This window comes from Cornus florida, unplaced genomic scaffold, assembly GCF_030987335.1.
Source record: "Cornus florida cultivar Cherokee Brave unplaced genomic scaffold, ASM3098733v1 CherokeeBrave_3.0.0_Hap2_Chr01, whole genome shotgun sequence".
NCBI lineage: Eukaryota > Viridiplantae > Streptophyta > Magnoliopsida > Cornales > Cornaceae > Cornus > Cornus florida.
In genome coordinates, this window is record NW_026775571.1 from 72,231,567 (window position 1) to 72,375,745 (window position 144,179).

At 34.7% G+C, this 144,179-nt stretch overlaps 6 protein-coding genes and 1 pseudogene across 8 annotated transcripts; 2 read left to right on the forward strand and 5 right to left on the reverse strand.

The window, feature by feature from the left end:
- The first annotated feature begins 15,074 nt into the window (after nucleotides 1–15,074).
- On the forward strand, nucleotides 15,075–16,234 carry LOC132300302 (uncharacterized protein At1g05835). Its single transcript, XM_059797328.1, has 2 exons — nucleotides 15,075–15,464; nucleotides 15,806–16,234. The coding sequence occupies exons 1-2, from the start codon at nucleotides 15,392–15,394 to the stop codon at nucleotides 16,111–16,113; spliced, it is 381 nt and encodes a 126-aa protein (XP_059653311.1). The 5' UTR covers nucleotides 15,075–15,391; the 3' UTR covers nucleotides 16,114–16,234.
- A 1,426-nt stretch (nucleotides 16,235–17,660) lies between these two features.
- On the reverse strand, nucleotides 17,661–44,517 carry LOC132300282 (aspartic proteinase 36). Of its 3 annotated transcripts, none has more exons than XM_059797304.1 (10): nucleotides 44,125–44,516; nucleotides 43,562–43,691; nucleotides 43,186–43,433; nucleotides 34,336–34,560; nucleotides 28,070–28,232; nucleotides 27,896–27,969; nucleotides 25,733–25,820; nucleotides 24,585–24,660; nucleotides 21,194–21,265; nucleotides 17,661–18,230 (listed from the first exon to the last, which is right to left on the reverse strand). In XM_059797304.1, exons 1-10 carry the CDS (start codon nucleotides 44,382–44,384, stop codon nucleotides 18,085–18,087), a joined length of 1,482 nt encoding a protein of 493 aa, XP_059653287.1. In that variant the 5' UTR covers nucleotides 44,385–44,516; the 3' UTR covers nucleotides 17,661–18,084. The 3 variants fall into 3 exon arrangements, with proteins under 3 accessions (XP_059653287.1, XP_059653300.1, XP_059653294.1); XM_059797311.1 differs by lacking the exon at nucleotides 17,661–18,230 and adding an exon at nucleotides 18,237–20,294 and having other exon boundaries at nucleotides 44,125–44,517; XM_059797317.1 differs by lacking the exon at nucleotides 44,125–44,516 and having other exon boundaries at nucleotides 43,518–43,660.
- Nucleotides 44,518–58,269: 13,752 nt separating this feature from the next.
- Nucleotides 58,270–59,812, reverse strand: LOC132274518 (UDP-glycosyltransferase 92A1-like; annotated as a pseudogene).
- A 2,704-nt stretch (nucleotides 59,813–62,516) lies between these two features.
- On the reverse strand, nucleotides 62,517–64,181 carry LOC132301485 (UDP-glycosyltransferase 92A1-like). The gene has a single exon (XM_059798763.1). It carries the CDS (start codon nucleotides 64,174–64,176, stop codon nucleotides 62,674–62,676), a length of 1,503 nt encoding a protein of 500 aa, XP_059654746.1. The 5' UTR covers nucleotides 64,177–64,181; the 3' UTR covers nucleotides 62,517–62,673.
- A 4,674-nt stretch (nucleotides 64,182–68,855) lies between these two features.
- LOC132300311 (UDP-glycosyltransferase 92A1-like) lies at nucleotides 68,856–70,556 on the forward strand. Its single transcript, XM_059797340.1, has one exon. The coding sequence runs from the start codon at nucleotides 68,953–68,955 to the stop codon at nucleotides 70,486–70,488; it is 1,536 nt and encodes a 511-aa protein (XP_059653323.1). The 5' UTR covers nucleotides 68,856–68,952; the 3' UTR covers nucleotides 70,489–70,556.
- Nucleotides 70,557–71,799: 1,243 nt separating this feature from the next.
- On the reverse strand, nucleotides 71,800–72,352 carry LOC132300321 (putative lipid-transfer protein DIR1). The gene has a single exon (XM_059797348.1). The coding sequence runs from the start codon at nucleotides 72,313–72,315 to the stop codon at nucleotides 71,998–72,000; it is 318 nt and encodes a 105-aa protein (XP_059653331.1). The 5' UTR covers nucleotides 72,316–72,352; the 3' UTR covers nucleotides 71,800–71,997.
- Nucleotides 72,353–74,357: 2,005 nt separating this feature from the next.
- LOC132300329 (signal peptide peptidase-like 2) lies at nucleotides 74,358–116,480 on the reverse strand. The gene is made up of 14 exons (XM_059797357.1): nucleotides 115,920–116,480; nucleotides 109,981–110,139; nucleotides 109,510–109,621; nucleotides 109,241–109,360; nucleotides 106,110–106,267; nucleotides 95,442–95,621; nucleotides 88,838–88,872; nucleotides 88,555–88,711; nucleotides 81,908–81,961; nucleotides 81,740–81,832; nucleotides 78,550–78,692; nucleotides 77,278–77,348; nucleotides 75,110–75,193; nucleotides 74,358–74,995 (listed from the first exon to the last, which is right to left on the reverse strand). The coding sequence occupies exons 1-14, from the start codon at nucleotides 116,136–116,138 to the stop codon at nucleotides 74,907–74,909; spliced, it is 1,674 nt and encodes a 557-aa protein (XP_059653340.1). The 5' UTR covers nucleotides 116,139–116,480; the 3' UTR covers nucleotides 74,358–74,906.
- Nucleotides 116,481–144,179: the final 27,699 nt, after the last annotated feature.

Consider the following 144,179-nt stretch of genomic DNA (forward strand, 5'->3'; position numbering starts at 1 on the left):
TGTCTAATAGACTGAATAAGCAGCACTGTGATCCTTTAATTGAGGAGTTTTGGACTACCAACTACTCATTTTGTGCTGGAAGGTTACAACTTATAAAGTCTATGCCATTCTCAGTGCAAGTTTATGTGGCTTCCCCCTTTGAATCTAGGACATTCAAAATTCAAACACACAATCAATTACCAATTAAGCACCCAAATTGGCCCACAAATATTAATAACATCAGTTTCTCGAGTCAAATAAATAAGTTAAGAATTATCCTTTTTCAAATAAAGTTTTATGACAACACCATGATAATGATGATTTTTATTTTTGGGAAGCACTGGAAGTGTTTTTGTTGCTTCTACAACTGAATAACTACACAAATCTTTCAACCTTCAAACACAAAAACACACACACAAAAGAAAATAAAAAAATAAAAAAATGAAAATTTTGTTGTTTATATATTAATAAATTTTGTTACTTTATATTGTACTTTGTTTCATATACAATTGGGTACAGATTTATGCTTCATGCGGTTAACATCCAATTTATTATTAGCATGAAAAAAACTGGAATAAAAAATATATATATATATTTAAATAATTAAAGATATGACTTACCAGTATGAAGTGATGAAAGCACTCTAAAATATGGTAAGACCGTAAGGTGCTGCAATTGTAAAAATTATAATCCACAATAAGGGCCTTCAGCTTGTTCAAGACTAAAGTTCAACCCAAATTTACCAATTAGTCTTTCAAATCCTGCAAAGGGAGATCCTGTTTCAATCATTATCTTCACAAATATTTATAACTAAAATTCATAAATAAAAAAAAAGTATATAAAAAAGATCATAAAAATTTTCACCAAATAGGATTTAGTTTGCAAAACAAGAATTACAGTTACAAATCTCAGAACAAGATAACCATAAACACGAGAAGCTAGAATGAACACGAACAGTCATCTTAAGACATATACACCAACTTATTAACTATTAATAGAAAATCGAACATGACACAGATATTCAAATTTATAAGTCCAGTCTTCATTTAAGCTGAGTCTTATGCAGTAGTTATGCTACAAAATAGGAACCACATGCTTTAGCTTTTATGTTACTATAATTATAAATTAAGGAAGGCTATTCTAAGTGTAAAGAAATAAGAAAGTGTGCATCAGAAACAAAGAAATAAAGAAAGAATTAATGAAAGAAAATAGAGTTAGCATGCTTAGGAATGCAAGGCTCTCTTCAAACTGGCAACTGTATGCTAAACTAAAAACTACTTCAACCCTTGTTTTCTTTAGATATACTCTTGTTGAAACTCAGAATTTGTAATTTGGTGGTTTGACAAATCTCACACATACATGTTACTTTCAGAAAAATATGTGTACATGAGTCCAGTTAACTGATGGGAGATATTCTGATGACGTTTTCTTGAGTCTCCGTTCAAGTTTCAAGCTTAAATAATTTATCCTATAATGAATTTATAAATAAGGTCACATCAAATCCAACTTCTAAATATTAATTTTTTTGTCTTTCTTAAAGGGCAATAAGAAAATTGAAGACCCAATCAGGGTCATCTCTCCTTTCTGCATTTCGATCAGCAAAAGGAGAAAAGGTTTTGGAAGTGGAAGGGACAATCACCAGCCAGCCGGTTCTTCAAGACGTGGGAATTTCTACATGGCCTAGTATATTTTTGTGATAGTTCAACTCTTTAGTATTCAAAATGCTACTTTATATATATATATATATATATATATATATATATATATATATATTTGATAAAAAAAAAGGGGTCAGGTGACATGGTGAAAGCTTAAACTGGCCACTATAAGGAGACATATTTAAGTATGAGATCAGCCATTTCGTAGGCTGTAAACAAGCTGAGTCAAGCCAACTTTATAGAGCTTATGCTCAGCTTGGCTGGTTAGAAGCAGTGTCTGAGCTTAGTTTGAGCTTGGTTAATTTTTTAACAGTTGTGATCAAACTTGACTCACTCAAATAAACCAATTACTCAGCTCGGTTCGCATAAATGAATTGAGTTCTTAAGAAGTTCTGGAGGATGGGAAATTTGGAGCCTTGTTATCATAATTGTTAGTCAAAATAAAATACGCGCGTCATGCTTTGCAACTTCTCACTGTTGGAGCAAAAGATTGAGAAAATGTGTCTGTGTGATTGTAGATTCTTAGTTTTAATTATTGATTAAATTTGGACCATTGACTTCTTTTTCTGTAAACAAATGAATATCAAATCTAAAAGATAGGTGAAACGCATGAAAAACTTAAATTAACAGGATAATCTGCCAAGGAATGCTCTACGATGTCTCTAAATGCTAGTTCAAAGTTTCAAATTATGTATCCACATAAGGTATAAAGGAAAAAACAATCATGAGACTTGCTACATCAACAATATTCAAACATATATACAATAATAACAACGAAATAGTAAAAAAAGGTTCAATAATTGCTGTACTACTTTCACAAGTGATTGAAATTTGCAATAAACTGTACATTATGCATAAAAAGGCTTCCTAATAACTATTGGAAAATCTGAAAATTTGGATACAAGTCCATTCAACCAATCTTTTCCTAAGTCCTTATACTTTATCCTATGTTTGGTTGCCAAGAAATTGGGAAAACAAGAAGAAATTAGGAAACATGGAATCTTGTAACAATTCTACTCCTTTATAGAAACTTGTTAATCTTAAAGTTTTTCTTCTTTCCTTATTTTCTCTGCTACCAAATAATGGACAGTTCAAAATTGTTGTGTTCTAGCCTAATTTAACCTACATCTTAACTTAAAAAGTCCAAGCAATGACTTAAACTTTTATAAAAGATTGGGATGATCAATACCAAAGTCCATGCCTTCTAGCAAACAAATTTAATGACATAGCTAGCCCTTTGTCCTACATTGTTAATTCTCAACATACACAAAGAAACATCATCCACATATGCTACAAAATGAAATTTTGCATAGACACCATTATTAGTAAGACAAATCCAACAAAATGAGATTAATTAATCAACAATAATCTACTTATCCTAAATTATTTTTCAGTCAACTTGTTCATTCTATAGAGAAAAGAGTATCACCCAGTGGCCTAATTGATAGAGTGGCCAGCTTCCTGTGTTCGAGTCCTTTCTCCTTCTAGTTTGCCAAGGAAAAAAAAATAGAGAGAAAATACTATTTTCATGGCTGGGAATAACATGCACTTCTACTGTTACGTTATTAGAAATAATTGTACTTTAGCTTGATGGAATGTCTGGAACAAAATTTTAGCAACTTGAGGTATAAAATCTACAAAAGAAGTACATTATTCGCTTGGAATTCAACATTTTAATAGAAAGAAATCTTTAGTATGCATATGTTTCTGGTAAGGAGAGAAAATTGTGACATTTCAGTAATCAAATAGGCATAATATGGAATCTAATCCCTAATAATTGAGAAGTAAAGTCATAAGATTAAAGATGCAAAACTAAGACAAAGATAAAATAATTAACACATTTATTGTATAAGATAACTGCAATTGTTGGTAGAATATATCAACTACTTATTCCTATATAAGAGATTATACCTAGTTGATACTTCCATAATCATTATATTCACCTTCTCACCAAAATTAAAGCACGTATGTAAAAAGCATGCTATTAACCACCATTAAACTTAACTAGAAAACTTAAAAATAATATTTTTGGAGTAATTATCTAAAAAACAAAAGTGACTAAACAAGATTCTTGAAATTGTACCAAATAATTGAAGAAATATAATGTTAGTATCATTATTGGAGGTAGTGCATACTATGTCCCAGGAGGTAGTTAGTAGCCAATACATATATACTCCATATCTTGTAGCAAATATTTTGTAGCCGTAGTTCCTTATTTTGTAGCAGATTAAGGTACTACTTCTTTCCGATATTCCCTATGGCAACCACTTAGTTATCGCGTATGTGTCTAACTTCTGGCTATAAAATAGCACTTTTAACCACACAGTCAGACATAGCATAGGTACGTAGTCTCTTCTATACATACCAATATTGAAGAGCTTCTTCCTTACATAACTACTACTATATTAGGAACTACTTGACTGCCTTACCCATTATACATGGATTTGTGCTCTATGGTAGATTGAGTTTATAAATTTGTATATAACCTCTCATCACATGGTACTAGTCACAGTTGTGAAGTCCTTGAAGAGAGTTCAGGCTTATGGGTTTTTGGTGAAGTAGCTCTGATTGTCTTTTTGGGTTAATATAATTTATAGTGATTTCGATTATATTCTTAAGAGGATTATAGAACCTAACCTTCTAAAGTTCACAAGAACAGGAATGACATCAGTTTAAAAAATCTTAATAACAACTTCCACTTTATCTTCACTAGCTGAGAACTTATCCTGTCATTATCTACAAAAAATTGAAGTCAGTGAAGGTTTCCTGTCTCGAAACAACAGAAATTTGAGATTTACCACAACTTTATGAAATTCTGCATGATTAGTTGCAAGTGTTTCCCAATGAGAACTCATTAACATCACAGTTATTTTTCCCTTAACTTTTGGATTTGACTTATTTACTTCCTTGCATAATATATAACCAATAATTGTATTGCCATCACACCTACCATGAATAGAGGAGTTATCAATAGTAATCATAGTCATATTTACAATGAGGCTACAAAGAAATTACCAGTATTACTGGTATGCAGTTATTTTGAAAAATCCTCTAATATTTTTTTATCTTTTTTTTTTAAAGTAAAAAAAATCCTCTAATCTTATCTTTGGAGAAACAAGAAAGTTTAGTTCCACTTTTTATTGCAAATTAGTATGCACCCAATTGGAGCAGTAGCACAACCAAAACCAAAAAGGATAAAACTGAATCATTCTTCTATTAAAAAAATAAATAAATAAAAGAAAATAAAAAAAACCAGCAACTTCATAAGACAGAAAAACACAGCTTACAGCATATGAATCCTCAAATCTAGTGAATATGTAAACAACACATGAATTGAAATCATGTCAGCAGAAAGTAACAACAACTTAATTGATTAAAATTTTCAACACATAGTATCATTTACAGAGAGACTCTACAACTTTCTAGGGGAAGGCAGAGATGAAAGAGGAAATTGGAAAATAGTACCCGGGTTAGAGAGGGTTAGGGCTTATCCCTATGCTTGAAGAAATAACTTCTGCGATTGAAGAAAAAATTAGAAAATTGATGAGAGTTCAGAGAAGGAAGAAAGCAGAATAATAAAGATCAATGAAAGTTTAGAAAAGGAAGAAAGGAGAACAAGGCCAGTACCTGGGCGATTTTCCTCTGAAGGTGAAACTTGCAAAAGACAAAGCTTCAAACAATCAGCCTTTGTGATTGAGGCAAAGTTATGTCAGTGCTTAGAAAGGGTTAGGCTTTCATTGATGGATTCAATAGAGTGAGGGCTAGGTCTCATTTGAGAATGGGAGAGAGAAGGGTCTGCACAAATAGAAATATGAAAGAGCATTAGGGCTCTAATTAGGTCAAAGTACCTATTTCAAGAGTTATAACGTGACCGGAGGCTGAGATGACGGTAAAAAACCCCAATTGTTTGCAACCGTCCAGTTATTGCCGCTACACCAGAAATTAGGAAGAGAAAGGTTAGGGTTTCAGCAAAGAGGGAAAGAGGAACCGTTGAGCCTGAGTATTTGATTTCCCTTTAGCAGATCGAAGATTGTTCATGCCATGGCAGATTGTATCTGTATCGCAGGAAACAAGTGAGGGAGAAAGAGTCGTGAGAGAGGGTTACACCGAATGGAATATGAAAGGCCTTAGGGCTTGAAATTAGGCAAGTGTAGAAAAGGGCATTTTAGGCAACACATAAAATAGGAAGAAGGGTATTTTAGGCAACAGAAATATCAAACAGTATTTTTTCATGTGCCACCTCAGCTTTTGGGTCAAACCCATTTTAAAGAAACTATGGGACTTTGACTCAATCTCTTAGTAAATATGATACCCTAAGTCCATTTATGTGTAATAATCCCTATAATTTATAACGATTTCGATTATATATCCTAAAGAGTATGATAGTGTGCAGGGGTATTTTTCAGAGGATTATACATTCTTAAGAGGATTATAGAAACTAACCTTCTGAAGTTCACAATAACAGGAATGACATCAATTTAAAAAATCTTAATAACAACTTCCACTTTATCTTCACTAGATGAGAACTTATCCTATCATTATTTACAAAAAATTGAAGTCAGTGAAGGTTTCCTGTCTCGAAACAACAGAAATTTGAGATATATCATTTTTCATATATTGGTCAAGTCAAATGCTCAAAGAATATTCTTTCAAAAGAACAAAGAGGCTCAAGAAAGATGCTGATTGCGAGTGTTAATCATCGAACACAGACAATTATGTTATGTGAAAACCATTGTAGCAGAAAGTACATAACCAATCCAATTATTTTAGTGCATAATAGGATATAGCTTATTTTAACAAATCAACCATTTAGTGGGTACATTCAATTTAAAGCCACTGTCTAGAAAGCACTAAGTTTAAAAAGTAAGGAACACATATTGGTTAGTATTTAAAGAGTATGATACGAGCACGATAAGAGTAATTCCTTGCTTCTTAAGTGACTACTCCTCAAATTTTAACTCTTGTTTTTCAATTACAATGTAAAACATTTTATAAGTGCCAGTGATCCAACCCGTAAAATCACGCTCTCTACATTTTTCCTATTAAATTGAGTGAAAAAAAAAGGAGTTGCAGCCGGCTCCTTTTGTGTAGTCCCCTTATATCTAATAGTTTCTATCTTTCTTTTTAGAAAACCCAATAGCCTACAATAGCAAGATATTGACAAGATATTTAAATATTCTATACTCAAAAAACAGATAACACATTAACAAGATATATAAAGACTACCAAAAAAGAATATGGAGCTAGAGTCCCAAAAACTTTTAGGCCAATGATTAAATTGCAACGACCGTTCAAGACTCTATTTTATAAAGCCAAACTGAATATATATATAATATTACAAGCAATAGATAATAATCAAGTTTCTATTTTGTTTTCACTTATTAGATGCATGAAATGGATCAAAAAGTTAAGACAAACACTAACTTATGAAATTAGTGTTACATTTCTGCATTTCCAAATAAACCTTTTAAATTAATAGTAAAACTATCCAAAGATCTCCAGTTGACAAGAGCCATGAATTCTCTTTATGGATAGGACTGATATAAGATTCTCAGACTGTGTTTTTACATTCACAAATTACGATATTTTTCTCAATCCAATAGCCAGTGAAGAGAGCTTATGACTCTTTTCAAGAGAGGGTGACTTCTCCTTTAAATTGATGTCTATTTCCAGCTGAAAGTAACTTTCTTTGATAAATTATCCACCACCAACAAAAGTTACTGATCATAATGTGTGAACAAAAAATGAATTCTGAAGTTTGAATGTCCATAGTGTAACATTAATGCCAGACACCCAATATGTTAATTATTATAAATATCATACTTTATCATCATATAAATAAGCCTAAATACTACAAGAAATTTCTTGAGACACCATGTATGTTCTCACCAGGACTAAAATGTTCTCATTTCATGACATCAACTGCTTTGTACTCATATTTGAGATCTATGTTGAAAGAGGCGATAACTAATGGTCAATAATTAACAAAAAAAAAAAAAAAATTTAACTAAAATCAAATAAAAAATCAGGGTTTTAGAAAGTGAAACCGGCAGAAGAAATTGACTGATCAAAATTTAGAGAGCGAAAGTAGTAGAGTGAGAGAGACCTTTGAAGTTGAGAGCGATACGAACACGGCAAGAGCAAGAGCTCCCCCAGGAAGAATATAGCTTCAGCTTCATTGGCTCCTCACCATTACTCGCCTATTCACAAACAACCAATAGCTTGTTAGACAGTTAAATCAATCAGTTGAGTCTGTAGTGATTGATGTGATGGTGCTCTGTGCAATTGATTGATGATGAAGTAAGAAAATTTTAGTGACAATTTCTTTTAAAAAAAAATAAAAATTAAAATAAATTGGAAACAGAGCAACTGATTCACAACGAATTTGAGAGACACCAACCATAGTGCACGATAAGAGTAATTCCTTCCTTCTTAAGTGACAACTCCTCAAATTTGAACTCTTGTTTTTCAAGTGCTATGTAAAACATTTTATAAGTGCCAGCGATCCATGATGTAAAATCACGCTCTCTACATTTTTCCTATTAAATTGAGTGAAAAAAAAAGGAGTTGCAGCTGGCTCCTGTTGTGTAGTTTCTATATTTATTTTTAGAAAACCCAATAGCCTACAATAGGAAGAAAACCCTAATTTTACAAAACCCAATAGCCTACAATAGGAAGAAAACCCTAATTTTAGAAAACCCAATAGCCTACAATAAGAAGAAAACACAAAAACAAGAACCATTACAACAAAAAAGCTTAAGAAACACCAAATCATCATAACTCAATCCAAATTTACAGCCGAAAAAAGAAAACAAGAAAAATTCAACTGAAACAATGAAAATGCACTGACAAATGTATGGTTTGAAGCTCACCGAGAACCCTTGATCCCTCTTCTGAGCCCATTGTAGCTGGACTGAAAATTGAGCTGGGTTTCTCAATTCCTACAGCGATAAAGCTAGAGAGAGAGGGTGGAGGGACCGGCTTAGAAAGAGTCATGGAGAAAGAGAGAGAGAGAGAGCAGCGATGAGAGAGAGCAGCGAATGAGAGAATTTTATTTTTAGGGCCAAAGAAGATCGTATTTACCGAACGAATTAGGGCAATATATTAAATTATGGAGAAAGGGCATTTTAGGCAACACCGAAAAAAGTGAGAAGGACATTTTTGGCAAAACATTTCTTGAACAGTAATAATCCATGTGCCACGTCAGCAATTCATTTTAGGGAAATATGAAACTTTGACTCCGCCTCTGAGTAAATACGGAGCCCTAACCCCATTTATACGTAATTATCCCTTCTATTTAACTTGTGGGGCTAGTAGGGGATGGATACATATATATAGTGGTCCTAAAGTAGGGTTCTATTTAACTTGTCGGGCTAGCAGGGGATGGATACATATATATATAGTGGTCCTAAAGGGTTAGGGTTCTAGCCCCACAAGTTAAATCGACCCTAACCCTTTAGGACACACTACTACTTCGTCGCAGAATCAAACCAATCCTAGGACGGAATTTTTTTTTTTTTTTGGGAGTATTTTACTTTCATACATGCACACGCAGACTCTCTCTCTCTCTCTCTCTCTCCCTCCCTCTCTCTACGAAGGTTGTGCTGGGCCTGAATGCTAAAAACATTCAATTTTTGTTTTTGGAGTAGTTTAACATCAATTTTTGAGCAAACGAGAATTTGAATGCTAAAAAGATTAAAGTGTATATGGTCATTTCACATTTAATTATTATTTTTATCCTTTTTTAATATAATTATAGAAGGGTACTTTAATCCTTTTGGAATTCAGATCTTTATTTACTCAAAAATTAAATGTTAAGTTTTTTTCAAAAACATACCAGCATTTTTCGCTCACAACCCTTGGTAATATATTGATGTGAAAATGAAATATATTTATGGTCCAATGAAAAAAGATTGACTTTATGAATTTAGGAATAGATGTCTAAGTTTTCAAATGAATGTAAATGATAGAGATTTTTTATTAGGTTTTTAAGGTGTTTTTGTTAAATTTATTGAAAAAAAATACATATTATATATATATATAGAGAGAGAGAGAGAGTTTTTTTGATTCTTCTTTTGATCTTGACAAGAAACATACATCTCATTTGCATACTGGTTTTGCCCCTTGGCATGAAACTCACACCCCTTTATATATAATATCATTAAGAACTCCTCATTATTCATTTTAAAAAGTAAATAAAAAAATATCATTAAGTCAGAAGACAATTAATGATAATACACTGTTTGATTGACCATTACGCATTTGCTTCACCATTAAAGATTTGAAAAGAGCCAAAAGGTACCAACAAAATTTTGGATATGACTAAAATTAGCAGGTCCAATTCAACTCTAATTTTCTTTGCAACAAGGCAAACACGGGATAAGAGAATGGGTTTTTATTAGAGATATGAAGGGGAAAATCAGAACGTGTAAAGTGTGTTGGATTTATTATTCGTTGTCAACTTTCAGTCCACTCTAAGTAGGGCAAGAGTGAGTTGTCAGTATTCAATATTGAAACCATGTGTGCGGCCACTGTGGTCATATGAAAAGAAAGTGACCCTATATGCTCTTTTATTATTTGGTCAAAAGTTGCCACTTTGTAAGGATATGAATTTTTTCCTATTTTTTTATTTAGTATCATAAATGTTATGTTTTGCATCAACAATTCAACACCAAGAGTACTAAAATAATGTCAGAGACATATTTATTAGTTTCTACAATGTGTTTGAAATATTGCTTTCTAGAAACAGTTTCTAGTTTGTTGAAACCACATCACCATATAATTTAGGTCAAACCACAATAAACACCTCTTTTTTTAGTAAATTTCTTTATCTAATTTTTTACAAATAAATCCCTCCAACTATATAAGGAGTTAAAAAATAAATATTTAAACTAAAATGCCCTTATTACTGTTTTATTTGAATCTTATAATTTATCAAAACTTCAAAAATTCATATCTCATAAATCATATGCGGAAAAGTTCATGAAACAAAGATTGCAGAAATATAATATTTGTGCAACATGTCACCATAACTAGAGACAATTAGGCCATCTAAGAATATGCTCCAACAATCTTATTTTATTTTTAGAAAATAAAAAACTCAGAATATTTGCAAAAACAAATTCAAAATTATTGATTTACATATAGAGCATAACATATAAAAAACAAAAATTAGCCCCAACAGGAACCGATTATTCAATTTGATTTTTATTTTTTTTAAATGGTGAGTTTATAAAAAAAAATGTAAATACTTAACGCACAATATGATATCTCATGAAATTAGTCTCTATTGGGGCTAAATTTTTTATATGTATGCTCTATATGCAACTAAATAATTCTGAAAATTTTCTCGCAAATATCTCGAGTATTTTATTTTTAAAAAATAAAATAATATTGCTAGGGCAAATTCTTAGATTTCCTATTTCTCTCTAGTTATGGCAGCTTCGTAAACTGGCTAGCTAGGCTCCGGTTATGATATTATTTGTAATGATCCACTAAATCACATGGTACGATACAATTTATATTCTTGTGCTTTAGGACCTCATACCATTTACATATAGTAGTAGGGTGGAGCCCGGATTTAAGTTTAGGAGGGGCACAATGTTAAGAAAAAAAAAATTATCTAAAGGAGTAGAAGGGGAAAAAATAAGAAAAAGGAAAAGAAAAAGTAAGAAAATGATAGCTTAAAAAGGGAAAAAAAAAATTATAATTTAATTTAACAAGAAAAAATTAACCTTTTTTTAAGGAATTTAAAGACTAAATGAAGAAAAACTAAAAAATTAATTTAGAAAATAATAATTTCGCCGCCAGGGGGCCAAGCCAGGGACAAGTCCCTCAGCGTACACTGGCTCCGCCTTTTATAGTACTTCCTCAATTCCAAAATAAATGTCTCATTTGGGAAACTATGACTCACAATTCTCTAAATGAGACATTCTTTTTGTAAGTTATGGTTCCTTAAGAAAGACATTCTTTTTGAAACAGAGGAAATAGAACTAGTACATAGCATTTCACATTCATCTTGCTCAAGGAAATGTGAGCTACCTGCTCACATCACACCCGTTGACATATGTTGCCATCTGCTCGATACCACAAGTGATAGTACAAAATTAGTACTTGTATAACTCAATACAGATTAAAAAAAAAAAGAATCCCAATTTAGGTTAACCTTAACCTAATTAAATTAAATGCAAGTAACAAAAATATAACTCAAACGTAACCACAATTAAGAAAAAAAATTAAAAGTTGGGTTGAACTTGAAATTAGACTAATATTATGTTTGGCGGTACCGAATCAATGCTTTGAATTTATAATTAAAAAAAATTAATATAAAATTTAAATTAAATTGAACTAAACTTCTCTCCAATTTTATATCTAAGGCATCAAATCACTCTCCCAATCATAGCATTAGAGTTTTAAACTTTAATTAAGTTGAAAAGATGGTGACCATCCATTTGGGCTTATTGTATTTGTGCATCATCAATGCAAGTTCGAGGTATCGAATTTAAATGTATCTTTTGAAATGTTTTAAAAGAAATTCTTGCATAATTAATTTTTGAATGATGTCTTTTCTTGATGTCAAGTGGGGAATAGACTCCTTAGCTTTAACTTTTCGAATGTGTACCCTATAATGTAGACTGCGAGTGGGTGGTCCAATATGAAATAGTAGTCATGGCATCTTAAGTTCTTAACCATGGGAAGATCTTGTTAAAAGTGTATCTTGTGTTTAAAAGAGATCGTTTTAAGAGTACTGCCTTAAGTTCGACTAGTTAAGCAAAATATATCAAATGAGAGGCCAGAATTCGAATCTTAGTGGTGTTATGCGTATTTGAGTTTGCTAAATCATCCAAAAAAAAACAAAGCAAAAAAACAATATATATATATATATATATATATATATAGATATATATATGAAAAGTAAATAATTATAAATGGGCCTTGGTGTGTCAAAGCTGACTTGAGTAAGGCAATTAAGCCCAGCAGAAACAAGTGTTGTTTGAACCAAAACATACAAAAGAGGCAAGTGGCCCAGTCAACTGAGGCCCATGGTAGTCAACTCAATTGGATCACGATTGATATATTATCGAGAAAAATTTGGTTTAGGCCCGTTTGAAATGTGTTATTATATTGTTTTATATATATATATATATTTGTCTTCAAACGTGGGCTCATATCGTGTTTGCAACGATTGATATTGGTTTGAAATAGTTTATAACATATGAGATATTTTGGCTCAAATCTATATCATCAATTTGGTGATATTGTGTATTTTGGTAGGAGAAACTAAAGTAAATTTCTGAATTTTCCAAAATATTTTAAAAAATAATTTTTTAAAAATTTGGGTAAAAAAAAAAAAAAAGAAAGTCAGGGAGAGAGACAGAGAGTCTTTATTGTGATTAACCACTTACAACTCAACTTATATATTTTGATAAGGCTGAGCTGACACAGTGAGTTGAGCCTAATAGTAAATATTTTGTACAAATGTAGGTTGGAAATTACTAATAAGTGGGCTAGAAACTCTCACAGACAAATCAATATTTGGAAGAGAAGTGAAGACTAGGAAGAACACTTGAAAACGTTTTATTCTACTTGAAAATAAGTGATTCATGAGCACTTGAAAATATTTTATTCTACTTGAATTCTCAATGTTTAATTTTTAATTTGACTATTGTTTCTTCTTTAGAATGAAAAGAAAAAAATAATTTCATTTTCAACTTAACATGTGTCAATTACAAGATCTTCCAAGCTATTTTGCAAAAAAAAACAATTGAAGAAGTTCCAATCACCTTGAGTTCCACTCTCATAGTACCGGCAAAACTAAGGCTACCAGTTTTTGAAAAGTACAAAATAGGCACGATACAATACGAATATCAAATTCTAAAAGAGAAGCGGACACATACACAATAAGTGGTAGCACAACCGAAAGGCCACTGTCATGTTACTTTACATGGGCCAACTTATGTGGACGTGGTGTATTAGGATCCTCAATATTGGAAAAGAAGAACATTTCGTCCACCAACCCAGAAGCAATTGTGTCTGCCTTGTCATAAACTCATTAGCAAAGGCTTTTACATTGGTCATGTTTAGTTGAAGGCTACAAATTTGGGCTTCAATCTTGGCCAAGCTGAACATCTGACCCATTTAACAGCCCCACCATTTCAACCATGTACTTGACTATATGGGTCGTGGCTAATGAATATGCAGATACATTAAATTCTAAAAAGTAGGACAACGTCACAATGTTGACACAAGTAATATAATATAAATTTAACCCAAATTGTAAGTATTACAAGGGGTCATTTGTATGGTATAGGATATGAAAAAAGTGATTAGGTATAAATGGATAAGTATGCAATACTACCCAATAGTTTAACTTTTTAGGTAAATAGACAAGCACCTACTTATTACAGTTGGTATCAGAGTCAGACTCAATCCTTGATCCGGTGCCACGCTAAGCGCCGAGTCCAAAAGGCATCCGAGTGAGTCACCCCGAATAGGTAGGGTGGCCCGACAGCAACGGGAGCGTTGCGAGTTTGGGTATGAAAAAATGTTATAAGGGGTTATTTGTCCCACATAGGATCCGGATAGAAAAGTAATTGGGTATAAATGCAGCACAACCCAATAGCTTGAACTTTTGAATAAATAGACAAGCGCCCATTTGTTACAGTGAGCCACTTGACTCTTGTGCCTCATGAAACATCAGGTCTAAAATTCGACTACTCTAGAATGCAAACAATGTCGCCTGGGGGTAACAAAATATATAAGACAACTATAAAATTTTATAATTTCTACATTAGAAGTTATATAAATTAGAAGATGAAGCTATTCAAATATAAAAAAGAATATATTACTCTTCTATCTTGTTATTATAATTATATTTTTGTTTATTACATGATGTGACGTGTTTAATGTCTATTTTATTTTATTTTTTATTTTTTATTTTTTTTTCTAAATACTTTGATGAATGTTCTCAATGCTGTTTTAAATTGTCATATGTTTATTTTCTTTAAAGCCAAGTGTAAGATGCGAATGGTCAAATGCCAAGAATGACTTAACCAAATGTGTGTCGAGCAAATTTCCAAAATGAGTTGGCCAAGTATCCAAATAATAAAAATTGTTTCAAATTATGAACATGCGTGACTAGGAGTTTGGTTGATCATTTAGTAGAAAGATGACCCATCAAATCAAAAATGTTCAAAAGCCCTAGTTGCACCCTTTTCTTCCACAAACCAATCAAACTAAAAGTGAGAGCACATTTTTTTTTTTTTTTTTTTTTTTTGGATAAGTGAAAAAGTGAGAGCACATGTTACCAGTCTGATAAATTTCCCGGCATTTGTGTTGGTTTCACGGATGCGCAAGCAGAGCATGTGACTTTGAGAGAGAGTCACATGCAACAAAAGAAAGTGTAGGTGATGGTGGAGACGTACATGCTTCCTACCAAACAATCTCCCTCACATGGCCAAAGATCAATAAGGCTGCCAACAATTTTTCTGCACCTGATTAATCTTATTTTATCCTCATCACACACACACACACACACACACACTCTCTCTCTCTCTCTCTCTCTCTCTCTCTCTCTCTCTCTCTCTCACACACACACACACACACAGATAATGCCACTTCCCACAGCCACAAATGTACCAAGTCACAATGCCATACTGCCCCCAAACATCCCCCTATCTCGTGGTCCATATATATAACATGCATAACCAGTGAGTGAAGGCATTTAAAGTCTTCTATCAAAACTTCTAGGGGAAATGAAAATGCAAAGCCAACGCACCTTTAAGCTTGTCCTCTGGACTTCTTTCACACTTGCCTCTCTCCACTTTGGTTAGTATATAATTCTCTCTTCACCTACTTGTGTCTATCTGAACTGCTTATGCCTGTTTTCATCTAAATTAGTACAAAGCATCTTCATCGGTGTTCTATAATACTTTCTAAGTAAGAAGTCTTCCCCCACACAAAACACACACAGAGAGAACAAGAATGAAGGATAATGATATATAGGTAGCGTGGAATCTGATAGTAAGAATTTTTATGAGGGCATTTTAGTATTTTCAACACTTGGTCAATTTTCATATTTTGTTTGCTCTTCTATCATAGTAAAATTTCAACATGTAACTCTAGTTTTGTGTAAACCACCTAAATCTGGTTGCATATCTTATGTGCAGGTTGTGGGGCAAAGTGCAGCACAAATAGTCCGACGGTGAAGCAGACGCAGGTGGGGTTTGGGAATCCTCCAAAGTTCATGGTGGAGGTGGAGAACAACTGTCCAATGTGCCCACTTATCGACCTTCACATAAAATGTGGAGCCTTTTCTCAGGCTCTGGTCAGTCCTAGGCAGTTCAAAGTACTGGGTAACGACGACTGTGTCGTAAATGGTGGCTTGCCTTTGGGCCCTCTGCAAAAAATTTCCTTCAATTACTCTCACAAGAAGTATCTTATGTACCCCACTACTTGGTTCTTCCAATGCGAGTGATAACTACAATCAGCTCCTCCAATTACTATATATATATATATATAATGCATGTATAATTTTCTAGTAGTGGAATAAGATGTATTCTAGTATGAACATCTATTATAATTTTGTGTTGAGAACACCTAACATGTATGCATGCGAGACCGTACTTGGAGCACTGACACCCATGACTTCACCAGTTGGGACACCCATACTGCTGTCAGTGTCCTGTTAGTTAAATGATACGTTTTGCACCAATAAAAAAACAAAAATTACTGAAATCAGATGGCCTCAAAGTCCTCAACCGTAAAAATTGGATAGCTTCGATCTATGGTGATTGGGGTCTCCTAAAAAGATCTGCTAAATTCATCGAGTTGTTCCAAATGATCAAAACGGCCATTATGAATGGAATTCACCAACACTTCTTAGGCTAAACCGTGCTGACGTGTAACCAACCTGCAATAAACAATGTACAGTAAAACCATGAATGACACTATTAAGAGTTGTAGCATAGTAGCATTTCCTCCGTCCTCCAAAGTAGATAGAATCTATAAAGGGCAAATGAGTATGTTAGTTTCTTGCCAACTTTAACCGAATAAATAATAATAATAATTACAATGAATGACCCAACTTTGACTGAAGTGAGACCCAAATAAGTCCCACTTCATTTTCTTATAATCTCTATACAAATATCAACAATCAAAGGTAAATATCATAAAAATGTCATTCGCTAAACAAGTAGCTACAATGAATGATCAAATCAATGAAGTTTGACATGTATTATGGTCCTAATAACCCTTCTTGTGTTACATGCATATCCAACTGGACTAACGACTTAGACGAGGGTTCCTTTTGTGAACTTGCACGGCCAATCGATCAAGCTCAGGACTGAATATGAACTCATGTGAAAATGCCTACAATATATAGTCTTTTTTTTCTTTTTTTTTACCTGCTAATGGTGTACTTTTAGTAGGCCTCTTCTTAGAATTGTTATGAAAACTGCAAGTCCTAACCATACGTAAACAGAGTATATTTATCACAGCGCATAAGAAAAGTTTGGAAAGGCTTTAAATATAATCTGATGACCAATTTTCGCACCCTAAAAAGTAACTGAATTGTATGGACATACGTTATGTTAATATAAACATACATTTCAATGAGATATATAACAGGAAAAGAATAACTTGAGGAAGACCATTCAATTAAAGATGATGCAAACTCTGTAAATACTGCATATACACATTCACGCAACTTCAGAGGTTTTTTTGAAGATCAGAGCATCAGAGGGGCAGATGAAGAAGCGAATCTAAAAGATGCACAGAATTCCCAAATTCTAAAGTGTCCGGGTGAGATTGCAACGATCACACTACGTCAATAATGATGTTCGCAAAGATTTGAAAGACGATGGAAAAGAATTATCATTACCAGAAAAAATGAGTAAAAAAGGAGAACATACCTGGAAGATAGTTACATATGTGGCTTACTGGCTTCCTATCCAAAGTTGAAACTATAGTACAACCTCTAGATGCCAAAGGCCAAGTTAAAGCATATCCTTTAAGACTGAGAAATTGAGCGACAGTTTCTATGTTATTTAATGAGGGCAAAAATTGAGTATATATACAATGAGCATATACATCACCCATTTAGTAAGACTACAAACAAGAACAATGGCCTAATCACCCATTTAGTAAGACTACAAACAATAACAATGGCCTACGGATATGCCTGTCATCTTCAATATTTCCTATGGGAATAGAAACTTAAATACAAATTGCAAGTTTAATTCCATTAGCCTAATGTGTGTGTTGTGCGTAAACAATGCATATACCACAGTAGTAGTAGATGCATCAATATCATCCGTATGAATATCTTATGTTCAACTTTTTCTTTTTCTTTTTTTTTTTTTCCTTTTTCTTTTCTTTTTTTTTTGCCGCCAGAATTTCCATCAGTTGCGGCAGTTCTGTCTCTTTGTCACACCTTACTGGTGGTTCGCTATACTAAATTTTGCAGCAGAACGATTAACAAGAAGATGATTATAGCCCTCTGGATACTGAGACTGCAAGCAGAAGACAGATAATGAGCACCTACTAAGTGTACTGATCCAGTCAGTTCATCCTGCAACTTAATACTTGAAGAGCCTGAAATCAACAATAAACGAGTCAAAAGTAAAACTAAATGTTGCCTGTGACAAAATATAAGGATTTCTTACATTTACATTCCTTTAACCATGCCTAAAATTTTAAAGATTCAAAACAGGTTTAAACTTCAATCGTTATAAAGTAGCATCAGTTTACAAAATATTGGAAGTTTAAACCCCGAGCACCAAGTCACGTATATACATCTTGCAAATTTAACAGATCCAAAGTGGAACACTCTGAAGTTTAAAAAAATGGACCATGATTTGTTTACAAATTCAATCACTTTGACACATATCAGATATGATTTTAGACATCATTCTACCACTCCATCTGTCTGAAACCAGACTATAGAAAAGCTTAACTACTTCAACTATAAATTAGCAAATCAGTAATACAGAAACTGGTACTTTCAAATTCCTCCATTAAAAGAAAAAGAGGGAAGAATGCAAGAAAAATGCTATGTACATGTACTACGTGAACAACGAACAGAAATGGTATTGGAAAAAACAGTAATGGACTATGTAATGGGTGTGCGAGTTTTTTGCCAATGAAAAAAAAAGAAAAAAAATCAGTAATGGACTATCATGTTGCTGATATTATGACGTAAACACTTGCACCTAAACATGATAAAAACCTAATTTTTCTTCGCATGACATTGAAAAGGACACCTATATATATATATATAACTGAATGTCTAAGCATAATTAAAGTTGTCTTTCCAATCACATAATTTTTCAGGATGACCGTACAATCTCCGTTTCTGGTTTCTTTGACAATTGCACAAAGACAAATCTATATGGTTAATACCTGACTTCCTATCACATGGTCAAGTAGTCAACAAAAACTAGCTCCTCTTCTTCCTTCTAAGCCCAATTCAAGGAAATCCATATATTTTTTCTGTATTACTAATGGAGTATTGAGCAAATAAATACCATAGTAGGCTGATAATGAACTTATTCCATCCTCCGCAAAGAAATAATCTTGTAAGTCATCTTCTAATACATACTCGAATAATAGGGATGTAGACCAGCTGCGTACAGAGCTATGCATAAATTGAGGAGTCTTTCAAATAATGGGGTTTAAATTTATTATTACACATCTTTGTCCTACTGACATGTGACCTCGAGGAGATGGTGCAGTTGAAATAATTTCTCATTAGGGAGTTTAATATTTATGACCTTGCTTCATTAGACATTATTGTGGCTAGACGTAACAATATTACAAAAGTGAGTTTATATTCCACATAGAAAGTATATATAATGGGTTCCTGAATAATAGAAAAAAGTTTGGAGCAAGAGAACCAGATACAACCATTGAAGAAAACCATTGATGAGATGCTTAAAGAGGCATAGCCTCATGTTGATGAAGAACATCTTTTAAGATATTGGCTACTGGGTAGACTTATCTTTCACTCAGACACCGACATGTAGAATATGCCCTGGGCTTTGCAAGACAGGTTGTGCATGCTTCTAGAACCAGTATCTCAAATGTTTTATATCTTATCCAACAAGAGGTCTACTATTTTTCCAACTATAGTCATCTAAGGGTAAAGGCTTAAACTGATATAGACCGAGCTGAATCCTCTGCTAATTAAAAGGTCTGAGAGTTTTAGATATATTGAAAAACAAAAAAAAGAGTGCAATGGCCAATACCAGTTATAAATTCACTGCGGATGTAGGGGTATGGAGCCACGAGAAAAAGACTATCTGAGCCACTGTGGTTTAAAAGACTTTTTTAAATGAGGTCACTGCCCAACAAGATAATCCAGCACCAAAACAAACATATTGAAGTTTACAATCCCTGATCAGGGATAAGCTAACTGCAGGCTCCATCTGTACTCCTTTATACAAAAAGAGTAGGCAAATTGCATATAAGGCATAGCGGGGTAGGTCAATTTTGTGCTATGTGGCAGATTGCCATAGTAGATTTTGGTTCTCCAACTTAGGATGGTTTTTGCGACAGAATCTATTATGCACAAAATGCTTTTAGAAATGAGAAATATAAATTATTCCTTTTTCTATTTCTTCTCCTCTTCTCTTTGATGCTGCTTTCTTCTTGTAAGCCCTACAGAATAAACTATCAATTATTAGCTAGTCATACAAGGACATATCAAGCCTATTCATACTTCTCTAATGGAAAACACAGCTTTGATTTAAGGAGGAAATTCCGAAGAATCTATGTACCCTTGAAAGAATAATAAGTGGCCTGATCTACCTCTTATGCGCACAACCAGGTATCAAAATGTGATCCAAGAGTAATCAATCATTATATACATGCTCCATATAGCATTTCACAAAAGCTGCTCAAATACATATAGCATCATCTTTTATCCACAAGTTTTCAAACAAGAATGAAATTTGTAAGACGCTGATCAGGTTTTCAGGTTTAGACGTTGATTCTTAGTACATGGTTGGTGTCACAACTTAATATTTCTTTTTTATGTACAAAGGTTACCCGTGAAGTTCTTTCCCCGCAACCAGCTAAAAACCCAAATCACCGATAAGCATGGACAGTTTGCAGCAAGAACATTCTAAATGTTTATTCACTTGATTACAAAGGAGTATCAAATCCGACCGAAAGCACTCCCAACCTCAATAATGCCTTGGCAACCGGTGCAGCTTGGTGTTTTAAAGCAAAGAGTTCTAGGCAAAATTTGATACCATGAAACAGGAAAAGTGGTAGTTTGGTGATTAAATTTGTCACTTTCAAGTAGTAGCACATAGATCCATTCTATAATCATCACCATCATTTCAGAACTCAATACGAACTTTAACATGCAAATAAATGACAAAAATAAAGCTAAAAAAATGTCTTAAATGATTATTAGAAATGTGAAAATTTAGCAAATAATAATATTGAAGAAGTTGTATTACTTAACTAACACTAGCTTATGGCTGATTCTAAACAAACACCAAAACAAGATATTAAAAGAAAGGAAACTTATAAATGAAAAATATACTCACAGTTATACTCAGTCCATCCAATAACCTGATTCTCAAGATCATACAAGACTAGCTTATTTGAGAGTACTAGATCTGCAAACATAATAAAACTTTAGGATTTAGAAGAATCCAGAAACACCTGTTCTCATGGAAAAAGTATCATCGATCATATCCATTAAGCTTTATCATACTTTCAGCCTAAACTACAGCTGGCCATTGGAATGAAAGGTCAAAAATTGATTACTATAACAAAACAATGCATCACAAAATCTCAGAATGATTGTATCTTTTGAATGGTTTTAACAGTATGAAGAAACAAGAACGTGAAAGTTCAAAAACTCACCATCACATAAATACAAAATCAGATATTATCATGCCACAGATCAGCACGTTTTTTGATAAGTACGATTTTAGTGAAAACGCTCAAAAGGGGAGCGTAACCCAAGGAAACACAAGGGCCAAAAGGCACCTCAAACCTTCAAAGAGGCCAAAAAAACAACGATCTCCTCCGTAGATCTATAATCTCTCCCTGAGACCCAACAAAAAAGAGTAGAAATAATAGAGAACTTAAGCATAGAAATAGGCTTCTCCTTTCCATCGAAATATCTCCGATTTCTTTCCAGCCAAATGCACCACCAAATACAAAGAGGCGTAGCCCTCCAAGCATCCTGAATGAGAGCCCCAACAGAGAAACCTCTCCAAGCCTCAATCAAACCTCTAGAGGAACAAGGCATAACCCAATGGACCCCAAATAACCCAAGCATCAAATCCCAACAGTCTCTAGCCATGCTGCAATGTAAAAGAAGGTGATCAACTGTCTCCTCATCACGCAAGCACAAATAACAACGATTGACCACCACCTGATTCCTCCTCCTCAAATTATCCTGGGTTAAAATCTTATCCAAGACAGAAGTCCAAGCAAAGAAGGCTACCTTAAGGGGAGCCTTAGAACGCCAAATTGACTTCCAAGGGAAAGGGCCTCCGATACCAACCGAAAGGCACATAAAAAAGGACCTAACCTCGAACTGACCCTGAGAGTTGGGATCTCAAAGCCAACAATCAGAATCCCCAACTGTGATCACCTGGCGATACAGAACCTCCAAAAAAAAAAGTAACCTCCTCAATCTCCCAGTCCTGAAAGTGTCTCCTAAATTGAACATCCCAACTCCCAAGTCAGTCTCCGTTATCAAGGTGATAACAATCAACCACCATGGCCTGTCTGTGAGAAGCAATCCTATAGAGCCGTGGGAAAGCGAGAGCAAGGAGAAACTCCCCACCAAAGATCCTCCCAAAATCTGATCCTCCTACCATCTCTAATCCGAAAATGAACATGTTTGCAGAAATCATCCCACCCCCTCCGAATGAAAGTCCAAACCCCCACCCCCCTAGGACCACGCACCTCAAGAGAACTATCATACGGATACCAAAATCAAATTTATTATTCAAAAAATCATCAGAGTAACACTTGTGCAAAAGGATTACTTCATTGGGTTTAATCTGTTGCTTTAATTCATGTACTTTTTCTGCCTTCCATTTCTTTTCAGCTTCCACCAAATTCATCTTCATATAAGCTGATTAACAATAGATGCATCGACAATATGAATATTTATTCACTTGTGCAATAAAAATTTAGTAGATCATGTTGAAGTAACAGAAAAGCAGAAATTAAACTTCAGAAATTCACCAGTGGGCTATTGGTAAAGCTAGTATAATCTCTCCTTCCTCAAAGGGGAGGTGAGATATTTTTTTTTTCCCCTTTTTTTTTTAGGAAGTTAAATCATAAAGCAAACACAAACACACCCAGTATCCACAAAAAAAAAAAAAAAAAAAAAACGAAAGGTCTTTGGTGGGGAGGTGAGAGGTTCGATCCCCATAGTGGGCACTTTTGGGCGTGTGCGACCAGTTAACTAACCAAAAAAAAGAAGAAGAAGAAGGAACTTCAGAAATTTCTTTCAACTTTATAGACACAATAAAGTACTTTAATTATCATAAAATGAAAATATGCAGTACTGGAAAAATAACTCAAAGTGAGAAGCATACGGTATGGTAGCATGAAAGAATAAAACATTATCCACAAGCACAAATTATTTTTGCAATGGAAAGTTGGAAAATCTTGTAAGATTTCAACCGTGGATTGGATCAAAAACAATTCTTCAATGAGGTATTCAACTCCAAGGATGAATCGAAAACGAAATCTTTATTGGTTCTACCTCCTATTTTTTATGAAGAGAATGAATCTTTTTATCGAAGGAAGAGAAAAAAAATTTGGTCCGGATCTCCTGCAGGAATGATTTGGAAGATCCAAAACCAAAAATAGTGGTATTTGCTAGCAACAACATAATGGAGGCAGTCAATCAATATTGATCTGAAATCTGATTCAAATCCAATATATGAAAATAAATGAATTGCTAGTAGTAGAACATTATTCCCGTCAAAACTTTAACCTAACTAAAATAACAAGAACAAGGGTTTGGACAATTTTGCTCCCTTTCGGAGAAGTAAATTAACCTAAGGTTAAGAGAAAAAAGGGCTTGATCTGGATTTCTATTTTTCTCCCATTTATGCAATCATAGATCACCAGGGGGATTTTCATTCCTTAACTACCCTTTCCAGTATTTTTTCCGTGCCACCGCAATTAGGAATAGAGAACCTATATCAAAGAACGGTCTAACTGTTGGAATAATGGTATATATTCCTATTTGATACATTGCCCTCAATAACATAGGTGAATTAGGTGAAGGTACGGAAAGAGAGGGATTTGAACCCTCGGTAAACAAAAGCCTACATAGCAGTTCCAATGCTATACTATGAATAACTCAGCCATCTCTCCTTGGATTAGTGTATAGGTACAACTGATTAATTCCAACTATAAAAATAGAAAAAAATTCTTCAAAGAAAGATCTTTCCTTCGAGGCTCCGGACATAAAGATAAAAGAAGTGCTCCAAAAGATGTGGATCGTAAGTGAGAAGATTGGTTACGAAAAAAGAAAAAATGGATTCGTATTCACATACATGAGAATCATAAACGAACACGACCAATCTTTGATTTGCTTTTGAAAAAGAGGAACTGGGTTTCTTTGGAGTAATAAAATTATTCCAATTACGATTACGATACTCGTGTAGAAAGAGCCGTAATAAATGCAAAGAAGAGGCATCGTTTACCCAGTAACGAAAAGTTTGAATCAAGAGTTCCAGATGGACGGGATAGGGTATTCATATATCTAACACATAATTTAATGTCCTCGGTGGAGTTGCATTCTCTGGGCCTCTGGCACCAACTGATTTGCAAGAAAGTAAATGAAGCTTCAATCGAGGTTATTTACGAAAATAATTTTTACGGAAACTTTATTTAGGAAATTTAGCACTCAAGAATCAAGATTGACATAAACATGTACAGTTATTAGGTGCACACCTCCCAAAAGGATCATGTCCTTACTGTCCCTGGATTGCATCCCACTGTTTTGCCAACCAATACACCATAAACCATCCTGTAAACATCGCAGATGTAAATGAACTTTATAAGATAGCAGATGCAGAACATGATGAGATACAAATATTGTCATGAAAAGGTAGGAACGCAAAATTGGGAACAGATAAGAGAAGGCTAAGATGTTTGGCCATGTGAAACATAAACCAAATTTTCTTCTACTAAGAAATGCCAAGACCAAGGTTGAAGTTGCTGGAAAGAGTAGGCAAATATTAACAAGAGTGCACTGCAGCACTGGCAGAAGAAAAAAAAACCTATTATTTGATATAATATATACATATATATATGGCCATCTTCATCAAAAGAAAAAAAGATTCATGTAACCACTCTAATTTATCTGGGATAAGGGTTTTTCGAGGACTTTTCATTTTTATTTTTATTTTTTCAAAAGGGGTTTGTTGAGGTTGATATAATTGTACAAGTAACAGAGAAATAACATTTTTTTTCATATGTCCTACTGGAATATATTGGAATTTGGAATAATTACATAAATAGAGACACACACACAAGAAAAGCAACACTTATCTGAACACACATGCATATATCTTTATAAACATGTGTGTGTCTATATAAATAAGAAGTGTGTGACAATCATACTATATAATAGGAACATATACTTTGACATACATACAAAGGTTCTTTTTTTTCTCTTAATAGCAAGCATGTGAGAATCGTACTCTAATACCGCACCACATCATTCATTGGTAGGCTTTCCAAATATATGGCTTTATGGTCATGCGGCACAAGGAATCGCATAATAACTGAACTATTATACTCCCATTTTCCTACTATGAAGAATATATGTATATTCTGGTAGCTGCAAGATATCACTTGAATCATAGATTTGTTAAGCACATCAAATAGTTCAGGTGAAAAACTAAACCAGAACTTTCTTCTATTAACAAAAAGTTTGTATCACCAAAACTTTCAATCTATGTTATTAAAAGAATTAAGATATTTGAGCCCGTGGATACAATAGTTGAGTTATAATCAAAGCACAGTATTGAAAGTGTAAAGCAGTTAAAGAACAAAATAACCATCCCAGCACAACTTGCATAAGGCAAGATACTTACGAAGGGGAATAGATAATCGTGAGGATAAACCTTCAAAACAAGTGAATTTTCAAAATGGAGAGTGACATTGGGGAATCCATCATCAACGCTGCAATTGATAGAAGAAAAGTTATTGTGTAAACTTCTGTTAACCTATATTTACCAACAACTACTTGAATTAGATATGTAAGGACAGTAAAGGATTGACCTGAGAAATTCTTCATCTGAACAGATTTAGTTAATGAAAATAATGCACCATAATAACAAAAGATTCAACATCAACACAGAAAGCTAATGAAATAACTAAAATCTTAAATAAATAATTCAGAAGAAGCCAATGAAATATGGCTATTCATATAATAGGAATTTTAGTGGATGAAGAACTTATTCATAAGTGGCCAGATTGAAAGTAGAGGGCAATGAATCAATTGCATTCATAGTTTAATATCAATATATATTTGTGGATGAGCTTCAAAAAAAACAAAAAAAATGAATGACAGTTTGTGTTTCATGTCTCACTGGAGAGGATGAGTTCACCAGTGGGTGGTGGTGATTCATGACGGGTGGTGGTTTGCCGGAATGTCTCTCCGGAGAGGAAGGGTTCGCCAGCAGGTGGTGGTGGTGGTGGAGGCTGTTCATAAATGGTTTTGGGAAAGTCATTTTGTATAATGTGAGGAGTAATTTGGACACAAATGTATAGGCGCTTGTCAAATACGAAATTAGCCGTTTATAAGTTGTCAAATACGTAATTAATTTGTCTTATGCGACTTTGGACACCTATTCTTTTTCGTATATGCTTTATTTGTAATATAGGCTTGAAAACTAGTCAAAAATCAAATTATCCCTACTATTTATTTGTGAGCATTGCATCATTAATAAAGAAAACAATGTTCAAATATATCTATGAACCAACGGGATACTGGCCTAGTGGTATAAGACCCTTACTTCCCAAAGGGAGATCAAGGGTTCAAGCCTCAATGGAGGCATGTGTGTGTGAGTACCAACTAAGGAAAAAAAATTTGAACCAATGGACCTATTCCATAACGCCATCAATTGAGAGCATATTTTATTCTAAAAGCACTTTGAATAATTTAAAAAGATGATGTATACACGTGTTTGTCTGTGCATATGCGCGCAAGCATCAAAATGGGTGTGCATATCCTCAATTAAAAATGTGATTAAGATCAAAATTCATCAAGCTGTTAAGAAGTCATACCTGGAATAGATCTCCCTAATTAATAACAAATTTCTAAGTTCCAATTTTTTGAGAATATTTTGGAAAGTAATCTACACATTGTCCTTAAAAAATCAATTTCATTGTTTTCCTGAGACAATTTCAAGAAAATAATACATATTTTCCCAAGTTAAATTTCACTGTTTTCTTTTTAAAAGAACTTGCAAATGCAAACTAAATATAAAAATAATATTGAAAATGATCTCAATGGGAATGAAGGATGATTTGGAGGATGAAAATGGTCTAGTTATAATAATTTAAAGGGAAAAGAAAATGAAGCTGCCCGTTAGTTGGCTACAAGAGTCCATTGACTATATTAGATAACATCAGAAGCAGAATCATGAGCTCTCATAGTTCGAAATGTCCCGACTCAATATTATTTTCACACTAGGAGTACCCATTCTTAAAAATTGTGTTACATATATAAAACACATTTTTCCAACAAATAACCGTTTCTGCCATGAAGAGTTAGCTGCATAACTAATAAAATCAACAGTAAATCAATTGATCTATGAATAGTGTATCTATTATGATTGAGTACTGACTACCAAGAAAGGTAACTAATCCTCTTACTTGACCAGAGAAAGATTGATATGCCAGCTCCAACAGTAAAAGTGAGCTTGTCACTAGGATAACCAGGGCATCTATTCCTCTATTGAATTATGTTAAGAAAAGAAAAAAGAATAAAAGCTTAAAATTATGGAATTTGTTTGTTTTTTCAAAAAATTAGGATATAGATGGACAGGGTTTTAACTGCTACATCCAATATTTAGAGTCTAGGAAACACTCTCCATGCACAAAATCCATATATCCACACTTCTAAGCAAAAATGATGCAAAACATGTATTTTCAGATGAAATATGCATTCCAAAAAGCCTAAAAGGATAGATAATTTCATACCATTTCCAAATACAGAAGTTATATATGACTTGATATACTATAAACCATACCTCCCAGAGTATTGAAAGCATGTATACTGTTCGTGAAGAGTGTGTAATTTCAAATCAGGCTGCCAAGACAGTATCTAACAAAGAAATTATTAAAACGAGTTAATTCTAAAAATCCATTGTGCTCACCAACTAAAATAATTTGATTAATAAGTAAAACATTAATATACGCTATACCTTGTTTACTAATGGCCCATAAATCACCTCTGGAAGATAAGCCAAGGTTGTACCACTATCAATTATTGTCCCTTTCTTGTCTCCAACCTCAAATACATCTGTTTGAAGATTTAGAATATCACGACCAACTTCAACTGCCGTCATATTGACATTGTAATGTGGCCTAAGATTTTTTATAACAAAATTTAGTTTAATACTTGCAATTCCACAGACCAATATTTAAGTTTAACATGATTGATAACAGTAAACCATAATGCGAATAAGAAATCATAAATACAGAAAGGAAAATGCTTGAAAAACAAAACTGGGAACATTGATATGCAACAGAAATACACTCTCTCTTAAGAAAATGGAACAACATTAAAAGGAAGCCCATCTGCATTCCACTGATCATATATTTTTCCATGTGCCCCTGGTCAATGCAATGCATTGTAGAAAGAGCATTAATTTCCTCATAATAGGAAACAAAAGATAAACCAAGGATAGATGAAATGCATGTGTTTCAACTTAAATAGTAAAAATAAGAAACTTCAGTAGATTACTAATTACATCAATAGAACAAAGCATATCCATTTCACATCCTACTAGAACGTTATGCACTTTAATTTCTTCTGTGTATGGAATGGGTCTCCATGCTCAAGAACAAAAGTATTTCAATGGTGCAAAAGACAATTTTTAAATTTGATGAAACCTCGAACAAGATATCAATCCATTTTTAAGCATTTCATAGAGAGATGATTTTGAGTATTAAAAGTTGAAACTTCTAGTGACACATCTATTATCTCAACTATTACATGATTCTGAGTTTTATGCTTTATCACAAAGAGGGACTAACTTGACACAACTGGATTTAGTACGCCGGTGATTAGCATTGACAGTAGAACCAACATTTAGAAACTAGGAAAATGCATCCAGAGTAATTACTCTCAAATAACAAATAATATTGTATTAATAACAAGGTTTTAAGCTTCCACCCTATATTACTCTTTAATTGTCAAAGAAGTATGATTGATAGATTCAAAGTAAGCTTCAGTTATTTTAGCTTCTCGTTGATTCATACTGCAAGTTTGAGTCCCAACTCCCAAGCCAGAAAGGAGTAGGATTTGTGGAGCTAAACAGTTGAAGCAAAAGTGTAAATTTGATCATGTCTTATGAACAAAGATCCTAAAATATTTTTTCCCTGGTGTTCCTGATGCTGGAGCAGAAAACCGAGGAGCCCTACAGAAATTTTATCCACGATTCTATAGCAACATTGGTCATGAGTACTTCAGCAGTACCACAGCATGACGGTAACATGCCAATATTCAAGCTACAATACTAGTTATTTGTAGAGGCTTTTAATAGTATTTTTTTCTCTTTGCTTTTGCTTTAGTTTTAATGCACTGAGAGATTTAGAGTTCTAATAGTAAGATTTAGTGTTTACAAGTATTGTTCGTGTTAGGCACCCTAAAGTAAAAAACTGAACCTCAGAATCCTATTTGAACTAATTCTTACTTATCAGAGTAATTCTCTTAAAAGATATTGCAATTGACTTGATTCTTTTAATCTTGACAATTGAGTATGAATATATTATAAGTTCAAGAAAGCCGCTATGGTGAAATCAGAAGAAACTCTATAATAAATGTAAGTTAAGACAACAATAAACTGGAGTTTTTAACTAGTGAACTATGATGCTCAGATACCCCTGTAGGATGCCCTGGCCGTATCGAACATGTGTCCGACATGTATATGGGTGGGACACGGCCAGACACATGCCCATTACAGCCAAGAAGTGTCTAGGAATATCAGTTTTTTCTTTTTTTCTTTTTTCTTTTTTTCTTTTTTTCCCCCAGTTGTACACAGCTGAAACACCCAAACCAAGAGGTAGAGTCCTTTGCTTGAACCAAACAGGCAAGAAGAAGGGGATGAAAAGGAGAAGAAAAAATAAGGAAGAAGCTCCAGTCACCAAATAATTTGGTTGGTCTTTAAGGGCTGGGGATGGGGCTCTCTCTTACACATTTCTCTCCTCTCCTTCTACCATCTTTCCCTCGTTCTCTCACTTCACAGCCACAAACCACCACGACGTCACCTTCCCGTCCACCGAGTACAAATCGTCACCACCACCCTGTTTTACCACCACCAGCTGCCACCACAATCACCCTCATCACCACCACCACCTTCACCCTTCAGCTTCAAGGCTTCACCCAACACTGTTCACATTCTTGGAAGTTGATTGAAGAGGGTTGTGGGGTTTATCTTTTTGTTTTTTCTATTCTTTTTTTGTGTGCTTTTGCTTCTGTCACTGAACTTATGGATGAGATGTAATGATTGATTAAAGTTGAACATGATGGAGGTTTATTTTAAAACGTCTATGCTAGTTTGTAAGCTGTTTTAGTTCTTGAATCCTTAAATGATGAAATGAGTTCTCTATGTCATGTAATTGCCTTGCCGAGTGCAATAATAAAATGCTCAAGGTGTCAAGCGTGAGAATGCAGGTTCGAATCTTCAGAGCAGCCACTTTTTGCAAATATGCCAAAGGTAAGGTGTATATCCAGTCTGCTCCTCCCAGCATCCTCTATTAACAGCGACCAACATTGGGTAATGACCCATAGCACTGCCATATAGACAAGTGGTGGAGGGGGAAGGGATGGATGAGATGGTTTCAACAGGTCTCCCGAGAGAGGTTTTTTCAGTCCATTCCTTCTACCAGTGTTTGTTTGGAGATTTTGGGCCCCTCCTTCCCTTGGAATGTCATCGAAAGCCCCCCTGAAGGTGGCTTTCTTCGTTTGTTCAGCTGCCCTTGGGAGTATCCTCACCTTAGACAATCTTAGAAGGAGGCGTCAGATTGTGGTTAATTAATGTCACCATGTTCCATGTGCAAAAAACCTGAGAAGTTGGTGAATCACATCGTTATTCATTGTCCGGTGGCAATAGATGTTTGGTCTATGTTTTGGCTTTCAGTATGTTTTGGATGTCCCGAGTCTACGGTGGACATGATTGAGTCTTGGAGAGGGTGTATAGTGATAGCTGAGCCAGAGATGCTTGGAGGGCCACTCCCCTTTGTTTATGGTGGGGCTTGTGGTGTGAGAGGAATAGGAGATCCTTTGATGGAGAAGAGACTTTTATTTGGTCTCTAAAAAACAATATTTTGAGTTCTTTTTTCTGTTGGGTTAACGGGCGAAATTGTAAATAAGTGGGGGATCTTGTGGATTTTGTTGATAGCTTGAAATTATATTTGGCCGTCTTCAGTTTTTTTGTGTATTCTCTTGGGAGCGGTGGAGCGCTCCCCTCTTGAGTGTCTTTTAATGAAATCTTACACGTCAAAAAGGCATTGGGTATTCTTTATTTGTGAATAAATTTTAGGATATATCCACAGTATTGCAAATTAAAAGGTCAAAAATCAATATTTCGGTATATATAATAACAAAATATAGTAATATTTTATTGTCGTATTCCTATAGTGTTCCAGAAACAATAATAATAATAATAATATATTCATATTTTATTGTTGCATCCTATCGTGTTCTGCATCTTATTTATTTTTATTTTTTTTAGGCTTATCATATTGCCAATTCGCCTTGTCTCTATCATGTCGTACCCGCGTCCCGTATCCATATTGTATTGTACCGTATCCCGTTTCCATATCGGTGCTTCATAGCTAGTAATGAAATTTGTCTTTAAGAAAATGTTGGTTAGCTTGCTCAATACACAATGTCCTTCCTTCGTTTTCTCTAAGAAACTTCAGCTTCGATATGGTTTAAAAATAAATTTATCACCTCATACTCCATTACCACAACAGTTGACATGAGAGCAGAAGCCGATCCAAGACTTTAAATCAAAGAAGACAACAAAATAGGGAGGAGCTCCAACTATAATTAGGATGGTTAGTCCGAAAACTTGATCATGTACAGAGAACGAGTTGAAGTTCACATGAAGCTTCAAGACAACCACAAATCTTCATATGTCAAAAGGCAGTCGAAAAAGAAATAATTGGAATGAAATTTGCTCTTGATCTACTAGAAGATTGTTCAGTAGATCAAAAATCTCCACCAAAAGTAGGTCAGAATTCCCCACCAATTTATAATAGGCTGCCAAGATGGGTTTGTTAAAAGATGTCTTCTAAGAAAGCTAGGCAACATTATGTGAGGCTGCTAATACGGGTTCATCCAATATCACTACTTAAGACAACTGATGAGGAACAAGTCACAAGTCCAACCAAATAATTAGATTTTGGACTGAGGATGCTTTAACATATGAAATTACGAAAATTAATACATTAGTAGTCAGATGCCTAGGTGGCAATTTAAATTTGTAATTAAGATCAAAATCATCTTCTTGAAATCCACAACATGTGATCAGCTCACAACAGAAAGACAAGGCTGGAATCAGGGGCGGAGCCAGGATTGAATGGTTGGGGGGGCCAAACTTATAAGTGAACATTACATCTAATATAAGACTACTGTAAGCCAAAAAAAAAAATTCCTATTCATTATATTCATACAAAAATATATCTACCCAAAATTTTACCAAATTGTTTTAAAAATATATATATAAATAGTAATTTAAAGAAGATTTTTATGAAACTTCCCAAACAAAACACAAATAATTTTTTTTTTTTTTTGACAGTAAAGATATATTAGAAAAACGTTCAAAAGGGGAACGCGTCCCCAATACAGAAAAACGAAACAAAACACAAATTTAATTAAGCAAAAATTTAAAGGACTCTCAATTAAACAAAAAAATTTGAAGGCCTTATATGCCAAGGCTCAAGCAAATTTTCAGAAAATAACCTTTCAAAATAAAATTTCCAGAAAATATCAGGATCTGAAAAATCTATTGGCAAAGGGGAAAAAAAAAATAGAATTTAAAGAAATCAAAACATGATTTTAGCTATAAATAAGTCTCAAAAGAAAAGTAAAATGACTTAGAACTGATGAAAATGGAAAACCCACAAAAAATGAAGTCTAACAAGATATATTTTTTAAGATATCTCAACCGATTCACATCTGAAATTCAAATCAAAATAACAAACAATTTAATTAAAATTGCAAAACGACGAGCTTTACCTTTTCTCTCTCTAAACTCTCTCTCTTCACTAGCCTTAATTAGTGTAAAAGCCAAAGCAAAATGAGAGAACAAAAAAAAGTGGGAAACTTGCTTTAGAAAAAAACAAAGACAAAAAAGAAACAGTGGAGCACAAAAAAAAAATGAAAGAAGCCTCAATTGGAAAAATAAATAAATAAAATAAAATTGAGAAAGGGAAAGAGGGCCTCAAAAGGAGAGAGTATTAATATATACTCGTATTACGTAGTAATACATATAATAGAGGAGACCACTCCTTGAGAAATAGAGAGTAACTTTTCCTATTTTAGCTACACAGAAACAAATGCACATGACCCAAATAACCTTCAAGCTTCATTTTAACTTTAGAATACTCTCATTGGTAGCAGCTACTAGAACACAAGTTCAAACTCTGCCTAGTAGTCATACAGAGTTGTAATGACACCTACAAAATGTAAACAATGGCAAAAAAAATCCTCATAAAGATTAATGGAACTTACTTTCACAAATAACTTGCTCTTTCATATTATCATGCAATCCTTTTTCTCAATCAGATGTTTCATTCTTTTTAAAGCACTACTTACCTACTGATTGTCAATTCAAAATTATGGTCCCCTGCGAAAAAAAACAGTCAACCCAGTGAACTATTGCAATGGTTTTTCGGAGAAGTCTTAAATGCACCTCCTAAATGGACTCTTTGTGCCAATAAATTTTAAGGACAAATAAGGAAGAGGGAGAAGAGGAAAGAAAGAAAAATGTCAAAAAAATTGATGGCATGAAAGTTGAAGTGCATCTTTAAAAAGGCTCAGGAAAACTCCGCTGACAAGTGAAAGATTTTTATTCTATTCTGAAATGACCCTGATTCTGATCTAACAATCACAATCTCATTTAAGTTTTCCCTTCTAAGGAAAAGAAAACCATCTATGAAGAAAGGAGAAAACAATAGCAGGAAAATATAATTACTTGTAAAAGAATTATTATGTAAATAACGACTAATTGGATGGTAATTTACTCCATAATTATTAAAACATGCATAATTAATATTGTTCACTCTATCAGATAACCAGACGGATCTAATAATCCCAAATTAAGCAAGCAAAATCCAATCAGCATAATGAACACACACACACACACACAAAAAAGAGCATCGAGAGAGGAACAATAAACAAATTAATAACTATAGGTGCAACAACAGTGATCAAGTTCTAATGTAAGATATCACATACTGGTCTGGTACCAACGGAGTTGTGTTAACTTTGGGCTGCACAACATGCCCAATTGCAAAGATGCCACCACCATTTACACCATCTAAGCAATGTGCAAACATCTTTTTCACTTTTCCAGATGAAGCCAACTGTGAAATCATAGATGAATTTGATTTTCCAAAGCCAAGTATCCCGTCAAGTGCTTCTTCAGATGAACTAAGATCCCCGGATTGTCTAGCACCACACCTACTCAGAAACATCACATCACAAACGCTACATAAGTAATTAAAAATAAAAAATAAAAAAAAAGAAAGAAAGAAAAACAGATTACCAGGGAAATAAATTATATTAATGGGAAAAAAATAAATAAGAACAAATATCATTTTCAGAAAAGTCAGGGTTATGCATTCTGAATAAAGATATGGATTCATTATGTGTTTTGGTTTTTGACATGTTAAACTGCAATAAAAAGAAAGATGCATAATAATAGCCACCAAGTGTTGTCGCCTTGTGGTAATCCCCTTTACCTTGTGAAAGGTCGAGGGTTCAAGTCCCATTGGGGACAAGAGTGTGTGCTTGAGTTAAGGTTGCCATACTTGGGCAACAAGTTGTTGCCATACTTGTATTTAACTTTCCGTGTAGTTCCTTTATATAAAATACTTGTTCAGCAAGATATTTCTATTCTCTAGCGACAAATCTTCCCCAATTGACCAATAATTTAGGAGGTTATTGTAAACAAAATCAAGAGAGAATGTAATGAAAGAGATGTAGCCCTTTGGGCTTTGTGTGTCGTGGATGTAAGCCCTAGTGGCTGAACCATGTTATATTCTTGTGTTCTTCATCTTTTAATTTCTCTCTTCAACTTTTATAGCCTTCAACATGGTATTAGAGCAGGTTTATCATACCCTACTCTATACTCAACTCATCTCGAATCTTCGGACCAACTCGTCTCGGATCTTTGAATCAACTCGTCTTGGATCTCCGGATTAACTCGTCTCGAATCTTCGGATTAACTCATCTCGGATCTCTAGATCAACTCATCTAAGACTCTCAACAACGTCATATTTAGTTTCAAGTTGAACACTTGAGTTAAATCTCCGCATACCAACTTGAGGAGGGGTGTTGGAGAAATAGGAGTGACTTAAATCACTCCTTGACAGAATGTAAAGGTTGCTATACTTGGGCAACAAGTCGTTGCCATATTTGTATTTGACTTTCAGTAATTCCTTTATTATAAAATACTTGTAAAGCAAGAAATTTTTATTCTCTAGCTACGAGTCTTCCCCAATTCACCGATAAATAGAGGTTGTTATTGTAAACAAAATCAAGAAAGAATGTAATGAAAGAGATGTAGCCCTTTGGGCTTTTCGTGTGGTAGATGTAAGCCCTAGTGGTTGAACCATGTTATATTCTTGTGTTCTTCACGTTTTAATTTCTCTCTTTAACTTTTATATCTTTCAACAATAGGCTTAATAGCCAGAAAGGGAGCACGTTGCAAGCTTGATTCAATTTAAGGAACCATGATGAGAAAGTAAATTATGCAAACAAGATGACTGAAGTACTCAAATAGAAAAATAGAAGAACGAACCGCAAAGGAGAACATTACAAACCTAAAAAAATAAAAAAATAATAATAATTGAAATGTAATGAAATTTCTTATGATATTAGATTCAGCATCTTCCAGACTATGTGAAACTATCTTTGTTTTAGTAAAGATACCTATGCATTGCATCCTTTTCAAATAATTAGATAACTAAATAAGGGGGAAAAAAATTAGTTCAAGTAACACAAGGTCAAAAAGCTTCTCAAAGGGAGGGAGAAAAAACATTGGGCAAAAAACAAAAGACAAACACATGAATGCACACATAACATAAGCATGCACTTAGGTACAATGCACACAAGCATGCACAAATTTTGGAATGCAATAGAACTAAAAAGCATTAACCAGTGAGAATTGACTAGATACATATCTAACCTTTCACATTACTTGCAGAAATTGGCTGCCCTCAAACTTGAATACACATTCCCACCCTTTGCAGCTTAAGCATTATACCATTGCACCAAGCAGTACCCTTGGAACGAAATTGAATTCAAAAAAACGATAGTCACCAGTCCTCCACTTCCATTGCACCAAGCAGTACATTGGGGAGAATTTTGACGCTGGATAATTTAAGAAAGAGCCTGAGAAGTCAATTGGTGTTGTATGTGTAAGAGAGATGAGGAGTCAGCCAGCCATCTCCATTAGCACTACCCAATAGCTAGGGACATATGGGCTGTGTTCTTTTCAGTGTTTGCGGTGCATTGGGTGTAACCGGCCTCTGCAATGGATGTGGTTGAGTCTTGGAGGGGATGTATAGTGGGAAGTAGGGCTCGAGATACATGGAGGGCAGGCCCCCTTTCCATTAGGTGGGGTTTGAAGAGAGAGAAAAGAGAAACGGGTGGTCTTTTTGATGGTGTGGAAGCACCAGTGTGGGTACTGAAGCACTACATTCTGAATTTTTTATATTTTTTGGATTAGGGAGTGCTTGTATATCTATAGAGGATTTTGTTGATTATTGGATAGATTGAGGGTATAGAGATGAATTCTTTAGTGTAGTTGTATTTTGGGGAGCACTCCCCTTTTGAGCATCTTTTAATGAAATTTTACTTTATCAGGAAATAAATAATAAAAAAAATTATTGTGACAGTGTGAAGCGAAGTCACCCAACCCCTTTATGCTGGGTATGGAGGTTTTAAATGGAATTATGCAAAATCAGGCTGCTTTGAGCTCTTTCTGCCATCAGTGGAGGTGTGAAACTCTTAAAATTACCCATATGTGCTCTGTTGACGACCTTATAGTTGGCACCACAGAGTCTGTGGAAGCAGTGCCAAAGGTCTTAATATATTCAGTCAGCTGTTAGGTCTAATCCAAAATAACAGTAAGAGCTCTATATTCTTCTTCTCTGGAATTCTGAAGACAAAAAGGTAACTATTCATGAAAAATTAGGTTTCAATGAAGGTCACCTTCAAATAATTTGGGTGTGCGTCTGCTTATCCACCAAACTGAAGATATCTCATTGAAGAAAATTGGTGGAAAAGATGACTGCTAGAGCATGGCTGGACTACCAACTTTCTGTGTCATGCTAGCAGAGTGCAGTTGATAAATTTGTATTGCTAGTTAACCCTTCCAAGAAAAATTAATATTTGCGACTGATTTTGAAAAGATTCCTTTGGGAGGGGCCTTCTATGCAGTAGGGTGGTGCAAAAGTGGTATCGAGTGGTATCCGCTGTCCAAAATCAGAGGGGGTCCGGGCATTAAAGACCTTATTTCATGGAATCAGGATGTCTTTACCAGGTATGCTTGGAATCTTGTCAATCCCAAGCTCCAATCCTCTTCTCCTTGGGCTGTTTGAGTTGGAGGAACATCCTTCTCATGAGAGAAGTTTCAGACCCTATTTCTAATTTCTTATCAGTAATGGGCTCAATACTTCTCTTTGGTTTTTTAACTGACACAGCCATAGTCCTATTGTCCTAAGCAAAGGATTTAGAGTTATCTACCAATCTGGGATAGAGAGGGATGTTAAAGTGGCTGCTAGTATCAATAATGAAGTGAGGAATTTACCTATTCATAACCTCTATTTGCAGGATTTGCAAGGGGCTATGATCCAGCCTGGAATTTGGAGACGTATATCTATCAAAGGTATTCTTCAATGGCCTGATTGTCCATTTGATGATTTGTTGGACTACGCAGTAGCTAAGCTCAGAAGTGATAACTTCCACTCTCTCCTAAATAAGTAATGCTATCTGCTACTGTGTATGTTATTTGGAGAGAGAATTGCAGATTCCACCAGAATTCTTATAAGCATGAGATATCCATTCAGAAGGAGAATATTCATACTGACAGACTACGACTTATGGCCTGCTCTAAATTCTTGAGGAATCCTACCATGTTATGGCTGCTAAAGGAATGGATTCTTCCACATCAGATTTGTTGTAGAGATCCTTCTTTGTTTTGGTTCTCTTGTTTTGTTAGTTCTTCTATGTCTTGTATTCAGGATGTAATGCCCTCGTTAATCTTCTTTACATAGTCTTTTTGGTTCTACAAAATTATCTTACCAGGAAATAAAAAACGGGAACGAAAATTAAAAACCTTCAACCAGCAAAACAATACAGTTCCACTTCCGTAAAGGCAAACTGACACACCTAAGCTCATCAACACAGAAAAGATAACACATGCTCCACTACAACATACCAACATAGAAAATGTAAAATTATCCAAGTACCCTTTACTCACCAGAACATAAGGACATGCATAAACTAAATCAACTCCATATTAAGCTAAAAAGAACCTAAATAGGACTCAAAACAAAAACCTGCTTAGAATAGGTCACAACTGGACTCAATCTTGATATCAATCAAATTTTTAAATCTATCTCTATTTTAAATTTGCATTTCCTTTAGCTACTATTGCACTACATCAATCCCGCTCATTAGTGTGAACAAGAGAAAAAGGAATGGAATTTTCAGTCAATGTAGGTGGAAAGCAACACCACAAAGTTCTTGGAAGCTAACAAACTTATCCATCTTGTACACAGACACACACACACAATAATAATAATAATAATAATAATAATAAAGAAGAAATTTAAGATGTGCTGTGGAATCATAAGGCTACAATGATACTTTTCATTGTTCATAACAGCCTTTCAGTTGAACCAGTATAAAACTGCCACAATGACAGCCAAAATTAATTATATGAGCCAAAAATCTACAGCATTCAAATTTAGAAGTCTGCAAACATTGACCTGTTTGAGGGCTGACAAGACATAACCAGGGCATACACATATATTCTTGAAGGGTAAATATAGTTTTTAAAATTTTCAATGAGACCCCCTATGATGTTGTAAAAGAACTTTATTGAATTCTTGAAAGATATAATGGTCAAATTACGCAACTTCCCTTCCTTCTGACTCCTTTCCACTCAACTAGTCAACATATGAGGAAAAGGCTCACCGCTTTCCTTTGGGATACCTCTTCTGTCCCTCTCACTTCCCTTGTCAATTTCCATCCTTTGTATCAAACAGAGCATTAAAGCTCACTCACGGCTTTTCCATTCCATAATCAGGATTTAACTCTTTGTGTTGTCATTTCAGAATTTTCAACATGAATAAATTAGCTACTCAGCCATATATATCAAGAGAGTGATATTGTCTATAGTACAGAACTACAAATATAGATCATTCTCTACCACACGTCTCACTTCAAGTTTAATGCCTTAAAGGCATTTTAAAGTAGTCAAACCAATCCATGAAGCATCCATTGCTCTATCATGCCAGCTGCTACAGTGTAGTCGACTTCTTTACAATTAATACAGGGTTATTTTCATATAAAGGACATGTTTAATTTAATATTTACAAAAAATTGAGAATGTGTGCACTACCACTACAAACCAAAACTTAAAAGGAGATACGAGACAGTAACAAATATAAATACTTCTCCAATAAATCCACATGCAGAAATTTTCATGACTCATATCCTCTTCGATTGCCTGTCCCTCACGCCATCACACAACCAAAATCCAACTCCAAAATCATACAAAGATCAGATCTCATCGCGGCAAGTAATAAACTGCACATACTTGGTCATCTCTTCGTAATGGCTTGTGGAGTAATCTTTCTTCCTTTCTCTTAATTATCAACTCGGAATAAACCACACCCCCCCCCCCCCCCCCCCCCCGCCCCCCAACACAAAAAAACATTTTTGCAATGCAATAATCTCGCTAAGACGTTAACAATTTTATGCTACTCTTTATCTTAGTACATTTTGTTAGGAAAAAGTGACGTGTTGTCATATTCCATGAGTAAAAGTTGTGTCTTCATCTATGGTGTTGTATCACTTCATCAAGTGTCTTGCATCGACATTGAAGCTTTGATTGTAGATTGAAGACTCAGCCGAAAGATGACATCGACGTCTTTCTCCAAACTCTAGCAATTTAGAAAGATGGGTGACCTAAAAGACCATAGGATTTGGAGGGATTAATTTAATAATTAATCTTTTTAACAGGTTTCAATTTGATCTTGAAAAGTTGGTTAAATTGGTATAGCATCAATTAGGAAACTTGGACTAGTTTGGAGTTAATGAAATCTACTCAATAATTTGTTTGAATATGGTTTAAAAACTGAAAATTGAATAAATTTGGAAACTTAAATTTGGTTTGATAGCTAGGATTTTGAGTTTTGAATTAAAATCCAAACGGCAATGGACTGAGAAAAGGGCCCTTGATGCTCCACGTCTCTAGTTTTATTGCTATATAGTCTACTCGCCCTATATATCCATAATGTAGAGATGATAAGCTTTCCAACAATATATTATATGCCTAATTTTGAGCCTGTTTGACCCCTCAACGAAGTATCTAAAGTCAGATTACATGCAGTCAGGCTCAGTAGAAAATTTTGATTGACTGATCAAACTATCAATTGAAAAATGCTGCAATGACTTAAATCAATTAAACATCTAGTTGATAACCTAGTAAAGCTGGTAAAACCTGTGTTTTCAAGTTCAAAATGGTTTCTAAACTTTTCAAAACTCATCCAAAGCATTTCTAATCAATTTATAATCATTCCAACACTATAAAAAAGTTATATATATATATATAAGAAAAACACTAGAGCAACAAGTCATATTTGTAAGAGAGATTGAGAGCTTTATTTTTCAGTCACAAGTGATGTTCTTCATAAAATACCTTATTATATTGTGTGATTGAGTTCTAAAGGAAGGAGCCTTATTCAATACTTAAAAATTGATCAACCACAACATCAACATATCAAACAAAGAATTGATTATTGCCTACTCATTACATATCAAAGCACAAATTGAAGAGCGGATTGCATGTGGACATTGATTGACACAACCAGAGCTTGGATGGAGCATCCAACATGAGTCTGAGCTATAGGTAACTTAAAGATTCTTGAATTAGTAGATTTGACCTACCTAAACTAGATCCCGTGGTCTTTCCAATATGGGTTTTCCAGGTAAAAAATCGATGTTCATGTTTGTGAATGATTTTACGCTTTATATTCCTACATTCTATTTATGTTTACATATTTATTAATTAATAGTAAAATTTCTGTTAATTCTGACAGTTGAAATTTGTTGGTTTAAGGCTTTGTTGAATTGAGTTGTGATAGTTGAAAATTGAGTTGTCAGCTTGGGGAAGAGAATGGAGGCTGGTCAACACATCTGGTTACCCTTGTGGGAGGAGTAGGGATGTGGAAGTCTATTCGGAAGGGTTGGGATGCCTTTTCTGCTCATATCAGATTCAAAGTCCGTGATGGACGTCGCGTTCGGTTTTGGGAAGATCTTTGGTGTGGTGATCAGCCACCGTCTCGTACATTTCCTGGATTATTCAGTATTGCAGTTGATAAACATGCCTACGTAGTTGACTGTTATCAGCTTGATAACAGTGGGATTACATGGGATGTGCATTTTTGACGCTCTTTTCAGGATTGGGAGATGGATGAGGTATGTGTTTTTCTAGATCTTCTGTATCGACAAGAGAGTTGGCAGAGAGAATGACAATTTGATTTGGGTTCCTTCTTCCCACAGTCGTTTCGAAGTAAGATTCTTGTTCTTATGCTTGTCTAATTTTGACAATCATGACTTCCCATGGAAAACTATTTGGCGGTCCATGGCTCCAACCAGGGTTGCTTTCTTTATCTGGACCGTTGTTTGGGGAAAGATTCTAACAATTGATAATTTGAGGAAAAGGGCCAACTGTATTGTTAATTGGTGTTGTCTATGCAAGAATGATGCAGAGTCACCTCCTTATGCATTGCCCTGTGGCGAAAGACTATTGGAATCTTATTGTTGGGTTGTTTGGTATGTCTTAGATAATGCCACGATCTACTAAGAATTAATCATGTTTGGAGAGGATGTCGTGTGAGAAGAGATGTACGCGATTTCTGGAGAATTGTCCCACATTGTGTATGATGGTGCATTTGGAAGGAGAGAAATAGCAGAACGTTCGAAAGGATAGAGTCGTCTATGGCAATGGTGAAACTTTACATTCTTCGTTCTCTTTTCAATTATGTGCTCCTCTTCAGAAGATTTAATTACTTTTTTGGATTCTTTGGGGCCTTAGTCCCGGTTCCACTTCTGTATTAGGGACACGTTCCCCTTTAGAACGCCTTTTTTAATGTTATTATTACTTATCAAAAAAAAAATATCCGGCCTAATCTCGTTAGTTTAGTAACCTAATCACCCCCCTCTAAGTCTGGTATAAAAATCAGTTCACTCACATCTGTTTGTATAAGAATTTAGAAAATTGGCTGCATGTAAACATCCCAACATGATAACACAATAACCACATAGAGACATCAGGAAGACAAGAAGAAGGGAGAAGAAGGACATGTATGTATGCATAAGGAGTTGGCTATATATACCCATCATTGTATGGCGTGAATTACATATGAAGCCATAAACACTAATGCAGTGGAAGATGAATAGTTAGGAACTACTCACAATGAGCTAGCAATTTAGCAAATAAACATGGAATTGATTTTAATTTATGGGATACTCATGAGAAGTTTGTGAATAGTGCAAACATATGTAATGAACAGGTTCTAATTAATTAAAAGGTCGAGTGCAATTCCTAATTTCCCCAAAAATTTAGGAAGTGTTGTAGAACACACAAAAACAATGTACAATAAACACGATATGCAACTTAAGAAGCTAAATTATTACAATAACAGAGATATAATAAGACATTGCAAGATTTGATATATTAATAATTATATTATATTATATAAATTGATTGTATAACATGTTTTATAAGTAAAATATTACTTAAATGTATTCATGATATTAGAGAACAAAAGCAGAAATTTGACTAACCCAAATATGACACTTCCATTTGCGGATTTAGTTTGGAGATCTCCAGATACTCGATCATATTGGACAACATCCTTTACAAAGTACCCAATACTAAAGCTTCCATCTCCATATGACTGAGTATATAGACAGGATTGGTTAGCCATGCAGCTGGAAGCTGAACTGCCATGGATATCTAAACAAAATTGTTGATCACATGAAACCAATTTGCCAGTAAGCGAGTCCTTCGGGTTGTATAGTGTAAGTTCCAACTGTTAAAATAAAAGAAATTAAAAACATGTTTCAGAAATTAGTGTCAGTGACTAAATTCTTATAAATTGCAATGAGGTGGATACCGAGAACAAAGGGAAGCATAAAGAAACGCAAACAAGAGGCATACACCGTGGTATCCTCTTTCGGGGCATTCTTTGCACTGGATACAATTAACCCACATTATGTCACTTCCAGTATCTACTTGAACATAGTAATCCCTTGCAGGTGTTCCAATCCCAATCTTCGCATAGTAAAGCCTATAGAATTAAAATTTAAAATAAAATAAGTACAAGACAAACACACACACAAATACACAAACATAAGCTCACTTACTATAACATACTAAAACGGTTAAGGGGTTCTAGGACCGTTTCAAAAAATTCAATCAGTCAATTTCGACTTGTAAGACCAAAAGAATCATTTCACATCAACACACTCACGACAAGAAACTAGAGCAACATGTCAAAGATCAAAACCACAGACCATTAAAAGAAAATTAGAAAAAGAAACCCAAATAATAAAATGAACTGTCATATCCACAATTTTTCACTTTCTTCTACACAAGTGATTATAGAGACCCAAGTATATCACTTTCTTCTACAGAAATTATATACATGTTTAGTTATATATATATATATATATATATATATAGAGAGAGAGAGAGAGAGAGAGGAAAGTGAAAGGAATGACCCGACGGCATCAGGGCGGCCAGTTCCGCCAAGGGGAAGGTCGACGCCGGCGAGCATCCGAAGGTGTCGGAGGCTGTCGTGAGCTGTTAGGGCACTGAGGGAGCGTTCCACGCCGGCGAATTTGTAATTGACGTTGATCACTCCACCACTTGCAGAGACATAACTAGTACAAGTAGAGATCAAGAGCAACAATAATATCGATAATTGAGCGATTTTCGCTGCAAAACTGGAGGAACATCTAGCGAAGGTCATGATTATCATCGTCGATGTCGTAGCTTCAATTGATTTGGGGGACTGGAGATGACGAAAGGGAAGGGAAAGGCAAATAACATCACGACGACGAAAGTTGGAAAGTGGGCAGAGAGTCACCGATAGAGACTTTCAAGTGAGAGAGTGAGGCCGTGTTTGGATTGGCTTTGGAACAGCCGCTATAGGCCCAAGTTAGGCCGTGTTTGGACTGGCTTTTGAACACCCGCTTTTGGCCCAAAAAAGAAATTTTTTTTAGTGTGTGGATAAAAATACTTTAAAGAAGCACTGTCAACCATTAAAAGGGCTTCTCTTCAAAGCTGGAGAGGAGCAGCTTGGGTTAAACGCTTTAGTAGCAAACAAGTCTCACCAATACCGACTCTTGTCTTTCCCCACTCAATAAAAAATATATATAATTTATACTAGAAAAAATCACGTTCAAATACACGTAAATAAAATTTTGTAAACATTATGAAATATTATATATCACATTATTATTAAATTTATGAAATCATAACAACCTTCAAAATTTAGTTTTAAAAAATCACTTTGAAGAGATAAAAGAAAGTTTGTTTTTGTTTGCTTATACATATCAAAGAAAAGTGTAAAAAAATTGCCTTCAAAAATAAAAAATTATGATATATATATATATATTAGAATCAACTTTATAAAATTACAAAGACATTTAAATCTAGTAAAAGGACAACTATTTGGATTATAAGGTCAAACTCAATGTTACTCCACTTGATTGTTAAAAATATTATATATAGAATATTAAACATTGACTTTTAAAACATGAAAAGTCACAAACCAATTATTTATTAAAATAACTGCTTTAAATTCTAAATAATCATATTAATTTTGAAAGAATGATTGATTGATAACCATTAGAAAGAAATCTAAAAAGACACAACTCTTAAGTAATAGTTAGTTAGTAGTTGTAATAGACCACCAATAACCTAATTTTAAAAAGGTAACTCTTAAAACATAAAAATACAAATAAATAATTTTTAAATTTAAAGATCTACTTTAAAATGTATATAAATTTTATAAATCCAATAAAGCTATAGATTTATAAATAAATAAAAAAATATATAGTTTAAATGTGTATGAATATTAAAAATTTATGCAACATTGGTACTGATCATTAAGATTGGCAATGAGAGAAAAATGATTCACCGTTCACTTTCGAAACAGAAAAGAACGAATTTAAAAATGCAAATGAAAATATATAATTAATAATTCATAAAAGATTTATAATTTATTCTCATAGGATTTACAACATAAAACAACTAAAAAATTATAAAAATAGTAGAACAATAAACATTACACAATTGTTTCTTTGTTTCAATACTTTAAAGTTCTCATGCTCTAATATTGCGTCTCCTTCTATAATGTGAGCACTTTAAAATTTTAAAAAGAAAAAAAAAAATTGCCATATGAATTTTATGTGCAATAAAAGTAAGAAATAATAAAAAATTAAAGAAACTCATCTCATTTGTGGCTCTTTAGTGTTATCTATTTTCTTAAGATGGGTAATGCTAATATATATATATTGTGTATTATCAAAAATTATCTGAAACTCACAACGTAAAATTCTAGTAACACAAGAGAAACAGATTTCTTTATTAAAAACATTGCAAGAAACATACCTTCCAAAAAATAAGGCTAGCTTGAACATTAAAAAAAAATATATGAGACAAGATCTTTTTACATAGACAAGTAGAAAGGGAGACATAGTTTGTAACATGAGTTCAACTTAGACATCATTTATATAAGATATATACAGATTTTTGGAAAATATGAATGTAAAATTGACATTATATAAGTTTTAACCAACAAAGTTCTACAGTCGTGAACTTTCAATTTTCAAACAAATAACTTAAAACTGAAACGACACTTATAAAATATTTAAATCAAGTATATATTATTATTATTACCAAAAATTGTATATAAAAAATACAAATAAAATTAACTTGTAAAATTTCAGACAACAACTTAAAACTGAAACAATGCTTAGAAAATATTAAAATCTAGTATATATTATTATTGCAAAAAAGTGTATATAAAAAATACAATTAGAATAGACTTTTATAGGGTAAATAGATATACCATAATTTTCATAACTAAAATACAATACATATAATGTAAATTTATGACAATAAATAAATTTCACTTATAATATCAATTTATATATGTTAGACAATAATTTATTTCTATCCCTCCCTTCAAAAAAAAAAAAGATTTTTTTATATTTAAAGTTTATTTTATTATTACATTTTTTTTGGGCTCATGTGCATACATAAGAGACTTTATTAAGCTCATTACAAACAACTAAATTATTTTCAGAATTACAAGTCTAAAGAGAAACTTTATCAAGAGGAACAAAAAAGGCAATTGAATTATTTGATTTTATAAAAAAGTTAAATTATTATTTTGCCAAATGCTTGGATTGCATACACGGAGTATTATTAACTATCCTAATTATAGTTGCATCCAGTAAAAGAAGTTTTTCAAAGTTGAAGTTATCGAATCGTACTTACAGTGATGATGTCATAAGATAGATTGAATGGATTGGCTATAATAGCTATTGAAAAATATATGTTGGAGAACCGTGATTGGAATATTTTAATTTATAATTTTGGAGCTCAAAATGTAAGATAATTAAATTTACCTTGATATGAAGTTGAATTTTGATTTTTGTGACTAAGAGTCTGTTTGGGATTGCTTCTCTATCCCTTAGAAGCGCTTTTATTTTGAAAATTTGCATTTATCTGTTTGGTAACAATTAAAAACGCTTTTAATTATAACCAAATTTAGTTCAGTAAAGCGTTTGAATGAAGTTAGAATTTGAAATTTTTAAAACTGCTTCATGAGTAGAGGTTAAATATTTTAGGTAACTATTTTTCACTAGACAAATTTGTCCTTTTTATTTTTTATAACGACAATTATATCACTTCCTTAATAGTGTTACTACTATCAACTATGATAACATCATATTAAACGATTTTACTGTAAAATTAATAATAGAAGTGTTTTAAATAAATTGTTACCAAATAAACTAAAAAATAATTTAATTGTGAAAAATACTTATTATAATGTGTCACCAATCATCTAGCATACTTTTTATTGACCTCAATTTTTTGACAGCTCTATTGATAAAAGAGTTTTTTTTATTCCAACAGCAACCCCAAATGGGCTTTAAGTTGTGTTGAATATTTTTGAAATTTTTTTTTGATATAAACTGGATCTACTCTTTATAAAACATTAAAATCGAATTATGTTTTTGTGTGTTTTCAATAATAATATATTTTATGTATTTATGTCTCATTTTAATGAAAATTTCTCACTCTTATAAATTTTTGCACGTGTCAAAACTTAAAAAAGACCTCACATTTGAAAGTTCGCATAGGGCCTCTTAAAATATTGGGAATGCTAGGGCCTCGTAGCCAGTGATATCTCATTTACTTCTTGGATGATGAGGGTTAAGTCTCAATAAAAATAATTGATGTGTAAGTTTCTTGTCAAGGAATATATATATACACACACACACACACACACACACACACACATACGTACATGTCTATTATATTATTTTATATTATTAAAACTATGTAGATTTTGTATTTTTTTATGGACAAGTTACTCTGAAACCCTGTCGGATTGTTTCCTATTACTAAGGCCCGTTTGGTAATTATTTATGTTTACAATTTAATGTTTAACATGTTTGTTAATATTATTTTTGTTTATCAATTATATAAATTCCCTTATATAATTATGATTCACACATGCCAATTTTATAAATGACAGGGAGCTAAGATGCAAAACAAATATCATCCTCAATAACTTTAGATAACCAAGAGGGCCATCCATTCAACTGAATATCAATGTTTTTTTTACGAACACTCCATTTGCTAAGGTTGTGAGTAACCTTGTTAGAGGATCTAAGAGTCCAATGAAAAGAGAATCATTTATGGTACTCCAGCAAGATGTTGCTTGCCCTCAACATCTCGTTGTCCTTCGATAACGCTGTCAAAATATGAGAGACAAAATACTGAACAATATATATATATACACTATCTATATTAGTTGGAAAGGAAGTGAGTCAAACAATGAACTTATCTTTGTATATTATGCGGTCAAATATTGAACTTATCTTTGTAAATCAAGCCAAAGAATAAGAAGAAATTCAAAGCTTCATTCTTACATTCTTTTGGTGGGGTCTTCATAATGCATATCTTGAATTATACTTAAGCAATGAGTAATAAGATAGTGAACTTATCTTTGTATATCAAGCCAAAGAATAATAAGAAATTCAAAGCTTTATTTTTACATTCTTTTGGTGGGTATTCATAATGGGTATCTTGAAATATTATTTAAGCAATGAGTACCTTCCGAAAAAAAAAAAAAAATTGATTAGAGTAGCAATTTGTTACCTGAAAGCGAGAAATAATATATTATTTGTTTGAAACTAGTGTTGAATTTTTAAAAAACAGTTTAAGGTTAACAAACATGTTTTTCTGTTTATTATTTTTAAAATAAGACAAACATTTTTATATTATCAAACAATGTATTTATTTATCGATAAACAAAAGTTACACATAAACACTTTTTATGCTTAAACTTAAATGATAAACAATAAATAAAAACGGTTACCAAACGGGGCCTAACATATTAATATTATTTTTGTTTATCATAATAGTTAGAAGAGTTAACTTTAACTATAAATTTATCAAAGTTACCTTAATTTTAATACAACAATATAAAATATCATGTTGATGTAAGCAAGTCGAATTAAAATAAGAACAAAGCTTGAGTCATGCGCGTTCATCCTCCCCAATGATGTGGCCCAATAGAATTTCAATAAGTGTCCATAATTAAAAGTTAAAATTAAGATGGGTATTACCCATTTATTCAGGTTTAACCCATTTTTTTCTTTTTCCTTCTTGGTTTCATTTCTCTCTCCATCTCAATCCCTAATCCACCGCTTTCCTCATTCCTCCTTTCTTGGTGGTTGCCTCCATATTCCAACAAGAAGTTTTCGGCGAAGCAATAAGCCGGTTTCTTCTAAGAAACTTGCGGGAATAACTTGCAGGCCAGCAACGGAGCACCACAAGCACCAATTTCCACCGGTCGAAATTGTGTCAAGGTTGGGGATCTCCGATAAAGACGTTGGAAGTTCACCAGTGAGGTCGTTGAATGCAATGTCGAGGAAAGCGGCAGCAAGATTAGAGATTGAGATGGAGAGAGGGAAAAAGAGAAAAGAGACTGAGAAGGAAAAAAAGATAAATAGGTTAAACCCAGAAATAAATGGGCAATGCCCATCTTAATTTTATTTTTTATTTAGACACTTGTTGAAATTCTATTAAGCCACGTCATTGGGGAAGATGAAGTTCATCCTCCCTACACAGAACTCAAACATTGTCCTTAAAACAACCCATTGGCTGTAAAAACTCTCATTAGTCAATCTCTTTACTCCCTAATTTCTCTCTCTCACCTCTTCCTCACCATTTCCACCGCCACTGCCATAAACACAACTACAACCACTAACACCATAACCACGACAACCATAGCCACCACCACTACCTATCTCTCTCTATCCTCTTTTATTTTTCTTTATGTCTTATATCCGCCACCGATGCTACCATTTCTGGCCAAAATTACATTCATTCCTCTTCCTCTACGACCATCACCATTCGTCTTTTGAGTTTCAATGCTAAAAGTAACATGCTTACCAAAGTCACCCACTTGGGAAGCTAGTTACCAAAAAGCTGAGAATTATTTTATCTATCGACAAATTTGTTGATTTCAAAGGTGGAAACACAAACCCATATATGATTTTGGCTCCAAATCTTTGTTCTCAACCACTTTAATAAGTTGAGCATATGGCCACAACCACCACCAACATTAAGACCTTCCAAATCTACCATTGGGATGCCAAGTCTACCATTGGGATGCCAAGACTACTTTACCAATATAAAGGAGTGTATGTCAATGTATGTATACGTCTATAGGTAAGTTTCAGGTTTTGATTTTTTGCATATGCGCCGTGGGGGGGAAGAGGGAGAGTTTTGAATTATTGGTCAATTTGTTTTACATTTGACCTTAATTTATGGAAATATCTTATACCAATCGATTAGAATATGTCAAAAATTAAACAAGTACAGAAGCGTAATCAAGTTACCTCAAAGTAGCTTTACCTGAAGAAAAAAAATGAACCGTCGGATGTTTTGTGTGCTTTTTTCGACTCCTTTATATCATGCTGTGGAACTATGCTACAAATATAAGCGTAATCTTCGAATCCATAACCTAAAAGCTTTTCTTGATCTTTAAAAATAATTAACAGAGAAAGAGCATATTTTATGTGCTAAGGCTTGTGCGTATCTTGTCTTCGAATACATAAACTAAAGAATATAATATATTTATATTATTTCTTTCTTCAGTCTCCGAATAAAAATATTAGACAAGGAAAGTTACTAAATTTAATCTATACTTTTCTAACCAGGTTGGGCTCACCAATAGGTGCATGACGCTACCGTATATCTTTCTTAAAATGTCAAATTATTAAAACAATTCATTCAAGCTAGTGAACCATGCAGCCGTCGATAACACCTGCATGTGGGAGCTCTAAACTAGTAACTCATAGAAAGGCAATATAAAGACATCAACCCTTAAGTAAAATATAGGGTAAAATGCAAAAAAAAACGACCCTGAACTATGGGGGTTTTGCAACTAACCTCCCTGAACTACAAGAAACCCCCTTGAACTTTGAATTTGTTGTAATTTACCCACTCAAGCCACCGAAAAAGGAAAAAGATGAAGATGCCCTTCTAATAAAACGACGCAATTTGACAAACAATATCAAACCAACTGCAGACCCTTTTCTTATTTGAAGACCCAAAAACACTCTATCTCTACTCATCCATGCCCAGCCGTGCTACCACCCAAATTCATCACCTCACCAACAATAACCTTCATCATTAAATCAAACCTTAAACGCCCTCCACGTCATCTTTCTTTTCCTAAATTATAGACACTAATGGTGAGCTTGGTTTTAGAGTTAACAAATTCGGCCATGGACTCGGCCAAGCCAGAGAAGTCTCCGACGTCCATCTGAAGTGACTTGAGGTTGCGGGAGTGGTTGGAAGAGGTGATGAAACAGTTGAGGAGTTGGACATTGAGGTAGATGATCCCGAATTCGGATCGGGATTGGAGGTTGAGGAGGTTGGTGACTCAATCCGAGTCTGACTCGGAAGTGACAGTGTTGAAAATAGTGGTGAGAGTTATAAGGAGGAAGATGAGATGGGGGAAAGACGATTGCAAATATATATGTAAGAGTGTAGAAAGAGAAAGTCGGTTACTATCGCCCTTGCCAGATCCGGCCATTCAAGAACCCAGCACTGGTCCGGCCTCAGTTCCTCTCCTCTTCATAATGGCGACTTCCCCCAACAAAAGCTAAATCACTCATCTTCTTCGCCTCCAACGAATTAAACCAACCCGCATGCAGTGTTTTTTTTCTTCTTCATTTTGACAATAATTCATATATGCTCTCAAAATCTTCTTCTTGTTTTTCTTTTATATTTGCTTTGACAATTTTAATACAGGGACATTTCATAAAGATATCAAACTTGGGTTTGAAGATATTAGTGGCACACATTGTCTTTTGTTTTCAAGAATGATATGATTGTAGTGATCCTCAGCCAATTAATTCTTTTTCTTTTTTTTCTTTCTTGTTCTCAGTTTCTCGTCTCCAAAACATATTAACCTTGGCTTCATTGAGCTCTTGATGTCAGTACACAAACAAGCATGAAAAGTGTAACAAGTTCTCCATACAGCTTCTGAATCCGAACGCAACAATTAATTAGGTCTTGGCAATTAAATCAACTGTGTATTCAATTTTTATTAAGAAATTAAATCAAGTATTTGAGTTTTGGATGTATATATATAATCACAAGCAATGAGTGATGGGCTATTTTTTAACTCCCAAAATAAGATGTTCATTCACCAAGATTAACAGTCGATTGAGCACCAAGAACACCAACAGAAAACCATATCAAAGTTCGTGATTTGGGTTTGTTGTAGGACTGGGATATTGGGGTCTAACAGTTGAAAATTAAGGGCACTCTTGTCCTTTCATGCTTCTAAGGGTAGTATGGTCGTTAAAAATAATTTAACAAATTTTAACTGCTAAATCTCACCAGACGTTGGCCAGATGGGATGATCTGCAACTTTTTGCGTAGTTCAGGGGGTTAGTTGTAGATTTTTCCATAGTTCAGGGTTTTTTTTTTTTTTTTTTGCATTTTACCTTAAAATATATAATGTCTCGTTATACCCCATGTCCATCTAGTCACATTGTTTCAAGCATTTCTAATCCTTCTAAGAGTTATGCTTAACAACTCAAAATGTAGCAATATAATCACATTGATATTGCATCTCACTTGAGGCAACATAAGTTGTAGATGGTGAATATAGAGTAGAGTTGTGGCTCAAATGATTTTCCATTCGCCCTCATATTACATATCTCAGAACTAATCATTTTCCCAGCAATGTCCCTTAAGGTCGAATCATCATACCTCTTTATCATATTGGTTAAGTGCTTCCTCAAATTGGTCGAGTTCTTTTAACCACATAAACTTGGGACTTTCTTCGTAAATATCATCAAGCTTTTTATGAAATTTAACATTAGAATCACGCATTTTCTCTAACCCTCCGTTAGATAATAAGAGTCGGATTGGTAGTTCCAGTAGGTATGCATAACCTCTTTTTAGATTTATTTCCGGAGTTTCTGTTATCTCCCCAAAAGTTTTAAGGCCTTGCTCTCGCATTTACAAAATCAGATTCTCTGTTGAATGCTTGGTCACAATTTTAGTGTCGTTTGTAACATTAGTCAGGTACCTAACTTGGTTCTGCACTTTCAACAATTTCCGTTCAAGAATTTTTAGCATAGACATCTGAGCAAGAAAATTATTTTCTTGTTAGTAGTCATGTATACAAAGTAACCAAGAAATTCAAATATCTGCAATTTAATTTCATTTTTGACCAACTTGCCTTCCTTTTCTCGTAGAAATCCAGTCTTATAAGATAGAATTTTATGTAAGAGAATTAAAGTAGATCCTTCAATGAAATAGTAATACTATGTGTAGGTAGTGATTCAGAGAGATCAAAGTCCTGGTGTTTGTAAATTAATCTCCACCATGACAAGTGTGCTTGTATGGTAGGTCATAAATTAATAAAATTGACTTTTACTTTATAGAGAAGGATCGCACAGGATTCGCCCCAGTTTCTAATGTGGTGTTGTGTGTGTGCACATGTGCCTATGATGTTTTTCTATATTTGTACTTCTCTCTTATAACACTTCCAATCTCCATATTGCAATGACAAACATATACAATCAGTTTTCATTTGAATGATGTGAGATATATATTTTGTAATAGGCTAATTTCAGTGTAAAAACAAGTCCGATCGAGTTGTAATTTTCAAGTTTCAAAATCAAGATCGAGATTGGCTACGGAATTGAAGAATTGTTTGTATTTGATAAACTAAAATCTACGAAAAAAGTATGAACAACACTTTAAGAAGTCAAGTCTTACTTAGGACACTATACATATAGGTATGTTCTTCAGAGTTACCGAAATAGGGATTTTTCCAAGTGGTTAAAACCTTCCCATTCAATTCTGTCTGTTGGGAACCGGTACTAACTTATTCTACTGGTTCAAGAACCTTTGCTTAATTGAATCTTTATATTCTGACACTATGGACCGATTCCACATGTGACTTCCGGTTTATAAAGCTGTTGCAGATTAGGTTTTTGTTTCCTTTCTAAACTTGCTACTTGGTATAGAATTCTTTCCAAAAGACTTATCCACAAAATTTACCTTTTTCATATGCATATCTAGGTCTTTGAAAGTCTATATAAACCTTGATTTACATCTAGGTTAATATGGCTTTTGCATTAATTCTTCTGATTATGTAAAAGCCTATTTGAGATATATACAGAAAATCAAATATGATTTTTCTATTTTTATTCATTGAACACACGCATAAACACAAGAGTGATTTTAGAGCGTTGTTCAATTCTTGATCATGTTAAAAGTTTATTGAATATTGCATCAACAACGATCAGAGAAAAATAGATCTATTTCTTCTATATCAAATTCAGATCTTAAAGAAAAGGGGTGAAGTGATCACACTTTAAATGGGTCAAAACATTCAAAGAGTGTTGTTTGATCTACCAGCAATCCTTCTACAGAGATCAAAAATAAGTCTGGAGTCAAGAGCTATTAGACGGGACAAAGTCCATGTACTTTGTTTCAAACATAGTGGATTGTTTTGCTCTGGATTGCACAGTCCACGAGATTTTTCCCGCAACAATTGGTTTAATTGATCATTAATTAAACCAATTGATTTAATGTCTAGTGTCATCTCTCAAACTTTATTTGATTTAATTTACTTTTATCTTATATTTGATTAATTGATCATTAATTGCTAAATTAAGTAAAGCTAATTAAAATAGAAAGACACATATTTTATCTTTTCTATTTAAAAACTTAAACTTCCCATAATTATCTTCCGCTGCACAACTCACGGATGAAACAACAAGCAAACAATCTATTTCCAATTTTTTTTAAAGAGGTATTATTTAGTGATGAATTATTTTGTGAAAAAAATGAGAGAGAAAATAAGGAAATGGTTGGGTGGATAAAAGAGGAAAAATGTGGAAAAGAAAAATGGAGGGGAAAAAGTATTGAAAATGAAAGACAAAAAGAAAATAAAGTAAGGGGAAAGGAAGAAAAACTCGAGCGTTGGGTTATGAACAAAAGAATGAAAAACCTAAGCGTCGAGTTATGAAAAATAATGGACCAAGTATCTTTAATTATAGGAGATGAGTCCTAGAAATCAATACCGAGGGGGATGGGCTAAGCCCTAAAGGAGTCACCTCCTGAGGTAACCCAACCTTTGTAATTGGAGATCCCATGAAAAAGGTTCAATGTGGTACAAAATATCTGTACTACGTGACTCATATACAACACTTTATATTTTGGAAGTGTCTCTTGAAAATTCTCTCTTACCCATCCCTAAAACATAATGTTATTTGATGTGACGTTAGGAAGGGCATTGCCCTGAATGAATTTGAGGCGGGCATACTCTCGTAGGGTATATGTCACATATATCCTACGAGGATTCACTTTAGTGAGTGTCATCAAGCCGCGACTATGGGAATTGGGTTGTTCTCTAGAGCTTTAATGAGAAGTAAGATATGAGCGCATGACCATCAATAGCGCTAATCGGTGTACTAAATCTGTAGTCAATACTATATCTGTGATATGTTTAAGTTTAGGTTAAGGGGTTGGATTCAAGACATTGTTCACCCATATTCTTCAAATGGAGACTATCAAAACTAAGTGTAGGTTTTCGACTGATAAACATCTATGCCTATTGCATGGTATTAAAATTTGTCCAATTATGTGTATATATTTTTTATGATTTGATTTTTATTAAATAGGGAACTGTCAGGAATATTTAATAAAAATTATGAATATTATTAAAGTATCGTTGTTATAAATCATCAATATTACTAAGTATTATTATTATTATTTTATTTATTTCCATTATTACATCATTTTAATTATATAATTATGATATATATAAGAGGTGCATGTTGCAAGTATATAAATAATGCCTTCTACCGTACTTGGTGTGAGACACTCTTGGGTGATGTGAGTGGTGTAAGGCAGTCATTCCTCTTTCTTGATTCTTTAGATACTATTATATTTATAGAGTATTTTCATATTGAGTTTGGGGCAGCTTTGATACAAGACTGGTACAACATTGTCTTCTGTTGACATACTCATAAAAGAGTACTACCGGCAGAAATGGGTTGTATCTTGGAGACGTAATGGTTCGCTTGCACCTGCATATAGGGAAGCCATACAACTTTAGGACAATGCTTGCATGCCTCACATTATCCAGGACTGTCCTTTCCTACTTAGTTTATTATAATTATTTTTCTATTTTAATTTCTATTGATGTCTTAAATTTCTGTTGCCGAGATCATTTGTGTTGTATAAATTTTATGACTCATTGTGGTATCCATGATTTGTTCATTATCCATTTAGTTGTATTTGGTGTAAATAATCGATTAAAAATTATTTAGTTAGACAGTTCAATGCAAGTATTTGTGTGAGTATCTATCACAAATAATTCTCTCTCTCTCTCTCTCACCTGCTTTCGGATTGAACTAAAAAATGGTAGACCCTTATTGTCAATTTTTTCATTGGACCCTTAGATATTTAAATTAATAAATTTAAATGAGCTAGATTAATAGCTAGTATTATTTCAATTTTATTTAACAAAAAGAATTCTCTCTCTCTCTCTCCTCTTCCACCAATTTTGGAATTGACGTTAAATGATGGATTCAAATGGATGTTTGGACGTCCCTCATCCCATTCTTCACCTCTTTCCCTCCCTCCTACCAAACAATTTTGAAAGCTTACTTCATCCCTCTTCATTTCCCTCCTTCCTTCCTTCCTTCCTTCCTTCACTTCTACCAAACCACGAACCTTATTTTCAGGTATTATTAGCTCGGGATGGGTAAAATAGATCAAATGAGTCGAGCTAAAGTTTCACTAGTATGACAAAAAGAAATAGATTAAAATTTGAACACTAATTCTAAATTTGGCTCTCTAAGCTCGAACAGTTGCATGTTAATTATTTGATTTGACCAAGCTAATCGAGCTCTAACATTCAAAATGGATTCAACTCAATTGAACTTAATTGCAGCACGTGAAATTAGTGAATAAGAACTAAAATTTATTTGAAGTAAACTTACCATGTGACAAATTAACAAAACATATTATTGTCATTAATTCACAAACTAGTACTATAAGTTAAAAAAAAAATGTTGCATAATGTTCTAGCTTTATAATTATTAGCTTCTCATCTTGTTGAATCTTTTTGCATCATCTAATATGTTTTGCATCATCTTATATGTTTTGCGAAATGGCATAATTATAGCTTTATAATTATTAACTTCTCATCTTGTTGAATCTTTTTGCATCATCTAATATGTTTTGCAAAATGGCATAGTGAGTACCAAATGAGAGAAATTAATATCACTGTCAATTGTGTAACATAGAGATGGTGTTCTTCACTTTCAAGGCATCAATAGTTTCTCTCTCCCTCAACAAACTCATCCGAATTTATACGGGTTAAAAGGGACGCGGCAACATAATCAGTCTGTCTTGTAGAACAAATTCACAGTTGATTAATTTGTTGTGTTCGTCAATATCCTTCTGCTCATTCTACAAGTATTAGTTTTATATATATATACTTTTATTACATATATGTGTTTGAATGAAGACTCAAACTGCTCGCTACTCACTTTAAACTCTTCGAATAGTTCATAAATTTTGAATGCATGCAATAACCAGCAAACTACATGCATTATTTAAATTTAGGCTTCACTTATTATATGAGAATACCCTAAGTCATACAATCCTTTATAATGGGTGTCACTCTCATGTTTTGGGTGCACTCTCGTTCAATTTTTCACCATTTATAATTTAATTTTTTTGTTTTCTCGCTTCAGCTTTCAAATTCGCTCTCACTCCCAATTTAGGGAATACCACAAAGCCATTGTCAGTTGACTTTTATGTGCAGGCCTGCAAATTGGGAATACCACAAAGCCAATGTCAGTTGACTTTTATGTGCAGGCCTGCAGGTAGTGTGTGATCGACTTTAAGCACACATTCTTCCTGCAGGTAGTTTTCCACAGATGAAATTTAAAAACCAATGATATATTATCAACCAAAACACATAAGCTCATAACAAGACATTTACGCCACAATGATCATCAAATACGTACTAAACAAATGGTCCCAAGCAATTGACAAAAAATAATCTAGTTTTCAATTAAATGATTAGTAACCCTTCCTTCTCTCTTATAGTGAAGGGTAGCTATAAAATCATCCAGTGCTTGAAGAGAAGACCCCTTATGACCTCCCTCTTCTCTCACTGCTGCTCTTATCAACTCTTTAATTTCAACTGCCTTTTTCTTCATTTCCTCTCCTTTCCCTTTCTTGTCCATAACCGTTTCTATCACCTTCTTCACTTCCTCCTTCACAATACTACCCTCCACTCCTCTACTCATTTCCACACACACTCCCATATCCTCCACCAGCATCTTAGAATAATAGGGCTGCTCGGCCGCCAACGGCCATCCTATTATGGCCACGCCTTGGCTCAAGCACTCCAACACCGAGTTCCATCCGCAGTGGCTGAGAAACGCCCCGGTCGATTTGTGTGACAAAATCTCCAGCTGAGGCGCCCAGTTGTGCACCAACAAGCCCTGTCCGGCCTTGGTCACTCGTTCTTCGAACCCTTGTGGTAACCATTCGGCTCTGAATTCGCCTTTCAAGTCGAAACCAACAGGAGGCCTAATGACCCATATGAATGCTGTGCCACTATCTTCCAAACCCTTGGCTAATTCCATCATCTGCGTAGCATAAATCGTGTTCTGGGATCCAAAGGAAGTGTAAAGAACAGATTGTTCTTCATGAGAGTCAAGCCACTCGAGACATTTCTCAGGAGATATTCCAGGTTCTCTGCCAGAACACTGATGAGAGACGTGTGAATTTGTCGAACAAGCCAATGAAGGGTTGAGTACGGATTGAGGAAGAAGAGGACCAATTGTCCAAACAGTAAGTTTAAAATACTTCCTAAGAATTTCTAAACCCAAAGGCTCAATTTCCTCTACTGTGTTGCACAACCACCCACAAGAGCCTAAAGAAAGCCCAATCTGTGGTTGGAAAAACCGAGACCAAATATCGGTACCATCAGCGGCTCTCAGGAATGGATGGAGATGGGATAGATGAAATTTACATCTATCAGGAAAACCTGGTACCTGAAACTCATCGGTTTCAGTTAACCGATGTGGGAGGTTCTGCCACAGAGAAATATAGGCTGCACTGCCGTATGCACCAGCAGTGCTAAAACAAACATTGACAATTCCAAGACTTTTGGCAACCTCATTGGCCCATCCAAAGAAAGGATCAGACACAATGCAAAGTGGAGGCCTGCCTTCTTTCTCAGCTATGTCCGAGACAAGTCCTCGGACAGGTGCTTTGAGGGCTGTTGAGGCATGATACAATGCTATTATTTGATGCAAAGACAATGCCTCGGTGTTTTCGGTGTTGGGTGGCAAGCCATGGTCGGCGCTGTTGAAGGAGTGTGACAAGGCGGATTTGGGATTGGGAGAGTGAGGTTGCTGTTGATGGGTCTTTGGAGATGGTTGAGTGGAGGTATTTGATGTTGAGAGGTGTGTTGGCTATGGTGATTGTGAAGCCAGTTCTTTGATGGATATGCTTTGCCAGAGCCAAGAAAGGAATGAGATGGCCTTGTGCCATGAAAGGTAGCATCACTATGTGTTCCCGGGAGATGTCCATCTTTGTTTCTTTGGTTTGGTCTGAGTGAATTCTGAGACTGCTTGGTTTGAAATAGGGAAGCCCTCGGAGTAAAGAAGGGTGCGGGAACAATTGCTCAACTTGTATGGCCTACATAACATGTGAGTGTCATCTAAAAAAAAGGGAAAAGGTAAATTGTATTAAATCATGGTTTAAATGCCAATAGGCATACATACCTCCAAGGGGAGGAGGTATTGGGTGCGCTGGCACTTACTCATTCTAGGTTGTGCATGTATAATTCGAATGAGCCAGTGTACACTCAGAGCACTGAATATCTATTAGAGAGTTATCCAATTATATTTAAATACTGCAGGTGAATGACTATCGAAGCCGGTGAATGCAAGTGTCCAGACCATCACAGCTGAATGGTAACTGAGCAATGGTGGCAGGTGATCAGGAGGGTGGGGTGGTATTACGGTGGTACGAACTACAGGTGGTGGTGGTGGTTTGGAAACATAAGGTAGGAAGTTGCATTAATTTCAAATTTTACCAAGTAGTTATATACAATAAAAGTGTTTAGGTGAACCATATAAATAATATTGATAGTACAAGGTTTTTATTATTATTATTATTATTATTGCTATTGTAGTTAATCCTCAACTATAAGTTTGATTGGTGATGGTGACATAAATTAATTTATCAAGGGATGGTATAAGTGTAAGCGGGGGCAGAGCCATAATTTGAAAATAGGGGGGCTAAAGAAAAAAATTCAAGCAGAGAAGTGGGGAAAAAAAAAAAATTAAGTAGAGAAGATGAAAATACAAAAAATAATATCACATCATGCCAAACAGTTCCTAAATCTTCTTTAATCTTCAGTTCTAATTTGTTTGTAGACTTATTTTTTGGGCTTGACATTTATCATTTATGTTTTGATTATGGATATTGGGTAACTTGGGCTGGGCTAGGTTGGACTATGGCTAGTAAAAATAATAGTACTAATTGTTATTATTATTATTTTTGACCTGGGCTATAGCCCAAGTTAGCTCATAGGAGCCTCTGCCTCTGCGTGTAAGTAAAAGGACTTGAAAGGCAAAAAGGTGTGACATATAAATTATATTTGTAATTGGTAAATTTCGTTGTCAAAACGAATCCTATTGAGTTGTAAGTTTTTTGTTTGATTTGTCAAGACTCAAGATTGGAAGTGGAATTGAAGAAGTGATCGTATTCATATTTTGATATATTCCGTGATGATGAATATAATGCCTTAGGAGGTTATTTAATTTAAACAAAAATCGGATAAAGAGCAAGTTGAACCTATTTATGCCCCTCTAGGCTACTTATCCATATTATATTCTACAACCATTCCGCATTATGCAATTCACAATTGGTATTAGAGTCATCCTCTATACAATGAGTTGTTGTGAAATAATTCTTTAAAAAAATCTGTTTTTGTTTTCAAAATTTTGATATGAATGGCATTCTTAGGAAAGATGGATCTATTCAACTTACTCCTTTGTTTGATGGTGACACATTTGTAGTGATTTAAGGTTTGGTGGATCTTTAGATTATGATTATGTTCATGCATCAATTTAGGAATTTATTTGTGTATGATATTTAATTATGTGTCGATGAATTTCGTGTCTAAAACAAAATTTATTGAACTGTAATTTTTGTTTTATTTTTAGTCTTGGTGTCCGATCGAAGGGAAACTACAAGAGAAAACCAGTTTAGACATACTTTGATTCTCGATGAGAATATCAATTAAAATATATATGTTGCTGAGTGAGGACCCGTTGCACATATATTTAAGTTGGGTCAGGTTAGCAAAATTAGGTTTTTTTTTTTATTATTTTTTATTTTTTTAAATATAAAATTTGAAAATTTGCAAAGTCCAACACGTCCTACTTTTACCGACCAGTTGCACTTTATCAAATGGTTTTCCAAGATTTTCCTTAAGTTTGGAAATGTCTAATCGGTCACACTAATCAAAATTCTCAAGTTTTGAAATCTGGAAAAGTCCAACAAGTTACACTTTTTTTCTGATATGTACAGGATTTTTAGTTTTTGTTTCCTTTTTGCACTAAACTCGTTTGATACGTCCTCAAAGATAACCTTTATAAAAGCTTTCCTTCTCCATGAAAAAATACAAAGCTTAAAGATTATTATTTTTACAAATAAAGAGGGTTTTTTCACATAAAATCATCATTTATTTTTCTGTGTCTTTGTTTATTTGAGAAGACATTCATACTATTACACATAAGTTAATTAGGATATTATTGTCAATATGATCAACGACGTACAGAGTTTTTTAAGATTATCTTATTTGGTCAAAAAGTAGGATTTTATTTATTTTTCTTTTATCTTCATGTTCATTGGGAAGGAGTATTCAATCGCACTACGAAGGGGACAAAGTATTCAATGAATATTTGTGTTCTTCCAACAATCCTTCTTCAATGATTGAGGAATAAACCCTAAAGTTTGCAGCAAGGGGATGAGGAATCACAAGCCTGCGTGTTCAACAACTAATTTTTAGTAGAATGGAGTAGCTATGAGCTTGAGATATTGATTGTTTCACTTGAAACTGTAGAGTCTCCATGGTTTTTCATGATTGGGTTTTCACAAAAAAAATATAAAAATAAAATAAGAAAAAAACGAATAAAAATATGATTAAATTGAACCTACACACCCCTCTAGTTTATATTAAATCAAACCTCAGCATCTATTTCAGATAAAGCAACTCACAGCATACCATATTAACAAACAACTATTATAACGTGCAGTACTAAAGTTGATAAAAAGTTTTTTAAAAAAAATCCTTTTTACTAAATTACATTCACTCATAAGATGATCAGGATGAAACAAAAACAAATGGTCCCAAGTGAAGGACAAAATTAATCTAGTTTTCAACCAAATGAGAGTCCCTCTCTCTGAGAGAGAAGGGTAGCTATAAAATCATCCATTGCTTGAAGAGAAGACCCCTTATGACCTTCCTCTTCTCTCACTGCTGCTTTTATCAACTCTTTAATTTCAACTGCCTTTTTCTTCATTTCCTCTCCTCTCCCCTTCTTGTCCATCACTGTTTCTATCACTTTCTTCACCTCCTCCTTCATTATACTACTCTGCACTCCTCTACTCAGCTCCACACACACGCCCATACCCTCCACCAGCATCTTAGAATTGTAGGCCTGCTCGGCCCCCAATGGCCATCCTATCATCGGCACGCCTTGGCTCAAGCTCTCCAACACCGAGTTCCATCCGCAGTGGCTGAGAAAAACCCCAGTCGATTTGTGTGACAAAATCTCCAACTGAGGGGCCCATTTGTGCACCACCAAACCCTGTCTGCTCCGGGACACTCGTTCTTCGAACCCTTCCGGCAACCATTCAGCTCTGAATTCACCTTTCAAGTCAAAACCAATAGGAGGCCTAACCACCCATATGAATGCTGTGCCACTATCTTCCAAGCCCTTAGCTAACTCCATCATTTGGGTTGCATAAATTGTGTTCTGGGACCCAAAAGAAATGTAAAGAACAGAGTGTTCTTCATGAAAGTTAAGCCACTCGAGACATTCCTCAGGAGATATTCCGAGTTCTCTACCTGTGCGTTGGTGAGAGACATTTGAGTTGAGCTTGGACTGAGGAAGAAGAGGACCAATTGTCCAAACAGGAAGTTTTAAATACTTCCTAAGAATGTCTAAACCCAAAGGCTCAATTTCCTCAACTGTATTACACAACCACCCAAAAGAGCGTAAAGAAAGCCCGAGTTGTGGCTGAAAAAACCGAGACCATGCATCAGTACCATCAGCAGCTCTCAGGAACGGATGAAGTTGGGATCGATGAAAACGACAAGATTCAGTAAAACCCGGTAAATGAAACTCAGCAGCTTCGGTTAACCGATGCGGGAGGTTCTGCCACAGAGAAACATAGGCCGCAGTGCCGTATGCGCCACCGGTGCTAAAACAAACATTGACAGTCCCGACGCTGTTCGCAACCTCATTAGCCCATCCAAACACAACATCAGACACAATGCAAAGTGGAGGCCTGCCTTCTTTTTCAGCTATGTCGGAGACGAGTTGTCGGACAGGCGCTTCGAGGGCCAACGAGGCTTGACAAAAAGTGATTATTTGATGCAAGGACAAGGCATCCGTGTTCTCGGTGTCCGGTGGCAAGCCGTGGTCGGAGCTGTTGAAGGGAAGTGAGACCAGACGGAATTTGGATTGTGAGAGTGAGGGTGTTGATGGGTCTTTGGAGATGGTGGAGTGGAGGTAGTTGATGTTGAGAGGTGTGTTGGCTATGGTGATTGTGAAGCCTGTTCTTTGATGGATATGTTTTGCTAGAGCCAAGAAAGGGATGAGATGGCCTTGTGCCATGAAAGGTAACATCACTATGTGTTCCTGAGAGGTTCCCATCTTTGTTTTGGTTGGGTCTGAGTGAGGAGAATTCAGAGACGGCTCGTTTATTGTGACATAGGGAAGCGTTAGTGAGTGGACAAAATGGACAACTGTCATGCCTACCAACCATGGAGAGTGACACCTATCTAGGGATACGATGACCTTCATGTGATCTGTGCCTGGTCAAATCCATCGACATCAAAATCATGTTATTTGATTCGGTGGAGCACGATTGAGAACAAATTCAAGGACTAAGCGTGAAATGGATAGAATTAAGATATAAATAATATAAATTTAAATTAAAACGCACACAAAATATAAAAGTAAAAATGCACTTAAAATATAAGACTGGTATTCGTTAAAAAAAAAAAATTTATTTATTTGATCAGTATTACCTAGATTTTATTATTATTATTTTTTTTTACTTAAAAATTATAGTGACCTCTTTAGTAGATATTTTTTTTCCCCACAAAACGTGTTCACTTTTTTATTTTTAATTATTTTAAATATATATATTTTTGTAACATTATGGATTTAACTTTTTTATATTAAATTTATAAAAAATAAATTATCAAGTGAATTTATTAAAAAATAATAATAATTTATTCACTACTAATATAATTAAAAAATATTAAAAATCATCATATAAGTTAGATTCCCATAAAGGGAATACTAATATGGTTTAAAAAACATTAAAAATAATCATATAAATTAGATTCTCAGGACACACGGGAATACTTCGATTCAATTTTATCAATGGAACATACAATTTTATGAGTCAACCATCTGTTTAGGTGTACCCTCCAGCACTAACCCATTCTTCTTCTTTTGTTTTTTTTTTTTTAACCTGAGATATGGATCATATGTGTGTTTTTTTTTTTGGTTTTTTTTTTAACAAAATTTAAATTGGCAAACGTGAGCAAAAGTAGATGTTCTCCGATGTATTTGTTCGTTAAAGACGACGAAGATTTGTCTTATATATCTGAGAGTGAGTGTTTGTAATTATGTCATATCAATGAATTGTGATTTTATAATTTTACCAAAACAACTGATGGGACATGTGAAGACTGAAGAGTTTGGTTCGTCCAAGACTAGAATTCGAGAAGGGTTGTTAGTTGGTCACTGTTACAAAATAATACAAAGTGTGAGGTAGTTTTATACAAATGCAAGTGCCGCCTAAGTGCGTTGGATGAGATGTATCTTAGATTCTTAATGGATTGCCGAAACTTGTAAGGCTCCTTTGGATCCACGGGGGGCTTAACGGGAATGATAACATATTTTTTGATTCAATTTATATATATTTATTTATTTTATATAGAATGAGAGTTTTTTTTTACTAGAATCGGCCAAACGAGTAAGACTCACTATTATATTGTGATATATTCATTTTTCAGTCAAATAACATCATTTAAGGCTTCAAAATAGAATTTTTTGTCGTATAAAGACTATAAGAGGCATGTTGAATATTTCAGGATTTTTATTCGTTATCTAAACGAATTGGGATTGCTTTCATTTTTTTTTATTTAGTAGTTTTTATTACTTAAATATCTCACTCTATTTTTTTAGAATTTTTAAATAATTTTTTTTTTTTAAGATTTTTTTTTGAGTGCTAGTGTTTTTTTTTCAAAGAATAGATTTTGTTGTGTTATAAGATTTCCTGTTGTAATTAGTTTTCTTTAGCTTTAAGGTTATTTTTCATTATAAATACATGTAATGCAGATAACAGAATTACATATTCAATTATCGATACAATATCATATTTTTCATTAGTATATATACACATCTTGTGAAAGAAAAAGAGCCTATAAAATCTAAGGTGGCAGATGTTAGGTTTAACAAACTAGCATTTATTTAGAACCATGCTTTCTTAATGAGGATTAGGAAAGAGTCCGATTTGCATGACTTGAAGTTTAAAACCAACACAAACATAAACAGGGAACTAAACTAACTAACAAGTAAAAGCTTTCATCTATTGGTGTAAAATTTCAGCAACTTAGTGTTCATATTGGGATTGCATGCCTAAAAATCAATTATCTATTAATAAAATCGATAGGTTATTAATAAATGTAATTTATTATTAAATTAAATATTCATGCATTAAGTTGTTTTTTATTTTTTTTATTTGCATGAGACGCGCACATCACGGTTTTTAAATTGCATTTTAGGTGACTTAATTGAATCCATCTATTTTTTTACGACTTGCCATTGTTCATCATTGATGATAAAATATGTACACTTTTATTTGTAAGATTGTAATATGCTCGACTTTTTTAACATGAGATGTTTTGTTCTCAACCATGATTATAAATCAGTGTGTTACCATGCTAAATAGTCTTTACTAGATCATCACAAGATCGATAACATAATAAAAACTACTAAAGCATTAGCCTCCAAATCCTAAGAGGTTTATGTACGTTATCAAGTTTTAGTGTTGTCATTTTGATTTATCAATGTGATGTAGAACAGATTGTTGATAATTTTGAAGTTCACTTAGACCATTAAAATGTCAAGCTAATCAGTTTTTACCTGAAAAAGCCTTAGTACAATAGAAAATGGTCTAACTCGCAAATCATAAGTAATTGGTTTAGCCAATAGCAATTGGTTATATCTGGTTAATTATTTTGAATATTTGAACACGTGTGTGTATTGATTTTGTCATGATAATCATAAAGTAAAAGAGTAAGAGACTGGCATACCATATATACGAGGGTACATCAAAAATTGGATATTCAAGGACGTAGGTCTTAATTGAGACTCCAGACAATATGTTCAATAATGGTTGGAGTATATAAATTGAATTTTTTTAAAAGATTTTTTTTTTATAAATATTTTTTATGCTGAGATGTACCATAATACCAATAAGTTGACTCAAGGTCTCACTAACACTAACAATTTCTTAGCAAAGGAAAGATGCATGTACTTAATGCCCTGCACAAAAACAGACACGCAAGTCAAGTATACATAAACAACAATGCATAATTGTATATGTGTAATAATATTTTAATTTATTAGTGAGATTAGTTAATCTATTTTAAGGTATTCATAGAACATAATAGAACATTCAAATTATCCTCTAACAAAATTAGAACTTTAAAACAAAATTGTTTTAATTCAACCATCTCTTTTTCCATTTGTCTAACAAGAATTGGGGGACCGTTTATAAATTTCTATGAAGCAATTGGATCTTAAAGGGCAAAAATAAATCAATTTATTTATATAGTCCTTTGTGTAGATTTTCTCATATTCAACGAGACAACAAATCCTTAATGATGTTTCACGTACAATTAATTTTCTCCACTATCAGTTTCAACCCAATTGACCCTACTGTCACGGGCTTAGAGTTTCAGCACCACTCTAGCTGCTCCCGTGCGGCACCAAGATGTTGCTTCCACTCTCGCAAGTACTTGGTCAGCCTAATTCCCGTGCACACCTTAGCCAACACACTCCCCTCGTGCGCTTACTAGTGTCGTAGTTGCACTCGCCCTCTCCTCACTTGGCTTGCACACTCACACACACTAAGACACTTAAGTTGGCAAGGAAAGAACACTTCTATTACTTCAAAGAATGCTTTGTACAAGGCTAACACTGAAGCTCTCTACAAGGCTCTCAAGACTCACTCTAGGACTTGTTGTCTACAAAATGAAGTCCTACCTCTATTTATAGGCATCCCCATCCCCAATGGACGGCTAGGATGCATTTTAACCGATGGTGGAGATCGATTCTCTAGAATCTTCTCCCACCTTCTTCACACTTCCATACTTATCCATAAATATGTACAACATTCTAGAACTCTCCATACTACTACACACAACTCTGGAGAAGTCTAGAACCTTCCACACACTTCTACATATTTCTACACATATCTAGAATCTTCCACACAATTCTAGACTACTCCGGAAGACTCTAGAAACTCTACTTGCCATGCAGTTGCCATGCAGCGTCTTCCTCAGCGTCTGCGTGTCGCCTGCGTGGCACAACCTCCATAGGCGGGGCGTGACACTACGCTCCAAACGATCTCTTTAGTTGTTCTCCAACTCGATTCATCTATCACTATATGATTCCATTGATCCACATCATCCCATTGATCCACATTAATTCCATCATGTGCAACTTCTTCATCTTGGAATTCTCCGAACAACCAATTTGTCGACCAATAGAATACTTGATAAATTAGTTTTTAAAAAAATGACGTATGTCTTAATTGATTTATTAACTAGATTAATTAATTAATTATTCTAAGGTGTTCATAGAAGAACATAACAGAATATTATTTTTCCTAGTTAGTACTTAGATACACTTGTCTTTTCTGAGACTTGAATTATTGACCTCCCTTTAAAAAATAAGAAGTTGATATCGCTAGACGACTGGTATGTTGGTGAACATACCAGAACATTCACATTATTAATTCAGCTACCCCTTTCTCAACTTGTCTATCAAGAATTGGGGACCCTTTATTAATTTCTATGATCGAATTGGAGCTTAAAATGCAAAACAAAACAAATCAATTTATTTATATAGTACTTTGTGGCTCTGATAACGACTAGTAACCGTAACCGCCTAAATAGTGATGCAGGAAATAAATAAGAGAAAATTATAGAAGATCAGACTCATAGATTTTATCATAAAATCAACATATTGGTAGGTAACACTCACGCGGTTCGCAGACCTCACAAATCGGGCTAATTGTCCACACACACTCTTTTGTCCCAAACTCCCAACCCTTCCCTTATAAATATCACACCAAAAAAACAGCAGCCTCACAATTCACTCAGACCCAAACAAACAAACCAAAAAATGGGCGGCTCTCAAGAACACATAGTGATGTTACCTTTCATGGCACAAGGCCATCTCATCCCATTCTTGGCTCTGGCAAAGCAGATCCATCAAAGGACAGGCTTCACAATCACCATAGCCAACACACCTCTCAACATCAAATACCTCCATTCCACCATCTCCAAAGACCCATCAACAGCCTCCTCACTCTCCCAATCCCAAATCCGCCTCGTCTCACTCCCATTCAGCAGCTCCGACCACGGCTTGCCGCCCAACACCGAGAACACGGAGGCCTTGCCCCTGCACCAGATCGTGAATTTGTTTCAATCTTCGTCATCCCTCGAATCGCCTGTCCGAGAACTCGTCTCGGACATAGCCGAAAAGGAAGGCCGGCCTCCGCTCTGTATAGTGTCGGATGTGTTTTTCGGGTGGGCTAATACGGTAGCGAACAGTCTCGGGATTGTCAATGTTAGTTTCAGCACTGGTGGTGCGTATGGCACTGCGGCCTATGTTTCCCTGTGGCAGAACCTCCCGCACCGGTTGTCTGACGCCGACGAGTTTCGGTTGCCAGGTTTTCCGGATTCGTGCCGGTTCCATGTGTCCCAGCTTCACCAGTTCCTGAGAGCTGCTGATGGTACTGATCCATGGTCTCGGTTTTTTCAGCCACAGATTGAGCTTTCTTTAGGCTCGTGTGGGTGGTTGTGCAATGCGGTTGAGGAAATCGAGCCTTCGGGTTTGGAAATTCTTAGGAAGTATGTAAAACTTCCTGTTTGGACAATTGGTCCTCTTCTGCCTCAATCCATGCTCAACCCTTCGTTGTCGAATTCGAACGTCTCTCATCAACGTACAGGCAGAGAGCCTGGACTGTCTCCGGAGAAATGTCTCGAGTGGCTCGATTCTCACGAAGAACACTCTGTTCTTTACATTTCATTCGGGTCCCAGAACACCATTTCTGCTACCCAGATGATGGAATTGGCTAAGGGTTTGGAAGATAGTGGCACGGCATTCATATGGGTCATTAGGTCTCCTGTTGGATTCAACTTGAAAGGGGAATTCAGAGCTGAGTGGCTGCCGGAAGGGTTCGAAGCACGGGCCGCGGAGAGCAGACGGGGGTTGTTGGTGCACAAATGGGCGCCTCAGTTGGAGATTTTGGCCCACGAATCGACCGGGGTGTTTCTCAGCCACTGTGGGTGGAATTCGGTGCTGGAGAGCTTGAGCCAAGGCGTGCCGATGATAGGGTGGCCGTTGGCGGCCGAGCAGGCCTATAATTCTAAGATGCTGATGGAGGATGTGGGAGTGTGTGTGGAGCTGACTAGAGGAGTGCACAGTAGTATTGTGAAGGAGGAGGTGAAGAAAGTGATAGAAACAGTGATGGACAAGAAGGGGAAAGGAAAGGAAATGAAGAGAAAGGCAGTTGAGGTTAAAGAGTTGATAAGATTAGCAATGAGAGAGGAGGGAGGTCATAAGGGGTCTTCTCTTCAAGCAATGGATGATTTTATAGCTACCATTCTCTCCAAGAGAGAAGAGCTACAATCATTTAGTTCAAAATCAGATTAGGACTATTTGTCTATGTTTCATCCTCATTTCCTCAGTGAATAAAACAATTATACTTATATTTTAATTTAGTATTTGGTGATCATTGTGGACTAAAATGCTTATAGTGTGCTTTACTTGATAATATAACATTGATTTTGAAATTTAATGTGTTTATGTGGAGAATCATTTCTATAGGGAAAACAAATCCATGGAAAACATTTTTGCAGGAAAAATGTTTGCTTACAGCAAATCAACACTGCCTGCAGATGGGTATTAACGAACGCAACAAATTAATCAACCATGAATTTGATAATTAAACGGATTGATTATCTTTGTCCTGGTCCTATTATGAAGTCGGATGAGTTGGGTGAGGAGGAGGGCTACTATTGATGCTTTGAACTAGCAGTTAACCGGAAAGGTTGATAAAAATTTCCAGCAAGTTCATATTGGCAATGCAATGTATTGAAAGTGAAACCATCTACCGTCCTCTGTGTTACTACATACTACTTTATTGAGCGAGTTTGAGGTATAACTTGAACCCAATCCCATCATATGAAATGCTAAACTCAAGTCCAATTCTAACTCTATCCTTGAGCCTAACTATTCAACCCGAGCCCAACCCATCATTCTACTTTTAAATTTGGGCTTACAACTCGGGCTTAAATTCCGAGTTAAAACTTCAGGTTAATTTGGATTACTAATATGGCTAATCTTCACACAAAAAATTTAATATGATCTTGAATTAGTTTTAGATTAAATTACTCTTAAACACGAAAAAGATAAAGACTTTTTGTAGATTTTTAATAAATTATAAATAAATTCTTAGAAAATTAATTATTCTAAATGTAAACATACAATAACTTAAGATTTAACAAAGGTAGTTAGAAAGACAAAAAAAGGTAATCTTTGTTTAAATATTATATATAATGTATTTAAAAGTTAAAATATATATGAAAATAATATTAGAATTCGGATTCGGGTTGGCTCGAGTTGCTAACACTTCAACTCAAGTCCAACCCTAATTAAATTCGAATTTGAGTTTTTCAACCCAAGCCTAACCCTAATTATAAAAATGATTGCTCAAGTCCACGAAAAATAGGGCTGGGCTCGGGTTGCCCAACCCAAGTTACATCCCTAGTTAGGAAGACGCTTCATCCATTCTTACTTCATTTATCTCCTCTTCCTTCTAACCAAACAAGGGAAGCTTCTTTAATCCCTCCTCTCTTCCACCATTCCTCAATCTTTCCTTCCAACCAAATATAAGTGATACAACTATCCTCAACTTGTTCAATCTTTTTGCACTATCTTGTACATTTGATATGGCATGGCAGGTAACCAAAAATAGAGAAATTCATATCACTGTCAACACAAACACCATATATATATGCTTGACATATAAATGAGAACTCACAAACAACATAATGCAAAATACAGAGCAAAGAACATCAAATGCTGGAAAGAAGCATGAGAAGTACTTCAGCATTATTAATTACACGGACAAGGCATACTAGTTTTGTTGATTGACACAGTCTAGCACTTGGCTGGATGAGGGAGCTTGCACTTGTCTGGGAGCTGCATGGCAAGGTTTGGATCAATTCCGAGGGCAGGCAGCATGTTGGACTTCTTGTAGGAGCAAAGGCAAGGGAGGTCAGCATGCGAGAGCGCCGTGCAGCAGGCGGCCGTGGGCGCTGTTGGCTTCGGAGGCGTCACCGACGGCTTGCAAGACATCAGGCCCTCAGTGGACATGTTGCAAATGGACTGGGCATTGCACAGCTCCAGAATCACCCCATTGCTGGCTATGGCAACCAACAATAGAGACACAACTGCAACCCTTTGATATGACTCCATTTTGTATAGATTTTGCTCTCCCAATTAGTTGGTGTGTTTGTTTATATAGAAAATGAATGGAAGAGATTATGTGAGCAATGTCAGAGTGTGAAGCTACAGATTGGGCAGTCCGTGAGTGTACTTTGGCATTTTTCGTGGTACTATAAGCTCCTGTGGTTTCACGGGCTCTGAATTTGTGATGTGGAGACTTTTTGTTTCTGTTATGGTTTTTGTTATCGACACAATAATTGATTAAAGTTGATTGATTCACTGTGCATTGTTCACAGTATTGCAGTGCATTCTTGTATATCATCGTATATATCCTATATAAAAGTAGTGGTTTTCTTGTTATTTAATTTTGAATTATTATTTTTTTCTGAAATAATTGGTCTTTTTCTTTAATTTTTAGAAAATTAATCTTTCAATTTATATAAGAACTATGCTCCACATATCAACTATGTAATATAACGACTTCTCACATCGGTTGTGCGTTCCACCACACGAAAAAAAAAAAAAAAGTTTTTCTTCTTGGAAACAAGAACTACATGATAGCTACGGTGAAAGATGCATGTTTATGTCACTCCCTTGTATAGCAAGAAAAATAATGAACTCCTGAAATTAACTCTGCAATTACAATTATTTATGGCTTGATTCAGCTTCTAGCAAGCAATAATAGTCTTCAAAAATGATTCTATTTTTCCTTGATGGAAATCTTCTACATTGAATGATCAAATTGAAGGAATTTAATAACCCCCTAACATTTTAACAACCAATGATCATAAAAGAGATAACAAGGGAAACATATCAAGCTACTTTAGAAGAGCCTACACCAGTTCCTCTCCTAGTTTGAAATAAAATTAAGAGTTTTTTCTTAAATGGAGACATACTATTAAATTTCTTATTATGCATTGACTGATCAGAATTTATATGAGGAATTTCATGCAGTAAAACAAACATATTATCTTCATCTAAATTAGCTTAAGTTTGAAATTTGTTAGGAGAAAGAGACACCTCAGTTTGATGACCTGCAGATGCCTCCAAAGGTTGCTTATCCATTTGCTCAATCTGATCATCTGAATTGTCCTGAATCTGCTTCGGACTATGTTGCTCAACCTGCAGATTAGGGGCAGCAATGACCTCATTACATATCTGCAGACTGGTTTTCTTAAAAAATTCACCATGAAAAAATTCCACAATACCATCAGATGGTCTAGAAACCGGAACCCATTTGGAATAATCTTCTTCGGAGTATTGAATTTATCAACCATCTTCTGAGTATTGGACAGGGACATCTTTCATAATCTCTGATTCCCCATTACAGTTTTCAACCACCTTGCAAATTTAGAATCATGGCCAAAACCTTTGCGGTGAGGACATTGTAATGGTTTTCATTGAAGATCAGCGGTAATAGGGATCTTTTCCCCAACAACCAATTTAAACTCCTCAACCTCAATATATATTCTGGCAATCACTGGATTAACAGAGATATTGAAATCTAGAAACAAACTTCACAGAACAGCTATAACATAGAAAACAGCATTCCACCAGGCAAAAGATTGATTAGTAAACAAGAGAGAATCAAAGTTACCGGGCAAGCTTTGCCGGAAACATACATACTCTCTCTCTCTCTCTCAAATTTTGCTCTTATTTGAAAGTTCTTCTCATAAGATTGTTCTATGGAAGATGTAGTATTGAATATCTGATGACCTTTCATACTTGGTCCATGTAATCTTATTGAGTAATTCTAGATACATGGGCATGACACATTGACAACTTTTTTTATATTAATTTTTACGATATTATTATGATGATTGAGAAGATAAGAAAGTAATACAAAAATATTTATAATACTAAGGGTCCAAAGTCTTTTAATCATGTCATTTTTAAAGTCCTCATCCAGAGATCTCACCTAGGGTCTTAAATTATATTGAGTCGGTCCTAATTTAACAATTAATTAGGGGATAGAACACGACTGACACTCGTCCTGTTTGTATATGTACAATTTTTTTGATAAACAATGAGATTAGAATAGCAACGCACTTCATCATGAATAATGACCCTCAAGTTACCACACACTCCGGAGTCATCTTGTAAATACTGCATGGTGATTAGTGACCCTCAAGTTACCACAAACACCCAAGTCATCTTATTAATATTTCACTCTAAATCGACCCCTCCTCCAACCCCCACCCTCCCCACAAGAAAAGGGGGAACAAGGAAACAGTAAAAAAAAAAAAGAAAAAAAAAAGGATTGAAACATAATGGAAATTTCTTTCTCATTATTATCTTGAAAAACAGATCATTCAATAAACAAAATTTCACGTGATACAAATAATTCGATATTTACAACATTAACACGCGTAATACAACTAAGTCCATATTTACAACATTAAACTAATTCAGCAGCAAGAACGAAGCGTAACTAAATATCAAGAAAATACATGAGATGTGATCACCAGGGTGAAACTGCCCATTCCTCTGCACTTTTTCCACCCCTTCAACTGTATTGAACTGAGGCCCTTAAAAAGAATAATATGACGCCAGCCTTTTCCCACTGATGGCATTTTTAGATCAGCATTATTTTCTATCCAAATTTGGGGCATTCAATCATATCAAGGTTCTCCAAATGTGGGTGATTCTGCGCTATAGCTCCAGAGGTGTTTCAGCTCACCCCTAACCAGACCCAATACGATGGTGACCCCTGATTCATGAAATGGAGAATGAAGGAAAATATCAGAATAATCCAACAAATTCCTTTTAATCTGCAAATAAGGAATGAGATGTCTGCTCAAAGTAGTTCTCACACAACAAATACCTAATGTACATGGAACGAGATAGAGGAGAGCAGGTTGACCATGTCCATTCATTAGATACAAGCCTAGATAAGTACAGAAGAGGCCTGCAGATAAAGGGTAAAGGAAAACTCAGGAAGTGTCAATAAGGGAGAGCAAATTTTGGAATGCAGCCACCAGAAAAATTAATAAGGAAACACTATATTACTATTATATTCAACATATAATGTAATTACTATTATATACAAGCACATTTGTTGGTCAAATTATGCTGGGCGTCATTCAGCTGTTACATTCTCGATCATGGAGTGCGGACCCTTCTAATTCAAAGTAACAAATGGACTAGACCTCAGACCGTATGAAACTAAGTATGTTCAAAGTAAATATGCACCCTATACTATAGTTACTAAGCACCTTTGTTGGTCAAATTATGTAGGGAGACATTCAGCTGTTACATTCTCAAGCCCGGAGTGCGGACACTTCTAGTTCAAAGAAACAGAAGGCCTAGACCACAGATAATATGAAACCAAATATTTAGCAGTCAGAAATAAAGCTTTAATATCTTTTTTATTTAGAAAAGTCAGAACAGGGCTTTAATCCCAACTTGAACTTAAACATGCACCTCCCCTTATAGAAGGCAGAAGATAGCACTTCAGCTTCAAAGCAGGTCCTACAAATGCTTTAAGAAGTTCCTAATTCTTTTTTACACTCTCTACACAAATTACTAAGGGGCCTGCTGGGAGAATATCATGATAGGAGTGATTTAAGCCTCGATAGAATATTGATAGGAGTGATAATTATGGGATTGATTTTAAGATTCCTCCATTAATGTATTTCCATATTTATCACTTGTGTTCTTTCACTTATAAATAGAGGCGGTCATTGTAAACAAAACTAAGAGAAAAGTGATGTAATGCTTTGGGCATTGTGTGCCGCGGATGTAGGTTGTAGTGGTTGAACCACGTATATTCTTGTGTTGTTTCATTCTTAATTTCTCTTTCCAATCTTTTGATTTTTTTTTTTTTTTTTTTTTTTTTTTTTTATCAACATGGTATCAGGGCAGCTTTATCATACCCTACTATAGACTCGTTTGACTATCTTCTGTCTCGCTTGAATTTTGTGATCTGATTTACTCATCTCAGATCTTCAGTAAATTTGGCACTGTGATTGAAATGGATTTTTGTTTTATTAAACTGAATGAGCTGTCATGCTCCCTCTTATATCATTTTCAGATTACGATGCTGAAGGAAACCAAAGAAAGGAAGGCTATTAGTTGGCGAAAGGGTTACGACATTAAAGGCTTTAGGATTTGCATTTCAAATATGTATTATGTTTTTCCAAGTAATAAAGTACTGATTCTAGTTTGAAGTGACTTGAAGCAAACTTTCAAGTACTCTGATTTCTACAAGTTTGGGAATATTATAGTTTTATTTAAATACTTGGAGTTTGTGGATTTGTTTTGATATAATGGTTGGTTATTATGTTTAATTTCATTTTTTTTGATGAGTAATAATAAAATAAAAAGGCGTTCAAAAGGGGAACACGACCCTTATACAAAAGTGGAACCGGGGACCAAGTCCCCAAAGAATCCAAAAAAATAACTAAATCATCGGAAGAGGAACAAGAGCTCCTCTTCACGTAACTGAAAAGAGAACGAATAATATGAAGTTTTAGCATCGCCGTAGACGTCTCCTTTCCTTCGAACATTATACTATTCCTCTCCTTCCAGATGCACCACCAAACGCAATGTTTAATTTCTTGCTGGGCATTATCATACATATTTTCAATCACACTATATGCTTAGATATTTGGATTTTTAGATTGACTCAGATTATAGAGTTTTTTTTTCAAGTTTTGGGGGTGTGACAAGCTGGGTCTCAACACTTTGTTTTTACATCTTACTCATAAATTGGCTTCTACAGTTTGAAAGCATTAATAATATTCATAGACAATAATTAAGAACAGTCTAATTCACACAAAACACATCTATTTGTGTGGACAGGGAAAGAAGCAAGCTTGATGCAGCTTCCAAAATTCACTCAATTGAAATGTTGATCTAGCCAACCATTGGATATGTTACTAAATTGTTCCTACAAGCTTCCTCATAATTTAATCTTACAGTAGTCAACAAGATCATTATTAAGGTTACACAAGCAATTAATTTGGGAAAAAAATAAGCAAGAATACTCACCTAATCCATAGCCAATTATCAACCAAAGAAAGTATCCATTTAGTACACCCTTCTTATTAGCTTTGTCGTATCTGCAACAATCAAAACAGACAAAAATAAGAATGAAAAACTAATATAAAAGAATGAAAAGGAAAAAAATAAAAGAATAAAAAAGTAAGCGACCATAAAATGCAGGGTTTAAAAGCATCACATTAGTTGCATTCAGCAAAGGATCACAATGTACTAAAAGAGAATTTAAAAGTATATATATATATATACACACACACAAATTTTTTTTAAAAAAAACACTCCACTTTTAGATCATTGGCCATTCATCACACTTTTAACGTAGTTGACCAACCAAAATACCCATAATTTGTAACAGCCTCACCCTACCCAAATTGATGATGATGAAATGATATTGTGGTGAGGAGATGATGGAGATCCCACAGCCTGGTCCCTTCCCTTCTCCTCTTGTTCTTCTTCTTGCTCTTTCCCTCTCTCTCTGTGTGAAGGTGAGACCCAATTTGGTACAAGTCACTAGGTGTAAACTTCTCGAGTGACAGCACATATCCACTTTGAAAGTACGTATATTTTCATGCTAAGAAGTTATCAAATACAAGAGTTTGCAAATACAAAGTCCCACAAAGAGAATTTTGGCCGAACCAAAACCATTTTACGATTGGGACATTTTATCTAGCATTTGAGGAACAAATTGGAGTGTTTCGCCGTTGGCCACTCCATCTTCGGATTAAGGTGAAACCAACTCCAAACCCCCAGTGACATGGGCTCCTCACGTGAGTAGCGGGACTTTCACCCACAGGTAACTCGTACCCATTTGATCAAACAGTAGTGCCTTATAATCAAATCTTAAATGCAATGTGCATTTATCCTTTCAACTTGTGTATTAAAGTTTTACCTTTTATAATTTTTTTTTTATATCTAATTTGTTTATTCATAAGTGACATTTGAATATAATATAATACAGTATTGATTATGCGAAGTAAGATCGCATACTTCATTAATAAATCTAACGCTAAATGTAAGCTAAGTCGTGTTCTATGTATCATACTTCATTAAGTGACATTGGCCTTCTTTTGGTCCAACACGTGTTTCAATTTTAATTATAAGGGTGACGGTGATGTTTGAACTCAGGACCTTGTCTGCTCTGATACCATGTTCACCACCATCTACTCTAAAAGCTTAAGCTATTAAAGAGGGTGTAACTTTAGTATATAAATCCTTCAACTCTCTAAGTATAAATATTATAAGATTAAAGCATTAAATGAATACCTTAAAGTGAATGCAATAAGTAAACCAGGAAAGAGAATGTCTCCAAAGCCAATCATATTATCACCACCCCAAGGATCAAAAAATCGAGGAATTCTCAAAAGCATTGGAATGGATTCTCCGCCACTATTGTCCCCTCGAGCCACCTATAAACAAAAGAAGGAAAGTTAGTTGGCTGTTAAGTTAATTACAGAAAACTATTTTACTAAGTTGATATTTCAGATTTATTGGTGTTAATAAAATCATAGAAGGCAAGAATTCGAAGGATAGCAACACCCATGGCTGAGAACAGTGCACAAAGTCAATTCATATATCAAGCAGTCTCTCAAACTGTTACAAGCAGTAAATACCTAAAATCGTTTGAAATGTCAACATTATCTCCAACATATACATACTACAAAAGAAACAGTCTAGTGTCTAGGATGCCTAAATATCCATAATTTTGGTAAATACATATAAATGCATATGGAGGCTAAGAAGATCTTTCTACTCCTAGTCTTTGTTATTTGTTTCTTTTTCATACTAAATTCATATCCACTGTATTTAGAACATCAAAATTACTCCACTATCACAGTCCACTAACTTAAGTATTGAGGAACATAGAGTAAGCTAACTCTGTTGCTCACTTTCTCAAAGAAATAATTTATATGTTTCCTATCTACATAGCTAATTCTGTTGCTCAAAGAAAGAATTTATGAAGAGCGTTAACTCAGAGTCATTTTTTGGTTGATAAACCTTGGTTGGTGATTGGTGACTGGAATGTGGTCAGGTACCAAGCTGAAAAAGGGTGGTTTGGCCTAAAAGAATCCTTGATGATTTCAACTCTACTATTTTGTCAATTGGTTTGACTAATCTTCCTTTCAATAATGGGAGATGGACTTGGTGTAGGCAGGCAAAGGGAAGAAGAATTCATGCCAGACTGGATAGTAGCTTATTATCACCTCTGCCAGAATCCTCAACCTCTGTGCCAGTAGCAGGTGCATTGAATGCCAGAACAACCAGAACCAGCAGTGCCAAGTGGCACCAGTTCAGCAAGCTCGGGCTCAGCAAGGGCAGACCAAGTTATCAAGCCATTCCCCCGGGAACAAAAAAAAACTGGAGGGAATTTGTTGAGTGAGTGCCCTAGATTTCGGTCAAATTGACCGGGTGGCGTCAACATTCGGCATGTAGGGAATAAGCATAGCTTATTAGGGGACAGTTTGCAATCCCTGCTCCAAAAGTATTTTCATAAGGAATTGTTTGGGCTACCGCGAAGCGCTTACCAAGCGTGAAGGAAAAGGCCGCTGCCACTTGAGCCGTATAATTTCTGCTATAGACAAAGCTGCAAAATGTGCTCTGTTATGGGACTTTATCCAAGGCAAATAAAGATTGTGGATTGCTTGGTCTAATGCTTTAAAAAACCACTATCCTTCTATTTGGGCCTGTGTGCCTAAACAACACCTTTACACGTTTTGAAAAATTTTGTTACAAGTTAGAGAGGTGTTGATTGAAAATGTTGTTTTTAAAATTGGAGGAGCAGCCAGTAAAACTTTTCATGGATCCTTGGTGTAATGGGACATCCTTGATTCAAACTTTTTGGTCATAGGATTGTGAGGCAATTTGATAATCTCAAAGATGCTTCTATGTGCAATAAAATCTTCAATGGTGCTTGCGCAATGCCTGTTTTTTGTGCCTACTTCAGCAGAACATGTGTGGCATTTGATTTCCAATACTCCTATTCACCAAGTGGCTGATATAATCCTGTGGAAACATGGTATAGCCAGTTTTAAATCCTTTTGGGCTAAGTTCTGCTGGAATGGAGGAAGGCCTGCTGCCTCTGCCACTACTAGTTTGGTGCTTCAGAATAAAAATTATCTGCAACTTGAAGGACATGTTGTCCCTGTCTGCTATAATTGCACGAAGAACAGTGATTCCTTGGAGCATCGTATCTTCAGTTGTACTCATGCTCAACAGGTATGGGAATGGTTTGCAGAGTTTTCTCATTGAAACTGGAGATCTGTGCCTTCCTTGGAGTAATTAATATTCTGGTTTATTACAACTTTCAGCAGCAAATCATTGAAATGTCATGCATGACTTTTTTGTTGAGACTAGTGGTGAAATAGGAGCCAAAGCATCCACATTTGGGCTGCTAAATCTGCAAACCATACTACTGAAAAGCATATCAGTTGTAGACTTCTCAGTCAACCATACTAGTAAGTAAGGACATCTAAGTTCTGAAGATTTAATTCCTCTATTTATTTCTCTTGCATCAGGAAGCCTGGGTGGAAGTTGATGAGAAGATTTGCAATCTTACAATAGTCTGGACTTTGGAGCTACTGAAAACAATTCATTTATTTGTAGCTAGCAGTGTGGTCTCAAACGTTGCTTTTCCTCCAGGAGTTTGTAATTGTATCACATATTATAATGCATGACCTTTTTTTTATTACTGGATTCTGTATAAGTTTTAATAGAAATTTGAGAACCATCCTATTTCCAAAATTAAAACTACAACTCCCATGAAATATTATTATTTTCTTTAATCAGTTTCAACAATAATTTTATTTATTTTTTTGACTAAGATGCTTCAAAGAAGACATAATTCATTATAGAAGCAGAGTCAATCAGGAGTGATAGTGGAGTAAAATAAACTGTAACTGTATGCAAGCTTGACTCATCCATCTTTTCTAATGATAAAGCATATTTGTTTGTGTTAATATGGTAAATGAATTGACTATCATGAAGTTGAGTTGGAATGCTGCTAACAGGTCCAACCCCCAACACCCTGTCCTGAGTTTCTTCTCAAGAGTTATTATCAAGAGTTTCTTCTCAGAGAATTTTGCACAATCAATCTCAGATTAAAATAGCTCTACAGCACTATGATAAGGTGCAAGAACAGACATAAATTCCTGTCCTGATATTAGTTCTTTTACAGATAATTTTAATAACTTTAGGCCAGTACTACCACATGTTGTGTCATATTTTAAGATGTCATAGGGAGTTTGAACCAATAGGAGAATTTGTTTTCAGAAATATGTATAGTAGAGATACACTGCTAGACAAGATGAACACTTCATCATAATTCCTCTGCAAGGATACAAAAGTAGTAAAAACTTTATAATAAGAATACCCTTATAATCATAATAAAGAAAACAGAAAACAACTTACACCTTCGCAAAGTAAGCAAAGGAGATGTAGTGATGACATTGACACTTACCGCAATCATTACACTGTCCTTGAATATCAATGGTGAAAGGAAGACCCAGAAGATGTCGTAAAGAAAAGCACAACAAAGAAGTATCGTAGCAACCTAAGTAATGTAACAGTGTCAGCTGACAGATGTGAAACACGAGCACTACAAGACTAAGATTAATGATTTAAGCACCTTTATATTAGGTAATCGAGCCACCTGCATGACTGTAACCATCAAACAGATGCCCTGCATAACAAGTCATCATTAAAACATAATTTATTAAATTATTAATTTCTTTATGAGAGGGCGGAGGAAGTGAGTAGAGTTGTAACAATATTGTAACTATGGCTAACAAGCTATACCTCCAAGTTAAATGAAATAAAATAACAGTCACTTCATGTGTAAGAAAGATATCATCAGTTAAACAAAAATAAATAAACAAATAAATGAGTTTTCACAACTCTCTAATATCAGCACATAGCAAACCAAATAACGTTCACTTTACAATGAATCCATGCAACATGACTTTATACCGTGTTAATTCAGTACGAATAGTAGGCCATTAGTAACATCAAGGGATAGTTCCCAAAACCTAGTTAGATGATATTTAAACCAGATGATTGGGAAGGTTCACTTCCATGTAAAATTTCAAGCATATACATTATTCATATCCATATGCAACTAGATGAAAATGTCAAGAGTAAGTTTGGTGATAAAATCTAGAAATAACTAGGAAATATTATAAATGAAACATTATGAAAGATTCCCTACTTTCAAGATTTGAGACAATGCATGATTAATGTCTACACCCCAACAAGAGAGGTAGTTATATAGGAGAGTATATCTATCCAATGTTGTCCTCCGTGATTCCGCCTCTACCACAAGGATAGATAGAAAGGTTTAGAGAAGATAATAACTCTCCATATGACCTTAATTGAGAGAAAGACATAACAAATTTGATTCAAACAAAAAAGAGAAGAAAATACTAGGAAGAAAGAAAGAAGAGAGAAGTAGAAAACCCATACTAGGAGCAATGGCGGAGCATTACGATGATCACCAAATCATTACTATATGTACTGGAGTCAGTTTTAGAAGAAACTTGCAAACTTGCCATGTCAATACATGACGTAATAAACCCTCATCACTGCCCAGCCCTCAAGCCGGTGCAAAGATATCAGATGTGCTTAAAAAGAAAAAGATTGCATGGAAATTTGCTCACTACTTCACTTAATTCATCGACAGCTGATCCCTAGACTTCAAATAAAGAATATAATCCTCTTAACTGGACAGATTCTTAATAAAATTTATGTTTACCTCAATGTACCTCAATGTGTTTCTTCTGTCACATTGACTGGATGTGTGCAATATCAATAGCTGCCTAGTTATCACAATGCTATAAGCTTCTATTCTCATGTAGATCATGTTTGAAAATGAAACATCTTTATCAGGGGCAGACTGCAGGTTTGTAGAATTTAATTGACAGTTTCATGTGTAATTCACAAGGTCCATGCAAAAAATTTGCTTACAACATTATCTTTACAATCAATAGAAGCTGAAATACTCACAACATTCTCAGCTATCATGTAATTAATGTGTTCAATTGGTGAATAAAAGGGCCAGCAGCCAACATCCATATCTCCTTCAATAAATCCAATACATATTTCCTCCACAAACCAAGATGCCTCCGCAAGAACTAGCTGCATTGATGCCCAAGAAGTGTCTCAAACTCCCCAAATCCTGTTATCGCAAATTCTCCCATAGGTTCGGTTGTTGTATCGTCCTCGGATCTGGACTCAGATACTAGCAGATTGTGACATATGTGGCTCGAGCATATGAGTGAGAGGGGGGTGAATGTTCTGAGAGAAGTGTCTGCTTGGTGTTCTGAAAACCAGGAAAATGGATTTCTGTGAGCATTGTGTCTTCGAGAAACAATGCAGAGTAAAGTTCAGTAAGGGTATGGTGGATTATATCCATTTTGATCCTTGGGGTCCCTCTCAGGTTGCTTCCCATGGTGGTGGTAGATATATGATGATTTTGGTTGAGGATTTCTCTTGGAAAGTATGGGTTTATATTTTGAAGCACAAGAATGAGTCTTTTGTCAGTTCAAGCAGTGGAAGACCTTGATTGAGAAGCAAACTGGAAAGTAGGTCAAGCACTTGAGGACAGACAATGGCTTAGTTGGAATTCTATGACGGATAATTTAATGAGTTTTGTAAGGCTCGCGGGATTATGAGACACCGCACGGTGAAGAAGACTCCGCAGCAGAATGGAAATGCAAAACGGATGAACAGAATATTGTTGGAGAGGGCACAGTGTATGTTGTCCAATGCTAGGTTAGGCGAAGTGTTATTGTCTATAGTTTCTTAGTGAACTGGTCTCTATGATTTGCTATGGACTGTAAAACTCCGAAGGAGGTATGGTCTGCTTTTCCTGCTAGTTACAATAATCTGAGAATATTTAGGTATCCTGTGTATGCTCATGTTAATTAGGAGAAGCTTCAAACGAGGGCTAAAAAAAGTGATTTTTCTTAATTATGAGCCTGTGGTCAAGGGATACAGATTGTTGTGCCCAGATGCTTTGGGAAAGACGATACTTGTTAGTAGGGATGTGATCTTTCATGAGTTTATGATGCTTATTCCGCAGAAGGAGATAGTTGATTCAGCGAGAGCTCAAGTGTCGGTGAGCAGGTGGAGCATGTAGAGGTTCAATTAGAGGATGTTCTTCATCGTTCAAATGATGAGCAGGTCCAATTTAGGCTAAGAAGGAAGATGCACAGTTACAACAGTACAGTGTGGCTAGAGACAGGCCGAGGTGGGAGGTTAAGCCACCTCAAAAGTATCGGTTTTCACATGCTGATTCTGTTGCTTATTGTTGGGAATTGTGTCTCAAATTCCTAGTTTAATTAGGTTTCTATTTTAGAGATTGTATATTTCTATTTTAGAGGTTGTATATGTTACGAAATTTCTTGTTACTCAAAGCTCCAAGGAATTGAGTCTAGGACTCTATAAATAAATATGAAGGTTATGGGCTGGTAGAGTAGGAAAAACATTGGTGGCACTAGTGGCAAGGAGTTAGGCTTATGGAGTGGTACATGGTGAAAAGACATGTACACGGTGTTGGTAATCTATCTTTGTAATATCTCGATAGAAATCATAGTGGAATCTCTTCTCATTCGTGGATATAGGTTGGTTTTGGCTAAACCACGTTATATATTGTGTTTGTGTATGATTGCTTTATTGTCTTTCATTGGATCTTGATGTTTGTTTGTTTCCACTGCCCTTATACTTATGCACTTAGTGTGGTAGAGAGGATTGATGAGCAAGTACTGTGTACGTATCATGAGTCCATCACGGGTGGAGAGTCAAAACAGTGGTCTATTGCCATAAGTGAGGACATTGAGTCTCTTCATAAGAACCAGACTTGAGAGCTAGTTAAGAAGCCTAAGGGCCAGAAGATTGTGGGTTATAAATGGGTCTTCAAGAAGACGTTACGAAACCCAGAATTGGAAGATAAGAGGTTCAAGGCAAGCTTGGTGGTGAAGGGTTATACACAGAAGGAAGGGGTGGACTTGAATGAAGTTTTTTCTCCTGTGGTGAAACATAGCTTGATTAGGATATTACTTGCTATGGTTGCTCTGTATGTCTTTGAGCTTGAGTAGCTTGATGTAAAGATTGCATTCTTTTATGGTGAGTTGGGTGAGCAGATTTATATGCATCAGCCCAAGGGGTTTGAGACTATGGGAAAGGAAGACCAGGTTTGGCTATTAAAGAAGTCATTGTATGGGCTGAAGCAATCTCCTAGACAGTGGTACAAGTGATTCGATATCTTTATGGTAGGGAGAGGCTACGGTAGGAGTGAAGTTTGACAGTTGTGTGTATCACAGGAAGCTCTCAGATGCGTCTTTTATGTACTTGCTTCTATATTGACGGCATGTTGATAACTTGCAAGAACATGCCAGAAATCAACATGTTGAAGGCTCAGCTTAGTGGTGAGTTTGAGATGAAGGATCTTGGTGCCGTGAAGAGGATTTTTGGTATGGAAATTCAGAGGGGCAGGAGGAGCGGGCAGATTGTATTTGTTATAAAGGAAGTACATTGAGAAGGTGCTGGAACGCTTCAATATGCAAGCATTAAAGCCTGTGAGTACTCCTATTGGCAGCCCACTTCAGAATTTCAACACAAAAGTCACCACAGACCAAGGAGGAGATGGAGCACGTCTCATGTTCCTAATGCTAGTGCAGTTGGTAGCATATTGTATACTTTGGTGTGCACTAAGCCAGACATTTCACATGTGACTAGTGTAGTTAGTAGATCTATGGATAGACTTGTGAAGGTCCATTGGCAAGCTGTGAAATGGGTAATGCAGTACTTGCGAGACAGTGTAGATGTTGGCTTAGTGTATGAAAAAGGTAGCGACAGGTGTGGGAGTGTTGTTAGGTATGTTGATTCAGATTTGTGACATATATAATTTTGTAATTGGTTAATTTCGGTGTCAAAACAAGTCCGATCGAGATCGGCTATTGAATTGAAGAGTTGTTCAAGTTTGATAAACTAAGATCTACGAAAAAGGTATGAACAACACTTTAGGAAGTTGTTTCCCACTTAGGACACTATACATACATGGTATGTTCTTCGAAGTTACCAAAACAGGGATTTTTCCAAGTTTTAAACCTTCCCTCAGAATCTGTCAATTGGGAACCGGTACTAACTTTGGCTACTGGTTCAAGAACTTGTTCTTCGAAAATAAACATTCTGTCCTTGGGAATCGGTTCCAACTTAGCTACAGGATCAAGTTGTCTGATACAGTTTAGGATTTCTGTTTCGTGTTCTGTCTAAAGTTCTTATTTGATATAGAATTCTTTCCAAAAGTCCTATACACGAAATTTACCTTTTCCTATGCATATCTAGGCCTTTGAAATTCTATATAAACCTTGATTTACATTTAGGTTCATACGGCTTTTGCATTATAACTTTTGATTTATTAAAATCCTATTTTTGAGATATTTTTCAGAAAATCAAATCTGATTTTTCTGTTTTTATTTCTTGAACACACACATAAACACAAGAGTGATTTTAGGGTGTTGTGCAAATCCTGATCATGTTCAAAGTTTATTGAATATTGCATCAACAACGATCAGAGAAGCAGATCTATTTTTTCTACATAAAATTCCGATCTTGAAGAAAATGGGTGAAATGATTACACTTTGAAAGGGTCAAAGCATTTGAGGAGTGTTGTATGATCTACCAGCAATCCTTCTACAGAGATCAAGAGTAAGCCTGGAGTCAAGGCTGTTGGATGGGACGTCACAAAGCCAGAGGATTGTCAGCAATTGGTTTTTGGTAGAACGATAGGGTGTGAGCTTGAGTCAAAGCCTATTATACTTTGTTTCATACACAGTGGATCGGTTTATTTTGGATCGCACAATCCACGAGGTTTTTCCCATAACAATTGGTCTATTCTACCAATTGGGGTTTCATCGCTAAAAATCCTAGTGTCATCTCTCAAACTTTATTTGTTTTACTTTACTTTTATCTTGCATGTAACTAATTGATTAATTGCTAAATTAAGTAAAGCTGATTAAAATAGAAAGACACAGATTTTAATCTTTTCCTTAGAAACTTAAACTTTCCACGTTATCTTCCGCTGCATAAACTCACAAGATTATGCTGAGATTTTGATAAGAGGAGGTCTTGACAGGATATGTCTTCACTCTTTATAAGAGTGTGATCAGTTGGAAGGCGATTTTGTAGTCCACAATTGCATTGTCTACTACTGAGGTTGAGTACATGCAGCCGTGGAGGCAGTGAAGGAAACTATATAGTTAAGAGGCTTGGTTCATGAATCGTGATTTAGGCTTGTAGAAGGATGATTTGATTGTGTTTTGCGACAGCCACAATGCCATAAATCTGACTAAAAATTAGATGTTCCATGAAAGAACCAAGCACATTGATGTCAAGTTGCACTTCATCAAAGATGTGATTGCACAGGGAAAAGGTTCTTTAACCTGTTTTGTTCTTGCAGGTCGTGGAACCTGTTTAGGTTTCTCTTATAGCTTAGTATATAAGGGCGTTTAGTGTTTGGAGTAGAAAAAAGAGGGAACACTAAAACCATAGGAAAGAGAGTGACAGAGAAAGCGCTAGCGTTTGGGGGCTAAAACTTGTAAACTCCTGATTTTCGCATAGTGAAATCTTTTGCCTCATCTCCACCAGTGGACGTAGGCTTTGCCTAACCACATAAATCGCTCTATTCTGTGTGTGGTGCATGTTTATTGTTCTGATAGTTTCTTGATTTGTTATAGGTTCACGACGTTTGTCATAACAAAATACTTGGCAACGAGGATGACAACGCCAAAGATGGTACACAAACACCAAAGATGGTACATAAATTTAATATACCAATAATCGTGAAACGTAAGATACAAGTATTACAAATAAATGTGCAATTAATACATATATAAACTTGCAAAAAGACATGTAGGTACAGAACTGCACATGGAAAAGTATTGATTCATACAACGAAAAGAACCAATAAATTTGCGAAAAGACACATACATCAAGTATTTGGAAAAGTATTGATTCATACAATGGAAAGAACAATCATATGTTCGGTTACAGAGAGCTATTAAAGTGTCTTAGAGTAACCATGAAATAGATATCAACGTAAAGTTTCCATTCAGCAAAAGATACCAGTGAAAGCATGCATGTCAGCAACTACAATTATTGTCACAAACATTTTATGAAAGAAGTAAACTAGTCCTGAAAAAATAGGTGATACAGACAAACATTTAATAAAAAAGTAAACTAGTCCAGTAAAAAATAGGTGATACAGACAAAACTTACAAGAATATCTTGACCAATCCATGAATATGATGCCTTTCGATTAACAGCCCAGAAAATGGCAAATCCCAAGCAAAATAAAAAAACCGCAAGGGAGAGAATGGAAACCTCCCCCAGAAGAGGCATACTCACTGTCTTTTGCCCACAGCTTTTGCATTTTCTGCTCAACAAGTAAAAGCCAAGGAACAAAGAGAGAAAACTAAATAAATAACCAAATAAATTCTATTGAATACGAACAGGCTAGTTGATAAGGTCAAATCAAAACAGACGTGACATCCAGTTATACCTTAACATAAGAGACAGTATGCAAGCATGCATTCCCTGATAACAAAAATAATTGCAATAAGCAAGTCATAGAGGCTGAGGAGTAACTGTTAAGAAGAGTTACTGCTGGTTTAATTTTGAAGTAGTGGTAAATAATATTTGGAACTGCTTCCATTCAATCTACACAAGACAACAATTTAAACCAAAAATAAATAAATTGCACATAATTCATTTAGGTTGAAAAGTTGGTAAGCGTTAATGTGCTTCTAGAACATTACATGAATATATAAAAGCATCAAAATGCAAAATCCCAGAAATAACTAAGAATTAGTTTATCCCGAGAAATGACTTTCAACAAATGAAGAACCATGAAACATCAATTTTCAAAAATTGAAGCTTTCAGGCTTTAGAATGTGGAACCAGAACATTCACTTCTGAACAAACTATTAAGATGAAGCTCCACATAGTTGTTCTAAGAAACCAAGAAAGAAAACAGAAGAAATATAAAAAAAAGGAGGAGGAGAGAATTGTGTAAAGGATTGAATGAGACAAATCACTCATTCACAACTCCAGTATTTATAGATAAAAAGAGCACATGCTCATTTTACAAGAAAGGAAATTAAATCAAATCTAAATCAAATCAAAGCATATTCTATGACATATTCTATAGCATAATCAAATCTCTGCTAATATGGTAAGTCATTTCATAAATCATGCTATCATATCTGCGAGCAGTCCCCCTCAAGTTGGTGCATGGATACTCTTTGTAAGAATGTCTGCAAGCTGCTGAGAGCTTGTGACAAATGGAGTGCAAATCTGACTAGAGAGGATCTTCTCTCGAATGAAATGACGGTCCACCTCTATATGCTTAGTTCTATCATGTTGAATGGGATTTGTTGCTATGCTAATAGCAGACTTGTTGTCACAGTAAAGTGGGAATGGAAACGAAACTAGAAGGCACAAGTCCGTCATCAAAGTTTTTAGCCATAACAACTCACACACCCCAAGAGCCATAGCATAGCCCTATACTCTTCCTTTGCACTAGATCGAGAGACAACATCCTGCTTCTTATTACGCTAAGTAACCAAGTTACCACCAATAGTGGTACAATAGCCCAAAGTGGACCTCCTATCTAAAACTGATCCTGCATAATTAGCATTTGTCTAAGCCTTAACAAGTAAGTGACCATGATTGGAAAACAAAATACCAAGGCCCCGGACACCTCTTTAAGTAGCGAAGGATCCGAATATCTGCATCAAAGTGAGGGGTATGAGGAGAGTGCATGAATTGACTTCACGACACTCATGGCATAATCAATGTCAGGTCAAGTCATGGATAAATAGAAGAGCTTCTCAACAAGTCATTGATATTGACCAACATCCGACAACAACTCCCCCTCATAATCAGCCAACCAATGATTCTGCTTAATCGGAGTATTAGCAGGACGAGTGCCAAGCTGATCAGAAATAGAAAGCAGTTCAAGAACATACTTGAGTTGAGAGATAAAAATGCCAGCCTTGGAGCGAGCCACCTCAATGCCTAAGAAGTACCGAAGGGGACCAAGATCCTTAATCTCAAGCTGACGGCCAAGATAGCTCTTAACCTTAGTAATTCTGGTAATATCATCTCCAGTAAGAACAATAGCTTCGACATACACAATAAGAGCAATTGTCTTTCCTCCTGAATGACGTAAGAAAAAGGTATGATCAGCTACACTCTGATGGAAACCAAACCGGAGCATGGCAGTGCCAAAGCGATTAGACCAAGCTTGAGGAGATTGCTTGAGGCAATACAAGGAGCGACGAAGACGATAGACATACCGAAATGAGCAAGAGAACGAAAGCCCTGAGGGGGAACCATATACACCTCCTCTTGAAAATCACCATTGAGAAAGGCATTGTTGACATCTAATTGAAATAGAGGCCAAGATCAAATCGCAGCAATGGAAAATAGTGCACGGGTGGTATTCATCTTGGTAATAGGGGCAAAAGTCTCCTGATAATCTATGCCATAAGTCTAAGCATAACTCTTGGAAACCAACCGAGCCTTGTAACGAGCAACTAAGCCATCTGGATTATGCTTAACTGTAAACACCCAATGATAACCCACAGCTTTTCGTCCACTAGGAAGCGGAACCATGTCTGATTTTTCTCAAGTGCTTGTAGTTCTTCTGTCATAGCATCACGCCATTGAGGTTGTGCTAGTGCATCTGCAACAGTAGAAGGAAGAGGAACCGAGGCAACAAAAACAAGTAGGAGGGTGAGAGAGCACAATCAAATACAAAATTAGAAATAGGGTGAGTACAAGAACGTTTACCCTTCAGAAGAGCAATGGGGCAATCATCAAGTGAAACAATAGCTTGAAAGGCGGAGCTGGTGCCGAAGGAATAAGGCAGTCGATCGTGGGAGTAGAAGTTTATACCTGTTGTCTCTGACTATAAACCTATGGAAAAGGAACAATCCCCCCTACTGGAGGGGTATCACGAGGAGGAATAATAGAAGATGAAACAAGTAAAGGTAAAGGAGTTGAAAACGAAAGAAGGTGATCATCAAATTTGTTCAATGGGAACCATTCATTTTGAGAACCAACTGAACCACTATAGTATGGTGTATGCTCAAAGAAAGAAACATCCATAGATATAAACCGCTGACAACTGGGAGGATGGTAACACCTATAACCTTCTTTAGAGTGAGAATAACCCAAAAACACACACTTCAAAGCCTTAGGGTCATGTTTTATACGAGTATGCCCCAATTGCTGAACAAAGCGCACACACTTAAAGACTCGCGGAGAAAAAAAAAAAAGAAGATGAATTTGTGGGATGTAAGATTGAGAGTGGGGTTGCAAAGTTAAGAACCCTAGATGATGTAGATAGCTGTAAGAACTGCATATCCCCAAAATGATTGGGGAACTTCATGCTAATGCAGATTGCTCTGGCTAAGTCAAGGATGTGGCGATTCTTTCTCTCATAACGGTAATTTTGTTGAGGAGTTTTAACATTAGACATTTGATGCTTAATCCTAAATTCTGTACATAACTGTTGTACCTCCCCAATAAGCATACTCCGTACCCTGGTCAAATCTAAATTTTTTAATGGTACGACCATATTGAGTCTAAACCATTGTCATAAAATTTTTAAAAGTGGTGTACACCTCATTTTTATTTTCATAAGATAAACCCATGTAACACGACTATGATCATCAATGAACACAAAATATCGAAATCCAAGACTAGAAATAACTGGGTAAGGACCCCACACATCTGAATGAATAAGATCAAAAGGTGTTAAAGCAGATTTATTGATAATTGGAACAAACATGTTTAGCCAGGTGGCACGTCTCACAAGATAAATCTGAGACTGCTACGTTACAAAATAAGGAAGTAAACAAATGTTTTAACTAACCGAAAGAAATATGTCTTAAACGTATGTGCTAACGCATAAGTTAAGCTTTATTAGATGAAACATAATTAGAAAAAAACACTGAACGTGCTTGAGTGACAACGGAGCATCCAACAGGTTTAGGCCGTCCATTTCACGCCTACTGCCAATTATCCGTTTCGACACTAGATCCTGAAAAATATAGTGGGGAAAGAATGTTACACTACAATTTAATTGTTTAATAACGCTACTAATAGAAATAAGATTTGTAGTTAACTGTGGAACATGAAGTGTATTGGACAAAGTTATGAAGGAATAACTGATATGTGACCATTCCCAGCAATGGAAGATAGAGCCATCCGTAAGGCTTACCTTGTGATGGCCAGAACATATACTATAAGATTGGAAGAATGAGGATATACCAGTCATATTATCGGAAGCACCAGAATCAATGATCCATGGTGTCGAAGATATAGATACGCTATGTGCAGACGAAATAGTACTTAAGTGGGCATATGTTGAGGTTGGCTGAGATAATGCCTCTTTTTGGTTGAAGAATTGTTTGAACTTGTCTAAATAAGCTTGAAGTAAGGTAACTCTGGTAGAAGATGACGAGGCAGAGTTGTCAAGAATCGACAACGAGACTAGTTGTGTAACAGAATGTGTAGAGGATCAAGGTTGTTGTTTCTATTGCGGTGAGCGTCCATGTAGTGCATAACAATGAGATTTGATGTGACCAATTTTCCCGCAATGGTCATACCGCCCACATTGTTATGTCTCAAAGGAGGACCAGTGGTAGAATTCTAAACTAACTGGTATGGTGTAGTTCCTGGAAGGTTGGGAACACGAACTGCCATAGCAGGACGATCAAGATGAGTCCAATAACTCTCATCAGGCAACACATAGGAGTATGCATCCTCAAGAGTAAGGAATGAAGATAAACCCAACACGAGCATACTCAAACTCGTCGTTCAACACGGCAAGAAATTGAAGCACTCGATTCTTCTCCACAATCCCTGCATATAAAACTGCATCATCTGGATCCTCCAAGAGTGGAAGGAATCATAATATGACATCTCCTCCCAAATAGCACGAAGCTTGGTGATATAAAGTCACCCTGAGAAATCCCCGTGATATCTCGCCCCAACTAGAAAATTCGTGCATTATCCTGTCTCTGAGAATAAGTGCGTTAAACTGAATCCCAAATCTACTTAGCAGTCTTCATCAACATATAGCCAATGGCTATGTTTGGCTATATCGAATTGACTAGCCAAGACATAACCATAGTGTTATCTGCAAACTGTTGTAGATATGCCTTCTTTGAATCAGCTGGCTCTCTTTCAGAACCAATAATATAACCAATCTTGCCTTTGCCACCAATGAACATCTTGGTAGATTGTGCCCAAATCAAATAGTTGGAGCCATCCAACTTCATTGTGGTGATTTGAAGTCCTGAATTTTCTGATGAGTTGGTGGGAAAAATGGCATCACCACCAACAGAACTTAAGCCAAGAGAATTAACAGTCGAGGACCCTAAATCTGTCATAATCTATCATACGACAATAAACAACTCCAAAAACACCACAATAACAATGTCTCCTCAGACCATGTCTCCTCAGACCATTCCCAAAAAGTTCAAATACAGACTTTTTCAAGGAGCGCTGTCCACTTACTTATAGTCGGACAGCCTCTTGCTCAATATCCGGAACTTCTCTCTAGACTCAAAAAAATTTACCCAAGGCCTTCTAGGTGTTGGAGACCAACTATCCCAATTTACCCAACCTTAGAAGAGTAAAAAATAAATTGTAAAGCTTAAAAAATACATATTTTCGATCACAAAACAGTAACACAAAAAATCATGTGTAGGCACTGTCACACGATGTCGCAACAGCTTAAAGTGGCTGACGCATAAGTGGCAAGGCTGTTGAAGGTGTGGAAAGGTGTTGGCTTTGATACCAAGAAGAAATATAAAAAGAAGAAGAAGGAGATAATTGTGTAAAGGCTTGAATGAGATAAATCACTCATTCACACCTCTAGTATTTATAAATAAAAAGAGCACATGCTCATATTACAAGAAAGGAAATTAAATCAAATCTAAATCAAATCAAAGCATATTCTATGGCATATTCTATAGCACAATCAAATCTCTGTTAATATGATGAGTCATTCTATAAATCGTGCTATCATATCTGCTAACAATAACCTATGAATTTTTAACTGCCCATAATTATAAATCCACACAAAGTGCAGATAGAACCACTTAGTATATCATTAGCTGATATATATATATATATATATATATATATAAAGAATCATACAATATGCCTTTTGTAGGCCATTGTTGTATTGGAAGTTTCTACAGATTCATATATTACAAACTAATCTACATGAGTGTATCAAAAGAAAACTTATATGCAAAAGTAATGATGAATTTATGAGTGAAGCATCATGAATATTCAATTTAGTTTGAATATGTGAAAGAGAGAGTCCTTGAATCCTTTCACATATTTTTTATAATTTTTTGACAACTTATCCAGTGTCACAACAAAAATTATATGCACCATAAAGTTTGTTGAACATGTAAATACTACAAATTCAAATACAACCTGATCATCTCAATTGCAGCCACCAGATACCAAAAATTAAGCTACCATGCTATTCAAATATGGCACCTCTGATGATAAATTAAATTCCATTATATATAGAACGAAATATAAAAATGGTGTTAAACAAGTTTATTTAGAAGTAAATTAGTTACCCTGCAAAGTTTCCCCAATAACCCACATTTTGCACAGAATTCTTCACAATTTATCAGGAAATTGACAGGTGGAATACATACACACACACGTGTGTGTGTGGCGGGGGGTAAACAATGAAGAATTCAGAAATAGGGGGACAAGGAGTTGTTTTATGACAGACCCAGAGATATTATCATGTCAACTAGGATTAAAAAAATAGATATTATCATGTCCAAATGCAAGGAATTTGGTTGACAAGTGCAGAAATGTTTTACAATTCATTGAATATTCCAAGGCATTCACTGTTCTGGATTAAGTATAAAAATGAGTAATTTCGTAATTTATAGAGTTCCCCCTCATTTTGCCACAACCAGATAGTTGCACAACCTCTCAACACAGCAGGATAAAGCAAAGACAGAAATAGAATGCCTTAATAATTAGTCAATCCAGCTAATAGATAATCAGAATCTTTCCCCCACTAAGAAAATACTAATAATGAATTTCCATACCTCAATTCCACCAATGCAGAAAAGTACAATCAGCACCCAGACAAACCAAGATGACATAAATAGATAAAGTAGCACCAGAAATGTGGATGCCATTAGGACAAAAATTATAGCACTCTTTGCATTGATATCGAGGACTTCCTTCTCAGCATCATCTTTGCCTGGTCCAGCATTGGAAGATCCCTAGGGAGAGAAAAGAGACAATTTGATTCAAAATTTTCAATCATAAAATAATTAAACACCATGAATACACACACACGCACACACACGCGCGCGCGTGCACACAGATGACAGAAAGGAAAGAAGATCTAGTTCAGTGGGGAAAAATAAGCATATCTAAGAAAGAAAACACCAAGGGTAGCAAAAAAATGTCAATTCAGTTCCATGCAGATTTTTTGTATCTGTCCATTGTTCTGTCTCACCCTCAGTTCATTCATGACATATAGCAATAAGCTCACAAGTCACAACTGACATACCAGGAGCATCTAAAATATGCATAGGTAGTGTGAAGTTACTTCCAGCAGTCTTCACTGTCGTAATTGGAGGTTGACAACATCTATTGATCTGGATTCTTTGCATGGGATCTGGAATACAAGGTAGCACTTATACACAGTTCGGCTCGACATGTGTTCACCAGGGACCAATTTCTAAGCAAAGTCATACAAAGATATAACCGGAAGATAGAGGAAGTTACTGGTTCAGAAATCAGAAGATGGGCAAATTTTTTCTTTGGCCTTGACTTCACCTAATGCTTAACACATGTAAGTTGAAGGTACTGTTGCGGTAGAAAATAACAAAGCTACCAAACAAGGTGTAACTACGTCCAAAAGAAGTAGTGTGACTTCATGCAGACTATATCAGAAGCAAAACACTCATAAGGAAACTGATAGTTCCATTTCAAGACTTCAGCAGCCAATTAATGGGTAATAAGTTTCCTTACAAAGTCCAAGTACCTAGCATATTTAGGGTGATAAGTTGCCTAAAAAAAATTCAAGTAACTAGCTTATTATTATAATTAAGATATCAAGATATGTGATAATTAATACTTAGGCTAAAAAAAATTACTAAAGATGAAACAATTATATTAAAATTTCACAATACTTTCTTTTTCATTAAATAATGTATTGTGACAATACCGCTTTGTAAGGAAATGTAGATCAATGAGTATAAAATATTAAGATGACTAAAACAACTTATGGATGAAAAATTAGCCATGAAACTCATAATTAAATGAAATTTTAAAAATGGCCATCTAACTATATTTTATTAATGTGGCTGGAAACTTGGCCAAAACATGCGGTAAGTAAAATTTCAAATTTTGAGAATATTCAGTTCATATGTTAAAAAAATAAAAAGTTGAAACTGAATGGAAAAATAGGATTCATGTAGCCCCAAGTAGTTGGGAAAAAAGGCTTGATTGCTGTTGTGTTTAGAAGTTCAAAATTTGATTCTTTCAATATATTGAACGAAAAAATAGAAACATCAGAGGAAAAAGCACATTGGGATTCAAGGTACAGCTTTACCAACAAGTTACAGACCTCAAAACATTGGTGACATTTGAAAAACAACTCAAATTTTGGTCCCATTAAATAAAAAATTAATCATACCAAAAATTACACTAAATTTACAGCCTCAAGCATAGAAATATTACCCAGTTTGGACCCATCAGGGTAGGGTCTTGGGAGGGAGGACTCAAGAAAGACCTAACCTTCGATATTTCACGAAGTGGCTGCTCTAAGGACCAAAAACTTGTGCCGTTAGAACTGATGCTCAAGTGTTTAACCACCAAACCAGGCATAGAAAGCAAATATATAGTGGTGTAATTCTATAAAGCAAATTTAATTGACTATAACTGTAAGAGAGGCGATTTGTACAATAGTGGTTCTCTCTCTCTCTCTCTCTCTCGTACAAAATCAGAGTGACAGCAAAGGCAAATTCAAATTTTCATCTAATAAATACATCCTTGGCTGAAGTCAAGGTTTTGAGGAAAGTTTTTGAATAGGGAATTCTATATTTCCTTCATCGTTTACAGATTGTACAAGGCCTATATATACAAGAAAGGACAACTACACTCCAGACTATAATTAAGGAAAGAAATAAATGTACAAAATGAAAGATTTGCAGCTGTACAAACAGATGGAATCAGAGACTAAAATGGGAAGGAATCATTCCAATTTATTTAGGGAATAATTCTAAATAAATTGGATCCGAATCCTGGGTTCAACCGCGCCTAGAATCCCAGATTTTCTGGTCATCTGTTTTTCCACACTCCCCCTCAAGCTGGCATGTAGATATCAGTCATGCCCAGCTTGCCAATTAACTCCTGAAACTGTCCTTTAGCCAAACCTTTAGTCAAGGTATCGGCTAGCTGTTCTTTAGATCGGATGTAGGGAGTACAGACTAGGCCTCCTTCAATTTTATCCGTGATAAAGTGTCTGTCGATTTCAACATGTTTTGTTATGTTGTACTGGATTGTGTGCTATACAAATGGCTGCTTTGTTGTCACAATAGAGTTTCATAGGATTACGGCTTTCCAACTTCAGTTCTTTTAAAATAAACTTCAGCCAAAGTAACTCACAAATTCCCAAAGCCATTGCACAGAACTCAGCTTCAGCGCTTGATCTAGCCACAACAGTTTGCTTCTTACTCCCCCATGTCACCAAATTACCTCCTACGAAGGTATAATACCCTGAAGTAGAGCGTCTATCACTGAGTGATCATCCCCAGTCTGCATCAGTGTAGGCTTCAATCTCCATATTCCCATTTTTGGAGAATAAAATTCCTTTTCCTGGAGTACCTTTGAGATATCTTAGGATCCTGAATGCAGCGTTCAGATGGTCTTGATTAGAGCGTGCATGAAGCTGCTGACAATTCCCACAGCATAGGCAATATCAGGCCTAGTATGGGATAAGTAAATAAGCTTTCCAACTAATCGTTGGTACCTATCCTTTTCCACCATTGGGCTTGTGGTTATACCATCAAATAGGTTTGTTTCATGTATTAGCTCTAGGATCAATACTATTGTCCAAATAGAAAATCCATCCAAATCATATCACTTGTTTTGTATTATCTAACTCAATCTTTGGCACATAATGCCTGAAGAGGTCACTTTTTTCCAATCTTGTACTCTATCATCTATTCTACTCTCTTTTGACCAATCTTGTAGTATTGCTGGTAGTGGAACAGCTACAGCTACACCTACACCTTCATAAATTCGTCAACTCTATCATGGTTGTTAAATTGCAATCTGGATTGTAGGATTGATCCTAAATGCCTAATCAATCTAGATCGCACCAAACTCGTTTGATTGTAGGATCATAGTAGAATCTGTGGGATCGTAGGATCAGAAGTTTAACGGCCTGCATATTATGAATATTCACCATCCTACTCCATCCAAGGCATTAATCTTAGTCAAACTATGTGCTATGATATATTTTCTTACTATATCTCAACCCATATTGGACTTGGTTTTCCCTTCCTATCATTACCATCACTCATCCTCACCGGTACAGTTACTAGTCTTTGTTGTACAAACCTAATCATCTTAATCAATTTTCTTTTACTTTATCTCCAATTATTACTGCATCTGTCTCACAAATTTGTTCATTACTGTTGAAATATCTGTATTATTATTATTTTTATTTTTATTAGTTGTTTCCAGCCTTTTATTAGGTGTTTTATGTAAGATCCCTACTATCATGGGATCACGTAGATAAGATCCCCGTAATCATGGGATCACATAGATTTTGGCATATTTCCTATTTTTCATTGATATGGTTTCCTTTCTTTGTACCCTATTCTTTTATATAAATATAGCTCTTGGCTCTCGGTTTGAGTAAGCCAAAACCAAAAACTTCTTCTTTTTGGTATCAGAGCAAAACAAAAACCTTCGCCTCCCCATCTTTCTCCCCAAAGCCGTCACCTTCTCTCCCCCTCTCTCCATTTTCCCTCATCTTCGGCACACCTCCATCTCCTCCCAACCCTTGCGTCGAACCTCTCGAGTAACCCTCTTTTTTTTACTCCTTTTTTTAGGAGAATTCCCTTAAGTTTTTTATGACCTAAGGATCCTTCTAGTGTTTTTTTTTTCTTTGTGGGCTGCCGGTGTTTGTTCGGCAGCTTATTTGGAGGAAAGCGCCGATTTTTCCAGCCTTGTTTTTTTTTTTTCTCTCTCCTGCTTTGACGTGTGGACCAACCTTATTTTGGTACTATGACTGATTCTAGCAGCCAAAAGGACACTTTATCCTCGGTCCAACATACTTTATCTTCGGCACATCATACTATGGCACAGTGGGTTACAAGTGTGCTCTTGAATGGGCGCAACTTCGTATCTTGGTCCCGTTCTCTTCAACTCTATATTGGAGGGAAAGGGAAAACTGGTCAGTTTTTGGGTCTAGTCAAGGAACCAAAAAAGACGGATACTAAATATATTACATGGGACATGGACAGGTGCACCTTTCTAGGTTGGATCTTCAACTCAATGGAGGAGCATATCTATAATATGTTCATGTTTCACACTTCCGTTTTTTGTCTGTGGCAAGCCCTTAACAAGATGCATTGCCCATTCCCGCAATGACGCTTGTATCTTTGAACTCTATCAGGAGATTGCTCATGTATCTTAGGAGACACTCAAGTTATCAGAATCAAAGCATTTTGGGTACCTCCAGTCTAGATGGGAAGAATAAGCACAGTATGAACCTCTCTCCAATTTCTTTGAAGAAGCTATAACTCTTTTGGTCAAGAGACTGGACCGCCAGCATACCTACTAGTTTTTGATGGGTTTACAATCTGAGTATGATGCTCTTAGAACTCAGATCATAAACACCTTTCCTATGCCTGATTTATATGATGCCTTCGCTACTGTTGATCATGAGGAGTATAGACGTCAGATCTCTCAGCCAGTAGCTTTACCAGAGACTCCAGTTGATCAGATGGCTCTTGCTGCTAATTCTAGACTTTCAGAGGGAAAGGTTATTTGTCAACATTGTGGAGCCACGGGTCATGTAAAGAATCGTTGCTTTAAGCTTCATCCCGAGCTAAAGCAGAAATTTTCTCGCAATCGTCCTTCTGGCTATGGCCGCACTACCGTAGTAACTGATACTATTAGTGGGTATACTATTCCACAGATTGTTATCCCTCCTGCTTCAACTCCTCCCAAACCATCTTTTCAGGACTTCAATCAATTACAGTCCCAGATTGATCAGCTTCAGGAGCAGTTTGGAGCTTTATCTACCAGGGCTGGCTCTTCTATTCCCACGGCTATTATAGCTATAGGTACTATTGCTTTTCATGTTAAAGCAGGAAAACCTACTTGGGTTCTGGATTCCGGAGCCAATGATCACGACTGGTGAGTTATCATTATTTTCTACTCCTGTTACCCCTGTTAATTAGTCTGTTAGTCTAGCTGATGGGTCAACCACCATTATTCCTAGTAAAGGAGATGTTCATCTATCCCCTGGTATTATTTTGCCATCTGTTCTTCATGTTCCTAGCTTTGCATTTAAATTTCTGTCTGTTAGCAAACTTGCCAAATCACGAAACTGTGCAGTGATTTTCTTTCCTAATTACTGTGTTTTACAGGACCTGTGTTCGAAGAGGATTTTTGGCAAGGGATATGAGCACGATGGCCTTTACTACTTAAGGGATCCTCCATCGACACCTCCTCCACTTGCTTCAAACCTTCAAGCATTTGTTCTTCCAGTTACTAGATCCTATGATTTTTCTTTTCAGCCTTTAAATTTATGGCATGCTTCCCTTCATTAATAACGGCTTGTAAGAATAATAAGTTTCAATGTGAGATTTATGAGCTTTCTAAACATACTAGAACTAGTTATATTTCTCATATGCATCATGTACCTAGTATGTTTGATCTCATATATTCTGATGTGTGGGGTCCTTCTCCTGTTACTGCTTTTTCGGGGCACCGTTATTATGTCACATTCATTGATGATTATTCCCGCTGCACATGGGTATATTTACTTAAAAAGAAATTTGAAATTTTTCCCTTGTTCACTCAATATCTCCAAATGATCAAAACTCAATATAAAACTGTAGTTAAGAATATTAGGTCTGACAATAGTTGTGAATATGTTTCCAATGAGTTTCGGTCTCAACTTAACCAACAGAGTATTCTTCATCAACTTACTTATCCATATACCCCTTAACAGAATGGTGTGGCAAAGCGTAAAAACCGCCAACTAATGTCAGATGTTCGATGTCTTTTAAGTGGTATGAATGTGCCAAAGTCATACTGGCACATGGCGGTTCTTACAACTACTTTTCTCATTAACCGTACCCCTAGTAGAGTATTAAATGGTAAGGCCCCCTTATTAGTGCTTCAGCCTGATATTACTCTTTTTTCCATCATGCCTCGGGTGTTTGGATGTATATGTTTTGTTCAGAATTGTAGCCCTTCTCGTACTAAACTTGATGACAAGGCCATTAAATGTATCTTTTTAGGATACTCTTCAATGTCAAAAGGTTACCAGTGTTATGATCCTATACACAAACACATGTATCACTCTCTTGATGTCACCTTTCATGAGCATACCCCTTTTTATGGTTCTAACACTATCTTGCAGGAAACTTCTACTCCCGATCAAGAGGTTTCTCCTCTTGCTTGTCCTCTTCCTATTTTTCAAGAAAAGTCTTCTCTTGTGGTTTCCTCACCCCCTTTGCAGATCTATTCTCGTCGCCCTCGTGCTTCGCTTCCACTGCCTTCATCCTCCTCAGATACATGTTCAAGTACATCTCCTCTCTCTCCTTTACATTTCCCTGACCGTGTTCCCGAGTCTCGGTATCCCACTCGAGACTGCAAACCCCCTGTTCGATTTGGATTCGCTTGTAGTACTAATCATCCTATTTCGCAGTATATCTCTTATGATGGTCTTTCAGGGTCTTATCAAGCCTTTCTAGGCAAACTTGATTCCATTTCCATTCCCAGAAATGTCTCTGAGGCTCTCCGGAATCCCAATTGGATGTATGCTATGATGGTAGAAATGGGTGCTCTGCAGCAAAATGAAACATGGGAGCTTGTATATCTCCCTCCTGGTGAAAAGAATGTTAATTGCAAATGGGTATTCAGTGTTAAATATCCGGCCAGTGGCTAAGGCCCGTTTGGTGGCCAAAGGGTTTACTTAGATTGCTGGTAAAGACCTTTTTTTTTTTTTTTTTTTTGATACATAAGCAATTCATTAAAAAAGCATTCAAAAGGGGAACACGTCCCTAACAAAACCACAAAAACCTGGATACCCTTAGGCCCAAGGAAGCCAAAAACTCAATAGTCTCCTCAACAGAAGAGTAGAGTCTGCGCGAACCCCCAAAACAAAGAGAGCTAATAACAGAAGATTTCAGAACACTGATGGAAGATTCCTCTCCTTCAAAGGATCTTCTATTCCACCTCTTGGTAAAGACTTTAATGATACTTTCGCTCCACTGGCTAAATTGACCGTAGTTCGTTTGCTTGTCTCCCTGGCTGCCTCTCACAATTGGCCTCTTCATCAGCTTGATGTAAAGAATGATTTCCTTAACAGTGATCTTCTTGAGACTATTTATATGGATCCTCCACCCAGCTTTCGGGCTGAGGGGGAGTATGCTGGAAAGGTCTGTCAATTGCAAAAATCTTTGTATAAGTTAAAACAATCTCTAAGAGCTTGATTCAGCCGCTTCAGTGATGTAATTCTATCCATGGAGTTTGTTAGATGCCATTCTAACCATACATATTTTATCCACCGTTCCTCCACTGGTAGATGTATCATTCTTCTTGTCTATGTTGATGATATCATCATTACTAGCAATGACATCCCTGGGATTGCTCAAGTAAAGCTTCAATTGGCTAAAGCTTTTGACGTGAAAGTCTTTGGGCAGCTCAGATATTTCTTGAGAATTGAGGTTGCTAGATTTAAGCAGGGTATCTCTTTATCGCAAAGGAAGTATAACTTGAATCTTCTTCGAGACACGGGTATGCTTGGGTGTAAACCTGCTTCCACTCATGTGGATCCTAACATGAAGATCTCGGCTGAGTCTGGAGATCTCCTTTCTAATCCCTCGCAGTATTAGTACTTGGTAGGAAGATTGATTTATCTTACTAACACCCGTCCTGATTTGGCTTTTGCTTTTAGTGTTGAGTCAGTTTTACATGCTCCTCGTACAGCTCATATGGATGCGGTATATCATATTCTTCAATATCTTTAAGTCCTGTCCTGGACTTGGATTATTCTATTCTTCTAGCAGGCACGTTGGGTTATCCTGTTTCAGTGATGCAAACTATGCTGGGTCCAAGACTGACAAACATTCCACATCTGGCTTCTATTCTTTCTATGGAGATCATCTTATATCCTGGAAAAGTAAGAAGCAACCTGTAGTTTTGAGATCTTCAGCAGAGGCTGAGTATCGTGCCATGGCCAGGGTACTTGTTAGATTCTCTGGCTTCGATCTTTCTTGGAGGAACTAGGGCGACGTGAAAAATAGTCCTCAAACTTGTTTTGTGATAATAAGTTAGCCATCATGCTTGCTTCAGATTCTGTTCTTCATCAGAGGACTAAACATATAGAGGTGGGACATTCATTTTATCAGAGAGAAGGTTCGTTCGGGGATTATCAAGCCGTGCTTTGTTCAGTCCTCTAATCAGTCGGCAGATGTGTTCACCAAATCCGTTGGTCCATCTTTGCTTCATTCCTCAATTACCAAGCTGGATTTGATTGATATCTTCACTCGAGTTTGATCGGGAGTGTTAAAACATCTGTATTATTATTATTATTATTATTATTTATTAGGTGTTTTATGTAAAATCCCTATTATCATGGGATCATGTTGATAAGATCCCCATAATCATGGAATCACGTAGATGATATCCCCATAATCATAGGATCACGAAAATTTTGGCATATTTCCTATTTTTCTTTGATTTGGTTTCCCTTCTTCGTACCCTATTCTTGTATATAAATATAGCTCTTGGCTCTCGGTTTGAGTACGCCAAAACCCAAAACTTCTTCTTTTATTACTATACTAATCTTACATTACTTGTCTTGCCTTGCCACACCTCCAAATCAATATTTGCATTCCATTCACTCGTTTTATGATTATTTTGTCTATTAGTAGCCTAACATTTTGTTGCATTAAATATATTAGGTACATTAATTGTTTATAGAATTTACCTTTTAACTTTAGAAGTACACACCATGGTTTATAAAATTTAGGTTTCAGTTTAGAGGTACGCACCAATCGCATAATATACCAAAGGTGCTCATCCATTTAACCCACCTTGATTTGATTTTATGATTAATATCATCTTCCATTTCTCTCACTTTTTGAATAATCAAGGCTAAGTAATGAAAATGTTCACTTCTTAATAACTCTTAGAACTTTGATATTCACTACATCCTCACTTTTTTTCTAGTGTTGCTAAAAGTACAATCCATATATTAAGATCTAGTCCTACATCCCTTAACTCTCCCTATGCTCGAGTTTCTCTCCTTCCATTTAGCACTTATCCTAGTTTTACAGTTACAACAATATAATCAACAAATAGCATGCAACACACAAAATCATTTCTGAATATGTTTTGTTAGTTCATCCTCTACAAAGCATATATATATATATATATATATAAGGTTGTGGGATTCGTGAACTATTTCTGGTTAAACTTATTGTTAAAAAAGCTAGGCTATAAGCAGCATGAGTCCTAAAAAACACTTAAGATTTAGGAATTCTAACTTCTTAATGTTGTTGGTCATTCTCGATGCAGGTTAGGTTGAATTTGGGAGCTCTGACTTCTTCCTTGATTTCTTGCAACTGCTAATTACTGTGAAAGCTTGGAGTTCATCTATGAATGGATATCAATTTAAAAGGAGGTTAGTTTCTGGATATTACACATTGATAGTCGCCAGATTACATGGAATAATGGAAAAAGAAGCAGCAGAACATAGTGGCAAAATCAAGTGTAGAAGATACAATAATAGAGCCACGAACACATGAAGCATGTGAGGTCATTGTGGTCATGTAACTCTAGCATGAGATGGGATTTATACCAAACCTGCAAATATATTTTGTTTTTAGTCAAGCTAATGGTAATGATCTCTTGCTCACCGGTATGCTTGGTCTGGATAATTTTCATGCTCACCCGTGAGAGAGATCATTACCCGTCAAGCTAATATAATGCTCTTTATCTAGCGTTCCATGAGAGAACCAAAAATACATAGGTTGACTGCAACATTGTAAGAGAAAATTGAACCTATATTAAATCTTGAACCGAGGTGATATTATTACTATAGATGTGAAATTGTGAATATGGCATTCTTTTTCAGAGCTACATTTTACCATGTTGAATGAAAAATCTCTGTAGTCCATCATTTGGACATGATAAATATCTTCATGGTGGGTTGGAGAGTGTTAAGGGTGGTAATGGTAAAGATAATTTTTTAATTCAGTTTCTAGTTCTGAGTAGAGGAACCAACAAAGATCTCTCTCTTTCTATCTCTCTCATACTGAACAATAAGTCAATAACCATCCGTGAAAGAGTCTCGCAATGAAACTAAAGATAGTGCAATTTCTGGAAGGAAAATTTGTAGTTGAGTAAACTTTGTGGTCTTACGACTAGACATATCCATATAACATGCAATGAAACTAAACATATTGCGAAATCAAGACAAAAAGGGAGAGTAATATATTTGAGACCTTTGGTGATAGTTCATTATATCGCTCATCCTTCTCCTCACATACAGAAAACCCCGCCCAAAGTGAAGCACATACTATTGTTCCAACGGCCATCAGCCATAAGAATAACACTGAGAAGTCCACAATTGGACGATTTGGCGAATATATCAGAAGTTCCACTGCATTGAAGAGTATATTGTTATTCATATCAAAACCATTCAAAAATAAACGCAAGTAATGAAGAAGACAAGAACATCACACAAAAAATTCAGATAATGTGCAAAGCTCATGTGTGCACCCCAAAATTTAACATTTATTTTTAGAAATATAATAGTCCAAGATAATAAAAATAAGCCTTCTTACAGTAAGAAACACTAGGATTACTTCAATCACCGTTGGAGCCTAAATTTCTAAAGGGAAATCTGGAAAAGCCTGAAGAGAAGTTTAAATCTGAAATTATCTCAAAAGTATATTGATAAAGATTTGGTTGCAGAAGATAAAGAGGGCTGTCCCTTTTATAATAAAATTATAAATGAAATTTCACTTCTCTAGACTGACTATTAAGCTACCCACAAAGCATTAATAATAGCTTCTATTCCAATGACATTTCAAATTCCTATACCATAATTATCACTCAATAAACTCTGACTAGACAATATTGATTGCATTGATTCTGACTATACACTTTTTAAGACACAATTGACCACATCAATCCTTCCTCCTTGGAATAAACTCATCGTTGAGCTGAGTTTTGTCCAACAACCCCGTCTTTACTGCCATCAAGGTATGGATACAGATCTGAAACATTGAATGTAGGATCAATACCCAAGCACCGAGGTAAATCAATTTTATATGCATTTTCCCCGATCTTCTTGACGATTCAGTAAGGCCCAATCTTCTTCTTTCTGGATGGAAATCGCTCCTTTCTTAAGTAAACCATCACTGTTTCACCTTCTTTAAAGTTCTGACTACGCCTTTTCTTGTATGCATACTCCTTATACTTGGCATTTGATTCTTCAATTTTCTTGAAGCAAATAGAAACTAAAAAATAAAATAAAATAAAAGAGAAGTATTCTACAGTAGTAAGAAGTTACTCCAATCACCGTTGGAGCCAAGATTTCTAAAGGAAAAACCGAAAAAGCGTGAACAGAAGTTATAATTTTGATAAAATTTCAAAAGTATATAGATAAAGACTTGGTTATAGCGGATAGTGAGGGTTGTCCCTTTTATAATAAAACTATTAATGACACTTCACTTCTCTAGAATGACTTTTAAGATACCCACATATAATTAATAACAGCTTCTACAATTCCCATGACATCTTTAGATTCCCATACAATAGTTACTACTTAATAAACTTTGACTAGACACTATTGACTACATTAATTCTGACTTGACACTTTTCAGAGACAATTGACTGCATCACTCAACCACTAGTTGCCCAAGTCAATCTCTAATTAACCGATTGGTGACATTGTTGAACTCTTCAGCTGCAGTGATGGATTTCAACATTGTTAAAAATAAAATTATGACGTAATCTAGAACTCACAATTATGCCCTATATGTTGTATTCTAAGTATATTTTATTCTGCCCAAGTATATTATATAGAGGCAAAATAGAGTTACATAGAGAGCAAGGTTTGTAGTGTTTTAATTGAAAAAAAAAAGAAAAAAAAAAAAAAAAACTGCAATTCCTCATTGCTCAATTGATCGAATCGAAGGATTTAAATATTAAAGTTACACCCTCTATAACAACTTAATCTTTTGGAGTAGATTGTAGTTAACGTGATATCAGAGCCAAAGGTCTCGAGTTCAAACCTCACTATCACCTTAAAAATTAAAATTGTAAACACGTGTTGGACCAAAAGAAGGCCACAAGCGAGGGGTCATGTTGAAGGATTTAAATATTAAAGTTACCCTCTCTAACAGCTTAAGCTTTTGGAGTAGATGGTCAATCAACTCAACCCCAATGGACCAACTGATAGCTCGATCAATAGAAGTCTACTCCAATTTGAGACTTACAAAAATTCAGAACAGGAAATTTCCAAAAACACTTTTAGATATATATATATAAGATTTAGGAATCAAATCAGATCAAAACAAGAAACTCTAGAAACCGTAATTTGATTAGTGCATCCAAGTGCTAAATTACCTTTTTACCCTTAGTGTAGAAGATTATGCCATTACCATCATGTGTTGCATCAAAATTCTTTCTGCAACCATGAGCAAGAGGTAACAACTAACACTTGATAACTATTAAAATTGCTAATCTAAACTAGAAATTAAAACAATAGTTACAAATTTTTGTTTTGGTCTACGAAATTTGCCAACCTAAATCCTATTAACCTAACAATTTTAAACAAATTTCTTCTTAACGAATATCTTTACTCAATTTCTATTTGTATCTTTTCCGGTGTAATGAACTTTATAACTTGCATTTTAATTCCCTTTCTCTCCTACTCACTTAGTTTCTTGTAGGCATGCTATATTTACCTTCCTCCAATCAGTGTTAACCAACTCCATCCCTTTACATGTTAATCTTCCTGATAAACTTGTTTACAGATCTTGTGATTTGAAATCTGAGAATCCTTGTCTATTTTTTACCACAATCCAGGAATTGTGGTGTCATTGCTCATTTTCCAAAGCATTCAGAAGCTAACGCAACATGCCTGCTTAAGTGGCCACACCATTTATTCAAATATTCTTAGTATTGAGATATATATAAATATATATGGTCTTACAATTGGTGCATTTGGATTGGAGATTAGACGGAATGGATAGTGTATTATTGTACATAATCAGGAATTCTCTCTCTCCCAACTATTATACAAAATGATTTTATAAACCCTGAAAGATATTCAGTGGAGGAAAACAATGAATGAAAACACTATTTTTTACATCACTAGAGAAACAACTCAACAAAAAATGCCAAATTTCTGCCATTCGGAATCCCTAATTTAGTGGAAAAGGCAAACCAAAAAATATGACTGCAAGAGCAAAATACAGCACCAACAATCCTCTTTTCTTCTTTATTCTATCTATAAATCACCTTCTATAGATTCTATCATGCTACCTATGAACACAAAAGCTTTTTGCAGATTGCATAGCTGCAAGCAGAAGTTTGAGAAAACTTTTACAATGGAAGGGCTCACCTCTTCCTCCACCTGCCATAGATCTGTTTATAGCCTCTCCTTCCGATTTTGAGATCATCACAACAGGAATTGTAATGTTTATGGTGGTATCATTGTTAGAACAACCCATCTCAAAAAGATCTGCAAGAGGCAAAAGAAAAGGGGGAACAAAAGCAGTTTAAAGATATAATAAATGAAACAAAAAAAGGATTGATAGTTACCATCAGTTCCTATACAATACACCATCCAATGGTAAATGAAAATTGTGTTTCAGTACATCAAATACTTACCTTCTTCGTCATTTATCACCAACAGGCCAGCTGCACCTCCTGATTGTGCAACTTCAGCCTTAGTTGTGAAGTCACAATCACCACGCGGGGACAAAACAACAGAGCTGGACAACTGAAAACAATACAATGGACAATCATAATAAGCCTGAAAATTTCACTATGAAACAATTTAACACGAAGCTTTTACAGGAACCATATTGCTTAATAATCATTTCCAAATATATCCAGAAAAATTCCAATGTTCCCCAAAAAATAAAAGCGCCCATTTACCGGAGCACTATGCTTTTAATTATTTAGCTTACCAGAAAATATCATTTTTAGTGTATGTGAACCAAATAATGCAAAAGTTATTATTAAATTCTTCCCTCCCACAAGATAAAACAATCAAACTTTCACTTCAAATTATGCAATTTTCCAAGATTGCATAATAAGTACATGAGACAAGGTCCATCAAGGAAAATGGAACCAAACCTTTGAGGAAGAACTGGAACAGCAAGTTAACGGATTTGGGAAAACGGCAGGCAATCTCTGGGCTTCTTTAGTACTTGTGGGCATTTCAGCACCAAAACTTGCACTTAGCCCACTTAATGTTTCATCTTTAACGCCATTAACCCATTGCACAACCTTTACCTGAAAAAAAAAAATTAAGCAACACATCCTTAGACACCAAAAATAATAGTAATATAATAATATTTAGACCACTGAAAATTTAAACACAATACAAAAGCATATTAATTTGTTTTGTGTTGGGTTTGACTTATTATACATAAAATCACAATCAAATGTTATTTTTTTCACTTCATCCAAAGAGCAAGGCTTCCTGCCAACAAGACTAGATCTTGTTTTACGAATATTTCTGATATGAAACAATTGAGCACCGACATTTACTTATTGACATACTTTTGTTAGGATTTGAGTCATGCATTGGCAAATCCCTATACAAAAGTGGTACAAAATATCTGAGTCTATATAGCTACAACTGAAGACAATGAAGACAGAGAAAAATCAAAGATCATATGTAGAAATTCATCAACCTAATCACATGTTTAAAAAACAAAAACAAAAAAAAACAAAATTTCATATATATATAGTTTTAACAAAGCATGTACCGACCAAACTAAAGCTGGAATTTAGGAACAATCAAAGCTCAATTAATCAACTTCATCGATCAAAGGCTTTTGGAAAGTGTTGATTAAAATCTAAAGCTTGACTGATGGATTGTCGGCAAAGAAACTTTTATTCTCACAAGAATTTAGAAAAAAATAATTGTACAAGTTTCCTGTTTTGCTTAGGACTCCTTTGTTGGCTACATACATGGTTATAGTAGTCAGCCTGGAGTATGAGCATTTTAAAAAAATATTAAAAGAAAGCTTATAGCCTTGATAATCAATCTAGGGTTTGGCATAGATAACCATTCTTGACACATTCTTTGCATATGATTGAGTGAATCGAAACAAGGAATTCAACTGGAGATTCTCTAACAAGAACCAACCATGTATTATTAAAGAAAAAGGAATGGACGAACAACCAAAGAGAGCAAACATTGTTGAGAACAAGTTAATTGATATAAAATAGCAGTGTTCGAAGGAGAACATTGTGCATGAGTCTGGAGTAGAGGTAACTAGTTGACTTTAGATTTAATACCAAGGTTGTAAACCTTTCTCACATGGTTGATTGTTAATGTGTAAAATTTGATGAGCACATCCGTGAGATGGTCAAAGTAGCACCAACTGAAGATCAAATGAGAGAAAATCAATTAATCTTGTTTGTACATGTGCATAGAGATGGCGAAATAGCCTACCCCGTTGGCCACCCACCCCATTTAAATAGCTTTGGAGGCTCATTTAATGCTTTTGGGGGGGGATGGGATTTATAGTGAAAGCCCACGCAGTGTGGGGCACGGACATGGAAAGCCACCCGCCCCATTTATAACAAGAGTGTCAAGATCGGGATTCTACGTAGGAATGTTGGGGCTCCATAGAATTAGAATCGTAGAATCAAATCGAGAATCGTAAGATTCTACCAAACTAGTAGAAAATTAATTCGAACTAACTTCTTAAACAATAATATTTCTAAAATATAACAAGAATAAGCTCAAAACACAAAAATGTATACCTATCAAAAAATAAAAATAAAAACACAAAAATAAAAATGTATAAAATTACAATTCCAAATATAGTTACATACATCTTGGGATAAATCCATACATATATCTAAGAATGTAGCTCAAAAACTAGAGCTCTCATGACAACTATGCAATATCAATTCAATCAACATCAATTCAATTAAAATTGCAAGACTTAGTACTAACTTTAAATAGATGCTAGGTTGTAGGTCCAAGAGGAATCGACCAAGGTTCGTTAAAAAGTACTCCCGCCGTCCCAATTTAAGTGTCATTTTTGGGGAGTAGTAATTTTTAAGGGGACATGTGGGACATGCATTGTCTCCCTGGAAAGTTACTAAATTGTCCTTTTAAATTTTGAGTATTCAAATTTGAAATTTAAAACTCAAAGGACATATATGGAAAGATGTGAAATATATTGTTTGAGAAAGGATAGTAGACAATTATGTTGGGACAGACAAAAAAGGAAAGCATGACACTTATTTTGGGACAGAGGGAGTAAATCCAAACAAAATAATAATTATTAAAAAATAACTAACATTATTTATATAAAAATTGGGTGATAAGCACCTCTGTTTTTGTCTATCGAAAATATATGCATTCTATTAAAGGAATGAATGAACAAATTTTCATTACGTTTATATTAAAACTAAACTAATAGTAAATAGTCTAATACCAAGTAACAATTTACTAGATCAAAATTAAAGAAAATTAAACCAAGAATTCATGAACATAAAGTTAGAAACAAAACAAGCAGCCCAGAAAAACCTTCCCCTATATTCACTGATAAGTTACAATCAACCATGCATATAAAAAAAAAAAAATAACTACTGATTTACCAATTCTACCTACGATTCTACTAATTCTATGATTCTACCACCAATTCTACTGATTTTATTTAAGTTACACCCTCTCTAATAGCTTAAACTTTCCATATTGAAAGATATAAAAGTTGAAGAGAGAAATAAAAACATGAAGAACACAAGAATACAACGGGGTTCAACCACTAGGGCAACGACACACAACGCTTAAAGGGCTAAATCTCTTTCATTACATTCTCTCTTGATTTTGTTTAAAATAAACACCTCTATTTATAGGTGAATCGGGGAAGACTTGTAGCTAGAGAATAGAAACTTCTTACTTTACAAGTATTTTATAATAAAGGAATTATACATAAAGTCAAATACAAATATGGCAACAACTTGTTGCCCAAGTATAGCAATGTTAACATTTTGTCCCCCACCACCCCCCCCCCCCCCCCCCAAGTTAGCATACGGAGAACTCAAGTGTCCAACTTGAAATTAAATATGAAGTGTAGAGAGTCTGAGACGAGTAAATCTGAGATGAGTTGATCCGGAGATCCAAGACAAGTTGATCCGAGACGAGACAAGTTGATCCAAAGATTCAAGACGAGTTTATTCGGAGATCCAAGACGAGTTGATACAAATATCTGAGACAAGTAGTGTATAGAGTAGGGTATGATAAACCTGCTCTGATACCATATTAACAACCATCTACTCTAAAAGCTTAAGTTATTATACAAGATGCAACTTAAATATATAAATCCTTTAACAAATCCCTACATGTGTAAAGAAGACCTTTAATTGTACGAGTAAGGAGAAGTGCCATAGTATACATTGAGGATAATACTAATGGAAGGGGATACATTTAGTAAGGAAGAATATGATACATGTGGTTTAACAGAGACTATAGCTTGAGATAGAGTGAAATGGAAAAATAGAATTCATGTAACCGCCCCAAGTAGTTGGAAAAAAGCTTTGTTGAGTTGAATTGGTAATAAAAGTTCTTGGTAACCTTTGGAAAAGGGTATTTTAGTAATTTTCTTAGTTTATATGCATTAGTTATAGTATTGTCCATAAGTTGTATACTTGTGTTTCAAGGCATGATGTGTCATTGGCTCTTTGCTTGTTATTAATCAGTTCATTAGTATAATACTACTATTACAGCTCTCTTAATTTTTTAAATCTGCTATCAGTGATCACTCATTCAATAGGATCTGCAATCTTTATTATATTGAAATTATGAGAACCATAAGGTCGGTCTATTTATAGTTGTATAATAAAATTCTTACACTAGATATGATGCCTACGGGATTCTATGAGTGATTCCTAACTTCAACGTCTAATTCTAATTTTCTTCTTTTAAAACTTATGCGCTTTTATGCCTTTGAAAGCCCAAGCCAAATCCAATAATCTTCGTTTTACCTTTCGAATACCTATTTGACAAATCTTTATCACTTAAATCTTGAACACTCAACATAGTTGCCTAAAAGATACAAACCAACAGCAAAGAAACTGTCTTCCTTGTCTAATCAATTCCTTAACCCTTCCTTGCACATTTTACAAAACCTAAGACCCAATATCTCCACTAAATTTTACCTTTAATAAACCAACAATAATCAACCCCAAAAAACCTATCGCACTCGTCCTACATTACAATTCTTAGTTGAGGATCATTGCTTTCACTGTTTGTGAGATCGTGCAAATTCTATTATTCAAATATGTAAAAAGCACCATATAGGCTTAAAATGTGACGTGCATTCTTGATTGTACAAGTCTCTCCTCTTTGTTTTCAACCAAAAGTTTTTGTTCAATCTCTGCCTTAGAATGTGGAAGTCCCCAGATAAGAAGTTTGAGATTTGTTAAAAATTATAAAGTAAGTCCATAACAAGCCAAGTATTTGCAATGGTCGAGGAAAAAATGTCTTAGATTCCTATTTAAACAAGTGTTTCCATAATGCACTACAGATAGCAACGAAACTCCAGAAAATGTATTCACCACGCCAGTTTAAAAAATAATAAGAAGAAGAAAAACAGTATTACCAAATTATTAGAGCTTTTATAATTATATATATATATATATATATATATATATATATATATATTTCATCATACCATGCATGGTTGTTTCCACCTGCCCCATAATATTAAAGTCAGCACGTAGGATCATCGTAAAAGGGCACGTGGCAAGCACTAACCATCCCACAATATTCTCTCGGGTGATAGAATTAGCCTGAAACCTGTACTATATGTCTCAATTTGGTAAAAAAAAAAAACAAAACAAAACAAAGGCTTCATCCAAACTACCACGAAAACTAAAGCTGGTTACCAGCCAATTATCAACAATCCTAAACATGTGGAATGTGGAGCAAGTGTCCCAAGTATGTGCCAACTATAGACGAACATGATCAAGTAAGGTGGAGACAGGCATTGACCCCACTATACACACATCCAAAGCAGGAACTTGGATCAAGTGTACAGAGTAGCTGACAACGGACACTGCACCAAAGATAAGGATGTGATCTAGTTACCACAGAAATAACTGTTCCAAAACAACTATAAAATGAAAACCTCGATAGATTATAATGACTCACATTCCTATAGTGTCTCTTTTATCTTATCCTTAGTTTAGCTCAGCTGAGACTAGCCTACAAAAATTTAGCCAATAGTTGTAAGTCCTTAACTCGGTGAGTAGCTCAGTGTAACAACAGTCACAATGTTCCCTGCACACATTTCTATATGTTCTACATACACTTGATACCCAACAATGAATTCAATGTACTATCAAGAAATGAATGAAATTAGCTTTTTAGTCTTTTCTTGTGTGGAAAATGCGAAGAGAGGAATGTCACCCCTGGTAACACACCAGTGTAACACCCACAATAATGTACTTTATATGTTCTCAATAAATGGAGTTACCATTCCAATCACTTCATCCATGGAATCATTGCCTAATGTGATTTCATTTTTGTCAGACCCAATTTATCTGCTTTGCACTAATCATTTATTCGCTTCTAGAGGCAACTCCCCATACCTTTTAGTCTCAACTAAAGTCGTCTTTCTCAATATATTAGCAGCCTCATAGCAAGGATAGTTCCCCACTTCCCAACAGTCACTTAACTACTACAACACTTCCTTAGGTCCTATAGGGATAAAATTCAAAACACTCACTCCGAGTCCACACAGACTCTGGCACACCCAAGCGGCAAACAATGGCCTTTTTAATTCAATAATCACATGTAATACATTAATTTATGGCATTAAATTTTATCTATAACTTCCATTCATGAACTTTAACATTTCCCAAATTATTCCATAAATATAGATATAGATATATGCTTATATACAAACTAACAAAATACATATATCACATATATATTTATATATATAAAGGATTGCAGTCAAAATTATTCGACCTTATTCAATAATTATTGGGGAAACAAAGAATGTAGAATTTGATTGAGAAGAGAGAGAGAGTATTGACATTACCAATCGAGACTCGTGCTTGCAAGATGGAGAAGATTTTGGGGCAGGAGGGTTTTCGTGCGAAATATAATCGGCTGCGACAATTGATAAACTACTGCAGAAGATGATAAAAATGCCTAATGCGGTGATGATTGAGAACAGATTGAAAGAGGAAGAAATGGCCATCGGCACCGATGATGGTCTTCTTCTTCGTCTGCAAACCAAACCCCCGCAACCTCTCATTCGAATCAAACACAAATGTAGAGAGAGAAAGAAAAGAGGAAAGAGATCTAAGATGAGAACGCTGAAAGCCGCATGCGCACGCCAAAGAAGAGAGATATATATATATATGTATAGGTATGTGTATAAATCTGTTCTCTGTTACGACGTTAGACGAAAGACACGCTTCTGTCCAGCGAGACCGGCGAGAGGAAACAGAAAGGTTTGCGGGTTTGTGAAAGAGGTGGTGGGGACCGGTTAACGATGCGTTTGGATAAGCGAGGGAAAGTAAAAAGAAATTTAACTCCTTTTTTTTATTAGTTTATTTTTATTGATTTTTATTTTTTATTTTTTTTTTGGCCAAAAAAGGCCTAGCGGCGGCTTCCACCATTCCGGGATCTTGAAAGATAAGATATACCCCGGCATGGATAAACTGATTTTAATTTTCAACCCAAAACAAAGGTCACACAGTATAACAAACTTATTGTTGCAGTAATAATTCTCGCAATATAGAGCCTTTAACCTTTTATCTTTTATTTCACTAAGTTATAAGCAAAGGTAAAAATTTTAATTTTCTTTAAAAGAGCTATTATCAGTAAAAAAATAAATAAATAAACTTCTGATTATTCATTTTATAAAGCACTTTTTATATTTAAAGTACTTTTAATTTGTTTGGTAGAAATATTACAATAATATTCATACACAAATAAACATGTGCATTACATAAATATTAATAATTGTGACACTTTATTGGCTTAAATAATTGCATGAGGATCAAGTTGTTTTGATTCTTTTTGTTATTCCATTTTTTTATGATATGCTATTTGTATTTTTTTTATCTTTTTTTTGGTTAGGTTAGTATTTGAATTTAACACAAGAATAAAGATGATTTAAACATACTTAATAATTATTAATTTATATTTGATTTCAGAATTTTAGTATTTGTTGTAGATCCTTCTAGTAAAAGAGATACAATTGTAGGTATAAAAATAAAGAGGGATTAGATTGTCCACCCACATAAATAATTTACCTAAAATGTTGAACATTTACTCACAATTTTAAAAAGTAATAATTTGCTAAAATTTCTACTACCTAAGGGTTTTTTTTTTCGAATTACCAAACAAATTGTGACAAATTTTTTTAATAAATAGTGGTGCTTTTAAGTGATTGAAAAGTAATTTCAAATGCACTCTTAGATATATTGTTACTGAGTACATTAGTAATAACTGTGCATATATTTTGTTTGTATATAAGTATGTGTATATACACGTTCTTTTGGGTACTTTTATGATTGTATTCTCACATTTATATGTATAAATTATAAATGCGAATTGAATTGAACTGAACATAAATATTCAATTCAAGAGTAAAATTGTAAAATTATCAAGCATTAAAATTGGTAAGCAATTTGTATTTTTTTTCTTCTTAATTGATGATACTCACACACCTACCTCAAGGAATTGTTTGCACTCTCGAACTTTAGACCAGATACTTTTTGAGGCACCAAAGCCAAATAAATAAGAGAGTCTAAGCTCTTTAATTTTATTTTTCAAATATAAAATAAATTTAATGTGTTGAAAATATATTTAATTGTGTTGAAAAATCTTACATCAGGATACTGTAACGACAAAGAATTCGAGCTCCTTTTTATTGACTATGTAGTGGGACTTAGTTAGCACAGGCGACAATGACCCACCTTAAGAATAATTGAAAACTTGTTGGTGTGTGAGTTATATACTTCTCGACCGTTGAGAACCTTTTGTCATTGATTGTGACTTGGTTTGTCTTCATTTGGAATCCTGTTAAGCGTTGATTGTTAAGGTGGCAATGAGGCAGGGGATCTAACTCCATCCTCCACCCCTTTTATCCAAAACCATACATTAAATGTGGGACGGGAGAGTACTTTTGTAATTGTAGTACAAATCTAGTGAATATAAAAGATGAAACAATTTTTAGTTGTAATAATAATTTATTCTATTTTGCGGAAAAGAATGAGATTCAAATTCTTAATTGCAACTTAAGATTTAATATTTGTTAGGCTGGTTCCCTCTTAATTGGAGATGGCCCAAGTGAAGCCCATGTGGGTTTGAAGCCCGCGCACACACACACACACAAATATATATACGTTTGTTTGTGTATTGAAAACAGTAGTGAGGCGGCATCTTCTGTAGCATAAAACACAGAGAGAGAAATTCCATAGAACTAGTTTTTCAAAGTGCGACCAGATTTCATCAAGGGCTCAGATCAACAGGCGTTTGTGGTCCGATCGAGCTGAAATTTGGCGGATGGATTCGTAATACGAGGCTCTACATTCTAAACGGTAGAGATTGGATTTCGAGCATTCTGGATCAGTTTTTGGGTCCGTGAACAGTACCTCTGTGTTTTTTTTGTGAGATCTCTCCTTAATCTTTGATTATAAGATATTTGTTGCCGAGAGAATATTATTTCTTGAGATTGATTATTTTGTTGATAATGGAGATTTAGTGACTACGGTCCCTTGATTTTTTGTTTCCCACATTGGGGAGTTTTTTCCAGGCTAAAATTGATTGTGTCAATTGTGTGTGTGATGTTGATTATATTTTTTAGATTATTGTGCTCTATTTAATTGTTTCCTAACAGATTTACACATAAAGGGAGGATATTTTTTGCTGATTTAATTGTGAGAGATTTAAGTTGAATCAGTCTTTTTGAATTCTCCCAACAATATTTTGTAGGAGTATCAAAATAAAACAAAATGATATCAAAAGTGTTAGAAGTAATGAAATTGTATATTGAATTGAATAAATCAACTATGCATAAGCATTCTATTTATAGGAAGGACAGGGGTAGGAGAGTGCTCCATGAGTAAAACTACATAAGCCAATTGCGTTGCTGACTGCTATTCAATGCAATAATGTAATAGTTATCCAAGAATTGACCCTAAAGGATGGGGGTTGAATATGGTCACTGGTAAACAATGGAACTTTTTTGGTTTACCTTCTCTAGGCTTCTTATACTTGTCTCTTTAGCTTGCTAAGAAAAAATTCTCTTAGACTTTCAAGGATTACATACTAACCCCTTTCAATAAGCACACTATAAGCCATATCCCTTATAGACAAAAGTTGGAAAGTAACTCTTTCTTTCTCTTAGAGCAAAAGATGAATCTTTGTAATTAATGAATGTTCTTTTCTAGTGGGTTGTAGTGTAAAACTCTCTTAACATTAAGAATGTATAACAAATAGCTTACTACATTTGTTGGGTATGTTGCCTTAGCAAATGACCATCTCATTTCATACTTTGAATTGTGCATATGTAAGTTACATAATTAGGCATGAGCATCACTGATTTCAAATAACAAATCATATTACTTCAAGCACCAATGCATGCAATTCAACTAACCAATAAGGACAAACATTTGTATAATATTGATGTAAATAATGTTCAAGGTACAAATGTCATGAAAATCCTTATTATAGAGTTTATAAGAAATATATCAAATACTTGGCAAGCATATAAACTCTAAATGTGAAGGTTAGATTGAATATACATTCTATCAAACATTTGGTGTGCAATAATATTTAGATAGTGAAAAAATACATTAACGCAAGATTTCTTCAAGCAATTATCTCAATATAATCCACTTAATCCAAGCATACATCCCATCCTCCTCATAAATGTAAATTAATATGGCAATCTAATAGCATTCATAAATAAAGCATTAAGATTATAAAATGGAAAGTGCTAGGAAATTATAGAGAGTAAGGTTAGAGAAATTTGCAACCCTAACAACACCGCAATATACATGGTTTGGCACAACATTAGTCTACGTCTATGCCTTGATAAAACCTCTCAAGGATTCCACTATGGCTTCCCTTGTGGGTGGAAAACAAACATTTATATGTTTTGCTTGCTGGTGAAGAACGAACCTTATCATGAAGCCATCTCACTTCTCCTTCTTTTGATGGCTAAAAAGAAACCATTGCTCACTCTCACGAGTGGAGAACTCTAACAAATCTTCTTATTATACGGTTAAGTGAAACCTTCTCTCTTTTACTGGTTGAGAAAGAATAACTTAAACAAGTTTTCCCTTGCCAAGAGCACCTCTTTATCTTCTTCTCTCAAGAATAGATATGGGATTGAAGTTTATAATGAATGTCTCTTAAATAACCAAATATAAACCAAAGCTCTAATACTTAGAGTTACAAATGAAAGCACAACTCTAAGTTTGCAAGATGAATCACATGAATGATATGCAATGTAGGCTTCAATGGTGATTCCTATAAAAGATTTCTATCCAAGAATGATAAACAAGTTCTATCCCAAAAGGGAGGTCTCTCTTTGGCTCTCTTGGATACCTATAATGTCCAAACATTGTATATTTATACCCTTTTAAAAGTTATAGCCGTTTAGGGGTATTATGGTAAGTTCCTATGAAGTCAAACGATCAAACTAGTCATTCATTCAAATTCTAGACATTTTTGGTTGACCAATGGATATTTCGGTCAGTTTAGTCTTATCGGTCAGCTGATATGTTTAATCGGTTGGCCAGTTTGTTTCAGCACTTAAAAAAGCATTATGCTTGATTTTATAGAGATACCGGTAGACCGGTGTGTTTTGTCTTTAACAAATCGGTTGGCCGATTTGCTGTTTCTCAGCAGACTCAACAAAATTTGTGTCAACTTCAAATGGTCATATCTTAGTCAATTAAAATCCAAATTAGGTCAAATTTGAGTTCAAATTGAACAGCTCAAAGTCAACTTTGCAATGCCACTGCCCTCACTCAAAAAATCCAACTATAAAAATAGTTATAGCAGTTTTTGTATAATCTGGTCAGGAAATCTTCTGTGCTGAAAATTGCTTCTTATGTGATAGCAATCTTTCTAGCACCTAGGACTTTGATGAGTGGTTTAACTAAGTTCAAGTCCTATTACTAAGAGTCTATGGACCATTAATAATGGTTTTTATCAAATGCATTAGGTCTTAGAGTCTTAAACCAACTCATGGTAACAAAGGCTTTAGAAATAAGCAATTAAATTCAAAGCCTTAAACTCTAATTTTTAAAGACCAATTTAACTGATATGATTGTGACACTTGTTCCTAGTATTTATAGTTCAAGTGTTGAGTTTTTTCAAATCTTATGAGACCTTGGACTAACTAATTCTTAACAAAGACTTTATATATCAATTTTATGTAATGAAGTTCATAGTCTATTGCTATTGATTTAAAGACTCGTTAATTATATGAATGATATGTATGGTCCTATAATCTACAAGTCAAGAGATGGATCTTTCAAATGAAGTTACTTAAAAAATAACTTTATAATTTAAGCTAGCATTCACCCAAGATTATTCTACCCAATTCTTTAATTCTTCATCTTCTTTAACCTTTGGGTTGATGTCTCCCATCTTTCTCTTCAATGTAATTATGAGCTTCAAGATTTCATCTTCAAGTATAGGATCATTCTTGGTTTTCCCATTGATCCACAAGCTCTCCTGAGTTTCTTTCATATATAACCTACATAGCACAACTCAAGTAGACATTAAATTCAACACCTTTAATTATTTGTTATCATCAAGATATATCATTTATCCTTAGTTAAAACCTTGGGTTAAGGGGTATAATAGTACATGTATAATCTAACAATCCCCCTCAAACTCAATGTGGGTTACATAAAACCAATTTGATTTTGGAGACAATATCACAAAAGCGGCCTGACAAAAGAGGTTTGGTGAAGTTGTTGGCTAGTTTATCATTAGAAGTAATGGACCACAATTATAATTAATTCTAAAGAAGATGATGACAAATAAAGTGACAATCATTCTTAATATATTTAGTGTGCTCATAAAAGACGTCATTGTGTACAATCTAAATTACACTCTTATTATCACAATATATAGGAATGGCAGTGGATGAGGGAACCCTATATCCTGAAGGAGCCAATGAAACCACAAAAGTCCAAAAGTATCATCAGCAAGTGCCTTGTAAAAGTATCAAAGAGATGAGTACATCACAAAGAAATAAGTAAAAATAGTAGTATAATGAAAATTTGTAGGGTCTGTTGCCTTATCCGCATCGATATAAGTACAAGTGGTGACTAGAAAGAGAAATGAAATCATAAAACTTAGTACTCTTGAGATAGCAAATGATGATAACATTTGCAATAAAATAAGTAAATCTCAGTGTAGCAATGAATTGACCAACTATATAAACGACATGAGAGATGTCTCGACATGTGACAATGAGGAATACCATACTACCAACCAATTGTCAGTATAAGGTGCCATCATGAAGAAGTTCGCCTATGTGGAGTAAGCCTCATGTTGGGATTTGATATCATGGTAGAAGTAATAAAATGATATATTTAATTGAATAAATTAATTATACATAAGGGGTAAGCGAGTGCTACACAATTAAGTTATATATGGCAATTGGGTTGGTGAGTGTTATATAAGATAATAGTATAGTGTACAAGAAATCTTAAGTTGTAAGTAAGGGGTATAATAGTACATATATAATATTAGAGAAATTAACTCTTTCCAACCCACTGAACGGTTGACTGTTGTTAAAGGTTAAACCCCTCATTCATCACATATAGTAGAAGTATAATCATATCACATCAACACAATCAGATATTAAGATAGTAATAATACACATCCACGCATAATATAATATTTTATACAATTCACCCAACTCTAGGGCTAAGTCCATGGAGAGAGAGATTTTCACTATAATGATCAAGGAAGAGAATATACAACTAAATGCCAAAATTTCACTCACTCATTCATATATCTTTTGAGGCTACATCTCTACACTCGAGAATTACATATAGTCTCCCTTCTCCTTATAACAATCACCCTTAAACCCCTTACATTTTTCCCTCTTTATACACCTCTCAACCCATCTCTCTATATATAGTCTTTAAACCCAATTTCTTGTTAGACAAGAGTTCCCCAAATTGCCACAAGGAGTTACCATATCAATTACAACTTTACAATAGTAGGCACAACTTCTTTCCCAAATCTTCAACATTTTTTCCAAGTCTTTTGGCTTCTAAAACGGACATGGGGTTCCACTAAAATGTAATTGGTTCCATTTTTTTGAATCACCATTTTGACCAAGTGCAGAAAGTTCCATTAAAGCAAAACTAGTTCCATTTTTTCAGAACTTGATTCTTCACCAAAATTTGACCCACAACTCTAATATATAATTTAACAAAAATTATCAATATTTTTCTTGATGATAACCAACCATACAGTAAAGATCACCGATTTTGGATTTGCCCAGTGGTTAGCTGCTGAGATTCTTAGTATTGGAATTGTACGAACATTCTAAGAGGGTATTTCTATTTAGTATTTTATTACCTAGTCTTTTGGATAACTTGCCAAGAAAGATTCAAAATAAGAGTGAGAGATGGGAAGAAATTTATGATTTGAGATAGAGGTGGGTTGAATATGATTTGAATAGTATAACCTAATGTTTGCTTAATATGTTCCTAATATTTTCAAAAATAAAATATGAGGGTGCTTCTTGATGTAATGGTAAGGTTACTCTATTGTAATTTGGAGTCTATGATTTCGAAACTAGAAATTGTCTTTCCATATGGAGGTAAGTGAAGCAAACAAAAATGAACAAAAGTCTTCTTACAAGTAAGGAAAACTAAAAATACTCCAATCATCATTGGACCCAAGATTTCTAAATGGAAATATGGGAAAAGCCTAAAGAATTATTTGTAAACTGATAATAACTTAAAGTAATACTGATTATGACTTCGTTACAGCAGATATAGAGATATATTCCTTTTATAATAATACTATTAATGGCCCTAGTTCTCTAGATTGATTTTAGACTACCTAAATAAATTTAATGGCTGTCGTTTTCCATTCCTATGACATTTTCAAATTTCCCATACCATAATTAAAACTTTGACAAGACACTTTTCGAGGTTATTAATTATTATTTGCATCAGACCCTTCTCCTTGAAGAAAACTCGCCATCGAGATAAAATCAACTTACCACGATCTATTGAGAACCCAAATAAAGACTTCCATCATTTCTTTCTTTTTTCCTTACTCGAACAAAACACAATATTCTTTTTTTCATCGACAAAAAAATCTTTTCATGAACTTTTGGAGCTTTTTATGTAATTTTAAAAGATTTTAGAAGCTTGCTTGAACACATGTGATGAAGCAGAACTTGAATTATTCTAGTTTTTGAATGAGAAAAAACTCCAAGTTATATGCCGCAGCAAGAAATCATCGAAATTAGGTCGTGCATATGGAATTCATGGTTTTCCAACTTCATGAACAAAACTTCATTTCTTAAGTTATTCAAGCAACCGAAATTAGATGTAATGCTCACTAAACCACAAACAGTTGAAAGATTAGTGTTTTTATCTTCAAATTGCCCACCTCGAGAAGCAAAGTCTGATTTGGATTTATTAGCAGAATAAGAAGAATAAGAGATGATGAATGTACTATTTGATAGCTATGGAGGATAGGACCTAACCTCTATTTATACAAGACTCTATACTAAGAAAAAATAAATCTGCCAGCTATACAAAATCAATAATAACTATACAAATCTGAATTAATTCCTAGAGATCTTACCTACCTCAAACTATATACGAAAAATAATTTAAATGCAAATACAAACAGCTAATACATGGAAATACAGTTGTAATGCCTAATTAATGAAACAAATCTGTTGTAATCCCAATACTCCCCCTCAAGCTGATGAGTATATGTCAACTGTTCCTAGCTTGCTCCCTAGATTTTCAAAGAGTATCGTTGTAACTCCTTTTATGAGAATATCAGCTAATTGTTGATGAGTTGTTGCAAACGGTGTAGTCATCTGTCCACTTTCAATCTTCTCTTTGATGAAGTGCCTGTCCACTTTGACATGCTTGGTCTGGTCATGTTGAACGAGGTTGTGGGCTATACTAATTGCTGCCTTATTATCACAAAATACTTTTATAGGAAATGTAGACTTTAGTTTAAGTTCCTTTAGTAACTTATGTATCCATAGAATCTCACAAATTCCCAAACCATAGCTCTATATTCTGCTTCTGCACTAGACCTAGCAACTAGATTCTATTTCTTGCTCCTCCAAGTAACTAGATTGCCTCCCATGAAAGTGCAATAACCAGTAGTAAATCTCCTATTTGTGATTGAACCAGCCCAATCGGCATTTATGTAAACTTCCACTAGGAGATGTTCAAATTTTTTAAATAGAAGACCTCTTCCTGGAGTAGCTTTTAGATACCTCAGAATTCTTTGAACAGCTTCCATATGACACTCCAAGGGAGAGTGCATAAATTGACTTACCACCCCTACAGTATAGGCAATATCTGGTCTTATGTGGGATAAATAAATCAGTTTCCCTACTAGCCTTTGATATGTCCCCTTATCAATTGGATTATCTTCACTGTCAAGTCCTAATCTATGATTTGGATCGATTAAAGTTGTTGTTGGTTTACTTCCTAAAAATCCCATCTCCTTAAACAAGTCAAGAATGTATTTTCTTTAAGAAACAAACATACTATCCTTTGATCTTGCCACTTCCATACCTAAGAAATATCTTATATTTCCTAAGTCCTTAATCTCGAACTCTTTTGCCAATTGAGTTTTCATATCTCTAATTTCTTCGAAGTTGTCTCCAGTCATAATAATATCATCAACGTAGACAATAAGAACAGTAATTTTCTGATGAGGGGAATGTTTGAAGAATAGTGTATGATCTCCTTGACTCTGTGAAAAGCCACACTTCATGAGAAAGTTTGAGAATCTTTCGAACCAAGCTCTCGGAGACTGTTTCATTCCATATAAAGATTTTTTTAACCTGCAAACTTTCTCACTACTTGCATCTCCGAAACCAGGAGGTAACTCCATATAAACCTCCTCTTCTATATTGCCATGCAGAAATGCATTTTTTACATCAAATTGATGTAAAAGGCCAATCTAAATTAATAGCAAGAGAAAACAAAATTCTTACTGAGTTCATTTTGGCGACCGGAGCAAATGTCTGTTGGTAGTCTAAACCATAGGCTTGAGTGAATCCCTTGACAAAGAGTCTTGCCTTGTATCTTTATATTAACCCATCTGATTTATACTTCATAGTGAAGACCTACTTGCAACCCACACGTTTCTTCCCTCTAGGTAGATTAACAATTTCCCAAGTTTTATTTTGCTCTAGAGCTTTCATTTCCTCAAGAACTGCTCCTCTTCATTTTAAATCCTTTAGTGCCTCAGAAATATTAGCAGGAATACTTTCGGTAGAAATTTGAGAAATAAAACCCTGAAATGAAGGTTTAATTCGGTGATAGGATAGAAAATTGGCAATGGCATGTTTAGTGGTACATGACCTTACTTTCTTTCGGATAGCCATAGGAATATCTAAATCCGTATCAGATTGAGGCAAAGAAGGATTATGTAAAATACCTGACTGAGAACTTATAGAGTGCTCATTTTCCAACTCCGGAGTTGAAGATTGATTGCGGGTGAGAGTGTCGGGCTGTATAGTCTGACCAGGTTTCCTTTATGAGTACACAAGTGGAGTGTTTGGCTGAACTATATTTCTGTTTCCCTCTGGTTTTTCAACTTGACTATTTTCCCTTAGACTCGGCTGTTCTGGTAAAACAATAAGCATAGGAGTCAAAGTAGGAGTATGAGTAAAATCGAGATTTATTTGGTCAAGATTTATTGAGAGATCATAGGAAAGATCTTCCTTTTCATCACCAATCTCCCCCTGAAGATCAAACTTGGGATAATAGGAGAGAATTTCAAAAAAATTTACATCTATAGTGACAAAATATTTCTTCGTAAGAAGATGAAAACATTTGTAGCCTTTTTTGTTTGGGGAATAACCAAGAAAGATATATTTTTGTGCTGTAGGGTCAAGTTTAGATCTTTCTCTACTTGGAAGGTGAATGTATGCTACACACCCAAAAACTTTCAAAGGAAGACTGTTGAAAATACTTTCATTTGTGGAGAAGGATTTAAGGCAGTTAATCAGAGTTTTCATATTGAGTGTTTTAGAAGGCATTCGATTGATCAAGTAAGCTGCTGCTAGAATAACATCGCTCCAATAACACTTGGGTACACTCCTAGAAAACAATAAGGCTGTTGCCACTTCGAGTAAATGTCTATTTTTTCTCTCTGCTACCCCATTTTGTTGAGGGGTATCAATACATGATGATTGGTGTAAAATCCCGTTTTTATTTAGGTAGGTTCCCAGAGTTTCATTGAAATATTCCCTCCCATTATTAGATCTAAAGTATTGAATATTGGTATAGAATTGATTTTTAACCATCATGTGAAAGGACTTAAATGTATTACTAACCTCAGATTTTTTTCAAAGCAAATAAATCCAAGATGTACGTGTGTAATCATCAATAAAACTGACAAACCATCTAAAGCCAAACAAGGATAGGATACGGGAGGGTCCCTAAACATCAGTGTGAACCATCGAAAAAGGAATTGCAGAAAGTTTATTACTAATTGGAAAAGGAACACGGTGACTTTTAGAAAGTTCACAAATTTCACATTGAAAGACTGAAAGATCTAAACCCGAAAACAAACCAGGATATAACACTTTAAGGGACTTAAAGTTTGGATGACCAGTTCTGAAATGGAGCAACCATATCAGATTTTCTTTTATTACTGACTAAAGTATGGGCCTGACCAATCTCTTTACCAGGATGAAGATAATACAGCCCGTCTCTCTCTTCACCACTGCCAATCTTCTTCCCCTAGGTTAGATCTTAAAACACACAATAAGTAGGGAAAAAGGTCATTGAGCAATTTAGATTGTTTGTGATTTTGCTAATGGATAAAAGATTACAGGTAAAACTAGGGACATGTAAAACAGATAAAAGAGATAAAGTATTGAAAATAAAAATAAAACCTTTTCCATGGATAGGAACAGACGACCCATCAACAACCTTAACTTTATCTTTGCCTGAACATAGATTGTATGTTAAAAAATCATAGGAATTACCAGTCATGTGGTCTGAGGCTCTAGAGTCTATAATCCAAGGTTTATTAGGGCTACTAAGGAGGGCAGTAGGGGTAGTACCTGATTGGATAAAGTGGCTAGTGGCAACTGAATTAGAATTTGATATACCAGATAGCTAGACCAACCCGTCCTAACATCTATTGTAAAGCCTCAAGGTGTGCTTTAGAAAAGCTAGTCATTAGGAAGATCCTCTATATTGTTTTCCATAAAATCAGTCACTGCTGAAAGGCCTTCCTTTGCTGTGGACGATTTTCTTTGTCTCCAATGGAAGGTTTCCCATTCAATCTCCAACAAGTTTGTCTTATATGCCTTGGTCTATTACAAAAATCACACCACCTTAAGTCAATCTTTCCTTTTTTATTCTGATTTTTATACGGCCCAGAATTGAACTGAACTCCTTCAGTTTTGAGAATAGAAACTTCGGGAGCAACAGTTTTAGAGAGAATTGTTTTTCGATCTTCTTCATTACTAACATACGAAAAACTTTCCTCCAAAGAGCAAAGAGGCTTTTTTCCTAGAATCCTCCCACTGATTTCATCAAAATCAGAATTAAGTCCAGTAAGAAATTCAAAAATTTGACCATCCTCCAAATTCTCAGCAAGTTGTTTAGCAACTTCAGTGTCCTTGATCTCAAAGTGTTGGTGAAGGTTTAGGTCTTGCCATAATACCATTAGAGTATTAAAATACTATGTCACAGAGGAGTCTCCTTATTTGGTGTTGTGGATTTTTCTTTTCAGTTCAAACTTTCATGGAACCCTTCCTTTTTTTGAGTAACTCCGAGTCACACTATCCCATATTTTTTTTGCTGTGGAAAGAAAGAGAAATGGTCTACTAATTCCTAGAGTCATGGAATTAATTAACCACTTCATGGTCTGGGAATTTTCAGCTTCCCATGAATCATAAGAAGGATTTGATTTTTTGGGTTCTTTAATAGTCCCCCAAAGATACCCCATTTTTTCCTCTACTTTTGAAGAATAGTTGCACCGATTGACACCACTCAAGGAAATTTTTTCTATTAAGTTTCTCAGGGGTAATTTGGAGAGTGGGGTTATCAAAGTGGATGATAGGTTTAGTCACCACAGTGGTTGGAACAGGGGTTTCTGCCATTAGAACAAATAACTAGATAGAAAAAAAATAGCCACGAAGAGGCACAAAGGCCGGGCTAGCAAGAGGCACAGAAAAGAGAAAAAAAATAATATCAGATTCAAAATTCCAGCTCTGATACCATATTAGCATAATAAGAAGAAGAAGAATAGATGATGAATAATTTGTATTATTCGATACATATAGAGGATATGACCCAGCCTCTATTTGTACAAGACTTTATACTAAGAAAAAATAAATCTGCCAGCTATACAAAATCAATAATAACTATACAAATCTGAATTAATTCCTAGAGATCTTACCTACCTCAAACTATATATGAAAAATAATTTAAATACAAATATAAACAGCTAATACATGGAAATACAGCTGTAATGCCTAATTAATGAAACAAATCTGCTGTAATCCCAATATGATTAATTATTTTTACTCTCAAATCCATGATACATAGGTTGAATGGTGACAACTTCTTCGACTTTACACAAGTTGTCGGTTGCTTCCTTTGATTTCTCTTCTGTTCTCTTACCTACTTCATTGTCCTCTTCAAACAAAGCTTATAACATGTTGTTCATTCCTTCTTTAGACTTTTCCTCTTTTGCCTTCATTTTTTCTCCATATTCCGTTTTATTATTGTCAAATTATGGAAGATAGGAACCACTTAGATCTGATATTTTTCAACTACACGTATGAAAGATTCATCAAAAGTTGAATATTCATCTCGTCTCTTACATTTTGGTAAATATATGCTTTATTTGACATTTAAGATATAACTAAGGTTTTACTAATATGCCATGAGATAATTAATAATATGCTAAAAAATAATCAATTAAATATGCAACTCGATATTTAATTAAACATGCAAATTAAAGCAATACAATAATAATAAATAAATAAATAACCTGAATCGGGGCTAGTATTGAATTCTATGTACTTAAGACAATTTATCCCCTGTATGGTGCTGACGGACTCTATGGCATTTGTTTCTCACGATACAACAGTCTACATCTACTATTAGCAATAGTACAAACTCCTGGATATAGCGAACCTCCTCTGTGTAATACTCTCTCTGACTCAAAAATGCATCTATACTATATAAATGCTGAATTGGGTGCAATCCGAACCAAATGGTTCAGACCAATCTTAATATGGCTTGATGAAATTGGATTAGGGTCCAAGTGGCTCGGACCACTTGACCTATGGCTTGAACCCAATTGGGTTGGGTTCAAGTCTAGAAAGGGAGAAAGAAGAAAATGAATTGAACATTATGCAAATGGCAGCCCAATGGGGTATTTATAGAAATAGAAGTGCCTTTTCAGATTGAGTGTCTCTTTATTACTGGACACAACCATTTGTATATGTCTGTTTATCATGAAACAACCTGTAATAGGTTGTAATGGTTCACATTGAATAGGTTATGTCTGTTGGTTTTGAGTTGTATCTTTTCATTTCACAACTAACCAGTAATCACACATGTTCAGTCCAAGGCATCTATTGATGACTGATGAAACAATTTTCATTCACAAATTCTAACAATGCCCCACATGAATGGAAATTGGGTGCTTAAATGCAAAAGATGATCAAGTAGACATTAGAGATAGGATAGGCGAAAAGTTACTACATCAAGATAGGTAGTTTTTAGCCTTGAACCTTCCCTAGTGTATTACTATCATATTTACTGGCTAACCAGTGAACGTGATGTCTTGAACTGTTCAGCCGTTTGTGTAAACCAATAAAATAGCAAACACACAGTACCCATTCTCACAAAATTAGTTCTCATTGTTGTGTTCATTTTGGCCTTGAACAATTCCTGGTATTTATGAGTGCTCCAGAAAAGCCTTTATAGTTCCCATAGAAGCGGCACACTTCACACTCATATAGGTGACTTCTTATTAAGAGTATCCTATCATACCCCACTTAAAATTTCAAGGTATAAGAGTCATTAAAAGTTTAGCTTGTCCTAATCATCGATGTAGGTAGCATTGTCTCGTCATAGAAATGGGTAGAAGATTTATATCTTCCCAGTGCTTCTGGTGAGTCATTCAGAATTTTTGTTGTCCCTTTAAACCTAGATATTGGGATCTCTAGTGAACTAAGTTGGCTTTCCATTAAGATGACTCGTTAACTTTCGGCTTTTAACCACATTCTCCTTGATGATCTGTACAATTTCTCTCTAGTAAAACCCTTAATTTTATATGTGGCCACATGATTGTATATAGAAATATTATACTCTGCAAAGATTTTCCCAGTTGAGAGCAAATGTATACTTTGTGCCCTAAAATTGCTTATTAGCAATATCTTTTTTCTTTAGCGGCACAAGTATCGATTTATTTTGAAATGTCCTCTAGGTGAAGTCTATTGACTTTTCTATTTGATTTTTTCAAAGTTCCTAACTTTGAATTATATTAAGAACATAAAATTACACCTTTAATATTAAAGATATATCCATTCTTGGATTTGAAGTCTTTAATATCCTACATCCAGATTACATCATTATTACACCTCTAATTTAGTTAGATACTTCGATCTATACAATATTTTACTTAGGGTGTATCTCAACTACCCTATTTATTGCTTTTCAGTGATCCTATGTTGGATTGAAAGTGTACAATTAATTACAGTTATTAAGATGCCTTGCAATCTCAACCAGTGATATACTTTGACTAGTATTTATATTTGAGATTTACATCTACAAAAGTTAGCTAGACTTTTGTTATCATAACTAGCATTATCTCAATCTCACTCTATTGAAATATATTATGTTATCAGATGTTAAATCTTTCATATCGAATATACTAATAATTAGTATATCATTAATTTTTTAAAGGCATACAATGATGACTTATGCATCACATTTATGTCATTGTCTCGGCACTAATTTTAATCCACTTAAGGACTTATAAGCTTGCACACTTAACTTGTAAGTTGGAACAATCAACTTGTCTCATTAAAAATTTTCCTCACAGGAAGCAAGATGCACTACTGTTATAACCAATATTATAAATTATTTTTGGTCTTATCTAAAATCTCTTAAGATTAAGAACTCTCACATTTATAAGTATTTCTTAATTGATGAGGTAACTCGTAACAAATTTCATTTATGGACAATATCCCCCCACAACATTGGGATAATCCTGAAAAATTATCTCTGATGTATTTATTATACTTTTCCAACTCTTGAAATATCATATATTAAATACTTCACCTCATCTACCTTTTCCAGATTCTATATATTTATTTCTTAACAAACATGTATAACAGTCTCTAGTGCATGTGTACTAACTTTATCTCTAGCTTGCTTTTATAACAGGTCATATACGTTACTGTAAATCAATGCTAGTGATATTAATTATAATGAGCTTTAATTAATATTTGTAATATCCCTAATTTTAAAAGGATAGTCTCGGTATTTATTTAAATATTTTAATTGTAATTTTATTTAATTACTTGATTATTTGGCTATTTGATTACGTGTTTAATTGAATTTGTAATTAAATATTTTATTTGAATTAAATGATTAGTTGAAAGTATATGCTTAAATGTTTTATTTGAAATGATTGATTTAATTGATGTGTTGTTTATTTGTAATTAATTGTAAATTAAATAATTAAATATTTATTTTGTTTTGTTTTATTTTATTTTAGTTTATGGATGTGGTTAATAGTAATGGGCCAACCAATTAGGTTCCATGGACTACTTGGATAGGAGGTTTAATGGGTACGGATAATTACCCATGGATAGTTTATATATGTGTGTGTGTGTGTCTATATATATCAGGAAAGTCATTTAATAATAATCTATGTATATTTATATATTTATATAATAAGGATATACATAGATTATGTACGTAACATATTTTAAGTTACCTTTTTAATATTTTAATTTTATTATTTCCTTTATTAAGTTGACTTGGATTGGGAAAAGGATTAGAGTTATTTTAGTTATCTATAAATATATAACTATAGGATTGTAAAAGGGGCTGAAAAATAAATCATGTAATATATTTTGGAGATAGAGAGGAGAGAGAGAGTTAGAGAGAGAAGGAAGAAGAGGAAGGAAGAAGAAGTAGGAAGAAAGAGGTTGAGATTTTTATCAAATTTCTAAAAGCAAGTTCTTGTTCTATACTTCTTCTTTTGATCTGTGATCTATATATATCTAGTATAATTTTAGGGTTGTTTAAAGAATAATTAAAACTGAAATTTATAATAAAATTGATCTAAAACATAGGTTTTATAAATTATGTTCATGGTTGTTCTTGCTGTGTGCATTGATAAATTCATGGGTTAGATTTGATTTCTTTATGAATTTCTTCATGTTATAATGATGTAATTTCATACTTGTGTGTTGATGAAATTTAGTAACATGCCTTAGAACCCTTAACAGTAAAGAACTGATTTACAGTAGGATTTCTGGATTGATTCGTGTAACAGTTCTCGATTCGTTGTTAGAATACTCGAGCCTTGGAAGCAAAGCTCGAGCCATGGGTGCAAAGCTCGAGCCTTGAATGCAAAGCTCGAGCTATTAATGAAAAGCTTGAGCAATGATAGAAAGCTTGAGCCATGGATAGAAAGCTTGAGCTATCAGGATAAAAGCTCGAGCCTTACTAGGAGTTTACGTAAACATCGTGTAAATTGACTTTAATTGATTTTGAGGGGTCCCGAACACTAAATAGAGACTAAATATGAGTTTAAATAAATTTTAAATAGATTTGATCATAACGATGCATGCTATTTGAATGTTTTAAAGAATGAATGGATTTAATCTTTTTAATTTGTTCTAGCAATTAAGATTAAATGTTTAGCATGAATTCTATTTGTAGAATGCTTACTTGACTGTGAAATAAAATATCAACATGTTTAAGATTCAGTTTGTGTGGGATACATGATGTAGAAAGTTTAAAGAAATTATAAGTCATTCCTATTTTGTGATAGCATGATATTCTGTTATTATGTTAATTTCTGGATTATTTGATGTATTACTTTATTTGTTACACCAATTATTGGATTGTATGGATGTAGTACACCAGTATGGGATGGTGGCATTCTAGGGACGAATTAACTTATCAGTTAAGTCCTACCTATTTTTTTTTTATAAGGGAATAGATTAAGTAAAATGTTAAGTCCTACTTATATTTGTGTTAGGTCAACTGAACAAGTTGGATGACACATCGTTGTTTACTTTATATTGGATAGGATGGATGTTATATATATGTGTGTGTGTGTGTGTGCGCGCGCGCCATGATATGAGCTTGAGTCTTAGGATCAATGGTTGGGTGCGTATATGGCCAGGGATGTGTAGCTAGATATAGTGTAATTGTGTAGGGTATGTCTAGGTACTCATGTCCATTATATGTGCGTTTTGCATGTTACCTATTATTCAAGTTGAGGTAACCTTATAGTCTAGTGAGGTTCCTTCAGTGTATATATGTATTTATGGATTATGTAGTTATTGCATGTGTTAGCTATAGATGTGTAGTTTTTATGGTCTCTGGTTGAGTTATCGTAGAAATAACTTGTTCATGAGCCTGATCTATTTTTATTTTTCAGGTGTTCGTCAGTTTTAGACATAGAGCTTGTTCGTGTTGAACAGAGACAGTCTACATCATTCTTTCGATTCTACGTAGGATTCTCTTTATGTTTTAGTTTCGGATTATATTTCATTTCAATTATTTCAGTTGGGTTATTATTAGGGGTCCACTAGATGGATTTCCGAGTTATAATGATATCGGAAGTTTTTGATATTTCATTTGGAGGATTATTTATTTATTAATTTAAGGATTTATTATTTAGTTTCTTTTCACTTATTTATTTATTCTTAATTCATTTTATATTTTGTGTTCAATTAAATACTTTAATTATTTGATATCCTTCAGATTTGTGCTCGGACTTGATCACCCGTGACTCTAGAATCGAGAGGTATCACAATATTTACTTCTACATCTCTCGTATTTATGAATTAAGTTATCTATGTTTAGGTTCATGTTAAGTCAGCTCATCTTAACATATCCTAACTTTTCACATGTCACACATCACATAACTCAATCATATAAGTAAATAATTAACTCTATTATTTTAGCTTTGGATACATCACCTTATAGTGCATACACATTTTTCAGCTATCACGAGTAGCTTAAAGTAAACACTCTATACATATATCTCATTACTTGCTCATGGTGAGCACCCAATTCTCTGCTATTACCACTAACTTGAAGTTAAGTTGCTTAGCTATCAATTCTAGTAGCTCTTAACTTTAGTACACCCTTATCTAAGTTGTTTATATTGGTAATAGAGGAATTTGTTTTGAAAAATATTCTCCAAAAACTACTACTTTACAATTAATATTATTCTTCCCACATACAAGAGCAGATATGACGTATAATTCAAATAGCTTATAACTAAAATGACTACTCATCATCCTCTTGTTTTTTCTACCAAGTTGAGAGCTAGAACTAACTAACAAATTTTCATCTTCTTCTTAAGTTCTGTGCACCTCATTAATCATTTTAGCTTATAGCTAAGCTAACTAATTTGCAACTCAATAACATTTTAGCTTTTAGCTAAATTGTATATTATAGCTAACTAGCTTGATTTAGCTTATCTCGATATACTAGTTTAATGCATCCATAAAATTTTCCATTAAACTCTTTAGAGTTATCGGAAAATCTTTTATTTAGCCCATTCACAATTATACGTATCTTAGACACTAGTATAAATCATTTTCCCTTGACTATCGGGAGAATTGACATAGCTAGACTAGTCAATTTTTGTATATTGTATTAAATACACAAACTAGTCATGAACTAATACAAAATCAATAATATCACACATTAAATAAACTATATTATAAAATTGAATTACTATGCACACTAAGTAATTCAACTACACAGCTCAATATTATAGTATCAAATAAAAGTAAACATTTATAAAACTAATATTGAACTCGCATAAGTAAATATAACAATATAGTTTAATATTATATCACATAATTAATCTAAGAAATAATAATATTCAGAAGAAGACTTTGCTTTCTTAAAGTTTTGTAGCTCATTCTCCGACACACATGTTAGAAAATATGGACCAAAAAATTTAAACGTTCTAGTCATTTTGCCACGTCTAAGCTCATTCTTATTTTCATTGTATGATTTATGTATAAGAAAATGATATGCACTACTATTATGAGCATAACATGTCAAAGATTTTATGTAACGATCCACTCCACGATATGATATAATATTGTCCACCCGAGCCCGCACAGTTTTGTTCTTGAGTTTTATCCCAAAAGACCTAATACCAATTGGAGATAAAACCACCAGATAAAAGCATTTCACCTTTCCCTTACCTAAGTTATGTGGGACTGTGCACCTGTAGTTCGCCCAGTGTAGTAGCCTGTCTGTGCCTCTTGCATCGCCCACGACACATTCGCCCATAAGGTTGCCACATTTTAGGTCCCACTACAACCTTAGGAGTAGGAACTGCAACCTTAGCTAGACAGTACCCTAACACTTTTAAGAATTTATATGAAGATTTCGACCTTTCCATAATTCATATGGTGTCACATTTGTTTTCTTTTAAAGTACAGTTTTTGCGTTCAGCAATACGATTTTGTTGAGATGTATAAAGAGCGATAGTTTGATGAAATATACCATGTTTTTAATAAATATCAGTAAATTGTGTTTCTCGTATTCACCACCTCTATAATTTCTTACCACCTTAATCTTTTTACCAAGTTGATTCTCAACCTCATTTCTGTAATGTTTAAACATTTATAAGGTTTCATATTTGTTTCGTACCAAATATACATAACAATATCTTGTACAATCATCGATAAAAGTAATAAAGCACCATTTCTACCTTTAGTTTCCACAAATTTAAGATAATATAATATAATACATAATATTATATTACAAAATAAAAATAATTCCAATATTGAATTATATAAATAATTCAATAATTTACTTATATAACATGCGTCAATTTCACATAATATTGAACACACCAATATTTAACATATTATCATATAATAATACATATTACGTTATTTTATTATATCTCAATTATTAATATAATCTCTACTTGTTTATATTAAATAGAAACATATAATAAAATCACTGACGGATTTTGTGACGCTTGTCTCCCATGATACAACGGTTTACATTCACCAGTAACAGCACTATAAACTTGTGAATACGGTGAACCTCCTCTGTGTAAAATGCATCTATATTGTATAAATATTAAATTGGGTGCAATCGGAACCAAATGATTAGGACCAATCTTAATATGACTCAATGAAATTGAATTAGGGTCTAAGTGACTCAGAATATTTGCCTTATGGCTTGAACCCACCTGGATTGGGTTCAAGTCTAGGGAGGGAAAGACAGAAAATGAATTGAACATTATGCAAATTAGGGTTGCATACGGTGCGGTTTGGTATAGTTTTAGGAGGGACCAGAACCGAACCGTCTTTCCTTGAAAGTTGGAACCAAAACCGTACCTAAACACATGATACCAAACAGAACCGTTAAAAATCAGTTCGGTTCCGGTTCCGGTTCCAACACGATTCTGTTCTCAAAACAGAAAGCAAGGAAAAAAAAAAAAAAAAAAAAAAAAAAGAGAAGAAGAGGAAAGAAAGAGACAGACTAATCTCCGGCGCCAATCGAGATCAAGCGAAAAGATCTTTACTAGTTGAGAGAGTGATTGAGGATTGAGTAAATATCCTCCATCGGTTGAGAGATAGATTGACTGAGTGACAGTGGCTGACGACGATCTGTTGATAAGCGCTGAATACTGTATATTTAAGCGCCCTAAATTGCATTAGTTAAGTCCGTTGTTTGTTTAATTAAGTAGATTATCTTCATTTGTGTGTATGTATATATTTTCAGGTCCATTTGCCAAAAAAGGAGCAAAATCAAGGCTTTGTGGAGTTTTGGCCATCAAAAGGCACAAGGCTGAATTTCTGGCAGCAGTGGATCCTGAACTTTGATCGCCATTTTGACCTTGCTAACTCAAGAACTGGACTTCCCTCATAACATGAAAGATTTATAGCTCTGAATCAGCTTTCCAAATCTTCAAACGGTTTGTCATTCGGAGCTCGGAGCAGAGAGTTATGGCCTTGTTACCAGAGGTGCGCAGAACTGCCTGGCAGCAATGAAATTCTGCCTTGATCTTCATTTTCGACCAACCATCCTTGAGAATTGGATCTCCACCAAAACATGAAATATTTAGAGCTCTGAATTAGCTTTCTAAATCTTCAAACGGTTCATCATTCGGAGTTCGGAGCGCAAAGTTATGGCTGTTTAACCGAAGTAGGTCTGGGCGGAGCAAGTGAAGCATGGGCATTTTTACACTAAATTCGAGTGCTCGAGGCCTTGCTTAGAGTGCTCGAATTTTGGGCAGAATGCCCTTCGGAAATGGCTCATTTCAGCCCACTTGCACCTTGGTTTCTTCACTTTGCTTTCCTCTTTAATGAAGTGGTTGGAGATGTTGGTTGGTGACCTTTTGGTGGTAGATAAGGCAAGGAAGGCCACACATATCATTATCCCATATTCTACAAGATTAGAGGAGAGAGAAGAGAGCAAGAAAGGTGTGTTCTTGGAGCTAGAAGAGGGGAGCTCGAAAATGGAGGTCAAGGCTTTGATTCCTCCTTCCTCTAGTGCATCAATGGGTAACTAAACCTCCATCTAGGGAGGTGATGAAGCTCTACCTTGTAAGCATGTCTAGTTTTTGATTTATTTTGGGGAATGAAATGTATATTTGGCTAGTTCCATGGTCTAGAGCATGTTACAAATTGTAATGAAGATTTTGAATGTTTGAATGACTATGTTGATTTACATACTCTTGTCTTAGATTATTTAATCTCATAGTTGTATGACTTATAGTTTCATAGTGACAATGGAACTAAGATTATGGAACGGTTTTAATGGCATGGTTTTGAGTAGCTTGTTAATCCATAGCTTAAGAATTTCTTTTGATGAGTTAATCTTGTGACTTGATATCATGTGCTTCCACCAATTGATTAATTGTTTGACAATCTCTAGCTTAGTGAGCATGTCTAGGGTTGCATCTTAGTTTAGGTAACTCAACCATGTGAAGCTTTGATAGGTTGTTCTTACTCTTTAATTAATTGAATTTCTTGAAGATATTATAGTAGTCATGTATTATTATATATCAAGGTCATTTCTACATTAATTCCCCAAATTAATCATATAATTAGCTTGTGTAGAGGTTTGGAGTGGACTCACTTCCCTAGACTTCCTTCTCTAAATCTTCTCTTTTAATCTCCTTCAATTTATTGTTTTATGCATTCTGAATTTGTAATTTAGTGACAAACAAAACAAACCCTCTATGAACACCCCTTATCACTCTAAAATGACTCTAGACACTTAGGTTGCCATAGATTAGCGCAGTCCCAGTGGTTCGACTTACCCGACCAATAGCCCTATTTTACAATGATTCGTGCTATTGCGAAGGTTGATGTTTAATTGACCAACCGATCATCTGTCTTGTTGACGACATAGGGCAATGACTGTAAGGAGGCCTGTGAGAATGGCTTGGGAGTGGGAGGCCAAGGCTGTTGACGATGAGACTCATCAGAGAGAATCTTTGGGAAGAGCTAAGAGTGGAATTTATTTTGACAATTGAGTTCTACTTTAGAGAGAAAACTTATTTTCCCCAGATGTGTTGTAATATAATAATAATATAAAACATATAAAGCCTGTGTGTTTAACTCTTTGTGTAATGTGTTGTAATATAATATAATATTATATATATATAAAGCATATGTAATAGTAATATAATGTATATAAACTACAAATATGGAGTGAGAGGTGACAAAAGCACTCAACTAATCTTCGCTAGTCTTACTTTTATTTGGACATTGTTATTTTAATACACTTCAATAGATATATATATGTATGTATGTATATATAATTTTTTAATACAACGTTTCGATTCCAGTTCTACTGGTTATGAATGATTTGGAATCGAAACCGAGCCGTAATGCAACGGTTCTTCAATTTCAGAGCCGGAATCGAAACCGAAACCGAAGATCAGTTCGGTTCGGTTCGGTTCGGTTCGGTCTGGTTCTCCGGTTTCACAGTGTTTTTATGCACCCCTAATGCAAATGACAACTTAATGGGGTATTTATAGAAATAGAAGTGTCTTTTCGAATTAGGTATGTCTTTTCATCACTAGACACAACCATTTGTATGTGTCTATTCATCACTAGACACAAGCATGTAAGAATTTAATGGTCTTATTATAATAATTAATCTTAATTTTATTTTAATTATTTTATTATCTATATTTAGGAGATGTAACGTTGCATCATAACAGTTATTTAATTACAGAGGGATGTGTTGGTTGATGGAACCAACATGTCTCTTCTTGGCAATGCTTAGAAACGGTCCCAACCCTCTATATATATACGTGAAGGAAAGGTCTGAATTCATCATTCAGTTTCACAGATAAAGATAGAGGGTTGAAGAGTGTTTCTGTGTGGTGAAGTGTTTCTGTGTATCAGAGTGTTTCTATAATAGTTGTTCTCATACACAAACGGCTAAAGATGACAGGTACGTTTCTAAACAATGTTTATGCATTAGAACCATGTATTTTAAATATCGTTGAATTTGCTTACATGTGGTATTAGAGCCTCACATGAACTCTAATGCATAAATTTATTTTTGATATTGCGTATGAAATTTCTTGGCTGTATATATTATTAGTACAGTATGTTATATACGTGTTTGAGATAAAAAAAAAAAAGGGACACTGATATATATTGTGGATTAAATAATTTTATATTACTCTGCACCATCAAATGTGCTGCATGCCTGCCAAAACAAATTGTGCTTTTGCAATGCGAGCCCAGGTTTTTTTCAAATTTTAATAAATGTGGGCATATGCAATCTTGACCATTCAGTCTGGCTATTAATGCATACATGTCCATGCTACTATGTTTTTAATGTCCAGACGGCCACAATATAGTGTTTGTATATACAGATACACAAATCAGCATGTGTTTGTTGCCCTTCTTATTCTTTCTATACAAACAGATCGAATATGAGTCTGTATTTCTAAATTTATTTTCTTATGCATGCTTGTTCCTTATAACATGTAAACTGCACTACAATGTGTATAACTAACAAAGTATATATCACCTAGAGACACGATCTGTTACAAAACATGAAACAGCATGTCCTTGTTTTAAAAGATTTTTTTTAAAATTCATACTGTTTAAAAGAATTACTATATATCAAATGATTATATATGGATATTTATTGTTTAACCCAAGTATTGTAAAAAAAAAAAAAAGTAATGCATGGTTTTATAATTGTTGATCTAAAGATTGTTATATATATATATATGGGTCATGTGTAAGTCTATGCAACAGTGATGTAAAAGTCTTGAAATATGACATTTCTTTTACTTTTGTTATCCTTTGCCAATTAAAGTTATTATAATGGATTAATTAAATTGGATATTATTTCATAAATGTATTTGAAATTGGCAACATATACATTATTATGCATATTGCCTCATGTTTATATTGATGCATATTGTGTATACATAAATTGGATTCATTTGGGAAAATTGAATCATTTAACAATCCTAAGCATAAATATTCTTGAAATTGGAATGTGTGTTTAGTCACCAAAGTGGCACACTCATGACAATTTCAATAGTATTTGGATCTAGTGGTAAAATTATATATATATTTTTTTTTTGCTAAAGTTAAAGGATTGGAATTGCGTTTAGTTGAGACGAGCAATAATCTAACCCAAAGGTGGATTATTGAGATTTGTCCAATTAAACGGATTGAGATAATTAATGTAGAATATATAATAGTTAATATACTATTCCCAAAGGAATTTATTTTTTGATATTGTATATCTATGATTAATTAGTCTCAAAGGTGAAATTTGTTTCATTAGTGGGAGACTAACATTTAACAATATTGGCTCAAAGGAAATATTGTTGAATGTGATGTTGATCCCATTCAGAGTCAATTATTTTGAGGCATTACTTATTGATTCTGGAAAGTTTGATTGTTTTCCCATCAATTAAACTATTTAATTATGGCCTTAATTATTTTGATTTTATGTGAATTATATTTTATGTTATTATTGCATGGCAGTTGGTTCATTACCGTGTGTAAAGCCCTGACTGGGTCTAATTTCTCGAACTGGAAAGGTGAAATAATTTTTAATTTGGGACTTGGGGATTTAGACTTAGCCATTAGGTCAGATGAACCACCTAAGCCTACAGACACTAGTGGTGCAGAGGTGAAAAAGGAATGGGATAAATGGGACAGGTCTAATAGACTTAGTCTAATGTCTATTAAGAATAATATTCCTAAATATATTAGGGGTGCCATTCCTGATAAACCATTGGCTAAGGATTACCTTAAGGCTCTAGAAGAACATTTTACTATTTCGACTAAGTCACTGGCTATCACTCTTATGACCCAATTAGTAACTGCAAAATATGATGGTCTTAGTGGTGTGCGTGAGCATATCATGAAAATGACTGATATTGCATGTCAATTGAAAAATCTGGATATGGAAGTTAGTGACTCTTTTCTAATCCACTTTATTATGACTTCTCTTCCTGCGCAATTCGATATTTTTAAAACCACTTATAATACGCAAAAAGATAAGTGGAAATTAACAGAACTAATTAGTATGTGTGCACAAGAGGAAGAGAGAACCCGACACAATAAGCCCGATATAACACACATTGTGGATCAGAAAACAGTCAAGAAAAATAATAAGAAAACTGGGAAAAGGGGTATAAAGGTTAATGATGTTGGACCCAGTCAGGCACATGAAGTGGGGAAAAAGAAAGTTCAATGCTTCTGGTGTCACAAGCGAGGCCATGTCAAAAAGGAATGCTTTAGTTACAAAAACTGGTTAGCAAAGAAAGGTAGCACCCATTGTCTAGTGTTCATAATCTAATTTAGCCATTGTTTCGCCAAATACTTGGTGGATTGATTCCGGGGCTACTATTCATATTTCTAATTCCTTGCAGGGATTCATAAGGAGCCGAAAAATCAATCCCAACCAAAGGACACTCACCATGGGTAATGGGGTAGAAGCACAAGTTAAAGCTGTGGGAGTTGTTCGTCTTGTCCTTAGTAGTGGTTTTGTATTAGAGTTAGAAGATGTTTGTATGTTCCTTCAATGTCCAGAAATTTGATCTCTGTACCTAAACTTGATATGTTGAACTATGAATTTCGTTTTAGTAATCGTAATATCAATATCTTTTATGATTCCAAATTTATTGGTTCTGGTTCATTAGTTAATAGTCTTTATCTTCTAAATCTTGACCCAATTTTTCACAATCTCTTTTATCTTTTAATGTGAGTACCAAACGTGGTCTTACCAATGATTCTTCTTCTATGTTATGGCACAGACGTTTAGGTCATATCTCTAGAGAGAGATTAGAAAGATTGGTTAGAGAAGGTGTTCTGAACACATTAGATTTTTCAGACTATGGCATATGCATTAATTGTGCTAAAGGAAAGTTAACCAAGTCTAGACATAAGGGTGCTACTAGAAGTAATGGCCTCTTAGAGCTTATACACACAGACATATGTGGTCCTTTCATTCCTGCTACACTAAACGGGAAGAAATACTTTATTACATTTATTGATGATTATTCTCGTTATGGTTATGTGTACTTGATTGGTGAGAAATCTGAGGCACTGGATATTTTTAAAATTTATAAGACAGAAGTCAAGCATCAGCTTGATAAGAAAATTAAAGTAGTACGATCTGATCGTGGTGGTGAATACTACGGAAGGCACGATCATACAGGTCGTAATCCAGGGCCATTTGCTAAGTATCTACAAGAGTGTGGTATAGTTGCACAGTACACCATGCCGGGTACCCCTGAGCAAAACGGTGTAGCTGAATGAAGGAATCGCACTCTTATGGATATGGTGCGAACTATGATGAGTAATTCATCTTTACCAGAT

What these genes read in the sequence shown, in the direction of transcription:
- LOC132300302 (XM_059797328.1), top strand. Translation starts at nt 15,392, where the DNA reads ATGAAAATGCAAAGCCAACGCACCTTTAAGCTTGTCCTCTGGACTTCT. An exon ending in ACTTGCCTCTCTCCACTTTG is followed by an intron (nt 15,465 to 15,805) that starts GTTAGTATATAA and finishes TCTTATGTGCAG; the next exon opens with GTTGTGGGGCAAAGTGCAGC.
- LOC132300282 (XM_059797304.1), bottom strand. Translation starts at nt 44,384, where the DNA reads ATGATAATCATGACCTTCGCTAGATGTTCCTCCAGTTTTGCAGCGAAA. An exon ending in ACTCCGTTGGTACCAGACCA is followed by an intron (nt 28,233 to 34,335) that starts GTATGTGATATC and finishes AAAAAATCTTAG; the next exon opens with GCCACATTACAATGTCAATA. An exon ending in ATGGGCCATTAGTAAACAAG is followed by an intron (nt 27,970 to 28,069) that starts GTATAGCGTATA and finishes TTTCTTTGTTAG; the next exon opens with ATACTGTCTTGGCAGCCTGA.
- LOC132301485 (XM_059798763.1), bottom strand. Translation starts at nt 64,176, where the DNA reads ATGGGAACCTCTCAGGAACACATAGTGATGTTACCTTTCATGGCACAA.
- LOC132300311 (XM_059797340.1), top strand. Translation starts at nt 68,953, where the DNA reads ATGGGCGGCTCTCAAGAACACATAGTGATGTTACCTTTCATGGCACAA.
- LOC132300321 (XM_059797348.1), bottom strand. Translation starts at nt 72,315, where the DNA reads ATGGAGTCATATCAAAGGGTTGCAGTTGTGTCTCTATTGTTGGTTGCC.
- LOC132300329 (XM_059797357.1), bottom strand. Translation starts at nt 116,138, where the DNA reads ATGAGAGGTTGCGGGGGTTTGGTTTGCAGACGAAGAAGAAGACCATCA. An exon ending in GGATTGGTCAAGATATTCTT is followed by an intron (nt 81,962 to 88,554) that starts GTAAGTTTTGTC and finishes CTTGTTATGCAG; the next exon opens with GGCATCTGTTTGATGGTTAC. An exon ending in AGGACAGTGTAATGATTGCG is followed by an intron (nt 78,693 to 81,739) that starts GTAAGTGTCAAT and finishes TTTTGTTTATAG; the next exon opens with GTGGCTCGAGGGGACAATAG.